Source organism: Pinus tabuliformis, chromosome 6 (assembly GCF_031772625.1).
Source record: "Pinus tabuliformis cultivar Carrire ecotype Pingquan chromosome 6, CPIR1, whole genome shotgun sequence".
In the NCBI taxonomy this organism is placed as follows: Eukaryota; Viridiplantae; Streptophyta; class Pinopsida; order Pinales; family Pinaceae; genus Pinus; species Pinus tabuliformis.
In genome coordinates, this window is record NC_142292.1 from 87839556 (window position 1) to 87983734 (window position 144179).

The 144179-nt window shown below is 37.7% G+C and overlaps 2 protein-coding genes across 5 annotated transcripts; one reads left to right on the forward strand and one right to left on the reverse strand.

Annotated features, from left to right (window-relative positions):
- Positions 1-28421: 28421 nt before the first annotated feature.
- On the reverse strand, positions 28422-103568 carry LOC149257392 (uncharacterized protein At1g51745-like). 4 transcript variants are annotated; one of them, XM_089414238.1, is made up of 4 exons: positions 103252-103568; positions 102763-103057; positions 86161-87263; positions 28422-30736 (listed from the first exon to the last, which is right to left on the reverse strand). In XM_089414238.1, exons 2-4 carry the CDS (start codon positions 102960-102962, stop codon positions 29175-29177), a joined length of 2865 nt encoding a protein of 954 aa, XP_089270364.1. In that variant the 5' UTR covers positions 102963-103057; positions 103252-103568; the 3' UTR covers positions 28422-29174. The 4 variants fall into 4 exon arrangements, with proteins under 4 accessions (XP_089270364.1, XP_089270361.1, XP_089270369.1 ...); XM_089414235.1 differs by having other exon boundaries at positions 103180-103566; XM_089414243.1 differs by having other exon boundaries at positions 86716-87263; positions 103180-103555.
- Positions 103569-123353: 19785 nt separating this feature from the next.
- LOC149257393 (uncharacterized) lies at positions 123354-126341 on the forward strand. The gene is made up of 4 exons (XM_089371267.1): positions 123354-123593; positions 123709-124144; positions 125359-125676; positions 125917-126341. Exons 1-4 carry the CDS (start codon positions 123354-123356, stop codon positions 126339-126341), a joined length of 1419 nt encoding a protein of 472 aa, XP_089227393.1.
- The last annotated feature ends 17838 nt before the right edge of the window (positions 126342-144179 follow it).

Genomic DNA, 144179 nt, shown 5'->3' on the forward strand with positions numbered 1-144179 from the left:
ACAAGAAGAAAGAACTAGACTATTACTTCAGTATCACGTTTCAAATACATATGGTACTTATATCAATGTCATTTTTGTTTCATGTTATGCGATTTAACCGTCTTTTGATTCGATATTGTTGTTTATGTGAATGTTCATTCAATTCTGCATTTATATCACTTTTGAATAATTCTGGAATTGATATCCTAAAACATGTATGCTGGAAATTAATGTTATCATGATATGTGATATGTTTTATATCACTTTGTTTGAAGTGATCATCTTTCATGCTTAACATTTTTGTAGTCAAGTGATTGATCTTTATTAGCATTTGATTAACAGAAATCAATATAAATCGCATTTGATATTGGATTACCCAGGTTATATATATACATATAAATACATTTATATATTTTCATAAGTTCACAATTCCAACCATCTATCATCGTGTTACCTATTTAAACACCCATTCATCAAATCACGCCTTTATTGGGAAACTAATCCCATATTATCTAGTCGGAGCCACCATACCAAACGGAAAAGGAACTGCATGAAGGGCCAGACCTGGTGGTCATCCCCCAATGTTGTTGCCAAGATTTTAGAGGCATCAACAAGTCCTTAGGTCAATAAATTGGGGTGAGTATACCTTTGATGAGTTGAAAAATTTTGCAAAAAAAGTAGGAATCAAGAAAGAGTTTATAGTTACTTACAACCCACAACAGAATAAGGTTGTTGAAAGGAAAAACAAGGCCATCATTGGGGATCCTAAATCCATGATTCATGATTAGGATTTTTCGATGTTCCTATGGGTAGAAGCATGTAATACAATGGTTTATATTGAAAACAAGGGACCTCACAAGGGTATTAGGGGACAAGACTCCTAAGGAGGTGTTGACATGAGTGAAACCAAAGGTTGGGTATTTTCATGTATTCAGGTATATAGTATATGTCCATGTACCATCAGTGAAGAGGATGGAGTTGGAGCCCTCAAGATTGAAGGGAATTTTTCATTGGTTATAGTGAGAGTTCCAATACATACAAGATGTACATCCCATCGTATGGGAATATTGTGGTGAGCAGGGATGTGATATTTGAGGAGCATAGGACCTTGAGGAACTCACATGATACAGTACCAGTAGTGGAAGATGATTAGGAGGGAGAGGATTCAAAGGTTGAGGAGAAGATAGCAGCACTAGCAACACATCCTCAATCTTCAAGTTAAGAGGAGGACTGGGAAGCACCTTCTACTTCTACCAGGGGGAGGTAAAGATGGCTTGAGAAAACACTGAGAGATTCTCAAGAGCATGTGGAGGCTTTTAGGAGCACTTTCGAGGAGAAAATGTTGAATAATGTAACTAGTTTCGGTCTTCATAATTGTCATTTGACTCATGTCATGATGTAAATCTTATGTGTCTATAAAAAGGAGAAAGAAAACAATGTAAAGAACAAAAGAAAATTTTTTTGGAGCATGGGTTTCAAGCTCAATTTATTTGTCATTAGGTTTCCTAGAGTGTACATGAGTCAAAGAGTCATTGTCACATTGTAAAAGGCCCATTCGGGCACTTGTATCAAGAAAATAAAATTATTTTTATATATAAAAGAGTCTAGAAGACTCCCAAGAATCAAGATGTCCTTTTGAGCATTATTTGAGCCCTAAGAAAGGCTATATAAAGATGGTACGAGGTTCGAGTCATTAGAACACACATCAAGCATTTGCATCTTTAATTCAGTTTGCAATTGGTAGAAGGCATGCGAGATTACAAGAATGATAAAAGAGCCTAGTCAAAAATGAAGAAGCCCTAGAAAATGTTCAAAGGTCTGTAATTATGATTGGACAACTCACACATGGGAAAGGTCTAGGATTTCTAGACATGCTACAGTTCTGAAGTTTTAGGAAGATGTTTTGTGTGGTTGGATTAGTTCTTGGTGGTAACCATGGTCTAGGTTTTGGTCTTGGAAGTCTCTTTTGAAGATGATTCTATAGGAAGAAAAGTATTTCTGGGTTTTCCCCTTAGAGGGGCTTTTTCCATAGATTAGAGCATATATCTTGTGTTCATATTTCTTGATTGTGATATTCATGGTTTTGGAATTTATTTGATGAAAAAACATAAGCATAATAATGAAGAAGAACACAATGTCACAAATAATTGTCATGTAAGGAAAAGTTAAATTAAATGATGCCCTAATCAATTTTCCAATAGAGCATACCACTGAAACACTGTCCTAGTTACATGGTTTTCATGAGTGACATCATTGACTCTAAGCCGCATCTATGACGAGGAAGTAGTCCAATAGGTTTGAATAGATTCCATGTCAGAGGATTATACCTCCAACATCAAGAATGATGTGTAGGACATTATGTCGAAGCCAGAGGGGAAATTAGTGGCCCATTCGAGATGGATCTTTAAGATCAAACATGTTGCAAATAGTAGCATCAAGAAGTACAAGGCTAGGTTCGTGGTTAGATATTTCTCCTAGAATGAGGGAGTGGATTATGAAGAGACATCTACTCCACCAAATACACTTCTATCAAGGTTTTTAAAACTATTTCTTCATAGATAGAGTGGAGGATACATTAAATAGATGTGAAGATAGCATTCCTTAACATAATGGCTGAGGAGGAGGTGTAAATAAAGCAACCATAAGGATTTGAGGTGCACAAGGGAGATTCACATGTATGCAAGTTGAAGTAAGCATTATATGGTCTCAAACAAGCACCTAGAGCATGGTACTCGAGGATTGATAAGTATATACTAGGTATGGGCTTCACCAAGAGTGAGGTGGATCCCAACTTGTATTACACGATTGTTGGAAATGATCCACTCATTTTGGTACTTTATGTGGATGACCTCTTTCTTACAGGGTGAAGAAGCTCATAAAGATGTGCAAGCAATATCTTCTGATAGAGTTTGAGATGGACATCAGCATGATGCATTACTTTTTGGGATTGGAGATTTGGAAACATATGGGTAAGATCTTTCTTAAACAAGGGAAGTATATAATTGAGATCTTGAAGAGATTTAAGATGTAGGATTGCAAGTCTATCTCAACACCCATGACTACCAACTTGAGAATGTATAATGCTTTTGAGTCAAATTTGGTGGATCCCACATTGTATAGGCAACTGATAGGTTTTTTTATGTATCTGGTCAATGCTATGCTAAATATTTTCTTGATATGAATTCATTGAGCCAGTTTATGGTGGAGTCAAGGAGGGTTCATTGGGTGGTAGAAAAGCATGTGCTTAGGTATCTTCAAGGTACGGTGGATTATGGGAAACTTGGATATGTCAAGAGAGGTGGAGTGTAGTTAGTGGGATACATGAACTCATATTAGGTTGGAAGTATCACAAATAGGAAAAGAACCTTCGGGTTGCTTCAACTTAGGATTGGTAGTTATTTAATGGTTTAACAGGAAGCAGAGTTCAGTAGCACCTAGTTCAACAAAGGCCAAGTACATAGTTGCGAGTTTGGAAAGTTGTGAGGTCATCTGGCTTCACAAGATGCTCACATGATTGTTTGGTCATGAGTTGGATTTAAAGGTGATTCATTATGATGATAAAATTTTCATCAAGATTTCTAGGAATACAGTTTTTCATTATAGGTTCAAGAACATAAAGATCAAGTATCACTTCATCAAAGACAGAATCCAAAGGGGAGATATGAAGCTTCAATACATATCCACAGATGAGCATGTTGCAAATATTCTCACCAAACCCCTTGTGAAGGGGAAGTTTGTTTTCTACAGAGATAAGTTGAAGGTGATCTAAAATACATTCATCACTAGGAGGGATGGTTGATTTTATTAGCTAAGATAGGTGCTTCTTAATAGGCTCAGTCTCTAGCATGCATAAAATGTCAATTTGTCTCTTTAGGTGCTTGCTTGAGAGAAGGAACTGATTATTATGATTTATGTCCTAAGTTTAACTTAGGAAAAGTACATTAATTATTTGATTAATTAATATTGACTATTAAGCTAAGTTTATAAGAATAAATCATTAATTGTTTAAGTAATTGCATCTAATCTCTACCATTGATCTCAAGTGAGGCCTAGGATCTAATCTTCACCTTTGATCACATAGGAGATTCAAGTTAAGAATTTGGCTTAATGAAATTATAACAATGCTTAAGGGAGAGGTGAAAGACACATAATAATTAACGGAGCAATTTTCTCGAGGAGTGAGAGACTCCAAGACTAAAGAGAATGGAAAAGTGTGCAACAAGGAATTTTGGTGAGTGAAATTTAGGGAGGTTGATCTTGAGGAGGAGGCCAAGTTATTGGAGGAGGAGACTGAGTTATTGGAGGACGTTAAAACTATGAATAGGTCGATTTTTCTAATGCATAAGGGGTCATACAAGTGGAAAAGGAGGAGGCCACTTTGCAAGTGGAGGAGCATATTTTTTCCAATGGGGCCAAATTTTTCTAGAGATAAATTTATCTAGAGGTCGAAATTCTAGGTTCCAATCATATTTTAATTTTTGGGTATTCTTTATGGGTCAAGACCCTAATTTTCCATAGTTAAGAAAGGAGAATTTGTTTGGGAAAAAAAATTACCATTCTTGTGGTTGGTTTTTCCTATCTTATTTCCGATACAATTTTATTTCTGAAGTTTTTTCCGATGAGGGAAAATTTGGGTAGATCAACCCAAAGGAATCACATGTTGTCAGCCAAACTAGTTGGACCTAACCCCAATGTTGTCAAGGAGAATTGACCCCATGACCTCCAAATTGGAGAGGTACTTAGAAACACGAACTAAAAAGATTGAGCTAACCCTCGGGGATCTGAAGTTAAGAATATCAACATATTTATTTTTCAATAGTTTTGGAATTTAATGAGCCAAAAAAAAAAAAAAAAACTAGTATAAAGTAATTGTTGAGAAAAAATAAATCAAACCCGGTATTAAAAGTTAACATGATAAAGTGGTATACTTAATATCGCACATCATTGCATTGATGACATGTTAGTATGATAATGATGTGGCATACTTATAAGCATGGCATACCAACATTACGATATTGCATAATGATGATGTTCCAACATTACTTTGACTAATGACATGGCGAGTAGTGATATGGCATATGATAATTTGGTAGGAAATGATGTGGCACGTGATGAGATGGAACGTGTTAATATCGCAGGGTAACCATTTTCTTGTGAAACGAAAAAAAAAAAAAAAAACAAAACAAAACAAAACAAAAATAAAAAACAAAAACAAAAACAAAAACAAAAAACAAAAAACAAAAAACAAAAACAAAACAAAAAAAGAGAAACAAAACAAAAAAAAAAACAAAAAAACAAAAAACAAAAATTAAAATTAAAAACAAAAATTAAAAATTAAAAATAAAAATAAAAATAAAAATAAATAAATAAATAATAATAATAATAATAAATATAAATATAAATAAAAAATTAATATATAAATAAATAATAAAAATAATAAATAATATATATAAATAAAAAAAAAAAAATATATATATATATATATATATATATATATATATATATGTCATCATGCACATGTCAATCACATCATGTGAATGTGACAATCAAGCATATTTTCCTTCAAACACCTTTCAATAAAATGGTCATAACTTCCCAACCCTAGCTTTTTTTTTTAGGTTCAATATGCATTGAAAACTAGATTCAAAGGGTTATCCAACCATGTAGGCTTTGGTCCATCTGATCATCCAATTGGATTCCTAAAATATGCAACTTGAAGGCATGGTTTTCTCTTGATGGCTTGTTCACGATATTAGCTTTGTGATATTTTCCCTCTCAATTTAGATATAGTAATTCTATGTAAAAACCATGACAAATTTAACCAAAAACCAATGTTACAAAATAAAAACTCCAAAATAACTCACCAAGGTAAAACAAAAACAAACTTGACTGGAGCTAGAAGAGAAAAGTAACTTCGCAAAAGCTCAACACATAATATAAACATTCATGATATTCATTTTCCAATTAAATTAAAATATCAATTACAAAAAAAAAAAAAAAAATACTAAGTTTACCCTCTAATAGTACATTCAGAGATTCTTCTTACTAGAAGCAATGCAATCAACAACCTTGTCTAAGAAAAATCATTGTTTTCAATATTTATAGGAAAAAAGTGCTTCTACATAAAATTAATTTTTCAAAAAAAAATCATGTTTTTGTATTTATTCAAGAACTCTCGACTTTTTTCAGAAGTTTTGTCATTGGGTTGGAATCACTGAGAAACAAAAATTGTATACTTTTCAAATATTTTCGCAACATTGCCAAAATTCGTTTCCTTAAGCCATAGATTGTCTCAACTTGCCAAAAATGGTTATAATAAAGTAGATGCAAAATAAGGCTCATCACCCCTAATGGGAAAATGTGGCCTTCATGGCAAAGTGATATGGGCTAGGAGAAATGTATTGTAACCCCTAATAGAGCGTGTGATTTAGCCTAGTGTTGTTGCTACGACAAACACCCTCCAAAATTTTGCTTACACTTGAATTTTGGAGCCTACTGAGGATCTTGTGATATGTCATTCTATAGTCACTTCGTGGTCTTCTAATGTTTTATAAAGTGTTGAGTATTATTATAAGTTTCAAATTCACTTGTTGATACATGTTCTGTCTTCAATAAATTCACAAACACACATCTTTCTATGCAAGCTTAGACAGGGATTGCACAACTCTTGAAGGTAAGGCTTACGCAATCACTCGTGATAGTAACTATGCAATCCATAAGCATAGTGTATCCGCAATACATATCGACAATTATTTCACACTCTCCATTGACAATATTCCTTACTTTGATTGTAATTGTACTTCTATTTCAATGAGTTTTCTCAATTGTCGCTCTAGCGCACCTTGTTTTTGTAAGTGTTTCTTTCACATTGGCAACTATCAGTTTTGGTTTCATACACTTTAATAAGTGTCATTTTCATCTTATTGCATCAGTCTCTTTCACTTTCTTTAAGCCTTTTCAAGTGTCTTTTCACTTTTCACTTAATTTCGCAAGTGTCATATTTTGACGTGGCAAGTGTTGAATGTTGTAAAAAAGGGGTTATGGTTCATTTCAAGAGGTAACTTTGGAACCAATGGGTCTTATCTATCATGTAGACATGTATTAGACACATTCCTAAAGTTTTATGCATTGTTTTACTAGTGTTGTCACTACCATCGCAAAGTATATCTTAAGTGTCGCACTTGGAGGATAATGTTGCTTTGTTGTCGCATTGAGGGATCATGTTGATTATGGGTGTTAATTGTTTAATGTTTTGTCGTCGATTGTGTTGAGTATGTGATCATGTTCAATTCCAACCTTGGTTTCATCTCTACCTAACTAATCCCACACTTAGTCAAATTTCGGAAAGTTTGATGCCCAACCAACCTGAGCTCACTCATCTCTACCTAACTAATCCCACACTTAGTCAAATTTCGGAAAGTTTGATGCCCAACCAACCTGAGCTCACTCTACCCCCTTGAATTGTGTTGTGCAGTTGTAAGCCTCAAGCATACATCCTTGCCTCCTAGAACTGTGCAATGCATAGTTACTGCCTCTAAGGACTGTGTATTGCACAATCATAGTTCCTAAGAACTACCTCCTGAACTCCAAAACTACACAATCTTTCCTCCCATCCAGTCCCCTTTTGTGCATTATGTAGTTGCAAGCAATAATTTGCCACCTTCTCTCCTTGAACTATGTAACTGCAAAATCCACAGGCTCTCTCTCTCTCTCTCTCCTGAAATGCACATTGCACAGTTACAGTAGGAAATCCTTCCTCATTGTGGCCCTCAATTATGAAATATTGCTTCTCATCCCTCTAGTTGTTGTGCATTATGCAATTGCAAGCTGTAGTCCCTCAATCCATGAGTCTTCCTCCTGGTCTAGTACTCAGTTCCAATCTAATCATTGATTCTCATGAAGAAAGTTAGACTATGATATTTCTCGATTGATGTCATATTGTCATGAGTGGTTTCACTTGCAAGTACTATATATTGACATGACAAGATGATGCTCAAAGAAGTGGAGAAGGAGATTGTGCTAGAAGACACTTGGGAAGTTGTAAAGATAAGATGACCAGTGAACAAACAATATGAAGGGGCACTAGATTGCGACACAAGCTGGAAGATCGAGATCATAGTGAAGACTCCTTTTCAAGACTTTTGGAGGAGGAAGACTCAAGACCATGCAATGTCTTTCATGAAGACACAAAGATAGCAGCTAAAGGAGAAGCTTGGCATTGACACATCATCATCAAGTCCATGTCTTGTCAAGGTGTCATTTATAGATTCATATGAGTCACCATGTGCCACATCATTTATGGATGTAATTATGTAATTTCAATAATTGATAAATGTAAAGTAGAGTGGAATTCCAAGGGTCACCTATAGAATTTGAAAAGTCATGTAAAATTCAATGAGTCTCATGAGAATTCGAAAAGTCATATGGAAGCCCAAGAGTCATGATGGGAGCTCAAGAGTCATAAGGGAAGTGGAGAGTCACCTCATTGGTTATATATATATATACCCTCATAACTCAATAAAATTAATTTTCACCTTGGCTTCTCAAATAGGAATTAGAGAGGAAGATAGTTCTTTTGAAGAGAAAGTGGTAGCTCTAACACTCCACTATTGGAGCTAGTGGTGTTCATTGTTAATTTGTAAATTGTTGTGGATATTCCACTAGACAGTTCGTCACAACAAATCTGATAATATTATATTAAAAATCTGAGATTCTACACTATTATAATTTCATTTAATTTTTATATCTGTAAAATTAATTGTAATTAGTGCATGCATGTAAAAGTAATTCAAGAATAAAAGTAGAGAACGACAAAATAAGCTCACACACACATAATACACAAGATATTATCTCTGGGAAAACCCTTTCGAGAGAAAACCCAGCTGGAAGGTGAGGTCGCTTCGCTCTCTTTCTCTGTCTGGAAATATGGCTACAGATACAAAGAAGTAATGTCTATGGCTTGTGGGCTACTACAGTGCACAGATCCTCTCTATGTGCTCTACCTCCTATCTCTCCTAGCTATCTTTGCTCATCTATGGAACAAAATTCTCTCGAAAGAATGGAATGCCTCTTCCTCCTAGTGGCCCGGTTATAACACAGCCTGATAGCCTACTAGTGGTTAAGTTTGACTACATCAACTCTTAACTAGAGTTACAAAATAGACTCTTCTAGAGTCTTCTACATCAAAAACACGTGGCTAGCCCCTTTTCCATGAATAATGGGGGCTGACGCGGCATCCTCCCGAACTATAGGTGTGAAAACAGGAAGGTCAACTTCTGAGTGGCATAACTTTTGCATACGGACTCTGATTGACGCGATTCTTGCGCCATTGGAAATTGTTATGTGTGTAGAATAGCATGAAAAGGTGCTACACTTAAGAAACAAATTTTTACCTCCAAAAAACATCGTTTAATGTCTCAAAATTCTCCCGGAAGGTTTCAAACCTCGTTTTACCAAATTGGGTCCCACCAGTAAAAACGGTCCCGTGAGCTGATTCCTCCACCTTTTCCAATCTAAATGCATCTAGATGGATGACAAACGATATAATGATCCAATTCAGTGTAGAAATTTCTCATTTCCCACCCCGGTTTTCAGTTTCTCCTTATTTCTCCCATATAGTTAAATGCCCTTTCCCATAACCATACATTTAATAAGCTGGAAAAAATAAATTTGCTGAAAACACAAATTCTGGAAATTTTACAGAATGTTGGAAATTGCAGAAATAAAAATCAACAGTAATAAACAGCCATTAAAACACATTTAAACACTGAGATTTTTGGTCAATGTGACCCTGGAAAAACCCCCTACAACTCTTGGGGAAAACCAATTTGAGAGCTCTTCTTTGTTTCTGGAAAATGCCTTTTACAGCGAGAAAATTTTCAGCAAATAAATTTCAGCAAAATAGAAATTTCTAGCAAGCAAAACTTATCTGTTTTCAGCCTAATAGACAATCTGGAAAATGTTGTACGAACTGTACGGACCGTACGGATGTACGGACCGTACGGATGTACGGGCCGTATGGACTGTACGGACAGACCTCGGTTTCCATGCAGAAAATCACCTCCTCGAAATTCGTGCCTGAAAATCAGTTTTTCCCTGTTTGCTCACAAAAATCTGCCTTTTACTGCTTGCTCTTTAAGCTGTACGGATTTGCTGAAGTGCTGCCTTGGAATGTGTGCCAAGCTGCTGCCTCTTTCTCCTTCCTGTCCAGAAATCTCCTTTGCTCTCTTGCTCTCCTTCTCTCAATCTGCTCATGAAAGAATGAATGATCTTTTCCTCCTTTTCCTCCCTTAACCCAACCCTAAGTGACTTTTGGGTGATCCCTAAATCCAATGGCTGAAATAGATTGAGATCTAAGGCTGAGATTAAATGTTCATTTAAATCTCACTTTTTATTTTTTAATTCACCCCACTTTAATAAAGACCCACTTAGTCATTTATTTCCAAAGTCACTTTTCCTTTCTAATTTTTCATTGACTTTATAAAAGTCACTTTAAAATTAGACTTAGTAACTTTATCACTTAAAGTCACTTTTAAATTAGATTTAATTTTATAAAAATTATAAAGTTACTTTAGGAGAAAAATTAAATTCTTTTGGACACTTTTCCCTAGGCCAAAGATCAAAGCCTAAGAGAACCACCTGTCCTCCGGTACCAAATTTCAACATTCAGGTCAATTGTATCGATGTATCTTGGAATTTTTGCTTAATACTTGAAGTTCATTGAGCCCATATGTCGTAAATGTTGTAAGATTGTTGTTTGAATGTTTTTTATATATGTTGTTCTCATTTTTACTAAAGAAATTGAACTATTTCGGTGGCTTTGGTGCTTATATCATTGAATGTGTGTTGTACTTGTTTTAACGATCATTACTTCTATGTGAACTATTTCACTAGTTGATTAACGATTATTTCATATATATGCTCGTGTGTATTTATTAGATTAGTGTTATTACTCTTCTCTTAAAGGCTCACTTTTGTTTCCCTCCAGTGAAAGGACCTTCATACATTCTGCAACTGGACATTCCACAAGGCATACTCACTTTTTCATTCAAAAGTACATGTACATTACTCTCTTGTGCTAACTATTGCAACCAAGGAAAATCTCTAGGAAAAATGGTAGTCGGGCCTTATTCCGTAAGAGCTCCTACACCAAATGGTGTGAGGTCTAATTGGGACTTCACATCAGGGGGACCCCCTTGGTTAACAAATTTCCAGCACCATCAACAGTAGGCGCTAGAAGGAGGGTTAGATGACAAGTTGTGCCTGTTGTGTCTGTTTTGAATCTCTTGGCTTAAATGGTTCATCCCCAAATCATATTTTCAAGGTGTTTTCCCAATAGATACATTTATAAACTTTTAATCCTCGATGAACCTCTTTATCACTTGTCTCAATTGAAATTTGATGGTGAGGGTGATACATCCATAGCTTAGCATATCTTACAGCGTTTCAAGTTTTGTCAATATTATGAAATTGATATGAAGATCTTTCTTGTGTTATTTTATTCCTCACCCTTGAAGGTTGAGTTAACCAATGGTTTCATACCCTACCACTTACTTCCAATCATTCATTAGATCAACTTCTCAAGGAGCTTTATCACTCCTTTCATAGGTATGATTACCAAGATGTTTTTAAAAGAATTAATCAACTTAGAATTGAGCCTAATGAATCAATTGAATATTTGATTCCTTCACCTATGTTATGAATTTACTGAAGGAGATGTGGATTGGGATTTATTCAAAGAAAATTTTCAATGTTTAGTTCATATCTCTTTGGATTATTATAAATCTGAACCCTTAGATAATTCTGCTCTCCAAACTTTTGTAAGCCATGAGACACCTCTAGTTTTGGAGGAGGAACCTACCATTCCTTTTTTTCCTTGTCCTCCTCCCTTTTCAGTCCTGATGTGGGTGCATACTTATCATGATGTAGAAGTTAGGGAACATGGAAATCAAATTGTTGATCTATCTCTTCAATATTCATCTACTTTCAATAAATTAGATCCAATGGAGGAAACCTTGGAGCGGTTTATGTGCCTAAGGTGAATATTAATCCCTCCACTTTTCAAGAAGATATTCACAATAATAATTTCAGCCTTGAACCTTAATTGAATACTTGTCATCCTCTATCATCTCTTTCTCATGATTCCTTACCCCTTAATTTTCTTATTCGGTCTTTTCTAAATCCAAGTAGTGACCAGGTGCAAGGTAGTCACATTTCATAGGTATAGGAGCAAAAAGGTGAGGATTCCTTAGATATTTCTTTATTTTTACGAAGTCCTCTATGTGAAGGTGATGTTCCTTCACTCTCAAATGATTTTTAATTTACTAATCTCAGTAATCAGTCAAATGAACTCAATTTTCCTAATCAATCAAGTAAAGTCTTGGGCGACCATTAATTTGATGATGATGATTATGTTGATGTACATGGTGATGAATGCCCAATTTCACCCACCAATCTTTCAGTTCTTCAAATGAATTTTGATTTGAAAGATTCAGATCAAGAGTATGTTTTGGTCAAAGAAGATTTTCTCATGGAAAATTCCTCTTCACCTCCCCATCCCTTGTGATCTATTGTTTGTAATGCATCAATTTGTGATGAAGATACTCCTTGCTCTTCAAGTTCATCATCTAATGAGTTGGATATTGAATTGACACAAGGTAGTAATGTTATCCATAATGAAGAAGGAAGCAATCAAATCATCAAGTATCCATCCCATTCCTTATCATCCCTAGTCTTGCATGAATAAAATTCTCCTTTTGAGGTTACTCATGAAATTTTTCCAGTATATTCATCCTTACATGTGCATCTAGAAGAACTTTGTGACTTGGGTAATTTGTTTGTTGAAGTTGGAAAGTCCAATCAAATCAATGATGTAGATGGTTTCCATCCGGATGGTAGTGGTCTTGTTGAAATCACTGGTAGTATCTCTCCACACACCATGCATGATTTGATTCAATCTTCAAAATGCAATTTTACAATCCTAGAAATTTCCAGGACTTGTTAGGAAGTCGAGGTACTTCAACTTATATTAATGGTTATGTCAGGTTCACGCAATTTTGGTAAGGTCCTCAAACTAAATCAAATCAATATTTTCTTGCAAAAAAAAATTATGTGCATGGTTTCACTTAATGTAAATTCCTTCTTGAAGGATTTTTTTCATTTCAAATATAGTTTTTCTAACTTTCAAGGTTTAGTTTTTGATCGGATTGAGGATTTTGTTTCAGTTGGTCCATCCTCATGCAAACCGTGTGTATCTAACTCGGGTTTGGAATGTATATCTCTCACATTGGATGCACAAAGTTATGACGCTGATCATTTTAAATATTATCATCGGCTGAAATATTCTTACTTATCAGATACTTTTGAAAATAGTCAGTGCCTGGATTTTCTGGTGAATGTCATAAAGCTAATAATTCTTATTATGGCACCCGGTGTCCTCTTGAGTGTTGATGAATGCTTGAGTTATTCAGTGAATCAAGTTTCTCATTTTCACCCATTGCATCCTGACTCGTTTCATGTATTTTCTATACTAGCATTCATTTTCAAATGTTTTTATGATTGTGATGCTAGTTTAGCTTACAACCAATTACAAGGAAGTGGTTTGTCATATTTAACATGTGAGAAAGATGATTCTATTATTCAAATCATTTGAAAATTTGTTCAAACTGATATATCTCTATTTTCCACTAACTGAGAATCGTATGCCTTAATTGGTCCATCTAATCATAATGTTGGTCCTAGTAATTGGCATTCAGCTGATCATTTTCCTACCAATATATCAGATGATAGTTGTTTTGCATCAGTCGATCTTTATGGCTCATCTTCTTACTATTCGAATACTTGTCGAGTAGTTGAAGCACGTCAACCTTCGCTAATGGTTATGTCAGGTCCTCACTATCTTGACAAGCCTTGTGAATATGATCGGGCTCATTTTCCCTCACAAGTTTCTCATCCAGATTCCATACCATTAATTGAAAACTCATTCTCTCAAGGGTTTCAGGATTTTCAAGAGGATAGTTTTGAACTCTCTAGTCAAATCTATGATCAATTAGAAGCATCGTACTTAGCAAGCCCCTTTTCTAGTAACAAGCCCCAAACATTCTTGATGCTTGCTAAGAAGGACAACATAGATCAAGGTGCATTCACAAGAAGCTTTCAAGGTTTGTTTGATTATGGTTTTCGTCAAAAAGGTAAGATTGCAAGTTGGTTAGAGGTAGTTTCTATTACACGTCTTTCTACTAACAAGCAAGACCTTCAATTTATTGTCCAATTTATTCAATCTCTTATCATTTTTGTTTCACATTGCTTTATAACGATTTTAATCGCTCATATCTTTGTGATTGCAGGTTGGGAGCAGTTATACTAGTTACATTGAATTTCATTACACTTGACATTGACCTTTTAGATGGTTAGGTTAGGAATAGGTCATTAGAGAAATTTAGAAGTATAAAATGGGCCTCCTAAGGAATATTATAAAATAATAGTGGAAATAACAAAATAAGATTACATTACATCATCAAATTTGAGAGAACAAAAAAAAACTACTTTTTCAACTCATATTTTCAATTTATCTCCCTATGGTTTTACTCAAATTTTGAGTGGGAGCACTCATTGGATGTGGAATTTAATTCCTCATCCAAGAAGTACCCATGTTGCATACTTTTGATGGACCCTTCTACACAAAAAATGGAGAATAAATGAAAAAATGTGATTGTAGACAATTTTTTTCATGTATTTCTCATTTTCCGTGTAACAAGGTCCATCAAAAGTATGCAACATGGGTGCTCCTTGGATGAAGAATTAAATTCCACATCTAAAAATTGCTTTTGCTCGAAATTTGAGTAAAACCATAGGAAGAGAAGTTGAAAAAATAGTTTTTTTTATTTTTTTTTTATTTTTTAATATTTTTACTTTTTTACTCCAAAAATGGTGAATCATCCACCATGGTTGACATCATAATGTTGAATCTTATTAGTTCTTATAAACTTAATTTTAGTTGTATGTTTTTGTTTTGAGGCCCATTTTAGACCTCAAAATTTCTCTAATGTTAGTTGCATTCTAGTTTCCCTTTCTCGCATTCATCATGCAGTTGCTCTATGTTAGTCTTTCCTTTGTTTTCTTACTTTTGTCTCGCATGCTGCTTTTAGTTTCAGCCTCCATTTACTTTGTTCTTTTGATTTTGTTTCCATGTTTTGTTCTGTCTTTTCTTTATTGTTTTGTTTAATAAGATTGTGCATGAAACATGCTCATGTTTGGCTCAAAAGACAATGTGGTCAAACTTGAAAAGGGTGATTGTGATGATGAACAATGTTTGGCTTGTATGTTATCTTCTTCTCTATCTTGGGCTTACATATCCTTTAAAGTCAATGATGTATGAATGGAAAATATTGTTTATTTTGGGTAGCATCGGATGTGCTCTAGCCACGAAAGTTGGTGGAGAGGCTATAGCACATGAGATCTCCAAGACCCAAAAATTGTTTGGGAAGAATCTAACCAGTTTGAGAGATATTAAAAGAATTAATATTTTTAATGGAGTTCCTAAGTCTAAACTTAGAAAAAATAAAATATTAATGTGAATTAATATAAAACTGAGTTAGAATGGTCCAAAAGTCATGGATCAAGCTAGATCTAATCTTAGCCATTAATTACGGACTTAATCTCAGTCATTGAATCATTAACAAGAAAAGTATAAGAAGAGGCTTGAGGGTCAATTGGAGAACACACCAAGCGATCAAGATTTCAACTTTCTGGGGTTGGGTTTACTGAAAAAGTTGAGAGAGTGATCAGAGTTACAGCTGAGGGGCAGTGAAAACAGAAGCAGAGAGGCGGAGATAGCACCGGGAGGATCAGCGCAGTAGCCGGAGAGAGGGACGCAGAAGATACCAAGGGTTCATGCAGAGCCAGCCAGGGCTCACACAGAGGTAGCCAGGAGCTGCGCAGTGCCTCAGAGGACCAGCGTGGGTGACGTAGAGGGCCAAAGGACTGACGCAGTGCCTCCAGAGGCTAATGCATGCCAAGCCAGAGTGACATTGGGCTAACGCTGGGCCAGAGAGAGGCTGACGCAGTCCCTAGAGGCTGACGTTGGGGTTTCATGGGGCAGATTGGAGCTGTGGAGCTGCCAGAGTGTTTATCCAGGGTTTCAGCCAGAATATCGGCTTCTGAGTAGAGAGAAACCACTGCCGATATTTTTCTCTGTTGGGTGAGCCGGATTTGGCACCCAAATTGTATTCTGAAACTACTTAATAAATCAAACCCTCAGATAGTTGCATCGGTTTTCCTGCATTGGGTTTTTCCGGGGACATTAGTCCAAAAACAATGGTGTCACTTGTGTGCTTGTTTTTGTTTCCTTCAGTTGATGATCTGTAATGTGTTGAGCATGTACTTGTATTTATTTCTAGTATTTACATGGTAAATAACTTGTTAATTAACAGAACAAGTAGGTAGGAATAAATTAGAAAGTACATGAAGGGTTTCTAACAGGTTAGACTTAGAAACTCCAACATGGTATCAGAGCGTGGTTGTAGATCACAGGAGAACTGAGGACATCAGCCGAGTAGAGAAGCAGCAGCAGAAAATAGTTGTCGCGAGTGACAAAAGATGTTCCTAGCAGAGTAGCAGCAAAGAAGAGGCAGCGCAGAGGCTGAGGGAGGCAAAGACAGGCTCAAGCAAAACCATGCAGAGGCCAAGAGGGTTGACGCAGTTGCCTGAGGAAGTTGATTTTCCGGTGTCGGGATTGCGTAAAGCCTAGGAGCTCTAACCTTCAGTTTGTTGGGGTTTAGGAGGCTGTGGGTAAGTTGCAGAGTGGAGCTAGTGGGGTACTGTAGTCAGAACAGTACCTAACAACGCAAGGACAAGGAGGAGGGAGTTGCTACCAAGGATTTCTAGCTGAGAAATCCGGATCAATGGTGCAACTGCACTAACGATCGGAGTGGGGGCATCTCGACATTGGCAGGAGGGTTTCTAGGAGGGAAATAGAGGCTCAAAGGGAGTCACACCAAGAACTTCCAGGAGGGAAGTAGAGGAGCAGCGAGATGGCAATGAACGGGATAAGAGACCAGGACAGACTGGACGGAGCCTCAAACTTCGTAGTCTGGAAGGCCAAATCCTATCCGTTCTAGATAGGAAGCATGTCAACCACTTCACCTTGAGGGCGATAGCTATCCTAGTTGACCCATCTAATAATGACAAGTACGAGGAGGCAATGGCAAGGGCCAAGAGAATCATTCTTGACGGGGTCAAGGACCATGTAGTACCACATATTGCCGAAAAGGACACGGCAAATGAGATGTGGGAGGCCCTAAAGAAATTGTACCAACATACTTATGTGCAGAGAAGGATGTTACTAGAAAATCAAGTGCGAGCATACCAGATGCAGAAGGGAGAACAGATCGACCCCTTCCTCGGTCAATTGAAGGAGATCTGGGATCAACTGACTTCCATAGGGGCCATGTTGGATCAAGAATTGATGGTGAGAACAGCCCTGAATGCAGTCTCAGAAGACTGGGAGGTGTTTGTCCAGAGCACACTGGGTAGGCGACCCTTCCAAATTGGGAGGAAATGTGGGCTACTCTTCGCCAAGAAGAGATCAGAAGGTTGAGCAAGGCAGGAAGCAGCGGCAAGGGGATCAGAATCAAGAAGGAGGAGGAGGTGGATGATGCCCTAGCATCTAAGGGAAAGCAAGAGAAACGGAAGAAGAAAGACCTCTCCAAGGTCAAATGCTTCCACTGTGGGGAACTGGGTCACTATGCGAACCAGTGTCCTAGGAAGAAGAGTAAGGGAGAAGCTTCTTAGACCAAGGCTGCGCTAGCTAAGGCGGAGAAGGAAGTGGAGACTGATGACGACTGTGTCACGAGTGCTCATGCGCCTCGTGAGAAGAGGTGGGGAGACATCGAGTTGTAGTCAGACAGACTACAGGCGATGAGGGGCAGGATCCTCGAGGTACCCAACCTCTTGGATTATACCTGGCTACGGGAGCCCCAAGGAGGGGTAGCAGGACCGGCGAATGTCAGTAGAGATGGATGCAGATGGAGAGATAGAGAGGGATACAGTGCAGGATCCCCAGGACAACATGAGGCATCAATGCAAGTGCATGGAGTTGTTGCAGCAGAGCAGAGGTCAGAGAGGGAGCACTTGTCAGCGACAGAGGGAGCTTCAGCATCGAGAGTGTCTCTAGCCTGACAGAGATGTCAGAGTTGGGAGGATAAATTACTTACTTCTCAGTAACTGAGTTGCAGTGCAACAGTTAGCAGTGGCAGTGCTACGGGCAGCACAATTCAGCATGATGAGAGGGGATGCAGTGCAGATGCAGCAGTGGCAGTGGCAGAGCCATGGGAAGCAACATGGATGCAAAGGGATTTATCGTACTGATGCAGCAATGGAAGTGGTAGGGCCATGGGTAGCATTACATGATGCAATAATGCAGAGAATGTTGGGCATTAGGCCTAGTATCAACACAGGGATCGATGTCGGATGATTAGAGTGATACTCAGTGAGGACTATTACTAGAGCACAGTCCTCACTAAGAGGGAGTGTTGATTTTTGGTAGCATCGGATGTGCTCTAGCCATGAAAATTGGTGGAGAAGCTATAGCACATGATATCTCCAAGACCCAGAAATGGTTTGGGCAGAATATAACCAGTTTGAGAGATATTAAAATAATTAATAATTTTAATGGAGTTCCTAAGTCTAAACTTAGGAAAAATAAAATATTAACGTGAATTAATATAAAACTGAGTTAGAATGGTCCAAAAGTCATGGATCAAGCCAGATCTAATCTTAGCCATTGATTAGGGACTTAATCTCGGTTGTTGAATCGTCAATGAGAAAAGTATAAGAGGTTTGAGGGTCAGTTGGAGAACACACCAAGAGATCAAGGTTTCGACTCTCTGGGGCTAGGTTTGCTAAGAAAGTTGAGAGAGTGATCAGGTTGTAGTTGAGGGGCAGTGAATACAGAAGCAAAGAGGCATAGATAGCACCGGGAGGATCAATCAAGTAGCCGGAGAGAGGGACGCAGAAGCAGCCAAGGGTTCATACAGAGCCAACCAGAGCTCATGCAGAGGCAGTCAAGAGTTGCGCAGTGCCTCAGAGGGCCAGCGTGGGTGACGCAAAGGGCTAAAGGACTGACGCAGTGCCTCCAAAGCAATCCAAGATAGAGTGACGTTGGGCTAGCGTTGGGCTAGAGAGAGGCTGACACAGTTCCTAGAGGCTGACGATGGGGTTTCGTGGGGTAGATTGGAGATGTGGATCTGCCTGAGTGTTTATCCAGGGTTTCAACCGTAATATCTGCTTCCGAGTAGAGAGGTACTACTACCGAGATTTTTCTATATTGGGTGAGTCGGATTTGGCACCCAAATTGTATTATGAAACTACTTAATAAATCAAACCCCTAGATAGTTGCATCGGTTTTCTCGCATTAGGTTTTTCTGGGGACATTAGTCCAAAAACAACGGTGTCAATTGTGTTCTTGTTTCTGTTTCCTTCAGTTGATGATCTGTAATGTGTTGAGCATGTACTTGTATTTATTTCTAGTATTTACATGGTAAATAACTTGTTAATTAACAGAACAAGTAGGTAGGAATAAATCAGAAAGTACATGAAGGGTTTCTAACAAGTTAGACTTAGAAATTCCAACATGATCCATTCAAATGGAAATCTTTGAGCAGAACAATGACACTCGTATCTATGATCTTCATTCCTTAGCTTAGTGTCGTAATTAAATGGTGTTTTTCTTGATGATCCAATCGAGTAGAGAAGGGAAAGGGACAAATCAATAGTGAGGAAACCAATATCAGAGGTATATATACCTGTCTCTGAAGGAACAACCTATCCTGCTCTTAATAAGTTGGGATCCCTCTTCCGCCCTAATGAAATAATAAGTGCCTAAGCATACTTCTATAAATAAAATATATAAAGGGTGAAAGAAGAGAAAGGCTTCTTGCACAGAGAGGTGAAGCAAGTAACTTCATTGGGGTATTGCTCAGGCTCGCTGGAAGCGAAGCGATGCTTCTGTTCTTGTAGTGATTCCATCAGGGTAGTTTCCAAGCCTACTGATAGTGGAGTAACACCAAAGATGAAAACTCATACTTTGATTATTTTTAACTTGCATTACTATATTACCCTCTCCCATATTGAAACAATTGTGATTTAGCAATCTTTGTGTATGTGTTTACCTAAGAAAAAGAAAAGAGGAGACTATATCCATAATTGGGTCAAATGGGGAAGCCAATGTAATCTAGGTAATGAATCAATACTTCTTGAAGGACAAAGACTTTGTGCTCAAAGGTAGACCTAAACAGAGAAGCTAGAGTTCTACCAGTGTGTCGCCAAGCATTGTCGTTGCCACAAACACTCTCTAAAAAATTTCTTACACTTGAATTTTGGAGCCTATTGAGGATCTTGTGATCTATCATTCTATGATCACTTCATGGTTGTCTAATGTTTTGTAAAGTGTTGAGTCTTATTCTAAGTGTCAAAGTCAGTTTCTCAAACATGTTTTGTCTTTTACAAATTCACAAACACACATATTTCTATGCAAGCTTAGAAAAGCATTGTGAAGCTCTTGAAGGTAAGGCTTGCGCAATCACTAGTGACAGTGACTACGCAATACATATCAACAGTTAGGGCACACTCTCCATTGATAGTCTTCCTCACTTCAATTGCAATTGTACTTCTATTTCAGAGAGTTTTCTCAATTGTCGCTTTGTGCACCTTGTTTTTGCAAGTGTTACTTTCACATTCGCAACTGTCGTTTTTGCTTGCATTCACTTTAATAAGTGTCGTTTTCATGTTATCTCTACTTTGGAATGTGTTTCTTTCACTTTATTTAAGCCTTTACAAGTGATGTTTGCACTTTTTGCTTACTTTTGCAAGTGACATCTTTTGGCATGGGAAGTGTCGCACGTTGTAAAAGAGGAGTTATGGTTCATTTCAAGAGGCAAGATTGTTACCAATGGGTCTTCTCTATCATGTAGACATGTATTAGACTCATTCCCAAATTTTTATTCATTGTCGTTGCAAAGTATATCTTAAGTGTCGCACTTGGAGGAGAATGTTGCCTTGTCGTCGCATTAATGGGATCATGTTGATTATGGGTACTAAGTGTTTAATGTTGTGTCATCGATTGTGTTGAGTATGTGAACATGTTGAATTCCAACCTTGGTTTCATCTCTGCCTCACTGATCCCACACTCGGTCAAATTCCAAAAAATTTCATGCTCAACCCACCTGAGCTCACTTTGCCCCCTTGAACTACGCATTGCACAGTTGCAAGCCTCATGCATGCATTTTTGCGTCCTAGAACTACGCAATGTGCATTTACTGCCTCCAAGGACTACGCATTGTGTAGTCACAGTGCCCAAGAACTGCCTCTTAACCTCCAAAACTGTGCAATCTTGCCTCCCATCCAGTGTTAGTTTATGCATTGCACGGTTGCAAGTAGTCTGCCACCATGTCAACCTGAATTGTGCAACTGCGTAATCCATTGGTTCTCTCTCTCTCTCTCTTGAACTGCACATTGCACAGTTACACTGGGCAAGCTTACCTCACTATGACCCTCAACTGTGCAATCGTGTTTCTCAACCCTCCAGTGGTTGCACATTGGGAAGTTGCAAGCCTCTATCCCTCACTCCTGACCTCTGAAATTGCACATTGCGCAATCCTTGAGCCTTCATCCTAGCCCAGTACTCAGTTCCGGGTCAATCAGTGACTCTCATGAAGAAAGTTAGACTAGGAGATTTCCGGACTGATGTTGCCTTGTCATTAGTGGATTTCACTTGTAGGTACTATATCTTGACATAACAAGATGATGCTCAGAGAAGAGGAGAAGGAGATTGTGCTAGAAGGCACTTGGAAAGTTGTAAAGATAAGATGACCAATGAACAAAGAAGACGAAGGGACATTAGATTGTGATAGAAGCTAGAAGATTGAGGTCATAGTGAAGACTCATTTTTTCAAGCATTTTGTAGGAGGAAGAGGAAGACCATGTAGCATATTTCATGAAGACACAAAGATAGCAGCAAAAGGAGAAGCTTGACATTGACACATCATCATCAAGTCCATGTCATCAGTGTCAAGTCATGTCTTGTCAAGGTGTCATTTCAAGAGTCATATGAGTCACCATGTGCCACATCATTTGTGAATGTAATTATGTAATTTCAATAAATGAGAAATGTAAAGTAAAGTGGAAGTCCAAGAGTCACCTATAGAATGTGAAAAGTCATGTAGAAGTCAAAGAGTCTCATGAGAATTCGAAAAGTCATATGGAAACCCAAGAGTCATGAGGGGAGCTCAAGAGTCATACGGAGGTGGAGAGTCACCTCATTGGTTATATATACCCCCGCATAACTCAAGCAAAGAACTTTTCATCTTGGCTTCTCCAAACAGGGATTAGAGAGGAATATATTTCTTTTGGAGAGCAAGTGGTAGCTCTAACACTCCACTATTAGAGCTAGTGGTGTTCATTGTATCGATGTATCTTGGAACTTTCACTTAATACTTGAAGCTCATTGAGTCCTCATTTGTACGAAAGAAATTGAACTATTTCGGTGACTTTGGTGTTTATCTCATTGAATGTGTGTTGTACTTGTTTTAATGATCGTTACTTCTATGTGAACTATTTTTCTAGTTGATTAATGATTCTTTCATATATATGCTCATGTGCCTTTATTAGATTAGTACTATTACTCATCTTTTAAAGGCTCACTTTTGTTTCCCTCCAATGAAAGGACCTTCATACAATCTACAACTGAACATTCCATGAAGCATACTCACTTATTCATTCAAAAGTACATGTACATTACTCTCTTGTGCTAATTATTGCAACCAAGGCAAATCTCTAAGAAAAATGGCAGTCGGGCCTTATTTCTGGAAGGGCTCCTACACCAAACAGTGTCAGGTATAATTGAGACTTCACATCAGGAAGACCCCCTTGGTTGATGGATTTCCAGCACCATCAACACCTAGCTTGTAATTCCCCAATTAACACTAAGGGAGAGCATGGGAAGATTAATGTGCATTGTCACTAGGGAATTCTCTTATAGTAAACTAATACATTAAAGAGCCACTTGATTGAAAACCGAGGGGACACTTAAGTGGAAATTAAATGCTCGAATTAAAGTATTACTCAATAACTTATTTCATGTATATAAATAACTATTTCATTGATATCAATAAATTTTCAGGTTAAAAGATAATGTTCTATACAAGTTTAGCAAATCTCCAATGAAGAATGTTAGACCAAAAAGTAAAAGATGAATGGGAGTTGCTCTCATAAATCACATGGTAGGAACACAACACCAAGTTCATTTATTGGTGGGGACAAACTAGCTAAAGGATGGCAAAGGCTGCGCCATCATTTGAACAAATAGTTAAACCATCAATTTGGCCATTGTGACACCTTGTAGACTTAATGAAGGATTGGAACTTAGAATCAAAGTCCACCTCTCATCCTTACACCTAAAATGTTATGGTGGCATAAAGCAACAAACTGATAACATTGTACAGTAAGCATAATTAGGATCTTTATTCCATCACAATTGACATTCCATCATTATGGTGAGCAATGGCCTACATTTTGTAAATGTGTTTTATCATAAATAAATATCCTAAAAACAAGTAATAAAAAGCTCTTTTCCAATATCAAAATATAATTGTATTTCTAAGTGTTGCAATGACTAAAGTAGGTTAACGTTGAATTTGGTTGATCACCAACAGTGATGTCCATAAGTTACCTTGGTAGCAAGTCTACTGTTAAATATAGTTACATTTATCAAATATGTTGAAATGTCAGGTCATTATATTCTTCGAGCACAAACAATCAATAATCTCACATTGTATGTCTATAACCAAAGATGTTACAAAAATGTGAGAGGCTACAACAATTTAGGCGGTAATCAATTTGATTCAATGAATCAAATTTTGTTGTTAACTGTTTGTTAATACCCCTGCCTTCTAACATGTTTTTGGCAGGTCTCACATGCAATTGTCATTAGTCATTACTTGGAGTTGTCCGGGATAATCATCAATACTTCCCCACTATTCATGGGACTAAGCATTCAACACCTGGCATGTCCTATTCTTACCAAGCGTTAAAACAGATTTTGTTAGGACCCTGTGTGCAACACATGGCAAGTCCTGGTCTTACCAGGGGCTAAACAGCTTTTGTTTCTCCAAGTGTAGTTCATTTATGAATTGTGTAGTCCTTACCACACCTTACCACACGTCCATTTAATTTTACAGCCAAACTGAAAGTATACATATGCCCCATTACAAGTGAACTCCTATTTTATAGCACAAAGATGCATACCGTGATTAATGTCTACATAGATTCCTTTGCCAAAACTGAATCCTTAGCATTATGGCACCCAAACGCAACGTATGTCCTAAACATTGAGCATTATGGATATACTCATCTTGCAGACCTAAAAAACTATAAACATGTCACTATAGAGCAAATCGACAACTACAACCATAGAAGAATTCAAGTACTGATTATTGTAATAGAATGCCCTTTAAAACAGCATATCAAAGCAAGATTACGCTCTAGTCTTATCCTTAATGTCGTTGTCATCTGGTTATCTAACACAATAACATGAGGTGATTTAGGTTTTTAGATTCTGATGAAAAATCAATTATAAAATCAGAACGAATTACTGCTAGATCCAAGTAAAACATGTCAATATATCAATCAACGGCACCACTGAAGCGACAAAAGAGTAATCAGTAGAAGGCCCACACACAAGATCCAAATGGTCAGTGTTGAGAGGCCATCAAGGCCTCTAACTGTCATTGCACATAGAAAGTGACTATGAGAATGCAATATGTCCCAATGTGTCATTAGAATTATAAAATGTGATAAAGTGCAGTATGTTCCAGAGTTTCGCTACAATAAAAAAAATGTGATAAAGTGCAATATGTAAAGCCCTGTTACGCACCAGTTTGCATAATGTTTGAAGGGGATCAAACTTCATGGCACCAGTTCTCATCTAGGGATATTCTTCCAGCTATATATTTTACATTCAGTGGGAAAGGACGCGATGGGACACTTTGGCATCTTTGATCAAGTGTTTGAGATTGAGGCAGCATCAGTTAGAGTGGTTGAGGCTGCTCGCTGAGAGAGTTGTTAATATTCTTGTTACAACTCATGCATGACTTGTGGATCAGAGTATTAAAGGAAAAGGAACTCTATGAGCATTGTAAGGTGTTCAAATAAAGAATATAGTGCAAAGCTTTGTGGGCGAAATTCATTGCTGGTTGACAAGCCAAAGAAGCAGATCCCCCTTACACCAGATATGACAATTTGTATTTAGAAAAAGGTCTGATCTGTAGCAAATTTATCATGAAGAAACACATGCTCTGTCATGACCGATGGCATTCTCCCTCAAGTCTTGACTGCAGAGGATGCTTGCACAATGTGAATGAGAACCCAGCTAAGGGCACAACTCCAGCAAATACATTGTACAATGGAGTTTCTCATCATAATCAGGGCTGGTCTGTGCATGCAATGCCATCATTTTCAGATATCAGAAACTTCAAAGACAGTTCTGAACAGAACAGTGATCTTATCCTAGCGAGCTATGTAGAGTACTCAAAAAGAAACATGTCCCACTGAAATCACTCCAGTTCCCACAACACTTGGAGGCCAATTTCAGAAAGATAAGCATTGACATCGAAATCTTGGCATTTTATAAATGAATATAAGTGGAGCGACCTGATTTGAAATAGAGATTATAAGGCTGACCTTGCAAAGGTGACTTCAGGCAACCTAAACTTGTTTTAAAATGATGATGGACAGCGTTAAACATGAGGAGCTAACCTTAGTCTGTTTCAACAAGGATTTGGGAGCCGACCACAGTTTGTTTCAACAGGGAATTAGAAGCCGACATACTATGTTAATTTTGATTGGAGGGTGACCTGAGACCTTAAATTGACTCATTTGGAAGACCCATTTGCAAAGGTTCTCTCATTGAAAGCCTTTGGCATTATACCCAGCAAATGACTCGATGTCATGCTGGACAAGCTAGCCTTTTGAAGGGCATTAAATGCTAGACACTGCATGTTTTGGGGTTGTGTCACTTGGAAATAAATGAACAATTGTTTCGGCATCTACATATCCACATGTGGTGAAGATAGAGTTGCTATATGCTGATTGGTTGATGTGGCCGCTCTATTGATGAGCCCTTGTCATCACCTTGTGGGAATTCTTACCTTGAAAGCCCACTTTTCCACACTTAGAGATTGTACTTGCTGAATCTTTGGAGGATAAGGAACTTTTGAAGGGCCTTTGGAGGTTGGATGCTGCACGAAAACCCCTCTATCCCCCTCATTTACGGAGATGGGTCATGTTTGAGGGCCCATGCCCCTTAGATTTTGTACATGTCGCTTAAAATGCCCAAATTTTGTGTAATTTAGATTATTTAATTATTGAAGAGGGTCTTTTGTCCCTCCATAGGCTAGATTGGAGACTCTTAGCCTAAGAAATTAATATTTTAATGTAAGGGAAGTTGAGCACCTCCTCTATGAAATAGAGGTACACTTCCTCTCATTTTCTTATGGTTGGATTGGAGGATAAATCCCTAAGCAAGTCTGAAACTTTTAACATTTTCTCTTGTTTCTTAATTTTGGTTATGGATGGATGAGTTGAGCAACTTCTTGAGGAGTTTGTGTTGATGTGGATGTTTCTCTCTTCTTGACGGATATTTGGTAGATTTGGATGAGGAAGGCCTTGTTGATGTGAATAGACCTTTTTTCATGGATGATTATTGGTGAATTTTGATGGATGCATGATAAATTGAGTAAGCTATCTTTCTTTACCTTGTTTAAGTTGGTGGATAAGAGTTATTAACTATTCACTATAATTTTGCCGGTATTTTTATCTCATTATCTTACTTGGGCAAGATTTTCATCGAGTTATTTTGAGATGACCCAAGTGAAGTTCACTCTATTTATCCTTGAAAATTGAAAGGCGCCTAGACCAAGCCTCTTAGATACACGAGTTAGTCTGCCCTACTCCTTGAAGCTAAATCTGCCTCAAGCCTCTTTGAACTTCTCATCAAGATCTTTTGAGGTGACCTAAGCTAAGCGCTAAGCTCATTCCTTTATCCCACCCTTGACGATTGAAGGATGCCTAGGTGAAACCACTAGGGCACAGAAGTTAGTCTACTCTAGTCTTTACACCTAAACCCATTCCATTTCTCCCCAGTTGTGTTGCTCCTTGACACCACATGCCCCCAAACCCCAAAATCTTCTTCCTTTCATCGCCCTTTTTCCTTGTAAATCATTTAAACTATGTTGTTGGGGACCTTCCTTTTGAACTCAAACCTGGAAACTACCAAAAAGAACCCACGCAATCCTATCCACCTTTAAACCCTAATGGTTTAATCCTTTGATTGGTGGTATCTGAAGGAAAAGCCTTAGGGGGGCTTTTGACTTGGCTTGACCGAGCCATTATATCCCTAATGTTTGAGGTGGAGGAGAGCTGGCCAGAAGTGAGAAGATAGTTGGTGAGGTGACAGTTGGCCCCTCAATCCTGCACTTGACCTTTTGGACAAGTGTGAAATTTTGCTGTAACAAGCCCTAAGTGACTAAGTGACATAATAGTGACATGTGTGTCGTCATAGTGAACTAATGTATTAAATGAATACGCACAGTTAAAAAATGCAGTAGATAAGGATTTTCTTTCATATATGCATCCAGTGATTTGACCACTTTGTTGTTAGACCAAAAGCTCATGTATAAGCTTACAAGTTTTTGTGTATGTCATTTGCATATATCCTCTTAGGGAACAGTGTCATAGACAAGGTAACCTGAAAACTATCTGAATCCTGTTATTAAGGTAACAATATTGGCAACTAGCATGTTCCCACGGAAGTCTTCTCAAGCATATTAAAGTTCCTTTTGCAAGAGAATAGCACCAATAATACAAAAAGGATTAAACTAAAGAATTATCCCAAACTAACAGAGTGGAAGCAAAGCAGAAGCATCCAGATGGCCAGGATGCTCTTCAGAAGTGAAGAAACTGGTGAAAAAACAAGGCACGTGCTTGGAATGCGTGATAAATAGGACCAAGTTGGCAAAGCCATGTAGCTAAAATTTTGCATTCCATGGCAGAGACAAACTAATTCCTAATTACCACCATGTGCAATCAATATAGAGCTAACTTAATGTGCTATCCCCATGGGAATGTCACTGTAACCTATAACAATACAGACCTTGTTTAAAAGTAGAATGGAAGCCGAAGAAGCAGATGAAGTTGAAACAAATACCTTCCTATTGCATAGTATATTCAATAAGAATAATTGGTAACCAGCATGGCAAAAGCAAAGCATTGTGAATAAAGCCCTTGCAAAAAGTATTGCAGAATATTTTAATAGAGAACATCCACAGACAAAGCAATGTGAATAAAGCCTTTGCCATACATTGCAAAATATTGAAGAGAATATACACGTGTAGAAAGAAAAAATTCATCAGCATAATACTGCAAATTTATCTTTACATATCAAATTACATGTAACTGACTTATACTGCATATTTTGCATGCAGTGTAGTAGTTCATACCCAACTAGCCATCAACCATAACATATGACAGTTGTAAACTACAGCCCATGATGACTGTTGGACACTACAATTATCCATAATTACAAGCCATGACAACTAGAGAGTTGGAACATGGCTTGAGGTGAATAGAGAAACGTATGGCTCCAATAAGTTTCATTTCGAAGATAATAGAGGAATATAAGAGTAGAAATTTGCCTCAAAACCATATATATATCAATAGGAAACACAGGTGCCGAAGCAGAAAAACTGTAGACAAAGTTGACCATGAAAATCCTTCTTGTCTTTTAACATCTGGATGTTATGTTCACCTTGAAACATGCAAAAAGAATCTGTTCATTCCACATTGCATCTTCTTCCACATTTGTTCAGGATGTAATCAAAGAGTCAAAATTTCCCCTCAAAAAGACTGGATTGTAACATTTGATGCTTCAACCTGAACTACCACCTTGCATTGCCTTAGAAGCATACTAATACAGAGGCGATCCACTGCCTCTTAATAAGCATCCAGTATAATTCATAAAACAGGTGCATACTACAGGTACAGCTGAGATAAATGTACACTTTGTCCATATTTATTTGCTTGGATCCAAGATTGGTGCACAGGTAGCTGATAAGTAATCTCCTCTACACCGAGTTCTATTCTCCTCAGCCACTTGATGTTAATCCACAGTTTCCAGATTTTGGTGAATTGCCTACTGCTTCCTTTATCCTGCTAAAGACAAGCTTCAGTGGTATGCAAGTAACCAAGGGTGCTTCTGCCAGTTTTAATCCACCATTAACATACTTAGATTCATGTTCAACAGCTATAGAAGACAATGTCCTCGTCTTTTTTGATGACAGACCACCCCGTTTCATTAACTTCTTGGATGATTTCTTGTCAACTGAAGGGAGTCGCCTGTGAAGGGGATGTTTCCTAGTGTATCGGATTTTATCATGAGGGTCTGAATAACCTGCCTTTATAACTGACTGTCTATTTTGACTTCCTAAATGTTCAGATGAATTACAATTCCCATTGCCCTTGCTCGAGGGACAACATCGCGGCACACGCTGCATGTCAGTTCTCCTTGCAGTTCGCCATGGTGGCTGAACTACATTTTTCCCTACCTCATCTGCATTGCAAGTTTGATAATTGACAAATGAATCATTCATTAAATCATGTGAAAGATAAGCATCACAATAACCATATTCTACAGTCTCAATTGTGACAGGATGTCCCACAATCGCTTTCCCATTTAATCTGCTCATGAGAGAAAGTAAAGGCACATGCTCTCCCTGGTAAGTAGTTTGTACATCAACTGGTACATCAAATAACACAGACTCATTTAAATCCTCTGCTGCCAGCATCCCAAGCTTATTAGGGATTCGTTTTCCATCAGAAACTCTAAATTGAGTTACTCCAGTAGACAGTGGCTCATCAATCATCACCCCTGAAGATGTCCCAGAATCCAGACCATCTGTAAACATGGTCTGCTGCCACAGCCCTGAAGCATCTATCTGGCACAACCAATTATTTCTCAATAATTTCTCATGTGTGAATGAAGGCTCCAGTTTGGTACTTTTATCCTCTAATGGAGACATGGCTTGAGAGTTATCATTTGAAAAGGACCCACCAGTCCTTTCCAAACTATAGTGATCAATTTCTGCTAAACAGTGCATATCTTGTACCTCAGCCTCGGTTGTTGGTGCTGAATTTCCTGTTCTGGGATGTTTTCCATCATTAGAAATCAGCATGTTACTCTGTCTACAACCATCTTGGAGAAAGCCATCTCGAAAGAAACAACGGTTTAATTCTTGCTCATATTTTTCAGATGACACAGGTTCATCATAGCTGCTTCCAATAATTTTCTTAGTTCTAAGCTCCTTCCTTGAATGAGCCTTATCTTCCAGTGGCATTAAATACATAGATGCAGTGCAGGTATCGCCTGTCTCAACCATACTCCTGGCGTTTGAGCTTTCACTGTGCTTCTTATTTAGAGATCTTGCATTTCGCTTGCCTTTTGACTGCCATTTAGAAACACGTTGATCAGTGACACCCATGCTTTGCTCAACAGAATCAGATTGACGTAATAAACTGGAAAAGCCAGTCTCATCAAGTCCCTCCTTGCTCACCAAACTCAGTTGGCCTTCAACTGCTCGACCAGGATGCCTGCCAACCATACCAGTTCGGAACCTTTTTGATGTTGAGCTTGAAAGTACTGGAGTAAAATCTGGAAGTACAATAAATCAATATATCAGTAAGCAGCAGCACATTTCTGTTATAAGGAAAACAATGCCTTCAAAATTCATTGTATTCAAACTTTGATTGTAGTAAAAAAGATGTCATGACTTTCACATACATTGCAAATATTAGAAACATTTAATATGGAAGAATATAATCCCTTGGAAAATGGTAAGTATTAATTACATCAAATTCCGAGCAATGATCTGTCATTCTCATAATATTAATAAGAAGCAGAACATTTCTGTTGTACACCTTACAGCAAACAATGCCTTCAAAATTAATTTTATTCAAACTTTGGTTGCAGTCAAAAAGGTCATTTTCAAATACATTGCAAATATTTGAAATATATAACATGGAAGAATACAATCCCTTGGAAAATGCTTAAGTAATGATTACATCAAAGTTACCCACAGGGCGTAGAACAGTCAGTGAATGGATGCACTGTTAAGGCACTCTTTGCATAATGGTCACCAGTTTGAAACCCCATGAGTGTCCCACCTGCCAACCCTCAACTAGATGTTTTAGTGGTAGTGGTGGGAATCAACCCTGTGTCACGCAAGTATGAGACCCACCTATTTGCTGATTCCTCTAGTCACAAAAAAAATGAGTACATCAAATTCAGAGAAATGATGGCACTATTCTCATATATGCTAGATTTAAATTGTAGCTTCCATTCTAAACCATGGTTACAAAAAAATGCGTAGACAGTAAAGGTGATTTTTCAAAATGTTTTGCCAAGTACGAAGATTCTCACAAGTTATCTTGGATCAACTCCAGATGATTTCTAGGTAGGATCGACCACAGGCTGATTATGAGTATTCTATTTCATGTATAATTTGATCAATCAACTTATAGAAAAGTTGTTTCATATTCCAATATTTTCTTGTTTCATTCACATTCATTGAGTAATCCGGTCTTTGTATGTTAATTTATCTACTGCATGACATGGAAACTAACATTATCATGGAACCAGTATAGTACGATGCACAACTAGCACTCATGAGTTGTTTGAAGTTGCATGATTTGCCTTGTATTCTTCAAGGTTAATTGCATGGGCATCTACAATCCCCTCACTATCTACCATTCGTTCAAACCATTATCCTGTTCTTTCATGTTGGAACCTGGAATCCAAGGTGAAAAGCACGTAAGACTGGAGGAGGGAAAGAAAGAGCAGATGCACAAAAGATGATAGCAGGCTGCGAGGGCACTATCAGAAAAAACAAATGTTAATAAATATCTGTATAAGCTATAGCAAGGAAGCTAGGGTACAGCAGGTGTGGACAATTGCAAACAATTTTTAAAACTTCTGCAAAATTAGGACTTACAAGATATCATACACTTTACATATTATTCTAAATTCTATTAGATGGATACAGATATTTTTACTTATGCTTCAAATGCATGGATGCAGATTTTATGTTCTTATTATTAATATTTTCTTCTCTCCTTTAAGGCATGTGGAATTAAAAATTAGGATGGTCGATGTTCAACCATCACAGTCACCAAGGGGAGGTGCAACTTGGCCATTGGAAAGTCATCAAATCTCAAGTTGCATGGATTCCTATACATCAGGCTACATCGAGATTTTCCCAAGGCCCTGAAGATCTCTAATCAATCATTCACAGTTAATGCAGTGTCGAACATTCCAGTACTAGTAATGCATGATCTCAAACTTCAACAAACCTGTAAGCACCCTTACAAGTTGGAAAAAGAGGAGAAACAATACGTTTCTAGAGTAATTCCTCAAATTGTTAAGTTTTAACTTTTAACAGAAACTATACTGAAAAAGCACTATGAATCCAGAACTTATTTTGGGACTGGGAGGATACTTGAAAATGTGAAAGCTGATTGTGACAATACAACAAAAAGGAAGATTGTCAACACCAACTCCATATCATTTCTATGTGAACATATCAAAAAAGGCCAACCAAGGAGGCGTTTGAGGATGACATATATGGGTTCCTTCCCATGTGAAAGGTCATCTACAAAAGATTGGATGTGATGCATCCTACAACATATGTGATGCAGGAGCATTTGACTTGGAGGGAAAATCTTCAAACTTATTCCAAAAATCCAAAAAAATCTACAGGCAAAGGAGTGGGGTCCTTTAGCCAGCAGTTTCCATGCTTTTCTAGTTTAAGATAGGGATAGAATTAAGAATAAAAACATTCTGTAATAATCGCTTATGGATAAGCGATAATAAGTTTTTATGCGTGATTGCTTTAAATCACTCTATGTAAAAAGCATGCTTTTATTTGGATAAGGACCGAGAGGGCTTATCTATTATTTATAAATGAAATAATGGGATGCTCAGAGTTAGTGGTGCCCAGAAGCATTATCATTGACAAAAACTCTTTCTGTGCATTTGAATGGATGGTCCTCTGTTAAACTGATAATTGTATGCGTGTATTGGTTCAGTTCTTTTCTTCTGAGTTTTATATCAATGATTTGGCTTTGATTTAACGTGACAGTTGAAGCCCTTAACCTGTGTTTCCTTCATATTGACGATTTTGGCTTCTTTATTTGCTATATAGAGTCCGCGGGTAAAACTCTATAATACACAGAGGAGTCGTGAAATTACTTAGCCGGAACAGAGTTCCAGACTTGAAATTTTATTGAACAGGGACTATAACCTCGTCGGGTCTTAAAGCTTTATCGCATCGCTGAGTGGGAGCGGAACAGCGCTGAACCATTGGAACACCGAACTCCGATAGCGCGACACTACCGGAGCCGAAACATTATAGGGATGCTTTAATAATATATCGGGTTCGCGATTATTATCGCATCGCAAGTTTGGAGCGGAGGAGCCTTGCCTTGGGAGCACTGGAGTCGCCGATTGCGACCTCCAATAACATTGTGTTATCGCGTCGGAAGTAGGAGCTTGGAAGGGCCAATATAAAGTGTCGATAGTGTTAATTGCGTTCAAACGCATAGTTTGAAATATAAAGCGCTGATAGGTAATTCTTTAGAATTAACAGTATAGTGATAATAAGGCGCCAATAGTGTATTTTCGTTCCTTTGGAACGAAAGCCTCCGCCTGTGTATCCGATAGTGTTGCTCTGTTCCTTTGGAACGAAAAAGTCGCGACTGTGTTCATTGCATTTTAAATGCATTATCAATTGTTTTAAAGCAACGATAGACTGTCTTTATAATTCCTATGGAATTATAGTTCCGACAGAAGCAAATAAGGCCTGTGAGATGATTTGCCCGATAACAAGGGTTGGGGTGATAAGAGGAAAACCTCATGAGACAGTCGGTCTAATATTTGATGACTGATACAGAAAGAGGAATTCAGCCAGAAATTGAAGAAATAATATCAGGCTTCGGCCGTTTGTCCATATCATCTGCACCCAACCCACCAGTATGTTACATGCTAGTTAGATCCTTTCCTTGTTAAACTAAAAACTAAGAGGCTATGACAACGTTGTATACAATAATTGAGAGAAGGTTAGGCAACCAACGAACGTATCCCAATATAATCAAACAATATGACAGCTAAGACATCTAGACAGCTTGGCCATAATCCAATAACCACTTGAACTGTTGCATTTTTCTATCATAATATTAAGTCAAACATGAAGTGCATCCAGAAATGGCATATAAATGTGAGTTAGCATAGCAAGGAAAAATAGAAGGACCAAGTTGATCATGACTACATGTAAAAACCCTTCTGTTTACTGCTGCTTTCCAAACACAGGCAAACTATTTACATTTTCTGTTTCAACCTTCCCAACATCAACATAAAATAAAATAAAATAAATCTAAGTTTCATGGGGGCTGTAGAACATTTTCAAGTTTCTAACTTATTGTCTATATACGCAATTTCAGGTTATTGTTGCGATACACCATTCCACCACCTTGAATTTCATGTGTGGCCATTGCGATTGTGTGATAGGCCATGTGGGCCTTGCGTTTAATGTACCATATTGTAAATCAATGTTCATCACCTACATATTCCTAGTACGAAGCCCCAAGCTATGTAACAAGGTTGTTGAACTTCAACCTTGAGGTTTGAAATTTGGTGAACCTAAAAAAGTTTTTGAGGTTCGGCAAACCTCATAGCCATTGACCAAGCCCATATCTCAAAACTCATGACCTCATGTCACAACTCCAGTTTGTATTATCCTTGACAGCAATTTTATGTTTATTGATGTTGATCTCTTATTGTTTTATATTATATTTCATTTTAAAGTTACTATATATATATATATATGGAACGTGTATATATATGAACCTAATGGCAAACCTCATCAAAAAATCCGACCTCAATGAAACCTATTCATTGTCAAACCCAAACTCTAATGAAGCCTAATCAATGTCAAACCCGAACTCGAATAAAAACAATGTGACTTAGGCCCCAAGCCAAGGCCCAACTAGTAAATGACTATTAGTATCAGGTTAGCCTTTGCTTTGAACTCTGCTTCATGTTTCATGGGTACCACAAGGTGATGTCACCATGGTACACAATATCTTATGTATAAAATAAATATGTGAAAAGTCAAAAAAAAAAAAAATTGGGAGCAAAAAGGGGCTATGAGTCCAAAAAACAGAGAGGAATGGGGAGTCAATGGGAAAAGTTTCCCTTGCCATGTGTCAACTCAGGAACTCTCCACCCTTTGATAATGTATCATTAATAAATTCACCACCATATTGACCTTGTCTATCCAAGTATTAAACCTTGGGTGTTTAGTTGAGAACACATCTCATGAGATGGAAGGTATACGTTATGAATATAATTTATGTAAAAGTAATAAATATAGATAATAAATAATAATCATAATAATATGTAGTTAAATAATAATTAGTTAAACAAAGAGGTATGTCTTTACAAACATGATTGTTCGTGAAGGGTTACTTCCTGGCTATATATACAGGCCCCTCACTCCTAATTGTATCATCACTCCCATTCATACATTTTAATATATAGTCTTGTATCCTCAATGGAGATCTACATATTCCAAGTCTTTTGAAATATTTAACTTGAAGAACGAACTTTGTTCCTTCCATTTGGTATCAGAGCAATTTGATCCTGGCAGGTGAAAAAGTCATGTGCTACAAGCCAGAAGTGGTTTGAAGAAACAAATTACCACTTGTGCCCCCCTCACTAGAGGTTTGTGAAAAATGGGGTGGGGGTGGCGCAACAAATCCGGACCATTGATTGGTTGATTAATGAGATTGCAATTCAGCTTTGTGTCATCCCTTCCCACTTTTAAAATGCGTGTAGTTTGGTTCATCGCAATTTGATGTGATGTGACTGCCAAACAATGCAACGCGATCCGCCCTCAGAAATACATGGTAGTTAACCCTTCACTATCCACATACTCTTTGATTATTTGTCGATCCTAAAAGGTTAGAGCTTTATAATAAAAATAATACAATTATGCTTTAACCATTCTACAATTTTTTATGTTTCTTAACACACACACACACACATATACATTTGATATTTTGGAAAAACCAAAACTTGAGCTACAACAGGGGGATAGAACCTTGGAAAGAAACAAAGACAAGAAGCATGAAGTCAAAGGGAGCTTATGAAGCACTCCAGGTTATGATCGGTGTGTTGACATCAATGACAAAGGGGGATATTGTTCGATATGTTGTCATTGATGTCAAAGCGAGCGCAGGATATCATAGCAAGTGCAGTATGTCGTTAATGATGTCATCAGTATGTTGGTTGTCATATATGAGATGATGTCATCAGTATGTTGGATTTTTTGAAGCAACAAATCAGTGAGTTTACCTTGGAGACCCTCGCCATTGGATTCTCCTCATCATGCCAATTTTGTTGATATATGGAGCATATCGTGGGCCTTCATGGTTTTAGAGATATGCTTGGTCAAAGTCCAAGTCCCTTGATGTGGTCAAAACCCCATAGCATGGATTATGTGGCATTCAAGTTATAAAGTTGCTGTAAGAAAACCCCATTAGTGTTATGATGTGGAAATCTAGTATTGGCTAGTTATGGAACATTTCATGTGGAGGATATGTTATTATTGTTGAGGATAAATTGAGATTATCTTGGAACTTGGGAGAAAAACTTAACATTCGAATGGTCCCAAAGTAGGTTGGATGTTGGCTCCAAACACATTCGATTCAAAATTCAAATGAATTTGTTTCCCTCCAATATTCATTCTCAAAATTCACCTCCAAAATTTTATATAAAGGCTCCTCATCTCCATCTTAAGTGTATGAATCGATAGGAAAACAAATCAAGTGATCTTTGATGTGCTTTCGGTTCTATGGAATATTGATGGGAGGTCTGTTTGAAGACTTGATTTCTTTTTAAGGGTCTCATTTGGGGTTAATCACAAGGGTTTTGGGTTGTCAATTTCCCATGGATTTGTCGTTGGCACAAGGGGTTCACCTTGATTTTTTTTGTAGATGGTTTAGTGTGGTTCTGAAGCAGTTAAAGGTTTTTGCTCCATACAAGATTATGGGCACAATCATGACAATTCATACATTTTTGATGATATATTTCCATATCTATTTTTCAATGCTCCATTCACCTTCACCTATCCTTGAACTTTGAAAGTGGTATAGCTCTTTGTTGACTTGCATTGGCTTTGAAGGTGACCTATGCGGGATTCCAACGATGATCTGAAGAATTTTGTGTGAATGGGCGACAATGGTGTACATTGATCCTTCCAAAAGTAAAGAAGATCATTAGAATTCTGAATTTTTGAGTTCTTGAAGACATGGATACTATTGCGCATACCTCTAGAATTTTTTTGCTCGAGCTTGTGTACTGGTGGAACGTTCCTATGAGCTGAAGCACTGGCAACCACTGTGTACATTGTCTAATGCATGTGCACAGAATGTGTAGACCAGACAAATGAATGTGGAGATCAATTGTGCAAGTTTGAATTACTCAAGGTTATTTAAGTTTGGATATGCAAAGCCTATATACTTTTGTACCTACATCATCGATTATAGTTTGGAACGATATCCTGTATCATTGAGTTTTTCATTGCAATTATTACAAAGCTTGGTGTTGATGGTGCTGGTCCTGCCAACATTCAGGTGATCTCCCCAATATGAAGTCCCAACTAAACCTCACCCCATTTGGAGTACGAGTCCCAACAGTGGGGTGTTAATGATATGCCTTGGTTGCGAATACGCATAGAGTGGTGCATAGTGTCTTTGGTGAGAACAAGTGTATGACCCTGCGGAAGGTCAAGTGTGATGCATTAAGGTTCCAACACACAAAGGGAAAAGGAAGTGAGCCCCTTAGAAGCCTATAATAGTACGCAGCTTGAAAGGAACACACGAGCATAATGACATCACAAGATAATATGCAGAATAGTCCACAAGTTAATAGTGACAAATTAATACAACACACATTCAACAAGATTCATACAAATGCAAATGAAATAGTTCATAAGCATAAGCGTAAGTTAAATAACATACATTGCAAATACAACAAGAATAGTCCTACTATATTCACAACATATGCATGAAAGCGTGCTGACTCTGAGATTTTATTAAAGTGAAAGTTCCAATCATACATACACCATTGACGAACCACTAGCCCCAATAGTGGAACGTGAAGTCAATAACACCTGCTCCTCCAAAGAAGTATACTCCCTCTATGCTACAAAGAAGCCAAGGCTCTCACAAAACTCCCAAGCTCTTTCTAAGCCTAAGCCTAGCCAAAAGCTTGGCTCCCAAAAGCCCTTTACATGAGTTATGAGGTCCTATTTACAACAAGAGGGGGTGACTCTTTGACGAACCTCATGACTCTTCACAAAATAACTCATTACAATTACATCATGACTCTTCACATTCCAATATTGACACTTGGAATTCCACTTACAAATTAATTACAAATAATATTACAATTTACACTTGTACCCATATGAGACAAAATAGGGTAGAGACAACTTGACAGCCTAACAAGACAAAACACTATGATGCTTGAGTTTGGGGAAACTCTAGCTCAACAACTTCCACTTGATGTTTGTCGGTCATGTAGCAGTGCCAAGCTTGGTACTGTGCGATGACATCCCCAAACTGTGTGATGGTGTCTGGCTGGAAGCAGACTCTAGCCTCCATGGCATCTGGGTACAATGATTTGGAACCAGTTTCTACTTCCTTCTGAAGCATGATCAACATTGTCCGCACTTGGACAAGGCCACCAATGTAGTTATGCATGTTCTGTCTATTCACCTCCAAGTCCTCCTTGGTGGCAATTTGTCTCAGCTGCTCCAAGTATTCCTCTATCTCCTTCCTAACCTGGTTCCTGGGTTTGGCTTCAATGAGTGAGCCAATTGATGGGATCTTATGGGTCTTCACCAAGAAATCCAGACTGTTGTATATTCGTGCATATGAGGCCTGAATGTTGCCAATGAATGAGGCGAGCTGCTTGTTGTTCTGGATCAACATCCGCACTCTTGCTTTCTCCAGCTCTGCCTGTGGCTTCATTTTCTTACCCAAGTCAAGCGATGCCCCTTTATATCGCATTGTCCATTCATGCACAACAATGATTGCAGCTTGCACATTTCTAAGAGTTTTGAAAAAGTCCTTACACTGCTACTGCAAGCCAAGCACACGGACAACTACCTTATGCACGATAACAAGCTCCTCATAGAGATCCCACATGGTCTCTCCAAGTGCCAATACTTCATTAAGTATCGTTGCTTTCATTTCCTCCAAATGGACCTATGTGGAAGCTGCGTTCTAAGTTGCTGTGTGGAGTTGTTCAACCTCTTGCCTGACAACGTGCAAATTCTTTGCCAATTGCTTATTCTCGGCCACCAGACACCGAGTGTTTGACTTGGATGCACCTGCGAAGGCCAAGTTGGCTGAGTCAATGGCTTCAAGATCTCTCCTGTTGTTGGCCACAATTACACTCTCTCATAAAAGTAGGAGATGCGAGATCATCTGGAAAATGCTCCTTATGCATTTGTACAATCCTCTTCTGGAGTTCATTGTACGACAGATTGTATGTATCCATAACCGGATCGTCGTCAAGAGGAACAACTTCCCCCTCCTCACCTGGAGCTGACTCTGCTGCTGGAGGTGGTGGAGACTGAATAGTGACCTGTTGTGTGCTAGGCATTAGGTCGACATCTTGATTCTGCAACTCCAGTTCCACCTCTGCATCATTGATCTCTATCAAATTTCAATCTGTTGAGCAAGCTCCTGATCCTGCATCTGTTCACCCTCCTTTGCCGGTTGTTGGTTTTGTTCTTGCTCTTCAACCTGTTTTTGCGTTGTTTCTCCTGCGGTTGCACGTTGCCTTTCTTCTTCTTCCTGCTTCTGCTTCTCTTCCTCCAATCTCCTTCGCTGCTCTTCTCTCCTCCTTCGTTATGCTCTTTGTGTCCTATGTTTCCTCGTTGCCTCGATTGCTAAAGCCACTTTCATAATAGTTGGATCTGCTTTCATCTTGCGGCTTCTTTCTCCCCCTAGACTGTGAGCAACATTTTTCTTTCCTTTATCCTAATGGGGTTGCTCCCTTTTGCTGGCACTGCTTCTGGAGTTGCTGCCTTCTATGGAGTGACTTGTCAAGTTCCTGCAAAACTAACCAGATCACGGGCCTTGGAGGCATTATAGCAGTTCTTCCATGGATCCTCCTCCTACTAATGAAATTTCCCGCTAAGCCACTGAAAGTGAATCCTCACATAGTGGTTCCTGCAAATACTACAGGAATCGTACGGATTAAAGTCTCGAGTACCGAATGTAAACTTCTCTATCGCCTTTCCTTCAATATCTGCGATTTTCAGGTTCTTTATCTCGTACAATCCTATTTGCATAGGAAGAGTTAGCCAAGGTGCTTTCTTCTTCCTGTGCAAAGCAGATGATAACCCTGTGGCAAGAGGATATGACACTCCTTGCATGACGAGCTTGTCGGTGGGATACCTTGGCAAAATATGCAACGATGACTTATCTCTGCCAAAAACTCTAAGGAAGATGCCATCCGGTGAGGTAAACCAATCTGTAATCTCTAATACTGCCTCCATTGCCATAGGCCACATGCAGGGTGGTTCTTCCTCAAATACGCAAGATGAGGAAGTGGTCAATTAGCTTCTGCATAACCCCTCGATGGCTCTAATCCGAGATCAGCTTGCAGTGGATGTGCACAACAGGATCTCGAGGTGACCAAGCCCAGTTCATACTAAGGAATGCGTTATGTGCACAGATTGCATCCAGTAAATATGCAGACATATAGAATCTCACTTTCCTGCCCTTGGGAGGATTCAGGGCATTACCTACATGGATCCTTAACTGTTGAGCCAACAAATCTGACTAGTTGAGTGGCTTCCCATTGTTCCTATTCAGAAGGACTGCCCACCCTTCCGGAAAGGTCTCTGTGTTCTGCTGACCATGGATTCTACAAGCTAAGATGATCAACATCTGATAGGCCCTCCTGAGAGACCTTGTCTTATATGTGTTGGTGGGTGTCTGTCGAAACTTTGATGGCTCCTTCACCCAACTCTTAACAACATCCCTCATGACCACATAGTTGTTGGTGGCATAGAAGAGTGAATCCATGCGTGTTTCTGGCTCAGCGAAATGGTAAATACATCGATAATCCACTGCCAGAAAAGTAGCAAGCCTTCATCCACTAGAACTACTCAAAGTCATGGTATTCACATCAATATGTGAGACAATCCAGCTGATGACATCATCACATGGGAAGGCTCGATATCTACTTGCAACCATGTGTAGCCCTGATCTCTAGACATTAATGTATACCTGTCAGTGCTCTAGATCTGTTGCGAAGTCTTTCGCTGAAAAAGCTTCATTTACTTTTTGCCATGTAAGATCCGAGTCCTTTTCTACATACAATTGAGTGTCTGAGTATACTGGCATTTGTTAAACTGCTTCCCCAGTACTGCTTTTAGTGGTATCTTTTGAAGCAGTTCTCTAAGGTGCCATGGTAACAGTGACCGCTGGAGAGAAGTGCTCAACAACTGTGGTACCTATGGGACAGAAAAGACACTCATGGCATGCAAACAATAGCCTTTTGCACATCTATCTTCACAACAAGATCAAGCAGCAAACTGCTGCACTAGTGAGAAAAATTGCACAATTTTCCTGGGCAAGTGAGGGAGACTGGCTGTGGGAACTGCGCATTGCGTAGTCCCAGCAGCCAAGGTGCAGCCCGAGGCTTGAGACTATGCAATCCGCAGTCCACCCTGGGCAGTGATTGGGAGAGACTACACATTACGCAATCTCAGGGCCAAGAGACAGACCGAGCCCTCAAACTGCACAATGCGCAGTTGGGCCAGCCTGCACTGCACAGTCTCAGAGGCAAAGCCTCAGCTCAAGCTTTTGGATTGCACAATGCCCAACTGGGAAATGTGAAAATTCGCCAAGGAAAGTGTGGATCTGTCGGGTGGAAGCGTGGGAAACGAGCAGATCTAAGTGATGATGTGAGTTTGAGTGTAAATCTGACTAAGTATAGATGAATCAATGTGAATCAAGTGTAGAAACTTAATAAACGAAAGGAAAAACAGATGTGTGAGGAGAGTCGTCGAAACAGCGATCATCAGTGTGCAAAAACAAGAAAATCAATGTGACACTTCTAAAAGGCAAATGACAAACTGAAACAACACTTCTACAAGCTAATACAAGTTAAAACGGTAGCAACCATGAAGAGAAACAAGCAAAGCAACACTCATAATTTGCTTTTGGTAAGAATTTGTAAGAGATGAACGACATCATGAGATGGCCCTCATGGGCAAGTTTTATTACTTGTAGCTATGGTATAGTGTATGCAAATATCAGCAATATATCACTGACATTGCTATATATCACAATTATCTCAGCTTGCAAATTAATCTAATATCACCTTAAACTTTAAAGAATTGCAAATTTTTCAAACTTTGAAGTTTTAACGTATAGCAATAATTCAAAAAATTGCAATTCAATAGAAAAAATCGCTGGGTCCAATTAAGTAACCTTTCAAATACAATTTTTTAGTTTTCTGAAGCATGAAAAGCAGAAGCAGGGGATTGAGCTAAAAGGAGAAATTCACCATCTTCCAACAAGCTGAACAAGGGAAATCGAGTGTTACCCTCACCATCAGCGTATGTATAGTAGAGTGGGGATTGATTCATTAACGCCCTTGGGAAGCAGTGGAAATGTATCCCTGCAGCAGCCCCTGGAAGTCTAAAACCCTTGGAATATCATCTTGAATCAATAACAGTCGAATGGAGGATAAAATGATAAATCACAGTATGTTTTGGTTATAGCATGCAGACTGCGTCGTGCGATCAATGAATAGTTACGAAGATAATCCAAAAATGCTGTTACCTAACAGAAATTAATGTACATAGGTTATACATTCGCTTGAGGAAAGAGTCCAATCTAGTGTATTATTTATGTAATTTTCTGACTCAGGTGTCAGAGCTCAGGGCAAGAATCGATACCAATGTGTGATGCATCACCTCGCAGTGATCTTATGCATCTTGATTCTTATATATCATTTTTTTCATATATATGTGATAATCTGTTTATTTAATGTTCTAGTTGCTTTAGATGTTTAAAAATATTAAAACAAATTAATATCTTTGTATTTTTTAAACTTCCGACGTTGCAGATAAGTTTCTTTACAGATCCTCAGCAATGTATTCGCCAACACAATGTTTGCAACATTGCAGTGTATTGATATAATAATATTAAATAATCAGTATCATTATCCTCCCAATGTGTGTGCATTCCTTATTATTGTCTATTGCTTTTATATGATAAATTGTCTGGAATATGTCTCTCGTATTTTATCAAGCATGCAAGCACACAACGTTATAGTGGTTAAAGCAGAGTGTTCCTGGGGAATTGACCGAGTTTTGTTCTTCTCTTGTATGTGTGTTTGTGAAAGCAGACAGAATGTTCAGTGCTGGACATACTTTTAATAAACTTGGAAGATGATTACACCAGCATTCCGAGTAGAATTGTGTGGGGTATTGCGTGTTTCTTCCCAGTATTTCAGGGGATACTTAGATCTCAGGTTAAGATGGATAGATATTGGTTTATTTCATTACATATTCTCATTATTAGAATGCTATTTTATCTATTTTTATCGCTATGGCCTTTTTTTTTCAATTTCTACAGATTTCACTTTAGTTTATTAATATTGTAGATGTGACAACTCTACCTGGGCTATAGATGCACCTTGCTACTCTCAGCAATAGGGATTATTGTTGGCTCCAGAACTAGGGGAAGACATCTTGAGGGTGAGTTGATCATTCAAGACAAACACAATCCAACACAGTCATGTGATATCAGACATGGAGATTGCGTTAATGCAGCATAGCCACTCAGAAAAAGACTTCAAAGAGAGTAATATGTAGATCTCTTTGTAAAATTGCAGATAATGTGTTAAAGCGGGGTGTTCAAATAAATGCAATACATTTCCTACTAAACAAAGGTGTTCTGCTTTGTGACAGATAGTTATAAGCGAAGTTTGTAACTAAAGCATTCTTGTTATAAGTAATGTAGAGGCATGGGAAAAAGCATAAAAGGAATGCAAACACACTGTAACAGATGGAGGATGGCAAGAGATAGAGTTGCCACTCGTGAGCACTTTTTTATTATTTGTAATTTTATAGCTGTTGTACAGTGTATTGACATAAGTAACAACATGTCTCATTATGCTCTCAATACCTCTGTGTTTTACCTTTTATTGTCTATTGGTTCTGTTCTAGTTTACAAGAAACAGGAAACATGACTGAAAATGGGATTAGGGAAATTGATGTGTGTGTGTGTGTGTGAAATGGGTCTATCCCAGCCAATTGAGAGGAAAATTGGCCGCCCCACCCAGGACCAATTCCTGTTACATGCTTTGCTTGTTACAACAAAAATTAGCACCCGAAATAATGTAAAATCCCAAGTATGAAAGGGCTCATCTTGTGCAACTCAGAAAGGCCACCCACCGTCACCATGGTAGTTCTTCCTCTCTCTTCTGGTTGACTCTTATCCACCTTAAGGGAGGCTTCCCTAAAGATAATATTACTAATATGGCTGTTGTATATAAAATGGGATGGAAATGGGATAAATACAAGATAGGAAAATGGAGGACAAAAAACAAGGAATAAAAAGAGATGGAAGGAAACCAATGTCTATCACCCATGGTCTGATGGAGTCATGAGGCATTGGATAAATGACAGAACTAGTATGTCACAAACAACTACTTTGAAGTAGGTCACACAGTAGAAAGGCTTATTTACCATCTTCCACCAACTAAAAGATCAAGGAACTATTTGATCAATTCATATTTAAGGTATATACTTAGGAAAAAAGGGCCTAATTTTATGCAATTGAACCTTAAAGTATTTGCTGAAAACTAGTCATGGAGGGCTAAGAATCAAAATTGCCATTTATCAATCAAATTATAAAGATGTTGTTTTATGGCTGAAACGTGCTTTACTGAGCCTTTATAAAAGAATGATGTGAACCACAAACTTGAAGAGCATAAATAAACCATACAACAAAGTGGATCAATACCTCAATCTTCCATTAATCTTCAGGAAAGGCAGTACAAAGGAGTTCCATCAAGCTCCAATTCCTAAGCTTCTCATACTTCATCATTTCTCTAACTCCAGAATCTCCAATGGCCGAATCACTTTACAATGGAGAGAGAGCTCCTCTTAATACAGTAAGTCTCTTCTCTCATACAATAAAACATTATTATTCTTCTAACTAACTCCATGACAAGTCAAACAATTATTATAAGGATGTAGTTAGATCTCTCCTCAATCCAAGGTTGACCAAATCAAACATATGTGGACACAAGCCTCTTCAAACCAACTTCCCTCCTTTAAAAATAGAGAGGTGTGTACCAAATAATGCTTATGAAAGGATTGCACCACTAAAAATAGGTGCAATACGAAGCCAGGCTACTAGGTGTCCACATAAAATGTGTCCTCCAATAATGCATGCATGCAAGATATGACAACTTAACCTTAACATAGGAGGATGTGCTTCAAGGTCCACCTGGAAGAGCTCACTTAGTGCCCCTCCAAGATGCATCAGAGAATAAACAATATAATAATCCTACTAGGAGAATGCTCCACAACAACCTCTCCTGAAAATAGCAAGAGGCCCACAAGATGCATGCAACCAATCCACATGTGAGAATCCCAATACAACCAACACCAAGTAGTTGGAGCCTAAGTCATCTGGTTTTAGTTCAGTGACCTTGAAGTTCGACAAAAATTTGATAGTGAACATTTTGGTAATAGAATTCAATATTAAGTTCAACATAATACAAAATTTGAAAAATAAAAAATATATGTAAATAAAATCCAATACACTCATTAAACACATGATAGAAATAAAAATAGCATGCCAACTTTATTAAACATTATTTCAAAAACACATAGTCATGTTCAAAATCTAAAAACATGTTCATGAAACATAATATTAAAAACTTTTACAAAATTGAGCATCCCAAAAGGAAAACTAGAATAGGAATCCAATTTTTATTCTTGATGTTCACGTGGCCTACTTGTCACATCAAAATCTCTCTATCATCAAAAGCACTAAAAGCAATAAAACCACTAGAAGTGCAATCACTACTAGATTCAAGAATAGCTATATCATTCTCAATGTCAAGATCATCTTAATCTATTGATGCGTCTAGAATAGGCTTGAACTATGAAATAGAAGAATTGGATGAGTCTTTAGCCACATTATTTAAATCCAATCGCAAGTTACTACAAACATAAGCAAGATCTTCTAATTTTCTAAATAAAAATCTATTTTTTTCTTGAAATCAATATGGTCAAAAGCACTTCAATTCTTTTCACAAGCCCATGCACTTGATCCATGGCTCAAGAGAGAAATTGAAAAAAATTGCAATCATAGGGCTAGTAATGCATAAACATCTGACGTTACTAATAGAGCACTTTCAACCGTATACTTCGCTACTTTGGTTCCAAATATCCCTGTCTCTAACCCGTATGTCCTGAGCTAGAATCTAACCAAAGCTACAATTGATGGATCCAAATTTAGCTTGTCAATAGCCTCGTAAAGTCAACTCATGATTTCATCTTGATGTCTTGATAACCCAAACAATCTAAGGTCCAAATAGCATGTCATTACATGTAAAGGACTATGTATCATCTTCCATCTTCGATAAACTACTCCCCATATCTCCTAGTAATCAACTTCAACATTATCAAAAGCACTTGCAATGGCTTCCTTGCAACAATCCATGCCCTCGTAAACAAAACCCATACAAGGTTTGTCACCATCCACCATGTGGAGCACATCAACAATTGGACCAAACATTCTTAAATTTTTGTCAACGTTTTCCCAAAAGTATGCTTAGCATTATTTGTTCCACATATTTTGTCTTCAATTCTTTTCAAAGGTGAAATCAACAATCTAAGGTCCAAATAGCATGTCATTACATGTAAAGGGCTATGTATCATCTTCCATCTTCGATCAACTACTCCCCATATCTCCTAGTAATCAACTTCAACATTATCAAAAGCACTTGCAATGGCTTCCTTGCAACAATCCATGCCCTCATAAACAAAACCCATACAAGGTTTGTCACCATCCACCATGTGGAGCACATCAACAATTGGACCAAACATTCTTAAATTTTTGTCAACGTTTTCCCAAAAGTATGCTTAGCATTATTTGTTCCACATATTTTGTCTTCAATTCTTTTCAAAGGTGAAATCAACAATCTAAGGTCCAAATAGCATGTCATTACATGTAAAGGGCTATGTATCATCTTCCATCTTCGATCAACTACTCCCCATATCTCCTAGTAATCAGCTTCAACATTATCAAAAGCACTTGCAATGGCTTCCTTGCAACAATCATGCCCTCATAAACAAAACCCATACAAGGTTTGTCACCATCCACCATGTGGAGCACATCAACAATTGGACCAAACATTCTTAAATTTTTGTCAATGTTTTCCCAAAAGTATGCTTAGCATTATTTGTTCCACATATTTTGTCTTCAATTCTTTTCAAAGGTGAAACCTCTCTCACTCAATAGTGCAAAAAAGTTAAAAACAACTCTCAAGCTTGTTTTTTCCTCAACGACTCTTTTCAAAAACTATTAAATGTGACAAGCCTTCACAAGGCCTCAACAGCTATCTAGATACATTTTTTCCATATATACTCAAAGTGAGACGAATATTAATGATAAAGTTTGCAATTGAATTTGCTCTTCAATCATCTCATTAAACGATGTAAATTTGGCTAAACCATGCAACAATAAATCCAAGCAATGCGTTGCACAAGTAGTCCAATAAATGCTTGTAGACTTCTCCATAATCATCTTTCCTACACCAACACAATTTGAGGTGTTATTTATGACAACTTGGACAGCTTTTTTCTCCCCAACCTTCTGTATTTCTTCATCCCAAATTTTACAATAAATTTTGTTGTATTCACTTGATCCATTGTATTAATTGCCTTCAGAAAAACATATCCCCTGAGAGAAATAAACAAGCACATTATCAATGCTTGATGACACAAATCTAACCAACCATCGCTCAAAATTGTGCAACATGTATGCTTCCAAGAATATTTAATCTAAGCCAACTTGTCTATCATTTTGTTCATTATTTTCTTTAGCAAAGTGGGCCTCCAAGCCTCAAATCCAAGAGGAACATACCCCTTGCCAAACCAACGGTTTTTTGAATGCATTTTTAAAATATGGACTTCTAGCCAGATTGAATGGAATTGCACATGCATAAAAAAATTCAGCAATAGCATCATCAACTTGTAGTCTCTCTGTAGGTTTCCAAAATTGATTTAATGTTGAGGTTGCACTTGTTTATGTTAGGGTAGAACTTGAGCCATCGATTTTTGAGGTGAAATAATGAATGTTGATTGAAGAATACATGGAAATCTTCCTCTAAATTTGTTGCCTCTTCATTTCTTGTTTTCCCCTTTCTGCCTTTGATTTGTCAGTCTTTCTCAATTGCATCTTTCTGCTCATCAAATATTTCTTTCATCCTTCCACACCACCTTCACTTCCATTACTAATACTAAGGAGGCGGTCCATTATTCTTGTTAAAGAACCAATGAATGTGTGCCCACATAACTAACAAACAAGATCTTTCCCTTCCTTTTTGATATGTTTCCATGCCTCGACAGTTGGTTTTGAAAGTGTTGATTGATTAAGGTTCTGTATTTTTTCTTTTTTTCGTTTACAGTAATCATATTTTAAATTTGAACTCTAAAGAGAGAAGGTTCTAAGTTCTAAAAAATAAGCGTTAATTCAATAAAAAAATGTTCCTGAAGGCTAATTGTGCTCTGTTTAGTGCTTACTGATATTCCCTGCTCTACTCACAGCTGGTTTTTGTTGTTTTTGCTTGTGCTCTAATTTGAATCAGCCCTAGTATCTGGACTCAGAATTTGTATCCAGTGGACTCTAAACCTGTGCTCTGTGTGACTCTAATCTTGTAGGCTATGTGAGTATTGAGGCTTGCCATTTGGGCTCGAACAACATGGTGAGTCAAGATAGATTGCCACTTCAAATTTTAGGTTGTTGCATGCAACATGAAATTTGAATGACAAGCATACACCAACACTATTATATGTTTCACAAACTCAGTTGATAGGGACTCATTCAAGATGAAGCAAAGATCATTCAAATCCAATTGGTACAATAGGCAAACCACTTGCACTTGTTGCTTGATACTTGCCCACTGTGAGGGTGTTGTGTACTTGCAAATTGCAGTTTGAGGCACTAAGGTTGAGAACTCAAAACTTGAAGCTTAAGCACTCAAATGAGTCATGACAGGATTCTCATTGCTAAAATGAAATGATGGAGGCAAGCCACAGCAAAGAAGAATAGATTATGGAATGCAAGCAGTAATTAGGTTTTAGGTTTAGGTTTTAGTTTTTTTTGTTTAAGTTAAACCTTAAGCAACCTGAGCCAATCCTAATCAAACAATAAGTACATTCAAATGAACCCAAACAATTTTTTTGGCATTTGAGTTCATCTTGAAGTTTGCCACTAAGTTCAGCAAACTCCAACAAGCATATTCGAATTCATTTTAAGATCGGCAATTTTCAAACTTCTTTATTGAAATTCGACAAACCAAATGACCTTGGCTGGAGCACTCCACAAGAAAAGATGTGGTCAAGCCCCAAAATAGAAAGTAGAAGTGTTCATAAGTGCGCCCTCCACGAAAATCTCCAACAACAGAAAGGAAGAAGCCTTCAAAATGTGCACCCTCCAAAAAGAATCCCTAAGAATAGAAAGAAGTCCAAGTAGAATGCACGCAAAACTCACATGTGTGGCTCTCCAAGTATGCCTCACACCTTCTAACATATCCCCTTTGTAACCACCTCAAATAAAATAACATATATGCCAAGTTAAAGATGTGAACGCGCTCTCCAATAAGGCTAAAAGATGCCACGTATAAATGAAATATCCATGCAATAAAGATGAAAGGACATCTAGTAGAGGTGTGCCCAGCAATTACTTCAACCACGCATGAATAATAAAATACTCTCCATTTAAGTGGACCACTTGAGAAGGTGTCAAGGTGGTTAGTATTCATCAATAAAATACTCATCCAATGTCATAAAGATGTCCGACCAAACCAAGAGAGTGCACCCTAGAGAAGTGTGCCAACCTGTCCAAGAAACAAATAAAATATTGTACAACTTGCAAATTGTGCCCAAGAAGAGTAGTGCACCACTAGAATGCCTCAACCAAATCCAACTAACCCCTTCAAGTGCAAAAAGGAAGCTAGTGAAGTAGGGTTCCCAAGCAATTATCCTTAATCTAGATAAAGTGATTAATTTAACCACTAAATAGTTAAATCAACCTCAACTTTTTTCTAAAGGGAAAAAATATTGTCAAATGGAAAGGGGTAGTTATTAATCTTATTTTCCTTTAACCTTGATATTTGTTTGTGAACCTTAATTATCGTCTTTAATTCTTTAGTTAGATCTTTTCATCAAACAATATCAAGAATAGGAACAACAATAGAGGACACAGATGTTAGGCTCTCAGCTAGGGAAAAACCCCTCCAAGGGGAAAACCCGAAATCTCTTCTCTTCTTTAAATCTGTTCAAACAAGATACAAAGACCCAAACTCTAGACCAAGTCCTCCTCAAAGTACCAAGTCGGCCCTCTAACAAGTCCTTCTTTGATTCTGCACCAACCAGTTTCAAACTGCAACTTCAACCTGCTAGCTTCAATACGACAATTCGTCCAGCAACATCGACCATGCAACTTCAACCTACCAACTTCAATACGGCAATTCGTCCAGCAACATCGACCATGCAACTTCGTCCTTGCAACTTCTCTAGAAACCATAATCCAGCCTTCTCTTGAGACCTTCCTAGAGCAAGACAGCTCTCCCAAGGTTAACGAGGTCAATATAGGGTTTCCTCCCTTCTAGCTACAAGATTCTGCACTTCGACTTACTGCAACTCCGAGCTACAATTTTGGCCTCCTTCTGTAGCACCAGAAACCCTAGATCTTCGCACGTGCGAGAGAGATAGAACCCAAAACCAAGATATTTCATCCTTCTTTCTTCTATTAGACCTTCGCTCGCCTTCTTCTAGCTTCCCAACTACAGATCGAACTCTTTCTTGATAGATCAAACTTATCCGTGAGTGTCTCAAATGAGGTCGAACTACTCCTTTATATAGCCTTCTCAAGGGGTCGAATTCCCTCCTTTAGGCCGACTTGATGTTCCCAAGGCCGACTTGTACTTTGGAGCTTCCAGGACTTTCTAGACTCAAAAATAATTATTTTTACAAATATATTTTTGCTTGGAAGGGTCTTATAAACATGATGTTGACTCCTTTGACTCAAGACAATAAATCCTAAGACCTAACAAACCCTAGAAGCATGAAGAACATGCTTTTACCTAGAAGACCATCAATAATGAGCATGAAACCCATGCTTTAATAATAATAATAACTTTTTTATTTCTTTTCTTGTTTGTTACATAGGATAATATTGAAATGAGTACAACAACAATTATGAAGAATGAAACTACTTACATTTCTCAACACTCCCTCTTAACTAGGGAGGTATTCATAATTGTACAACCAGTACAACATCATATCTCAAACTGAAGAGTTCTCACAAGAAGAGTCAGATTGATAAGCCATACTGTAAGCATCATCATCATGACCAGCACTGTCCCTGAGGCCTAATTGGACAACCTCTTCTTTAATCAAGAGCATTACGTTGGGAGGCTTTATGTGCAATACCAAAAAACCTCTACGAGGTACATACCCCATCTGAATGCCTACAAGGTATGTCCTTTTAGGACTATTCTTATCTTGGGTCTAAAATCTTGAGTCCTCAAAGAATATCGATCCTCTTCAACCACTCTTCTCTTGGATACTTGTCACATCCTCAAAGAGTGTTGATTCCTTTTCTTTCTTGGATGTTATATCCTCAAGAAAACCACAGACGTTTAAACTTTATCCAATCCTCTGCCATTCTCTCTTCATCACCTGAAGAGGAGAATGCACATGTGATTTCCAACATCACTACCTCTCAACCTGATAGGACATCCCTATTCTCCTTTAATCTTGAGAATAGAATAATGCTCTTATACAAGGAGAATCCTTTACTTCCTCTCAAAATCAGAGGAGGTCAAGACTTCCTTTCTATTTGGGAGGTCATCATCACAAGCCTTACAGCTTGTCTTCATTAGAGTATCATCTACCAGTTCTTCATAGTTGTCTAGCTCCCTCTTTCCTCTACATCATCGAGCTTTCTTTCTTTCAAGGTATCATGGAGCCACCTTCTCTTTTTCAATCTTGTCACAAGTTCTAGGTCATCTCTTTTGCTCATCACTTTCATCTTTGACATGAAGGCATTGCATTGAGCCTTCCCAAATTTTGATCATTGCTTCCTTATGAAAGTTATTTCCTTTGACCTTCAAGTTATCTTCTCGCACAATTACCCTTCTATCTCAAGATGGACACATCTTGGCTTCATAGTTGCCAAATACCAGATGTTGAGTTTTCCTCAACATTCTTCATTCATTTCCATTCATACAGTTGAACTTACCTCAACTGCCATCATGAATTCCAACAACATCCTTCCAGGTAGCAAAACAATATATGAACCAGATAACCAACAATAATGAAAATCAAACTTACCTCGTCATGATGTCTTTCTCATTTCATCAACATCTTTATGGTCCATCTCCATATTGTTAATTTTATGGTATATTCTATGCTTAGAGCAATTTACTTTTCTTTCTTATTATTATTCAGATTAGCAATCACATGTGCATAAGTAAAGTGCAGATAGAACATTAAACGATCAACAAAAAACAAGCCAAGACAAGAGACACAAGATGTGGCGGCTAGCCAGGGACAAACCCCAATATGGGGAAACCCTTTGATCAAATCTTCTTTTATCTTCAATAATTCAGCAGAGAGAAATAGTACATAAATCTGATTTACATCAGCAGCAGCAAACCCTAGATCAGTGGCATCAGCATCATCGGCATCAGCGGCATCAGCCGGCATCACCAGCATCATCATCATCGGCATCATCGGCTTCACCGACATCATCATCATCGGCATCACCGGCATCATCGGCTTCACCGGCATCAGCATCACCGACATCAGCATCTTCACTGACATCATCGGCTTCACCGACATCATCAACTTCACGGGCATCAGCATCATCGGCATCATCATCATCGGCATCAGCAACATCAGTATCATCGGCATCAACTAGCATCATCAGTTTCACCGGCATCATCGGCTTCACCGGCATCATCGACTTCACCAGCATCATCGGCATCACTGGCTTCACCGGCATCATCGGCTTCACCGACATCATCGGCATCATCGGCTTCACCGACATCATCGGCATCACCGGCATCATCGGCTTCACCGGCATCATCATCATCGGCATCAGCGGTGTTAGTGTCAACGGCATCAGCCAACATCAGTATCATCGGCATCAACCGGCATCAACCAACATCAGTATCATCGGCATCAACCGGCATCAGCAACATCAGTATCATCGGCATCAACCGGCATCAATGGCTTCACCGGCATCATCGGCTTCACCGGCATCATCGGCTTCACCGGCACCATCGGCTTCACCTTAGGATCTCTCCTCCTACTAAAACCCAAAGACAAGTAGAGAGAGGAAGAGATCCAAGTGTGTGTAGAAATGACTTGAAGTCCTCTTCTATTTATACTAAAACGTAGAGGTTGAATAGACATGACTGTTGGGCTTTTGGGCCTACATAAGTTGCTAGCCGACTTAACAATTTGTCCACAACATAAATAAATTCATAACTTCATATATATTTATCGGAATCGGATGATCCTTAGATCAATCCTACACCTCTCGACAAGAGGAATCTAATAAAAATATTATCAGCCATGAATAAGATGACCGACATGAAGTTTGGCCCTAGTTGCCAATTTTAACACTCCCTCTCAACTAGGGAGAACTTCATCTGCAATCTGTCTGTCGGTCGCTACTATTCATCCATCAAATGCACTGCCCTGTACAACCTGACCCTTGCCCTGCTCTGCTCTATTCTGCCTGTTTTGCTTTGTCTTGTTCTGCCCTGTATCGATCTGTATTGCTCTGCTCTGCTCTGCTTTGTTCTATTTTGCTCTACTTTTGTCCAAATTATGAAGAAGAAGAAATGATCGAGGATGTATCATACTGACTCAAAGTCAGTCTCAAAGTATGTACCACTGGTCCCAGACCAATCTCAACCAACCCGAAGTCAGCGTCATAGTGAGTACAACTCCTACCACTGGTCCCAAATCAGTATCATCCTCCACTGACTCAAAATCAGTCTCAGAGTGCATATCACTGGTCCCAGACCAGTCTCAACCGACCCGAAGTCAGCGTCATAGTAGGTACCACTCCTACCACTGGTCCCAGACTAGTATCGCGGTCTCAGAGAGTGTACCACTGGTCCCAGACCAGTATCATTGATCCCAAATCAACGAAGGTCATCCTAGCATAGGTAGTATAGTAGATACAGTGATGCGTCCATCGGTACTACTATGGTCCCTATCCTCATTTCCCTGCTCATTGATCAGATGAGAGGTACTTCCCATGAGTCCCAAACTGCATGGGTAGGATGCCTCGACGGGAGAACTTAATCAATCCTGTCTTCACAAGAGAACTAATCATCCTGCTACACAATCGCCATGGAGAACACATCATCCAGGCCTCACAGGAGAACTAACCATCCTACTACACAATCGTCATGGAGAACACATCATCCAGACTTCACAGGAGAACTAATCATCCTGCTACACAATCGTCATGGAGAACATATCATCCAGACCTCACAAGAGAATTAATCATCCTACTACACAATCGTCATGGAGAACACATCATCCAGACCTCACAGGAGAATTAATCATCCTGCTACACAATCGTCATGGAGAACATATCATCCAGACCTCACAGGAGAATTAATCATCCTGCTACACAGTAGAGCGAATCATCCTGTTCACAGGAGAGTGAATCATCATGTCCACAGTAGAGCGAATCATCCTGTCCCACAAGAGAGCGAATCACTTGTCCCACCGGAGAGCGAATCATCCTTTCCATAGGAGAGCGAATCATCCTGTCCCACAAGAGAGCGAATCATCTTGTCCACAGGAGAGCGAATCATCCTGTCCCACAAGAGAGCGAATCATCTTGTCCCAGTGCGCACCACCAGGGGAGGGTGAGTCACCCTATGGTCGTATGTTGCTCCAGTAAGAACCGCAAGCCCCCAAAGCTCCCAGAGCTCAATGTATGCAACATGCAGGACCCTTTTACAAGGGTCTCTCGACGACTCCAAGTCGTTCGGGAAAATCACAAATTTGATCTTTCCTCGGGGCTCTGACAAAGTGTAGCGACCTGTACATCATCTCAGTGCGATGGATCCTCCTTGCTCATCGACTTACCATATCCCAGATAGGGCAGTATCTGATATCTTTCTGCTGGAGCAATCATTGGATACGGGATTCCTCAATAATCGAATCCCCCTTCTGGTTGTCACAGAGAATCACAGTGGTATTCATCCTGTGTACTCACTGAAGAGTTTCCACAACCAAGCAACTTCATACGAGGTCATACTCGTAGTTATGTATCTGTTTTCGGCAGTACTTATAACAATTGATTTCTGCTTCCTGTTCATCCATGATATCGAAGCAGAATCCAAAGAGAACTAGCACTGAGAAGTGCTCTAGTGATCCTCCATAATGTCTGCCCAGTCAGCATTCAAATAATCATGCAGTTTTCATATTTCCGACAGTGTATCTCAATCCATGAGAGATTGTGCCCCGAAGATATCTCAGAGGATTCTTGGCACCAATCCAGTGAGGCTCAACCAAATATGAGCTCACCATGCTAACTACAAAACATATGTCCGGACGGAAGTTCACCAAGAACATCAACGTGATTGAGTTTATAAAACTTAGAGGCATTTCCCAAATCTAGTCTGACATCACTACCACATAACTTCTGAAAGTTAATATCCTTGAGGTAGTCATAGGCTTGCAGTTTATCACTCCACATTCAGAATCCAACTCCCTCTTACTTCTTCAAATGAGAGGGTCTGCACCTGTCAGAAATAGGTCATCCTTATGAGGTGCCAGTATGAGAGGTCTATCATCCACAACCTTCGAGTAATGGTTTGGATCGGTTTCACTCCTAGTGAATCTCAGCTTCATCAAACAGCTATCAATCCTTTCATACTACGCCCGGGGCGTTTTGCTTCAAGCCATAGAGGGCTTTCTTCCACCTGTATACATGAGATTCCCGTTCATGAATCTCAAACTCCACAGGTTGTTCCAAACCTGTGGACCTACTACATGAGGGGAATGGTTCCCTTGTAAGATTTTCCTTCGGTACATCTCAGACATGTACCTTCATGCTCTTTTTGAATTCAAACATCCCTATCACCATCTGACTCACAGACCTCCGGTGCTGTGTCAATGGACATGGTCCCCAGTGGACTTCCTACAACTTGATACAACCCTGAACTCAAAAACATCTTTGAAAAAATCTATTTTCAAACACGTACCTTTCCATCGATGAATGCCACCTTGTAACCATTGACTTCCATTGATGAAATGGACACCAGGTTCTTCTTGCGATCAGGTACATAAAATAGATTCTGTAAATGAATCGAGTTACCTTCATTCAATTGAGGGGTAACATTCCCTACACCCTTAGATTTGAACTTCCTAATGAAGTGATCTTTAAGTAGGCCATCAGAAACTTCTGTTGCGCCATTCTGATAATATTCTCTACTTCCACTTCACCCTCGGTGAATTTGAACCCATTGATCCTTTTGTCTTGTCCCTCAAGCTTTGGGGACAAAAATTTTCAAGGAGATCATGGTGTACACCCAAACATAACCTTTTTATCATGCAAATATATTCATGTACATGAGCACTTTTGCATGTAAATTATTTCCGATGATATATTTGAACAAGGCTACTTATGTTAAATAAGAACTCAAATAGACGATTAGAATGTTTAGGATTAACTTAAGTGAAAGCCCGATTAACCTATAAAAGTTAAGTTAGGGTTATAGCCCCGCTTATGTATAAATAGGGATCTTCCCCTTCCCTTGTAATAATTCAGATATATAAATCAATCAAACCATATTACCCTTGAGTACATTTTGGGCAAGTCTTCCTTCAATATTTTGTTTTGCAGGTGCAAACCACTCTTGGGTGTATATGTGCCCCCACCTCGTTATTTTGTCTCTTGTTTTTGTTGAATTTTGTGCAACTAAGGGAGAAATTTCCCTAGAAAAACGCTCTATGAGTTAACCCCTTTCACCCTTGAAGCGAATTATTTCTCAAGTGCAAATTATTTTTGTAAGTGCACAAGTTATTTCAAAATTGTTTTATAAAATTCTTTTGATATGTGCAAAATAAAATCACTTAAGTGATCTAATTCAACATGTGCAAAAATGGATCACTCTAAGAGCTTCCAAAAACCTAATTCGAGTTAGGGATTTTGTCTCAAAGATTCCTATATATTGAAGAGAAGCCTTCATTTGCAACACATCAAGTTCTCTCTCTCTTGCTTTGGTGATCTAGCTCTCGCATTGGTGATCAAGCCCTCGCATCAGTAATTTATCTCTCTTATTGTTAGTAGATCTATTGTAGATTTTCAAATCTGATTATCAGTCGCAGATCTCTTATCATCATTGGCAAATCACATTATTAGTGGTGGATCTCTTGTCATCATTAGCAAATCTCTTATCATCAATGGCAGATCTAATTATCAGTGGCAAATCTCTTATCACCATTGGCAGATCTGATTATCAGTGGCAGATCTCTTATCATCATTGGCAAATCTCTTATCATCATTGGAAGATCTGATTATCAGTGCCAGATCTGATTATCAGTGGCAAATCTCTTATCATCAGTGGCAGATCTATTATCATCAATGGCAGATCTAATTATCAATGGCAAATCCCTTATCATCATTGGCAGATCTTTGATTATCAGTGGTAGATCTCTAATTATCAATGACAGATCTTTTATCATCACTAGTGATCTCTTTTGCATGATGATAAAGCCCTTGTATCAGTATTTTATCTCTCTCAGTATTAGCAGATTTATTGGAAGCCTATTATTTTGTTTCATCATTGGTAGATCTAGTGTAGATTTCTCTCTCGCATTTCCGGAGATTTCTTTCTTGCATTATTGTTTGACAGATTTCGTACTATTAGCTAGATCTCTATCTTGTATTATCATTGGTGGCAGATCTACCTTGTATCAGTTTTTACCAGTGATGATAATATCAGCAATATATCGCTGAATATCGGAAATATTGCGATATTTTCGGCGAGCCGAAATATCGCCGAGAAAGTATCACGATATTTTGGCTCCCGAAAATATCGTGATATTTTCGAGATATCGCCAATATCTCGGCAAAATATCGCGAGATGACAGAAAATATCGTCGGGCGTGTTATGTTGCGGCTAGAAAAAGGGAAAATCGTTTTTTTTTTCTTCATTTCTGTTTCTAAGTGTTGGAGAAGGGGAAGAGTTTTGTGGTGGTTGTCAAGAAGGGTTTGAGGATCAAACAACGATTATCACCACCAACTAAGATTTTTTTGTGGATCAAAGATTGAAGAACAGTGAGACAACCTTCATTTCTTCCATTAGCAGGTATGCTCTTAAAAACCCCTATGTTAATGATTTTTTCGAATTTAGGGTTATGCGTGCTTGCCTCTTTGCCTACCAACATTTTGTTTCTTTGATTTTTTTCCATTTGCTATGATTTTATGCCCATGAGCCAATGCAAGGGTTTTCTCCATATTTGGACAGCAAGCTTCATTTTTTTTCAACTTTCTTATGCACCCTCTTATTGCCATTTTTCATTCACATTGCAAAATGCAAATAATGTAGTATTTTTTTTTAAATGAGGTGGTTATGACTTATTATTTTTTGCGTTGGGGGTTTAATACCAATTTTTTGTTTTTTTCGTGCCCTAGGTTTAAATTAGTTCACTATAAATGTCAAATATGTCCAAAGCCTTGGACCCATTTTGCGAGTATGGGGACGCTGTTAGTGGGGCAAATCAGGCATATATATCATGCAAATTGTGTGGAACCAAGATGTTAGGAGGGGTTACACGATTGAAATACCATCTGGCTAGACTCCCTGCACATGATGCAAATGTAATGCCTTGTATGGTTTCTAGTGTGGAGGTTATACAAAAATCTATTGAAGCAATCGCTAAACAAGACAGAAAGAAAGCTGCTAGGGAGAGGCCAATGGTCTCAGATAGATAGCTGCTAGTTTTATTTGTTTTGCAACTTTTGCTACATATAAATTTATAACTCATGATGATGAAATACTTCTAAAGTTTTATATATGTGATGTTATTTTGTTTGAGTCCTTGATTGGACAATTATCAAGGATCAGCAAGATATGTGATGTTATTTTGTTTGAGTCCTTGATTGGACAATTATCAGGGATTAGCAGGATTTGGTATCGCCTTTGAAGTTTGATGTATCACTTCTATTTGACATCATATATATCAGTGCTTTCTTCATATTTATGTGCCAATGTGCTTAGTTCATGTTGTTATTGCTTTATATGTTTAGAAATCTGGAAAAAATGATTATATTATGCATTTTTTATGCTTGATGATATTTGCCGATATTTTCGCCGATATTGCCGATAAGATTTTTTCTGGACCCTCGCCGATATTGCCGATAAGATGTTTTCTGGACCCTCGCCGATATTGCCGATAAGATGTTTTCTGGACCCTCACCGATATTTTGCCGATATCGATATTTTCGACACTGGTTTTTACAAATCTCATATTAAAAGTATCATCCTCTTGAAACTGGAGGATATTTACTTATTATTTGTGGCCAGATCACCTTATTGTGAAGGCGTATTGTCTTGGATTTCTAGCATGCATCTACAGACTTGTCTATCTCATTCGTGAAAGCTAATATTCTTCTTGCATTTGTAATCTTTGCTAAAGGATTGAAGGATATGTTATTCTACATTTGTGGTCAAATCTCACACTTTAGAAGATTTGTCCTAAAGGAGTAATGTTTTTGTCATTGAGAAAATGGTTTTGTACTCTGCTTATGTATCTTTGCTGAACATTTGATGAAGATCTAATAGAAGAATATTCTTAAAGGGTTTTCCCCCACAGTGGGGTTTTCCCCTAGTCATGGACCAAATATGTTGTCTTACTGTTCATTGGCTGTCTTCTATATGGTTATTGGTTATTGTCTACACTTAAAGGTTCAATATCTAAGATAATTAATTTCAAAATTGAAAAATTTAGCACCTTTGTTATTTAGCTTAATCCCTATCATATTTCTTATGTTACTTTAGTTCCACTCTATATTTCCCAATAGCATTATGTGGATTCACATCCAAGCAAAGTATAGGACCTTACACATAACATTGCTCATGTACAAAGACTTATTTACATAATAAAGGGTTGTGTTTAGGTACACACAAAGTCACATGGTTCGTGTTTGAATTCAACACAACGAAAATCTACAAAAATCCACTTGGACAAAAACATTGAATAAAACATGATATAATTGGAGAAGTGAAGATACGTAACTTATTGCATTTGTTGATACCTAATCTTTGGGATTAGGAAAATTATGTAAATATTGTAAATACAAAAATAAGGAAGGTGAAGAGACACTGGAATTCGAATTCCAAGAGTCTCCCTTCAATGTATTTATCAATGATCTCTTAATGCAAATAACAATTCATTCGTGGGGCTACTCTCCTAGCCTGACATGGTATCAGAGCCAGCTCACAAAATTAGTTCTTTTCCCTTGTAACTCCTATTTCATGCCATTAAACTTTGTCTTGTTGTCCTCTATCCCTCTACCAGAACTTGGAGCTATTAATCTGAGATTGAATGTTGCTCTTTGCTACCCACGGTGCTGGTGAAATCCGAGTTGAATTGTCAATTGTATATCCATTCTTTGCGCTAGTCAGTTGAGTTTATATGTATGTTGGTTGATTCGTTAATTAAGAACCAGTCTTTGTTATTCGTTGTTTAATTCCTGGTTGGTACATTTACATTATACGTTGGTTATGTGGAACTACAAAACATTGAATGGTATCTCTCAGTGCGTTGGTCGTTTTGTTTCAATGGTATGTACAGTATGCTATTTGAGTTGAAGTTCCATGCCATGTTGATTTAAAAAAAAAAAATGAGTGTTGTGCTTAAGTTCTTTATGAAGGTTATGCATATATGTTGGGTCATATGATATGAAGGTCGTGAGTATGGTATATGGTATGTGATGGTTCATGGCAGGTGATATATGTGTTGAAGCTTATGTGTGGAGACTGGTGCATATATGTTCCATTGTGTTTTTTTAAAAGGGTGCATATATAATCATTAAGTTTTTTAAAAATGGTACATATATACATTATTCATATATTTCATATGAATTATGTGAGAGGACTTGAATACCATAGTATGTGAATGTATATTATAATGTGAGTGGTATGTAATATATTATGGTATGCCACATGGTATTAAATTATTAAATAATATAGTGAAGAGTAAAGTGTATCTATGGAGGTATATTGATGATCTTTTGAAGACAGATTTTGGGCCCAATTCAAAATTATATAATGCATTCACTCATTTCAATAGTAGGAGTAGTTCTCACTGGCAAAGAGAACTATCATGAGTGGTTGAGGAAGATAAAGCACAACTTAATTTTTAATGAATTGTGGAAAGAAAATTGTGAAGGAGAAGGAGATAATGCACCTAAAAAGCCTACTTCAGATAAGGAGATTGCCATTTGGGAAAATAAGAATAGCAAGGCCTATGCCTTGATTGCAGCGTCAGTAAATGAAGAGGTGAGTTGTCATATTTCACCATTTTCAAATGCTTTTGAAGCTTTAAAGAAGTTGAAGGAATTATATGACTCACACTCTGAGCTTGAAGTTGTTCAATTGATGATCAAGTTGTTCAATCTTGAGTTGAAAAATGATGACCCTCTTGCCTTAGCATCAAAAATAAGATCCATTATGCATGACATAAAAGCCATTGGTGTTGAAATAGATGTTCCTCTCACAGCCTATGTCAAGGCACTATATCCCACTTATTCACATTATCTTGAGTCATTGCAAGCAAGTGGAAAACTTAAGGAGATTTCCTTTGACTCCCTTGAGAAGAAGTTTGTTGAAAGAGAAGGCTTTTGAGAAAAAGAAAGCTCCTCAATCTTTTGAATAAGTTGTGTGCCTTGCATAGAAAGAGAAGAATCATGCACAGGATTCTTCTAGAGGAAGAGTTGGCCAAAGAGGACGAGGAAGGAAGAATTTTAAAGGCAGGGGGGCAGACATTTCCAAGGAGAAAGGTCTAATCTTCATTGCATACGGTGTAATAGAAATGGACATGATGCTTCCACATGTAAGTTGCCTTGGGACAGAATCGAGCAGGAAAGAAATGAAGAAAAAGGTAAAACACCTGGTAAAGGGAAAGGAAAAGCACCTGAGTCCGCTCATTATGTTGTGGCACATTGCAACATTGGAGTAGTTGAAGACTTATTCAATGCTTCACTTGCTTCATGGAAAGATGCTTGGTTGTTTGATTCAAGAGCAACTTGCCACATGACTTTCAGAAGAGATTTCTTTGAAGAATTCATTAACAATGTTGATGGAGCAGTATACTTTGCAGACAAGTCAAAACTCAAGCCATCAAGGCTTGGCACCATCAGGCTCAAACTGCCTAGTCTTCTAGACTTTCTTCTACATGATGTTTTATACCTACCAGAGTTGAGATGAAACTTGTTGTCTTTGGTCCACACCCGCCAGCAAGGACACTCCATTCACATATTTGATGGCAAGGTTGAGGCCAGAAAAGCACCAGATCACTTACTTGTCATGACGGAGATAGAAGAAGAGAGACTTTTGACGCTGCAAGGAACCTTTGCCCGCGCACAAAACTTTTCATACAGTTCTCACTATGATGAAGGTACACTTCCATCAATTCTTTTATGGCATGCTAGATTTGGGGACTTGAACTATGACAACCTTCATTTGTTGAAGAAAAATGGTGTTACTGGTTTGCCTACAATTCCTATGAACTTAAGCAATTTGATGCTTGCTTAGGAAAACACAGCAAACAATCATTTCATGATTCTCATTCCAGAGCACATAGAAAACTTGAACTCATTCATATATGTGGCCCAATGCCTATTCCATCTGCAAATGGTAATAAATATATGATGACATTTATTGATGACTACACTAGCATGTGTTGGGTTTATTTATTGAAGAACAAATCTGAAGCTTTTGAAACATTCAAGAACTTTCATGCGTAGATTGAAAATGATGCACAGTCTCATATTGGCTATATTCGTATTGATAATGGAAAAGACTATACTTCAAACGAATTTGAAAACTATCTTCGTCGGCATGGGATCAAACATCAAACAATTGTGTCTTATAATCCCAACAAAACGGAGTAGCTGAAAGAATGAACAAGACAATCTTAAATATGGTACGTTCAATGATGTTTTTCAATAATGTTAAGCTGATGTTTTGGGCTGATGCAGTTCTATGCAGTGTTGATAATATCGGTATCGGTAAAATATTGGCGAGGGTCTAGAAAACATCTTATCAACAAAAATATCAGCAAAATATCGGCAAATATTGACAAGCATAAAAAATCAAATTTTTTCAGATTTTTAAACATAGCCAATATTTTCAAAATATGGCGATATTTTGCCGATATTTTGAAAATATCGCGATATTTTCTCGGTGATATATCGTTTTGCCGAAAATATCGCGATATTTCGAATATCGCCGATATTATCAACATTGGTTCTATGTGTTGTGTATATAAAGAATAGGTGTCCATCTCATGCTATAAAAAACAAGACTCCCTATGAAATGTGGTATGGCCACATTCCTTCGGTAAGGCATCTCAAGCTTTTTGGTCCCACCTGTTATGCCTTGATACCTAAGGAACAAAGAAACAAGCTCAGCGCAAGGAGTCGCAAATGTATCTTCTTAGGGGTACTCTAATAGCTCCAAAGCATAACGTCTCTATGATGAAGTTAAGAAGAAGTTTATAATATCTAGAGATGTGATATTTCTTGAATCTTCCAAGATTGACAATGTTGTTGAGCGGCAGCGTGATTGCTTGGATAGATTCGGACGTGCAAAGTCTTTTCAAGAGTTCGATAATGAGATTCCACATCTTGAAAGGGGGATCCCTATACTGGATAAATCTATGGAATCTCCTTCTAAAGCGCTCTCTCCCCCTCATGAAGCTCTAGCCACTAATCAAGATGACACTTTGAGTGATGTGATTGACAGAATTGGGAGACAAAATCTTGATTCAGCCCCATCTAAATCAATTGAGCAACCTGGGCCATCTCAGAAAGGCCCTCCAAAATGGCTCACAAAGACACTTGAAAGTGTTCGTCCTGATGAGGCTAGAAAGACATGAAAAAGAAGCTTTGTTAGACAAAATGGAGGTGATGTAGACAATCCTAATTCACTTGTTGATATGGATGTTTCTTATGATTGTGAACTAAATTTGTCTAGAGATTTCGAACAAACTTCCTGCAAAGAAGTTGTTTCTCATGATGAATGGAAAGAAGCAATGCAGAAAGAATATGATGTTTTGATAAAGAATGGCACCTAGAAGCTGGTTGATCCTCCATTGGGAACCAAACCAATTCGCTGCAAGTGGGTCTTCAAAAACAAGTGTAATGCAGATGGCTCACCTGACAAGCATAAATCCAAGCTTGTGGCAAAAGGTTTTGCACAGAAGGAAGGGGTCGATTATGAGGAGACCTCTGCCCCCACAGCAAAATGAGCTACCATCTAGACACTTTGCCTTGGCAGCACATAACGGTTGGAAAGTCCATCAAATGGATGTAAAAATTGCTTTCTTGAATGAAGATTTGAAAGAGAATGTTTTTATGTCCCAGCCAAAAGGATTAGTTGTGAAGGGTCAAGAACACAAAGTATGCAAGCTTGTAAAATCCTTGTATGGCCTCAGGCAAACACCGCGAGCCTGGTACGAGAAATTCACTGAGCATCTTCTAAAACTCAATTTCAAACATTATGATCTTGATGATGCAACTTTCTTTGTCAAAAAAGTTGGCAAAACAATGGTATATTTTGTGGTGTATGTAGATGATCTTTTGATGACAAGGAACAATGAGAACTACATTGCATCCATAAAGAAAGAACTGAGGAAAGGTTTTGAAATGACAGATTTGGGCTATGTTCACTATTATCTTGGTATTGAAGTAACCCAACATCTAAAGTTTATATTCCTCTCTCAGAAGAAGTACATTGGAGATTTGTTGAACAGGTTTGGCATGGTTGAGTGCAATCCTTTGACTACTCCAATGGAACAAAATTTAAAGCTCACATCCACTGAAGGAAAAGAATTTGAGGATGCAACAAAGTATAGACGGCTCATAAAAAGTCTTAACTACCTAACTACTACCAAACCAAACATTTCATTTGTTGTTGGAATCCTCTCCAGGTTTATGCAAAAGCCTTGTGAGGGTCATTGGTCTGCTGCAAAAAGAGTTCTAAAGTACTTGAAGGGAACTCAAGACTTTGGACTCAAGTATACACAGGTGGATGACTTCAACTTGATTGGATACTTTGATTCAGATTTTGATGGAGATAAAGAAATCAAAGTATCTACTTCAGACTATGTTATGAGTCTTGGATCAGGAGTTGTCTCCGGAACGTCACGCAAACAATCAATTCCAGCAGATTCCACAACTAAGGCAAAATATGTGGCAGCAGCTAAAGCAACAAAAGAAATTGTGTGGCTCGAGAAAATTCTAGAAGATTTGCAGGAGAAACAAGTGCATTCAACTCCTCTTTTGATTGACAACACTTTTGCAATAAAGTTGGCCAAGAACCCAAAGTTGCATGATCGAACGAAGCACATCAATACAAAGTATCGTCTGATTTGACATCATGTTGAGGCCAAGACAATCCACCTATGATATTGTTCCACAAATGAGTAGATTGCAGACATCTTCACCAAAGCGCTTGGAAGAGAAAAGTTTGAAAGGTTCAGAATGATGCTTGGACTCACCAACATCCCTTCAAATGAAGGGGGGGAATGTTGACACCTAATCTTTGGGATTAGGAAAATTATGTAAATATTGTAAATACAAAAATAAGGAAGATTTTGTCAATATTTATATGTATTTTAAAAAAGGTGGGCCAACCCACACACACATAAAGTGGTGGAAGGAGAAATTAAACATTGTGCACCTTTTCAAGTGCATCTCTGCAAGTCAAATCAAGTTGTGCCTAGAACGAGGTCTGACGGCACGAAATGATTGACTTTATGGCACAAGGTGTCCTTGAGGAGCGGTTTTGGAAGTTAGCCATTGGGAAGATCGATGACTCTAATCTATCCCGACATCACACTACAATGAAACCGCTTACCAACCAAGGTGCTCCCGGGGGCAGTAAGTGAGTTCTATGGATCCTAGTGACAACAGCAAGTGAGCTGAGGCCAAGACAAGCCACCTATGACATTGTTCCACAAATAAGCAGATTGCAAACATCTTCACCAATGCGCTTGGAAAAGGAAAGTTTGAAAGGTCCAGAATGATGCTTAGACTCACCAACATCCCTTCAAATTAAGGGGGGGAATGTTGACACCTAATCTTTGGGATTAGGAAAATTATGGAAATATTGTAAATACAAAAATAAGGAAGATTTTGTCAATATTTATATGTATTTTAAAAAAGGTGGGCCAACCCACACACACATAAAGTGGTGGAAGGAGAAATTAAACATTGTGCACATTTCCAAGTGCATCTCTGCAAGTCAAATCAAGTTGTGCCTAGAACGAGGTCTGACTGCGCGAAATGATTGACTTTACGGCACAAGGTGCCCCTGAGGAGCGGTTTTGGAAGTTAGCCATTGGGAAGATCGACGACTCTAATCTATCCCGACATCACACTACAATGAAACCGCTTACCAACCAAGGTGCTCCCGGGGGCAGTAAGAGAGTTCTATGGACCCTATTGACAGCAACAAGTGAGCCTACTAGTTCTCCACATCACCCTTATCCATCCCCGTCACCTCCCTACCTACATCATCTGACATGTCATTCTTCCGTATCTTTTTGTTTGTATTGCCATAACTCCCATTTTTTCTCGCTTTATCATCCAAAAACCCCATTTTTCGCCCATTTCTTCTGTTTTGTTCACTATTTTCACTCCAGCCCCTAGTTCAGTGTTACTTGGGAGCGGGAGCGAAAGTGGGGAGCAAGAGCGAAAATGGGTGCGGGAGCAACATTTTCAAAAGCTCCCGGTTTGGGAGCGAATCCCGGAGCGTTTTTTATATAATATATATATTTTTTATATTTTTATATTTTGATACATATATGTTAACAAAAACATGTAGAATTATGAATTAGATATAAAAAACATAAAAAAAAACATAGATTGAACCATATAACAACAATCATCTAGAAGTTATAATCTTCATCAACCATGTCCACAAGTTAGTAACATAGTAACATACAACATATCGAGTCTCGTAATTCATCAATCTTAAAGTTTCAAGCTTTCAAAATTCAATATATAACATTTATCATCATTGATCACCAAAGTTGTACTTGTAAGCTAAGTGTAACCATTACAACAAATAATATCTAACATGAAATGAAATGTTATGAAATGTTATAAAATGAAATGAAACAACTTTCATGAAGCATCATATTCATAATTAATTACTAATGAGTTATAATTGCCAACTTCAAACTTAAATTGTCATATATTGTTTTAAAAAATATCATAATAAATATGAAAGAGTCAATAGTTATAAAATAAAAACTACTAGAAACTAGAAAAGACAAGTAAATCTATTATCTATTGCTTATGCTTGGGCCTCTTGCCACCACGAGAAATGTCTAGTTTTTTAGTCTTGTTGGAAAATTAGGATCTTTGTCATTAATATCACCCTCTAAGCATTAATATCCAGAGGTATCTTTGTCATTACCTCTGTATCTGTATAGGGATCTTTGTCATTAATATCACCCTCTAAGCATTAACATAAGATAGAAAAGGCATAGCATGTCAAGTCAAGATTTTGTTTGAGTTATGCGTACATTTTTAGGAGGGTCATGATAGAGGAGTTCGACAACCAATGTCACTAACATCATGGTACATAGAGAGATTGGTGCTCTTGATTAAGTACAAGTTCCATACCCTAATACATGACAAAATTCAATGGAAACATTGCAATCCTGAAATCCTGAAAAACTAAAAAGTCTGCTAGATTTTGATTGAAATCTAAAATTCTACTTTCTCCATATGAAATCCAATGAGGTTGGAACCACTCTCAAACATCCTGAGTCATTTCATGGTAATGTTAAAAATTTAAGTAAAATGATGAAAATGAAGATCAAGGAAAATGTCACTTTTACTTTAAGAATTTAACAATACCATGAATTGCATATCAATACTAGGGCCATAGGCTTGATCATTAAGTTGCCTCACTCAAAACTTATTTGTTTCTTTGAAAAACAATTGCATTTGGAATATTACAGCAAAAAAAAATTGCAAAAAAGGCTAAACGCTCCTCAAAGGCAGGGAGCGTTTTCTTTTAGGGAGCACACTCCCGAAATCGCTCCCTTTTCGGGAGCGATCTTGGGAGCGCACTCCCGAAATCGCTCCCTTTTCGGGAGTGATTTCGGGAGCGTGCTCCCGACCCGCTCCCAATCGGAGCGCGCTCCCGACCTGCTCCCACCCGGAGCGCGGATTGGGAGTGGGATCGAGGAGGGGGGTGCTCCCCCGCAACACTGCCCCAGTTTCAATTGTAGCGATTCTTCCATTGTTAATTTATGGTATGTTCTATACTTAGTGCAGTTTACTTTGATTTCTTCTTATTAGCCACCGTTTAGCAATCACATAAACATAAAGTAAAATGTTGATAGAACATTAATAGATCGACAAAAAACAAGCCAAGACAAGAAACACAAGATGTGGCGGCTAGCCAGGGACAAACCCCAATGCGGGGAAACCCTTTGATCAATTTTTCTTTAATCTTCAATAGTTCAGCAGAGAGAAATAGTACAAATTCATAAATCTGTAATTTTATGGCAGTAGCAGTAAACCCTAACCAGCAAAGTCAAATCTGGTCAAACAAGGTGAAATTGACCTTCAATATATTTGGTCAATTTCTCGGTCATCTAGTCTTCCAACAGCAAGAAGAAGCCCTCAAACAGCCCCACAAACACAGTCAAACAGCAGTCAATTGTAATCAGCCCGCTCCCCCAAACTAGGGCAGTCAACTTGGTCAAACCGTAGGTTAGAATGCCTCCATTTTTGTGCCAAAATTTGTGGCCTGCCTAGGAGAGGCAACCACACCAAAAACACAGCGCTAAAATTTCCCACACTGGTCAACGTTGGTCAAAGAGATGACCTGTTGCTTGTGCGTCCTCCAAAACTGTGTTTTCCTTGCCTCCTTGCTGTGTCCTTCTTCTCCCACATTGGTTGCTCCTTGTCAACCCAATGCTAAAGAGAGAGAGAGAGAAGAATGAGTGAGATGAAATGGTGAAATAATGCCTCCACCTATCTTGTAATTATATGAGATGTTGAACATGTGTGCCACACATCTAGCTGTTGATCGACCTTGACAATTTGTTAAGTAATTACAAATAAATTCATATCTCCATAAATACTTGTCGGAATGGGATGATCGTTAGATCAATCCTACACCTCTCGACGAGAGGAATCTAGGAAAAATATCAACTGCCATAAATAAGATTATCCACATGGAGTTTGGCCCCAGTTTCCAATTTTAACAGCCACCAACTGCTCCCAAGGATCCCAGGTAATGAAATCACCTGGCCACCTTCTTTGATTCAAACAACAAAATTTAAAAATGGCCAAAAAGATTTCTTTGTCTGGGTCATCTACTCATATACCCTTAATGGACATGCAAAGGGATATTTTTTACCCTATTTATTAGTTAAATCTAATGGAAATTCGTCAAAGTTTGTTGGTCAATCAAATTGAGTCTGAAATGTCCTTGTGGGTAGTAAAGTCTGGTCTTTGCATTGCAATCATTCCTCATACATAGTCTTTCCCCGAATTTATCAGTTGGCTTACCTTGTCTTTGTATCCTCGAAAGTTTTATGCTATGAATTCAATGGGAGAAAACATTTTGCAAATTTCCTTCTTACTAATTCGTCAGGATAGTAGTATGAAATTCATTGATGAATCCCTTTAGTTTGTGTGTCAAAACCTTTCAGCAGAGGATAAAAACAAATTGTTTAGTCTTATTTTGCCTCCCAATGTTGTGATTTCACTAGAGTCTACAAAGTTCCCTATTGCTCATTTTTTTTAGAATGTCAGGTCAATTTTGTCAGTGATTATGGATGTTTTGGGAAGAGATGATACCTTAGTCATTGATTGTCAAGCCTTAGGGTTTTTCCATTTGATGATGCAGCCTAATGTTGTGTTGGATATTCCCACTTATTGGGAGCATTCCATTAACCTGCAACTCCTCAATTTCAATATTTATAGATGTTTTAGGTTCCCTTCATTGATGGTTTACCTTTTTCTACATGCACATGTAGATCAATTTATGGACCTAGGTCTAAACATTGTTGATATAAATAAGCAGAAACAGACAGTTGTAAATTGGATTGACATGGTCAAATGCAAAGAAAATAATGAAGGTTTCTCCTACTATGTTGTTGCTTTCATCTCAGTAGTGTATAAAATTATAACACATTTGCTCCCAAAATTCTGCCAGAGGCTCAATCTTTGTTACTTGAGAAAAGACTTAAAGGTTGGCAACTAATATTTGTTTGAAGAATATGTAGAGATAAGATTGTATGGTACAGAAATCCCACCATATAAGCTTCCTATTTTTGTGCCAATGAGGATTGTTGAATTAGAATTCATCGGGCAAAGTTTAAATGTGTATCAAATCCCCTTTGTCCTAGCTAGAAAAGGGTTTTTATTCAAATCGTAAATAACAGACAAGTAGCAAGGAGATTGAGAAGAAGTTTGTTAGATCCCTATACTACTAGTGTAACCCCTTATTGTTATTAGTACAACCCCCTTATTATATTATTGTGCCCATGTAGTCCCCATATCGTTATTATTGTGCCCCATAGAAGCCCGTTATTGTTATTATTGTGCCCTTACATTATTATTGTTATGTCAGCTCTGATTATATTATGACCCCTTAGACTCCTATATATAGAAAGGAAGTCTTGTCATTTGTATCATCCAAGAATTGTTCATTTGTGTAATGTAAAGGAGGTTTCCCCCTTGAAGAGGTTGAATTCTAAGATGTTTATCTTTCTTTTCTATCCTTTTGTGAGTTGGTTTCATAGCATTTGGTATCAGAGCTTTGGATTCTAGGGTTTCATTACTCCAAACAGGTCATCGTGGCATTTTCAATAAAACTTTTTTTCCTGTGACATTTCAGAAGCGAAAACAAAAAACCCATTTGAGACGAAATCTCGCTCAACCTAGGATCCGAATATCAAATCTTTTCCCACTATATTTTTTTTGGAGATATGATCTGAGGAAGTTAGGGTTTTTACAAGCTCAAAAATTTCATCTCAAACAAGTCATCGTGGAATGTTCGCTATAAATTTTTTCTACAAAGGTTCAAACTTTGAAATTAAAACTCATTTGAGTGGAAAATTTGGTGAAGCTCGGGGCCGAATTTCAGATCTTGTTTCGCAATATTTTCAGAGATACAGTCCAAGACATTTAGGGTTTTTGCAAGCTCCCGAATTACATTCCAAACAGGTGACCTGGGGAAAATCGTCATAACTGTCTCTCTGAGCATCAAATTGAAATTTCGTAAGAAGTTGCAGAAAGAGGACAGACTTTAGTTTTCTGTGTATATTTTTCAAATCCGAAGGTCGAAACAGTGACACGCGGAACGTCGTACAAGTTCGATCTTCTGAACAAGTATATAATTACGTCATGCATAACTCTTTCTTGGACAATCAATTTCGATCAGACTGATGGCATTGGAAAGAGAATGCAGAGGGCTACCGCAGGTCACAATTGCAAACCTTGGAGATCCGAAATTTCAGAGATACAACATATTTAAGAGCGAGCTCCTAAAATTAAGAAAAAGAGATATGAGGAAATTTGATGGCAAGGATCCAGTAAATTGGATACTACAGATGGAGCAATATTTCGATATACATGAGGTGCAACTGTTACAAAAGGTACATATTGCATCTTTATATTTAGAACCGAATCAATTTTTATGGTATAAAGGTCTTTGTTCTCATAAATTACTTGTCACTTGGTCAATTTTCACGGAAGAAATGATAGCATATTATGAGGATACAAAGTGTAACACCTTCTTTAGCCAATTGATAAATCTCAAACAAAAGGGTTCAATGGCAGAGCACATTGAGGACTTTCAAAAATTGAATATAAGGGTAAATGATATAAGGATTGATGTATTCATAGGGACTTTAAAGGATAACATTCAACGTGAGGTTCGTCTTTGGGAACCTAATTCATTGGAGAAGGTATTCATGTTGGCAAGAAAAATTGAAAGCGAAATTATGGAAACAAGGAATCCCACCACTCACGACTATAATTATGGAAGTGTTTGTTCTCCTAGCCTTCCACAACCTACAAGGTTTACACCACAACAATTGGAAGAAAAAAGAGAAAAAGGGCTTTGTTACAATTATGATAGCAAATACGCTAAGGTCATAAGTGTGCTCAAAAGAAATTATTTTACATAGATTATGAAGAGGAGGAAAAAAAGGACCAAAAACATCAAAAGAAGAGGATATACACCATGAACCAACCCCAAAGAAAGAAGAAATGAATCCGACCATATCTTGTAAAGAATTGGCAAGAATTACCACTTCTCAAACTCTCAAGATAGAAAGACATATCAAGAAGAAAAAGGTTCAAGAAGTGAAAGATCACATGGAGAAAGAAGAAATGAATCCGACCATATCTTGTAATGCATTGGCCGAAATTACCACTCCTCAAACTATCAAGATAGAAGGACATATCAAGAAGAAAAATGTTCAAGAAGTGCAAGATCACATCAAGCATCAAGGAATGAATCTGACCATATCTTGTAATGTATTGGAAGAAATTACCACTCCTCAAACTCTCAAGATAGAAGGACATATCAAGAAGAAAAAGATCCAAGCAATGAAATATTAGTTCGAACATCAACAATAAGTTCTCCAACTTTTAAAGGATAACGCCACTTTGGTGGAGAATCGAATGAAACAACAGGCAGATCAACATCACAGTGAAAAAGGTTTTGATGTAGGCGATTGGGTATTTTTATGGCTACATCTCAAGCGAGATATTTATGAGAACAAAATGTTGGCAATATTACATGCACTTAAGAAACAACGACCTTACCTAATGGGAAGACACTTCAAGGTAAAAATGGATCATGATAGTCTTAAATACTTTTTAGAACAAAGATTATCTTTAGAAGAACAAAAAAAATGGGTCACAAATATGTTGGGTTATGACTTTGAAATCATCTACAAAAAAGGGAAGCAAAATGTTCTTGCAAATGCACTCTCAAGAAAGGATGAGGATGTGGAAGCATTGTTTTGTGCTATTTCTATTATCCAACCAGATTGGATAAACAAAGCAAGGGATGAATGGAAGAAGGACGAATAAGTGTGGCCACTCATTCAAAAGTTGCATAAGATCCCAATTCAAACAATATTGTCAGAGCTTGACGAGGAAGGAAAAATCATATTGGAACCTGGGGCAGTTACAGAAACAAAAAACAAACAAATACGAAATCGGTCAATTTCAAAGTATCTCCTCAAGTGGAAGAACTTACCCACTGAAGATTCCACATGGGAGGACAAGAATTTTGTACAAAAGCATCAAGAATTACTCAAGCGTTGAGGACAACAATTTTCGAAGGAGAGGGGCATGTTAGGTCCCTATACTACTAGTGTAACCCCTTATTGTTATTAGTACAACCCCCTTATTATATTGTTCTTCCCATGTAGTCTCTATATTGTTATTATTGTGCCCCATAGAAGCCCGCTATTGTTATTATTGTGCCCTTACATTATTATTGTTATGTCGGCCCTAATTATATTATGACCCCTTAGAATCCTATATATAGAAAGGAAGTATTGTCATTTGTATCATCCAAGAATTGTTCATTAGTGTAATATAAAGGAGGTTGCCCCCTTGAAGAGGTTGAATTCTAAGGTGTTTATCTTTCTTTTCTATCCTTTTGTGAGTTGGTTTCATAACAAAGTTGCAGGAGATAAATTTTCAACAGGGAGAGAAATGGAACTATGATCCACACCAAATAATTTCTAAAAGAAGGTTAGAAATAGCGCCCCATATATTCATGAATCAAGACCAAAGGTAGAAAAATTAGCAAATCATGGTATGGTGGAGACTTAGCAAGGTTAGATGTGGAAACCCCTTTGCCTACAAGAAAGGGATTGAAGAGAAATGTTGCAGATGTCATGGACATTGATGGGGAAAGTTCTCAGACCAGCAAAAAAGCAAAAACTCAGGGAGGAGAAACAGAGCTTTCACAGCTAACAGAGAGGCCTTCAAGTGAGGTTGGATTTCAGTTGCAATCGGGAGGAATAAGGTGTGCCCCCTCATCTCCAATACCCAATGAAGATGAGTAGTCTTTCTTGAATACTTTGAAGGAGAACTTTCAACAAATTGAATAGAAGAGTGCTAAAGTGAATACTAATGTCATGACACAATTAGAAGCTCAGTCAATCTCTAGCTATCAAACTCGGCTCCCTTCAACCATGGATCTTGAGAAGAACCAGTTGAAATTGTCTTTCACTCACTCAGTCTCCCAATCCATTTCTTCAGGTGTGGATTTCAGAACTGTCAATACCAAAGATATTCCAATACCAAATAAAACAAATCTGCATAGGCAAACAGGAGAGTTGATTTACAATGATCTCAGTAAGACCTCCTTAGCAGCAAGTAATGCAAAAGCACTGCTAGGAAAAGTGATAGATCAATTGAAACTTGAAAAGGCAAATTCCAGACTTCTTCATACTCAGAATGAAGAGTTTAAGAAATTGATTACTAAGCTAAAGATAAATCCAGAAGATAAGAAAGCCATTCAAGCCTTAATTCAAAGTAAAGAATTTGAGGTTCAATCTTTTAAGGAGGAAGCTGAAATTGCCTGCAGTCAAATATGTACAAACTCTGAAGTTAGCTCATGTAGAAAAGGAAAAAGACATCATGACAAATGAATTGTTGAAAAGAAATCAAGAAGTTGCAGCCCTCAAGGAGTAAAATGCAGATCCACTGCAGAAAATAGAAAAACATGTTTGTACCATTGTGGTACAGCCTGATTCAAAGGATCCGACTGATAAGTTGACCAGGGTCATGACAGAGCTGAAAATCTCATAAAATGAATTGAAGAAGTTGCAGAAAGAATTGGATGACTCAGTTAGCATGTGATGAGGTCAAGGAATTAAAAGAAAAGCTTAAAGGAAACATGTCCTTGATCCAAGCAACAGGAATAATATGGGTAGACATCATCCAGCAAATTAGAGTTGCCTGGGATCATATGGTTGTCATAGCTGAAGAAAAATTTATGATCAAGGCCTCTGAGGTTATTATCCACACAAATAAAGATCAAGTGCAAAAAGAAGCGCAGCTGGCAAAAATGATCATCAATTACATAAATGTCAAATCCTCCCAGGGACTTAGAGCTGTAGACATTGCAGACACGATAGTTGTGGTCTTAGAAATAAATTAAATGGTTGAGAGAAACATGTATAGAAAGCACGCTTGAGAAAGTCAAAGTATCTGTGACATCTTTCAATTCTAATTTTGACAAAAGGATCAAAGCAGGGCTGCCAACATGCTGGATCAATAAGGGAAACTTCTCTCCTGGGAACAGTATGTAACGTTGTTGGTAGAAGCAAAAAGCAAAATCAACTCCTCGCATGAGAAAACTGCAATATTAAAAGGACCAACAATTGTCAACTACTTGCAGCGGGACTTTCACCTACTATGGTTAGTTAAAACTTTATTCACTGATAAACCAAGCTACACCAAGTTGACAAATTTAAGGATGGCCTACAATAGAATGCTTTAGTGCCCAGTCCCTGATTTGGCACTTTGGAAGAAATGTCAAAATCTGGTCACACCACTGAATGTTTGCGTCGTTGAGCCTGGAGCTTCATCAAGCGAGCCAGAAATATCAATAGAACAGGTGTTTATTTTTAGGAAGTTTGAAAAATGTTTTAGTTTGTAACTCTAAAAAAAGTTTGGAAATATTTTAGTTTGCAGTGTTTTAAAAGAAGTAGTTTAGAGGTAGTTAAGGCAGTTAACAGTTTTCATCACTACCTCTCAATGTAAAACTTTCTTTAAAAGAGGACCAAGGGACCAGTTTTGGGGTTCTGAATTTTGGTCTAGAGAAAAAGAAATGTTGTGTAATGTGCAAAGTTTCTTGGACAATCAATAAAGTTTTCCAAAAGATTCCATGTGTGTTGATTATAGCATGTTCTTCTGCCTCTGTAAGTCATTTTATATAACATTCTTCCATGGAGAAATGTGTAATGAAGTTGTTGGTTCTTTTCCATTAACAGATTTATTGATGCTTTGATAATAGCAAAAATTACATGTAGATTTTATTTGAAGTAACCTTAAACTACGCTCCACATTTTTCATCAAGTCACCTTCTTTCTTTCCATTATTTCAACTAAGATTTTGTGTAAAGGATTATGTCACGACCCTCTACATTGAATCTTTTTATTAATGTTCTTTCCTGCCATACTACAACAATAAGCTATACTCATAGACATCTTGGCCATCTTGAAGGGTTTTGTCATTTTCTCCAAGAGCAAAGATTACATTACATTTTAAAGAAACATCTCTAGGCAATAATGTTTACAGTTTTAAAAGAAAATCTTCTTACTCTTTTTGAATAGATGTCCTAGGCACTGGCCTCTACTCAGCCAGAGGTTGTCCCTAAGGTTACAACAAGAGTAATATGGGGGAGGCCCACGATCAAACCTATTAGCTATCACTATAACACCAAGAGTATATCCAACCAGTGATGATAATGTCGCCGAGATATTGGCAATTTTCGGAAATATCACGATATTTTCAGCGAGCCGAAATATCGCGATATTTCCTCTCCCGAAAATATCACGATTTCCGAGAAATCGTCGATATCTCGGCAAAATATCGCGCGACGATAGAAAAAATCGTCGGGCAAGCTAGGTCACGACTAGAAAAAGGGAATTTGCTCATTTTATTTCTTCATTTCGGTTTCTGAGTCTTGGAGAAGGAAGGTGAAGAGCTTTGTAGTGGTTTTCAAAGAGAGATTGAGGATTAAACAGTGATTATCACCACCAACTAGAATTTTAATGGATCTAAAGATTGAAGAACACTGAAACAAACTTCATTTCTTCCATTAACAAGTATTTTCTTAAAAACCCCTATGTTAATTATTTTTTCATAGATTTAGGGTCATGCTTGCTTGCCTCTTTGCCTACCAACATTTTGCTTCTTCTTTTTTCCATTTGCTATGATTTTCATGCCCATGAGCCAATGCAAGGGTTTTCTCCATATTTGGACAGCAAGCTCCATTTCTTTTTTTAACTTTCTTATGCACCCTCTTATTGCCATTTTTCATTGAATTCACATTGCAAATAATGTAGCAAAAAAAATATTTTTTAAAATGAGGTGGTTATTACTTATTATTTTTTGTGTATGGGTGTTTAAACTTTAATCATTAATGCCATTTTTTTGTTTTTTTGGTGCCCTAGGTTTGAATTAATTCACTACAAATATGCCAAAAGCCTTGGACCCATTTTTGGAGTATGGGGAGCCTGATGGTGGGACAAATTGGGCATATCTATCATGCAAATTGTGTGGGACCATGATGACGGGAGGGGTTACGCGATTGAAATACCATTTGGCTAGACTCCCTGGACATGATGTTGGGCTTTGTACGGTTTCTAGTGCAGAGCTTATACAAAAAGCTCTTGAAGCAATTGATGAAAAAGGCAGAAAGAAGGAAGAGGAAGAAACAAACAAGGTTGAACGTGCAGGTAGATCTTTCAGGATATCTCTTTCTAAATTTGAGGCTGAGGGTACTGGGAGGGGCTCCACAATGTCAGTTGCTACTGCTAGTGCTAATGTTACTAGGAGTGGGAGGTCATCATTTTTGTTCCACGAACAAGACATGGAACACAAACTTCCTTAAAATCAATTGTTAAAAGAAGGGAGAAGCAAGAAGCAGATAGAGTTATGGGGAGGTGTCTTTTCTGGGACGACTTACCTCTCCACATCACCAAAACCAATACATTTTGGCAGCCAATGTGTGATGTTATTGTTGTTGTGGGCCCAAGGTACAAAATTGCTACATATGAGGAGTTGCAGGGGCCAATCCTTCAAGCAAAAAAGCAGGGCATCAACTCTAGATTGGCAGAGTTGAAACAGACATGGGAAGTGTCTGGATGCACAGTGATGTCTGATGGTTGGATAGATAGGAAGGGTTGGACCCTTCTAAATTTCTTGGTACATTGTCCTAAAGGTACCATGTTTATTAAATCAGTGGATGCATCAACACATATAAAAGATGTAGCAATGATATGTGAATTGTTAGATGGGTTCATCCGGGAGATTGGTGTGCAGAATGTGGTGCAAGTCATAACAGATAATGCAACTAATTATGTGTCTGCCGACAGGATGCTTATGGAGAGGCACCGCACATTGTTCTGGTCTTCGTGTGCAACACATTGTATCAATTTGTTGCTTGAGGATATGGGGAAACTCTCCTTCATCAAAGAGGTGATTGATATGGCTAGGATCGTCCCCGAGTTTATTTATAACCATGCTTTTGTTCTTAGCCTCACAAGGAGATACACTAGAAACAAGGAGTTGCGGCGACCTACAATCACACGTTTTGCAACCAACTTTATTACTCTTTAGTCTTTGCTTCGATGCCAGTTTGAGTTGAAGCAAATGTTTATTTCTAATGAGTGGCGTGATTGTAGATACAGTAGGAGACAAGACGAGAGAGCCATTGAAAAAATGGTGTACAATGACATATTTTGGCCGGGAGTAGAAGAAGTATGCTCAATTAATGAACCTATAGTAAAGGTTCTAAGATTGGTAGATGGGGACAAGCCTGCAATGGCTTATTTGTATGAGGCCATGGATAGAGCCAAGGAGGCCATTCGTTCTTATTATGCAAACAAGGGTTCTGCTGGGCTTGATAGACATATGATGTTATGGGATGTGACTGACAGTCGGTGGACAGGGATGCTTCATCGACCCATTCATGCAGCAACGCTCTTCCTCAACCCCGCATTTTCATACAAATGCGCCTTTGATTTTGATGGCGAGGTGATGGAAAGGCTCCATTCCTGTATTCAAAGGATGGTACCTGATCCTGAGCTTCGTAGCAAAATTAATCGTGAGACACTAAGTGACAAGTCATCACTTATTAGAATTTTCAATTTAGAATTTACTTATTTATAATTCTAGATTTTTAAAATTCAATTATGTAACTTTTATTTGTTAGTTTAATTATGTTTTAAGTTTTTGACTTTTTTATTTCTTTATTTTGTTGTATATATTTGGTAGGTGAAGCTTATGGTGCAAGGGCACCAAATTTGCTGAAATTAACCATAAGAATCCTGAGTCAAACATGTATCTCTTCAGGGTGTGAGCGCAGTTGGAATGTATTTGAGAAAATACACTCAAAAAAACGCAACAAGTATAACTTTGAGCTTCAGCCTTCAATTGAGCAATTACATTTATTGTAATTTTTTATTTTTTATTTATGACCCTCAAGTGTCAAGACTCAAGACTCAATAGTTTTTTTGACACTCTTAAAGGTTGGAGTTCTCACGCCTCAATGATTGAATGTATGTGCATTACAATATCCGACTTCGAGTGAAGCAAATAGAAGCACCAACGGATCCAGATGCCATTTCTTAGACAATATTGATGTATTATCGCAATGGAGGGTGGAATCTGAGGTGCCCATCTTAGAGGAGTCACCTTCATGGTTAGGGCCAGAGGATGCATTACAGCAGGGGTAGCAAGAGGAGGAAGACTAGGGGGAGGAGCAACACGAGGAGGAGGAGCAAGAGGAAGAGGAGAAGGAGACTGTGGGAGCATCAGCATCAGCACTATCTGCTATAGATATAATAGAGCACATCTCCATACCCTGCACTCACTATTTGACATTAGGTGCAAACAACCCATCATGTTTTCCCGTAAAAGGGGGAGAGGGCACTGATTTCAGATAGATAGTTGCTCGTTTTATTTGTTTTGCTACATATACCTCATGATGATATGATACTTTTATATATGTGATGTTATTTTGTATTGGTTCTCCACATTTGAGTCCTTGATTGGACAATTATTAGGAATCAACAAGATTTGGTATTACCTTTGATGTATCATTTTTATTTTACATCATATATATCAGTGCTTTCTTGATATTTATGTGCCAATGTCTTTATTTCATGTTGTTATTGCTTTATATGTTTAAAAATATGAAACAAAAAATAATATATATATATATATATATATATATATATATATATATATATATTATGTATTTTTTATGCTTGTCGATATTTTGCCGATATTTTCGTTGATATTATCGATAAGATGTTTTCTGGACCCTCGTCGATATTTTGTCGATATCGATATTTTCAACATTGTATCCAACAGCTCACAGGTCATATATACCAATAACTAATGACTTCCTCAGGCCACTTCCTCACATTTTGTGAATGGCACCCAGTGTAAATCCATCAATGCATTTTACGGATTTTAAAGATTTCTTTTCACCAACAAATTTTATACATATATTTAACATTTAATATATATACAATAAATTTGTATAGATGTATAAAGTGTATAAATTAAATAAATAACCAAAAGGATTAATGATCAATTGAATTATCCACCCAAGGCCTCTCTTTCTTTTCTTTTTTACCATGGTGAGTTGGTAACTTGTTGGAGTAATCTAGGGGAGGCCCAGCATCAAACCTATTGGTTGCCACCATAACGCAAGAGTATATACAAGAGCGCACAAGCCAAATATACCAATAACTAATGACTTATCAAGAGCCAACAAGTCCCAAACACCGTGAGGGAGCTCTATCTCAAGGGTCGCCTACTCTTCAAGCCTTGTCATAATGGGTCGAACGTGTCCCTTGGAACTACGAGGAGGCCATAGGTCACAGGTTCAAATATAGTTAAGTCCCTTAAGATTGCCACTACTGTCACTAGTAATTGTGCTATCCTCCATCAAAATATTTTGGGGAGGGGGAGTGGTATCCCGTGAGGATTTCCTTGGAAAAAAGTATAACTTAAATAGAATAAGTTTATGATAGATATTATTGGTTAAGGCTATTAAATGGCCTTGGTAAAGCACTGACAAACCCTATTCTTCTCTCAGCCTATTCTATTGGTAAAGTTTTAAGTGTGCAAGGGTGGTTCAAGCTTATTTTTGAGTTTACAGCGCATAAAAAGATGGGTTCCCATTAAAGAAGAGGACCATGGAAGGAGAGGCACTGTATATATTGGACATAACTTGTATTTTGACCTAGGGCTACGAGGGAGCATCCCTCCCCCCCTTGAATCTACTCTCGAAGCACACACCGAGTGGGAGCACATTGGGAGCAACCCCGTGAGCATGCTCCCTTAAAAAATTTGTGCTCCCTGCCAATTCGGGAGTGATAGAAGGAGCTATTGAAGATTGGAAACAAGAATTTTTGAGTGGCGCAACCTAATATTCAAACCTATGGCACTAGTATTGATATGCAATTCCTGGTAATGTTAAAGAAAAAGTGACATTCTCCTTTATCTTTAATTTTCATCTCTTTACTTAAATTTTTAACATTACCATGAAATTACTCAAGATGTTTGAGAGTGGTTCCGACCTCATTGGATTTCATATTGAGAAAGTAGAATTTTAGATCTCACTCAAAATCCAATAGACTTATCAGTTTTTCGGGATTGGGGGGATTGCAATGTTTCCATTGGATTTTGTCATGTACTAGGATATGAAACTTTTATTTAATCAAGAGCACCAAGCCCTCTTTGTACCTTGATGTTAGTGACATTGGTTGTCGAACTCCTCTATCATGACCCTACTAAAAATGTACCCATCACTCAAACAAAACCTTGACTTGGCATGCTACGTTTTTTTCTATCTTATGTTAATGCTTAGAGGGTGATATTAAAGACAAAGATCCCAACATAGGTAATGATTTTGATGATATGTTGGTATTTGTTGTAGCATGATTCTTTTGGATGTTAGAGGCCATCTAGAGCCTATTTGTTGATGTATTTTCAATTCAGAGATGGATTGCACTCGATGTTATTCTGGTTATGTGCACCCTTACATGCTATATAAATGAGAACTTGCAATTTGTGGACCTATGTTTGATGAAGATTATAACTACTAGATGAATGATGTTATATGGTTTAATCCATGTTTTTATGTTTTTTTTTTATCACGAATTCATCATTCTACATGCTTTTGTTGACATATATGCATCAAAATATAGAATATATATATATATATAAAATCACTTTCGACCCGAGAGCTTTTGAAAATGTCACTCCTCGCTCCCGCTCGCGCTCCCACTCCCAAGCAACTTTGTTCTAACCAATGGCATGCATAGCTTGCATTCAGACCTACGACAAGGCATAGCTACATATGCACTCCTTCTCGACTAGTAACAAGGAGAGTATGCATTTTAGTTGTCTTGTGTATGCATTTCAATGGGATAACTAGGATTTATTTGATTTTGGAAATGCTTACAAGGTTAGATATTGATTTTGGCAATTGAAGAGAACAAATATAACGCCCATAAATAAATAGTAAAAGGAATATTAATTGAAGCTTCACCCCTTTGATATTCAATGAATTTCAACAAATTTCATAATCATGAAATTTTGAATTCTTCCCCCAAAACCAATCAAACCATGTGACAATAAGTACATAACACTCCATTTCACTAGAAGCAAGATTTCAACTCTCATTCGTCCAAGGTTTATAGGATGCCTTTCTATGTCCATGTTCAATTGGATTCCTCCATCTAGTCTACCTGATCTTTCTTGGTTTTTACCGTTCAAATTTAGTGGCCAAAAGACTCTCCAAAATTAACTTCTATCCCATGGAACTAAATTTGGCTCTAATATGGATTTCAATAAGCACAAAACTCCACACTAAATACAATGAAACATTGTAAATGAAACTGTATTATTAAAGAAGGGAAGAACTCACTTCTTTGTGAAAATTGCAATAGTATCATCCAATAACTCGAAAACAATGTGTTTTTTTATTTTTGTACTAATCTAAATATGAAATCTAAGACTCGTGCAAGAATGGGAATGAACCAACCCAACAACGATAAGGAAGCCCAGCAAACAAGACAAGGAACTTGAGACATCCAACAATTTCTAAGTAGTCAAACATAGGGTATGCAAAATCATATTTACCTCTTGTTGTTACACATGACTATTGATTAATCTATTGACTATGCACTTAATTTGCCAATTTATCTCTTCCTATCATTTACATGAGTAGCATCTAGCCATGCATGTCTAAGGAGTGTGGACTATCAAAGACACTTTTTCTCTAGAAAAAGTTGGAATCACAACAAAGTACACAAAGGAACTTTATAGTGGAAAAGGAATGGCATGTACCATCAAGATCATACAAGCTAAATTCAATTCTAATCTTTTGGCAGTCAAGCCACCCTTCAAAAATAGGTTCAAATGTGCAGGCCAATAGGTCTATGAGTAGAGCATCATAACCGATATTTAGGAGGACTAGGTTTGAGTCCTATCTAGTCCATGTTTGTTCCTCAACATAGCATCAGAGACAAGATCACATCTAGGTGTGCTCAATTCGATGTTTGGGTTGAGACGAGCTATTGACAGTCAAGCCACCCTCCAAAAATTTGCTTGATTGTGTGGGCCAGTAGCTCAATTGGTAGAGTGTCATGACTAGTCTTTGGAACATCCTAGGTTCAAGTACTGGTTGATCCATGTTCTCTCCTCAACATAATCAACTATCCTTAAACAAAACTAGGGTGGACATTGGGTGCATAACAAGCTCAAGACAAGTCCCTATGCTAACTACCTCTACATATGTGGGCTTCACTCAATGTCCCAACTAAGCCAACATACAATAATCTAGGTGGCCCACTTTACACTAGATACTATCCTCGAAATGAGAAGTGCCCAAGGGTTTCCTAGGGATGTATTGCTATTTTCCAAGGAAAAAAAGAGAAACTAGCTACATCCAAGAAATTTCAAAAAGAACACTTGAAGCTCCATATATCAATTCTTTTATTATTTGCCATAAAGTTTAAACCATAATATTTGTGGCATGATCATCCCATTGATAAGCTTACAAGAAACCGTTCAATCTCATTATCCACCAATAAATCTAAACAATTCTCTCCTCCACCATTACGTCACAACTTAGGGGCATTCTATAATTATTGCAGCCTTCAACTCTAGCAATATATGCAATTATATTACATTTGTGACACATGATAATAGATTTATTATAATGCCAATAAACCAATATCTACAGAATTCTTGCCATGGAAAAAATAAGTACTGATTAAAATATTCCATCTAAACGCATGTAGTCCAAAGTGGTGCTCTAAACCTGCAAAAAAGAGTGCCACAGTAATGTACCAAACCAGGAATTGTCTGGCTCTGATGTTGCTAATGTCCTCATTCTTCTCTAAGAGCAGGACCAAGTTCCTATTATAATTTATAAATCGAATAGATAGATCTCATATGAAAAGGCATGTTCTTCCACAGCTAGAGCACTATAAAAAGAGCTCTGAGTTTTGAAATTATTCAGAACCATTAACTAAAATGTTTCCAATAAATGATTTCTTTCCACCTCTGGAATGCCTTGAACCAGGTTATATAATCTGTTGACTTCAGCCTTTTTACAAACTCACATTCCACATGTCAAAACTATGCTTGCAACTTGAAATGGGAAATCCAAAAATAAACTAGTTCTATGTTCAATGCTACAGGAATGAATTAGGTACCTCAACCAGACATAAATCAGTTTTATAGAAAAGCTGACGAAAATGAAGCAGAAGTTGACATGTAAAGTTTTACATGGTCAGAACAATTCTTGACAATGACAGCCATCTCTAAATGTTCCAGATGCTTTTGAGCTTTATCTGTGCTGTCAACGATGCCTACATTGATTCCTGGCTTGTTAAACTGTGTAAGGTTCTTGATGAGCTGATACTTGGCGGTGTGACTAAGACATTTCCCTTTAGGAATCATTTTCCTTATGGCTCTTTGTGGACTATAAGATATATCAGAAAATTTAACTAGGAGGCACATACATACATCTAGTAAATATTCTTCCAAGATAACTGCAATTGCAGTTTTCTTTTCCACTCACACAACAATAACCTTTGCTGTGTTCTTGCCTGACTGATCTCATATGTGGCCTTCCCTACCAATTTAGCTATCTTGGCATTGATTACTCCATTGGAGCGAATTTTTCCAAAGGGATAATACCATCTTGCCAAATCATTTGCAAGCATTTATCAAAACCAATCTTTTAACCAGGACAGGTGTTGCTACGTTTTATTAAAACCAATCTTACAACCAGAACAGACCTTGCTAGACAATGGATATATTAAAACAGAAACATGTAAAACTGTGTTTTAATATGTCACAAGTTATCTGCTACTAAAGCTGCATGCTTATCACTGGGAGGGATTCCCAGAAAATGTGCATTTGTATTCTGGACAGTTCAATGTACCTGCCAGTTCACAGCTCAATGGAGTGTCGACAAGGAAACTTATCAATGGGAGAGGGTTTTAAAGAAATCTAGTTTCTAGACCAATATTAATGTGCATGGGCCACATCAACCACATTATAACCAACGCTTGCCAGAAGGGGTGGGAAAAGAAATGAACAGGTTGAAATAGGCTGAAATAAAGCAATTTATAAAAGCTATACCTGTAAGGGCATTTTTCTCCATATGAAAATCAAGATGCAAGTAGCTTTGGTCACAGCAATTGACATCCATATACTCTGACAAGTTAGAGCATGCATTGTCAGTGATCATAGAAATAGAACGGAAGTCTCCATTTATGGTTTCAAAGACATGTGGAGAAGTCGGCAATGATATCTCTCTTTCCAAAGAGGTTCCTGTATAGTCTGAACTATTTCTAGGCAGTGCTGATAAACTTGATTCTTTCACTTGCTTTGACTGCAAAATACCAACTTCACTCTCCATTGCCCCTTTATGAACTGATTCAATTACACTATAATCATAATCAGAGACACTGGAAACTGGTAATTTTGTGCTGTTCTCTAAAACCTTTGTAAGAGGACGACGTCGATCACGTCTTTTAGCAAAGTTCTCTTGCACAGGTCCCACTTGAGGTCTTTTCTTTTTTAATGTTAAAGGAGATCCTTTACTACAGTTCACAGGGCTTCCACAACCTATGCTACGAGCAACATAAGATGGACTACGAACAATATTCTCGGGAAGAACTACTTTTGGAATACCTTCACGTGATGCAGGCATATTAGGCTGCTTCCTTTTGGGAGCAATCCTCAATCCAAAGTCTTGTAGCCCTCTCATTCGAGTTGTGCCTTCAGTGCTATCATCCTCCAAATCTGCCTCGCTCGTTTGTTTGAAATTTTGAACGGATAGTGATGCAGCAGCACTTAAAGGGTTTGTTTGCTGAAATGATACAACTGACTGCATGGCATCCAAAGGTGAATCAGGTTCCAAAATGTCATTGTGCTCCACAGATTTATGCTCACTTCTATCTTTTTGCAAACCAGGAACATGTAATCTGGACTGCTTCGTCTCATTACCACGTTTCTTTTCATCAGAACCAACTGCTTCCAGGACAGAGGAATGTTGTTTTGGCATGAGTTGTTTCTTCTCAAGCTCAAGAGCATGAAGAATAGCATCTTCTCTGCGAGCATATTTTACAACTTTTTTTGCTGGCAGGTTCGCATAAGCTTTTGCCTTCTCTATACAATCATCATACTCACCACAACGAAAGGCTTTCACTCGCTTGGATTTCTCAATGTTGTACCAGTCCCTGAAATGACAAGAAGTTTGTAAATTGATTAACAATATGTTCTATAGCTATTGGTTAGATGTACACCCACCATGCTAAAATTAAATTGCTGTCCAAAAATGAAAATTCAATTTACAAAAGAAAACAGATTCATTGTAATGGAAGAGAAGTTGTTCAGTGAATGCTTAAGTAGATGGTACACAGCAAAAAGAAACTAAAGGAAGTTCAAAATGTTTGAAAAAAATCCCTTATATGGCATTAAACAATAAGCTTAAGAGAGCTAATTGAACCAAATTCATTAGCTCTTCAACTCTAATGTGTAGTGAAATCATGATTTAAAAAGTAAAGCATGAAAACAGATATTTACAACTACTAACGAATTTCAGGTAAGACACGGGGCATAATTATAGTTCAACCTTAGAACATGAAATATTTCTATCCACTAAAAACTTCTCAACACATAAAATTGATGAAATAGCCAACAGGGTACCATTGCTCAAAAATAATTTAACATCAAATTCTTTGAAGTTTGATGTTAGTTAAAGTTAGGTTGCTGCTAAATAGGTTAATATTAGTTGGGTTAAAAAGCCCATCAGAATGTTGGTCAGCTATAAACTTAAATAATTATTACCCTTAAAGCTAGTTTGAACAAGATAAGATCAACTCCCTTTAAGAGTTTTTCAATTTTCAATCTTTCCTAACATTTCTGAAATGTATTTCAAATGACAAAAACAAGTTGCAAGGCTGATGCATATAAATAATGTCAGGCATGGCCAATTTTTTTTAATGATCTGTATGTAATATCTTGTTAAAAATAAAGGAAAAGGTAATTGCTCAAATGCCGTACTTTTGCATACCAATGACAATTAAAATAGAAAGCAATTCAAACTAAGATGTTGTGTTCTGTTCTGAATGTCACAAATTTGCAAACACATTTCTTGCATTTTTATGATTTTTATAGCATTTACATAGTAAATATTTCAGCCCTATTCATGTGTTGCATAACCATGATTTCTAGGCATTTGACACTTAGTGCAGCTGAAAACATTTTCTGGTACTGATTTATTTTTCTGCTAGTGTGACAAAAATGTTCCCAGATACATTATACTAAAACATAGATTTTTATTACATCAAACACATTATCTGATTGGCAACCCAAATAGTTAAGAAAGAAATTGGATATTAATGTCCACAGGTAGTCAGAATCAGCTAATAGGACAGTGAAACTACATATTATTCCATATGCATAGGCAAAATGACAGTAAGGGACTTCATGCCACCTAAGCAATTGAAACAAGAGCTAGTTAAGTAGAAATATATGTACAGGATCAAACGCAATTACATCAAATAATAAGCCAGCAAGGGAGGCGTTTTAAGAATGCTTTTGCTGCTTCTGCAAGCCTTCTGACTTCCACTGCATGGGATAGAAGTTCCACATCATCTAAAAAAAGACTATGTAAATCATAAGCTAAAAGAGAAAAAAACCATCCTCTGAATGAAGATTCTACCAAAGATATTCCTCATGTTCATTAATAGAGGATCTAAAAGACCTTTGCAAGATCATTAAAATGCAGGTACAGCGAATACAAGTATGTCCTGGTGAGATAGAAGTATACATGCAACAACTTTGTGCCCATTGGTGTTTATTAACCTTTCCCATTTGCTTATTGTAGTTTACTTTGTTTTGCAATTTTCTTTGTTTCATATCTTATAGTGGAGCTACTCTCCTCTCCATTGTCGTTTTTAGGACATGTATTTTTTAGTAAGGATAAACAACATTGGCTTGATTCGTGGAGAGCTTTCAACCCCAACTCCTCATTACCACGGTAAGGCCACATTGATGTGGGGGATGCCAAACTCAGCCAACTTAACAACATTTGGGGCTCTATGTCTGTCGGGGTTTGAACTTGGGTCTTTTTCGTGAGGACACCCTTTCTCAACCACTAGACAACAACCCTACATACTTTTCAGGACATTACTAAAATATCATCAACCAGTTACAGTTATTAGTGGCCATTAATATAATTTCAATTCTTTTCATTTCAAGAACATTATTTCCTTACTTATGCCACCAAAGTAGCTGTTAGGAGTTATTAGATATATTCCTCTGGCCATTTTAAACATTTCGGGCTGTTATTTACCCATATATATCCCCAATAAAATAGTGATCCTAGGCCACTTTCAACAAGGACGTGGTTCAATATTTATCAGCCTTCTACAATCTTCAACCTTTGAGGTTTGGTAATGCTATTGGTATACTTGTTTACTAGAACACTAGTAAACAAGTCAACATGCTTGCTTATTAGAGTATTGATTTTTACGAGTGCAGGATGCAGTCATTGCACCTAGAGAAGCAAGGTGTTCTTAGTCTTACATCCCAGGGTGGAATAGATGTGTCATGTAACATTCACCACATTTATAAACTAAAATGCAAAAAAAATGACAAACAACCTCTAATGTCAAAAAAAGGCCAACCTAAAAAAAGGATAAAAAAATAAACTAGCATAGATCCATCTTAACCTCAAAATCTCTTAAGACATAGAGAGGATTGCAAATAGGTATTTTTAATCCCTTGTGGTGCTCAATAGATCCAGTGTTAAGATGGATCTATAGTATATACTAGTCGAGCAAATCTGCAAACAAAATATTGTGACCTGACCATAGGGTGGGTCAAATAAATATGTACTCAATCAACATGATAACATTATCCTCAGTCATGGGTGGCAGGTGTTATGACCCCAAGGGGGGCCTATATTGGGTTAAATATATATGGTATGACCCCAAGGGGGTGCATATATGGGGTTAAATGTACATGTAAAATAGAAATGTATATGTAAGCCTAGTGATGAAGGTGCCACATGGGCAATATGTGAATAGTTATATATAGAGACCATAAAGTCATTATTGAGAACATGTGATTTGGGATGTATGAATGTATTTGGTGTTTGGAGGAGGTTCTCCTATTTTGTAAGGATTTATTAACTCTTCTTATGCATATTGAAGTTGTGATCCATGCTCACTTGTTGTACATGGTGTGTACTTCTGGTTTTTTGTCTTTGGATCATAACAGCAGGTGCAACAGGGATTACAGTTGATCCTGAGGGGAAACAGGAATTGAATTATGAATAGGGTGTCATAACAGCCTTACACAACTAAGCATAGGCTTATGCTCTTCTTTAGAGACTAACATCTATAAACGCAACCAGCATGAAGACTCTAATAGCCATTGGGGACTCATCCACAATTATCAATTTAATGAACAATTTGTGATCCATAAACTGTCGTCGATATTCCATTGGACAGCTCATCACAACAGATCTGATAATAATATATTAAGATACTCAAATTTTACACTATTACAGTTTTATTCAAATTCCAGATCTGTAGATTTTACTGTAATTAGTGCATGCATGTGAATGGAAATTATGCAAAAAAGTAGAGAACGACAAAATAAGCTCACACGCACATAAGACACAAGATATGCTCTCTAGGAAACCCTTTCGGGAGAAAAGACGGCTGGGAGGTGAGGCCGCTTCGCTCTCTTTTTTTGTCTGAAAATATGGATGCAAGTACAAAGAAGTAATGCCTGTGGCCTATGGGCTGCTACAGTGCACAAATCCTCTCTACGTGCTCTACCTCCTACCTCTCCTAGCTATCTTTGCTCAGCTATGGAACAAAATGCTCTCGAAAGAATGGAATGTCTCTTCCTCCTAGTGGCCCAGTTATAACACAGCCCGATAGGCTACTAGTGGTTAAGTTTGACTACATCAACTCTTAACTAGAGTTACAAAATAAACTCTTCTAGAGTTTTTTACATCACAAACACATGGCTTACCCCTTTTCCATGAATAATGGGGGCTGACGCAACATCCTCCCAAACTATAGGTGTGAAAACAGGAAGGTCAACTACTGAGTGGCATAATTTTTGCATACAGATTCTGATTTTCGCGCTTCTTGCGCCGTTGGAAAGGTCTTTGTGTGTAGAATAGCATAAACAGGTGTTGTATTAAAGTGGCAAATTTTTACCCCCAAAAAGTGGTTCAGTGCCTCAAAACACTTCCGGAAGGTTTCAAACCATGTTTTGTCCAGCTGGTAAAAACAGTCCCGTGAGTTGATTCCTCCACTTTTTCCACTCCAAATGTATCGAGATGGATGACAAACAATATAATGATCCAATTCGGATCAGTTTGAAAACCCCATCAGACAGAAAGTTGGTTCATCCCATAGCTAAAATCAAAAAAGCGGTTCTACAAACTGAGGATATCAAGTCTTTTCATGTTATGAGGGACCTGAATCAACAAGTGGAATACCTCACCAACATGGCCTCGATACCAAGCAAAGAGCATTGTTGGTTTATTTAGTTGTTGGTCAAATTATTAAGAGGTAGAACCTGGTGTTTCCAAACTCGGTTTGGTACTTTGCGTAAATTCTAGTCTGAAGCTCTGTGCCATCTAGCTTTGGGGTCTTTTTTCTGTTTCATAGCACTAGCAGCGGGGGTATTGGGTATCTTACACTTTTGATTTCAAATAGTCTTCTTGTATGGCCTACATTAAATTTTCAATTTCAGGTTATGAATGAGTATGTTGGGCAATACTAGCCATCTTCGGAGTGGATCTTCAACTGACTGTAAGAGAACACCCAAGACTTGTATCTTCCTCGAAACTAGAAAGGACTGGTTCACCTCTATCTGTTTGACAACTTCAGGGTTTCCTTTTGGCTATTCTATTATTGCTCCCTCCTGAATATTGTTGTGTATTCTCTTTAGGCATTTCTGGGAGCAGTAGGTTATGCATTACACTGGGAGCCATGATAACTGTCATTGGGTAATTTGAAAAATGCTTCAAGTTTTGTGTAGACATGAAGACTTCATCAGTAGCTTCAAGACGTGCATATTCTCAATAACAACTAAAGTCCACAAAACTTATGGATACCCGTTGGCAACCAAAAAGACCAATTTCAGGTCTGGGAAGCAGACTGTTCAATGCTGAGAATATGGCCTGCAATCTTAATAAGAGCTCTCAATCTGTTGCTTCTAAATTTTAGACCGACAGTATATTCTGTCTCTGACAAACCAAGGAAGAGGAAACAGTCCATCAAATGCTTGAAGATATGAACTTGGACAATCAGAAATCACAGCCTACTAATATTGGTCAAGGGTAGGCACACAGCAAGCATGTCTTTTATTAATATCATGTTTTCTGGTGTTATGTAGAACATCTCTATTTTAGGTGTCCATTTTAGAGTTTACAATTTTTTTGAAATCCTCTGCGGGGATGATATAGACTTTTCTGTACCAGACACATACTGTTTGATGGTTAGAGACAGCATCTTTTTCATATTACTATGCTGACCAGCTCGGCTGCAGCCTATTTTTAAGACAAATATTATCCGTTTTGGTTAAGAAAAATAAATGTAATTCTAACAATTCTGACATGTCTCACTCAATCATCTACGTCCTCAAAATAGCTCCCTTGATTCTTAATTAATAAAATATGTTGCTTTAAATGTGTTAGAAACTTAGAAATGCTCACATATCCAACCTTGAACAAAAAGCACTCCTCGCTGTCTGACCCTCTCCATTAAATAGTTTAATTGCTTTGATTGATCCGAAGGGTTTCTTTTCATCAATGGCCTGGGAATAGACCGTAGTTTTGATCGTTTATTAGAATTCCTCCCTCCATAACACACAAAAACTGACAATTATTGGAAAACATCCATGGAATAAACCTGCCAAACCATAACACTTATCCAGCCACAATTATTAGATAGATTATGAAAAATGCCACCTGCAGCTTTATAGCAAGTCCACATATCCCTCGTATCGGTATTATAATGAATGATTTTAAATAAGAGAAAATTACTAAAAAGCAACTGCTTCAAGCAAACAAAATCCTTGGAAAATAAATCCTATTATTCAGAAAATTGTTTTGAGCTTTATAAATATTGCAGTCCACCAGAATACAAACCCATGTACAACATGGTGCATGATCTTTGCATGGTGTCAAATGTTTGCTTCAGTAGATAGCAAGATGCCAATATGAAATATAGGGAAAATGTATTCAAGTACGGAAATCATAATAAATGGTATAGCATAAAATATTGAAAAAAGGTAACGTTATCAAAAAATGAATATGACTCTCCATAACAGACAGTTCCCAAGGAAGCAATGGGTTTGAGTGCAAAAGAAGCACACATGGACAATGATCTGCTTAGAAAAAATGTCCAAGAACAATCTTCATGGATAGGCATTGCCTAAGGGAAAGATAAGAAACCACTTCCAATAGCTGATGAAAAATTGCTAAAGAGAATTTTCAGCAAAGAAGATCACTTAAAGTGAGGGTCAGAGGACTTAATAATAAGAATGATCCAATCAAGAATACCACACTACTGCCTACATGACACTCTTAGACTTGAAGAAATTGAACTGAAAAATGCATTGTGAAAATGTGACTCATCTCTCATTAATAATTATTCACTTCTAGAACTATGTTGATTCTCCACTCTACAAACAAAACAATATTACCCCTTCTTCCACACAAAAGGGGTAAGAAACCACTTCCAATCATTGATGAAAATTTGCTAAAGAGAATAGACATTGCTTAAGGGAAAGGTACGAAACCACTTCCAATCATTGATGAAAATTTGCTAAAGAGAATAGACATTGCTTAAGGGAAAGGTACGAAACCACTTCCAATCATTGATGAAAATTTGCTAAAGAGAATTTTCAGCAAAGCAGATCACTTAAAGTGAGGATCAGAGGACCTAATAATCAGAATGATCCAATCAAGAAGACCACACTTGTGCCGACATGACACTCCTAGACTTGAAGAAATTGAACTGAAAAATGCATTGTGAAAATGTGACTCATGTCTCATTAACCATTATTCACTTCTAGAACTATGTTGATTCTCCACTCTACAAACAAAACAATATTACCCCTTCTTCCACACAGAAAAAACTATGTTGGTGAAAATTTGGCTGCTCAAAAATAATAAGAAATAATAAGAAATTTTCATGCATGAATTATAAGTAACCCACCTCTTGCTTGGACTAGTCAAAAAACTACAACCCCCTGCTTCCTCCTATAAATGACAAGGGGCTTATCTAGAAAATACGAAGATGTTGACCTTGACACCTAAAGATACCGACCTCTCTAAGGAACAAAGACAAGACATCTTTGGTTGAGATAGCATAAGAATGAGGGCATCAACCCCATTTAGACTCTATAGAAACAATAAAGGCCCCTTCCAATCGCACAATAGAAGGGACACCTAAAGATGAAGTGCTCCTCAAACAACCTATTAAAAATGTTAGAGCCAACAAAAACTATTCTCCCGAGGGTTATGGTTTGATTCAATACCATGCTGGTGAGAACACACTCTCCATTGACTCAACGGAATCGAAGACCACGAGACCAAGGCCATAAGTAGCTTGGTCAAATAATAAGACCATCCACAACCTGCACTAAGTGCTCTGAAATTGAATAGGACAGCTTAGGATTAAGTGGCTGGAGAGGAGAATTAAAGTGATTCATATGTACAGTTTGGGTGGGCCTAATGGTTAAGAATGTGTGCTTCCTCATAAAAGGCCATGGGTTCAGATCCAAAGGAGGGTAGAGTATGTACACCTTCATAGACTTTAGCAGTTAAATCGCTGCAAATAGTGGGGTTTGTTGTCCCACAAACAAGGGGGTCTCATACACCAATTTTTGGTGTCTGGTTTGGCCATGACCTTAGAATAAGATTATTTCCCCTTTCAAGGGGGAAAGGTGGGAAGAGCATCAAAAGAGAAACTATAAGGTGGGAGACAATCAATGGATATACCAACTGATTATAGAAGCAAGAAAGCCACGGGTTACACATCATTTCCAACTTGAAAGACCTAGGGAAGCAATCCCAATGGAGGAGCAATGAGCCAAATAAAGGTACCTCTCACAACCTAACACTGAATCAGCAAGGGATTTAAGCCTATGTCAAAAAGAGGTGAGCCAAGGAACACTCTCACATCGCGGGGGATGGACCCCAAATTTAGCTTAGACAATGCATTAGGTAATCATCTACTTTCAACAGATCATAACTTAAGCATAATGATCTAGAGCCTGGTATGCCCCTCAAACCCTCAAGCCATAAAGAGCAATGGGTTTAATTTGAATTCAGCATTCCATCCACTAATAATGCCTCCCTTGCAGTATTTCAGCATCATCAATCATGCAAATCAGTATATTCGCTTGCTGAAGTATCATGGTGAGACTTCTTCACAAAGTGTGATTCTTCTGTAATGAAACATTACCATGCGTGAGTTTATGAATTTGTCATTCCTCTACACTCATTTGATTGGGGATGGAAAATATTTTGGAGGTTAAACAACCAACGACAAGATACTAATATAGTGACACTAGAATGGAGAAACTTAACATTGAATCTCACTTGCCAGAGACATGAAGATCCACGACTTCTACTATGTGGAAGAATGACTAAGAAGTTAAGAACAAAAACAACATGATAAATGCCCACCTGGTATCTTTCACACATCAAGATGCTAGAGCATGCAACTATAGTCTATCATCCCTCTTGAATCTCCTTCAAATGTTGAACCAAGTATAAGGAATTTTTTGGTCATATTTGCATCACTAACATGTGTCATATTGCATGCCAAAAGATCTCTAAATATCCCTTTATTAATGTCAAAATACGATCCACCCTTATCAATCACACGTAGGACAAAAAGAAATCGATAACATTTCAGTTTGTGAATGGACAAATCAACACACTAAGCAACATTTTTGGATGTATTCATGGATAGTAATTATTGAAGGGTATCATATTACTTGTACACTATTCTAGGAAGCAAATTTGCATGTCCATCCATGAAGGCCATTCATCACTAAGTAACATTTACGTCTACTATGTACTAGTAATTATTGAAGGCTAGCATACTAGTAGCACATTTTGATTTAACTATTCTAGGAAGCAATCTTGCATGTTCATCCATGAAGACAATTCATCACTAGGGTGACACTTACACCTATTATACTAGGTTACCAGGATTCAGATACAGATATGGATATGAATATGGCAAGGATACGTCAAGTACAAAAATATAATAATATTTTTTTTCATTTTAAAAAACACTTTTAGAGTTCAAAAATCAAGTTCATTTATAAATCACAACATTTAGAACTAAAATCATTAGATATATTATAAATATGAAGACTAAAACACTGAAATGATGCATCCTCCCTCATACAAAAAGGATAATATCATAAATGATAATAGTAAGTACAAAAATGAGTGTCAAGATCCGTTTCCACCATGCAAGATCCGTTTCCTCAACACAGGATCTGTTTCCAACAAATCACGATCCACCACGTGGTCGTGTCCTGCACGGATCCAAGCGGATCTGGATCCAGATCCATGGATCCGCAGGCCCTGGACCCCTCTGTGACAAATTTGGTAACTTACCTATTATATAATACATACTAGGAAATGTAGGAGGAAGCACCATGATACTTTCCATCAACAATACTTCAGGTTCATAAAAAAATATAAATGTAGGGATTTATTGTTCATACCATTAGCTACAAGGTAAGCCCATTGTATAATCCATAACTAATATGTTATGGAGAAGCATGCAACAACAAGAAGTCAATTGTACGTATTTTCTACTAATAAGAACAAGTATAGTTGTAGTCATATCTATTGACAAATTACTCATGTAATGCAAGTCAAGCAATCTCTTTCTTGTGGCTAAGGTTTATAACTTTATCCCAACTACCATTTCTTCTAGTCAAAGCTTTGTAGCTAGAGCCATTAACTATGGCTAGGGTTTTTGCCCTATGCCTTTGCCTTTTCAATACCCTAATTCTGCAAGGATATGTAGCTTGAACCATGGCAAAGACTAGAGGTTCTAATGACCATGATTACAAGAAGGAAGTAGTAAGATTTCAACAAGTTGTAGCGAAAATCACAAAGCAGGGAAGAAAGGCATGCTCAATACAAGAATGTTCTATGAGGAAGCTTGCAATGATCAAGGGCGTCAAAATTGAAACCTACTCTCCTCAAAGAAAAGCCCTAGTCAAGAAATTCATGGGGCAATGGTCGAGCTATAAGGTACTCAAACATTGATTAACAAAATATCAAGTCCATTTGATGAAGGAATCTATAAAAAAATTCTATGGTGAGGACATTGCTTTTTTATTTCAACTAAAAGAGGGTAGAGATTTGATTTCCAAAAGTGGACCTTACCTTCAAGGCCATCGAGGGTTGTCTCTAAACCATTAGTCGTTGGAGTTTAATCCAAATGAAGGCCTTCCCATAGTAATCCGTTTGGGTTTGTCTCCCTTGCTTGTTGCTTATATTCTAGGAAACAATACTAGTGAGTTTATTGATAGAACAACTCCAAAGGCATGTCAATACTCATGCGCTCAAATTTGTGCAAGAGTGGATCTCGAGAAAGGTCTCACTGAAGTACTACAACTCAATCTAAATAGTTGGTATCATCTTCAACAGCGAAACTACAAGCAACTCTTGTTCGCCCATTTCGTCAAGTAGTGCAAAAAGAGGTAGCCTCTCCCACAAACTTAGCGAGATGCAGAGAGTTACACCTCATATTGTATGAGTTTCCACTTTGCAATTTTCGTCACACCAATGGAGATTTGTTGTTGGTTCCTTGGAGGTCTTTGGCTTGGGGTAGTATTACTTCTCCTTGGTTGGATGATTATGCTTGTTGCTTGATGGTCTTATCACATGTACTTGACTCGTTAACCCTTTGGTTACACTTATGGATGTTTGTTGCACATACTATCTCATTATAGTGTAGTTTGGTATATATATCCTTATCTTGAATATTGATGATGGTTCTAGCCTCCCAAGGGGTTGGACGATGGTGTTAAGAGGTAGATGTTTCATGACGTTATTGATGTTTCCTAGTGACTTGGATTATTGATGTATGATGTTGATGTCGCTAGGAGGAAGTGTTCTACATGATCCTCATGTGCTTAATGTGTGATGTGAAACAGACATGATGATTGGATGGGTAAGCACTTTGTTTTTTCCCCTTCTCTTATGATGTTGTCATGATGGAATGCTTCATGTTGCCTTTGTGGGATTCTTCTAAGTGATAGAACGTAAGGATGTAACATTTACTAGACATCACCTGGGGGGAATGTGTTTAATGATGTTAGTAGCCTCATTGTTATGTTATTTCCTAAGTTCGAATTAGAGATTGCAAGGTGGGGGGCAATACTACATATAATTTTATGGTGATCTAACCTTTTTCCAAGGTTGGAGGATGACTTTTGATATAAGAATCCCTTGGTGGTGGTGCACCTTAGGTTGGGCTTTATGTTTTGTTGTCATCACGGTAGGTTTTTTCTAGGAAGAACATCTTTTATTTACATGGTACAACACTTTATTAGAGTACAACACTCATTGGCATGCATGTTCATGGTGATTAATTTGTTGTTGACTAATTGGAAGGGGACTATGGTTATGGCTGAGCATTAACATTTTTGCACACATGTTGAGGTTTATTTAATTGTTCAATGGTTAAATTAATCTAATTTATCCAAATAACATTTAATAGTTTGGGCACCCTACTTCATTGGATTCCTTTTCTCACCTGAGGGAGTTATTTGAAGGTTGGTTGTGTAGGATTTTTATTAGGAGGCGTGTGGCGTACTTGGAGGGCCTAACATGTGGCACATTACATGCATTTACTTGGTCATTTAACTATATTTGGGTATATCCTTAGAAAACAAATTTGTGGAGACACTTCTTGCTAATCTTGGAGGTATATATATATTTAGTTCATGGAGTTTTGGCATGGTCAATATCCTAATTTGCCCTTATCTCCCAGATACGTTTGTTGAAGGTTTCCCACTTACTATTTTACGGTTTGACTACTCCAACTTGAACATTTATCCATGATGGAATTGGTTGCCTTGAGATTTGCATGTGGATTGGTTGCATGCATCTTGTGGACCACTTTCTATTTTTGGAGGCTAGTTATGGAGCATTCTCCTAGGAGGAATATTTCAGCATTATATCTCCCATGCACTTTGTGAGTCCGTCTAGGTGGACCCTTGATTAAGCACATCCTCCTAAATTGAAAAGTATTATATTATATTTAATACCTATTTCTAAATGGTGTGTCCTCTCTTGGACGTTATTGTTGCATATTATTGCCTATTTTTGGATGAGGGCGACCTCTCTTAGAGAGGTTAGAATCCACATGCCTTGATATTGTCAACCACGGATCTAACTACAATATTTTTTACTATTTGTTGACTTGTCGTGGACTTAGTTAGAAAGATCATATATTTTATTATATGAGAAACTCAACCTACTCTATGTAAAAAGGAGTTTCTCTCCATTTCATTTGGAACTGACAATTAGAGATTTTGAAGTAGAGAAGTGATGACATATCAAGCTTAGGAATTGAAGCTTGATGGAGCTCCTTTATACTACCACTCTTTAAGATTGATGGAAGATTGAGGTATTGATCCACTTTGGTGTATAGTTTACTTATGACCTGCAATTTGATGTTCGTGTTGTTGTAGATTCTTCTTCTTGTCATTCATTTATAAAGGCTTAGTAATAGATTTTTTCATCTAGAAGTAAAGTAATTTGAGGAAGTTCTGCCTTTTGCTTTATTTGTTGTTTTATTTCTGTACTTGTTCTCCTTCCTTCTATCAACCAAGTTGCAGATTTGGGAGCATATTTCAGCCATAAAGCAGCACCTTTATTGATTAATTGATGAGTGGTAATTTCAGCCATCCAAGACTGGTTTTCTACAACACATTTCCAACAAATACTTTAGGTTCAAATATATCCAAATAGGCCCTTTCTACCTTAAGTACACGCCATAAAGATGAATGTATCAAATAGTTTCTTCGTCTACTAATTGGTGGAAGATGGTAAACAAGCTTTTTCTACCATATGACCTGACTCAAAGTAGCTGTTTGTGACATGTTAGTACTCTCATTTATCCAATGCCTTGTGACTCCATTAGCCCATGTTTGATAGGCACTAATTTCCTTCCATCTCTTTTATCCCTTGTTTCTGTCTTTCATTTTCCTATCTTGTACTTATCCCATTTCCATTTCCATCCTATTTCATTTACTCCCATGACCATACATTTCATTGAGGCTTTACTCTCTGTACATCACCTAAGACACCCACTCCATAGCCTTAGCAATCTCATGTAGGGAAGCCCCCCTTGAGTTGGAGCAGAGCCAACCAGAAGACAAAGGAAGAGCTATTGTGGTGACAATGGCTAACCTTCTTGAGCTGCACAAGACTAGCCCATTGATGCTTGGGACTTTACATCATGTGGAGGTGCTATCTTTTTTGTAAAACAGAGCATCCCTCACAATCAGTGCTACACATGCAAATAGTGAATAGGAAAAAGAGAAACCAACCCTTGCTCCATCCAATCTAGAGCAAAGCCCCTAGTCCTAGGGCGAAGAACTACTTTAAAATTCTAGATTGAAGTGGTGAAAAGGGGGCTGGAGGCATTCAGAAAATTTACTCAAAAAGAGGAAATAGAGGAGGTCATGAAGGATCCCCAAAATGAGAAGGAGCAAGGGCCGGGGCCAAAGGAAGATCTAGTTGAAGAGATTCCCTGTCTAGCAAAAGAAAAGTAAGTAAGCAAAAAAGGGGAAGAGGCAGCTACAAGGACCCTATCTTGTGTGCAAGCTCTCTAACAAAAAGCAGACCCATCCAACTCTCCGAGTCTCCACCACTTACAAGAGGACAAAAGTTGGAGAAGGTGCTGCAGGAAAAAGAAGCAGACAAAAATAAAGCTAGGGGATCTCAATCCCTGCTAGCAAAATATGGCAACACCTTGGGTTCATAGGAAAATGCATAGGTATGTACTATGTTTTTCCAGTGTATTTTAATTTGCAAGCAATTTGTTAAGGAGTTCAAAAGCCTGTGCACTATTAAGCACAGGAAATCAAGAATGAAAGCTAGTTCAACCCATCATCCCAACCCTAACCCAAGGATAGGATGAAGAGTGGCATACATAAGTGTTGTATTGGGTTGTACGAATATAGCCACAGCACTCCCCTCTTTTCTTTTAATACATTATTATAAAAAAAAATATTGTAATCAGATTTGCAGTAAAATAGAACCATTGTCTATGGTTACAAACCTGGATCCTAAGGAAAGCTGCACTAGGATTGACCCAAAGTCAGATCCATAGGATTGCTACTTTATGTAAAGACATCTTAGCATGACAAACTGATAAAGAAGTTGTTAACCTGCAATAGTAATCATCTAGAATTTGGAATTGGCAAAACCCTATTAGAAGATGCTTATAGGCAAGATTCATGACATGTGCATCTATTCTGTTTCTGATTCTTTCCTTCACGTGATAGTATTATATTCTACTGTGTATTGACTTGATCGCTGCTACTGTTTTCAGCGGAGTACTCTCAGCTGATTATATCAGTTATGAATGAGCTACTCGTGATCCCAAGATCTTTGTGATCATCAACTTATTATCATGTACAAAGCTAGGGATTGCCAGCAAATTCTGCATCCTCATCAAAAAGGAAATGAATATGGATTAAGAGCTCATGTAGAAACTCCTTTATGCCAACAGACATTTTTCTCATTAATATATGTCAGCATCTTAGGCTGAAGAGGAAACTTCTCGTATACTTTTCATTTCTAATATGCTATTCCAAGTTCTAGTCAAAGTACTTTCATATTATAGTTTCCATATAATTTCAACACGAAAATGTCAATCTTCCAAAATGACCAACAGCTTCTTGATTTTCAATTGTAGATCTTATTAGACACTTCGTGGATATATTTGAATCTAGTGTAGGAACAACCAGAAAATAATTTCAGGCAAACTAAGAGGGATACTCCAAAAAATCATCAGTCAGGCATGAGCTAGTCGTGAAGGAAAATAACAGACAAATATACAAAGACAAGGAAGAAACTGGCTTACATTATTTCCAACAAGAAAAAAATACACCACTGAACAAAAATTACTTTAATAATTGCATTCCCCATGTTGGTGAGAGCTGCAGAAAACTATTTAAATAAAGAGTACAGCAGGAAGCGTAGTGTGAGATTTGCATACAAAAATATTGCCAAAATATGAGGTACCATTTTGTACTGCTGTTTTATTAAACGAAGCACAATACTGTGAAGAGAATTATTTATCAATGCCATACATCCCAGATGAGGATTATGTGGATTATTTCCCATGTCACATGATGACAGTAATCAGAAACATATTATGCAACTACGCAACATGATGAATATTGATCCATTCAAAATCGTTTTAAGGTCTACCAAGAAAAAATAATGAATTGCTGAAAACAAGGATAGAACCTTGTAAGAATCATCGCCTTTGGACAAAAGTTATATTTTATATACATGGAATCTAACTAGAGAAGTTCCACATCTGAAAATTGGAATTACAGATGGGTATGCGGCAATGATAGCTTCTTTGTAAGGTAAAAAAAATGCAAGATGATTAGGGTGAAGAAGAGGATACTCACACGCTGGCATCATCCCTACCAAGAAGTTTAACAGGGGTTCCTGATCTGGGAGACATCAAGTGAGTTGCAGATAGCTCCTCTACACCCAGAATCCTTCCAGGCCACCAGGACCCATTTCTCCTTCTCACCCACACAATGGTACCAACGGCTGTATCGATTTTGGGCGTGATAGTAGGTGCTGCTGCACTTGATTCTCCCATGATTGTCTAAAAACCAAGAATCCAACCCAGCTCAGATGCCCAGTACCCACCGTCTCATTGCCATCTCCTTTTATCCCTCAACCCATCTGGTTAACCTGCAAATCAAACCTCAGATATATCAACAATCACCTCACACCCATGAATTCAAATAAGCCCAAATCCCATGTCTAGATTATGCAAAGAGTAATAAAGGGCTAGTAAGACACACTAAACACACTTTGAAATGCCAAAAAGGCCATGTCAGGTGAATGAAAATAGATATGCTGCAAGTCATCATTTGGGTGTGTACTTTATGCCTGAATGCTTCTGGAGACCGTTTTAGCAGAAGGATATGATGGGTTTGAGTGACAGAGGCTTCAAATAGTTGGCTTTCTTAGTAGTTATTGTCCTGGAAACCTGCCCCCTTAAATACCCGCTTCACCACTTTCGGATCTGTGCTCATCCAGGTGGCCCAAAGAAAAAAGAGTTTTGTTTTTCCACAGGGATTTGAGACAGATTAAGGAAGTAATCCAAAAATGAGTTTTGCTCCTCCTCTCCGCTCTTTCTTCTCTCTGCTCGTGAGCTTGGGTTCTAACCCCTGGTTAGCGAACCCATGTCTGTAGTTAGCAGAAGACTCTGATCTTGGTGGCTTTACCCTGGTTTCAATAGTGTGGTTAAGCTACCTCTCGCTCGCCTTGGACTTTGCCCGTGTTACCAATATCTACCCCTTTATGCTTTCGTCTGCGAGTGACGAGTTCTATTATTATGTTTCACCATCTCTATCTCTATTTCTATCTCTACTTAATTTTTTCTCTTTGAGAAATTAAGGTGTATTTAAAATTGCATTTTCTTGAGAAATTGTAATGTAATCTGCTTTTTTAGCAGGTTAATCTGACGAGTTCTATTATTATGTTTCACCATCTCTATCTCTATTTCTATCTCTACTTAATTTTTTCTCTTTGAGAAATTAAGGTGTATTTAAAATTGCATTTTCTTGAGAAATTGTAATGTAATCTGCTTTTTTAGCAGGTTAATAACTTTTTATTGTTGAAGGTTGCCCAATTAGTGTTGTTTTATTTTATTTTTAATAAAGTGAAAAATTAAATAAATAAATAAACAATTAATTTATTTTTTTCTTATTTTATATGTGAGTTAATAATTATTATTATTTTATTTTAAGGTCATCATTGTACTAAATTGTTTAAATTGTTGGATGAGATATTTTTGTTTATAGGACAAGGGATTTATTTTAAGGTAAGGTTTTGATTGCTAAAGTTTATGAAAGTGATATTTTAACTCATGATTTTTAGGAGGAAATATATGTTCTTGACTTTTAGGGGAAAACACATGCTCTTAACCATTATCCACATTTAAATTATACACCAATAAGCCCACTAAAAACACTCATGATTAATATGTGAAAATGTTTTTAGGGGCCTAAATCCTTTATTAAATCTCAAATATTGGGAAAGATCAAATTTTTTGATGTGAATTTTTTTTATTATTTAATTCCATGTTATATCTTAAGAAATTTGATCTCTCTAGATTTAGATAAATCTAGGTTAAATTCATTTTTTTGAATATTATCTCACGTGCATATACATATGTATTTATTTATTTTTATTTTATTTGTTTTAATTTAAATTATTTTCAATATTTTATATTTTTAAATATAATTTATTATTTATTTTTTTAAATATAATGTTATAGGATAACATTTCCTCATATTATGTTGGCTACTCTAGGTGTAATGACTATAAAACCCGATATCTTTAAAATTAATTAGCATTTCACATTAATTAAGAGAATTACAATAATATATAAGCCCTAATATCCCATGATCATTTTTTTTTAAAGAACAAAATCATTATTTCTATTCAAGTAAAGGAGTCATTACAGGCCTTATGTGTTATAGCACCATATTGGAAAAGAAGAAAGGAATTCATTTATCCTCTACATATCCTCAAACAAAAAACTTTTATTTCCACTACATACTTACAAAGTGAAGACTATATAGATGTATTCTTGTGGTAGGTGCAAGCATTGTTGTGTTGGTTAATAATAGTGTATTTCTTTTTGCATTTTATAAGGCAAATTAATATATACTCTATGTTATGGGCTAAATATTGGAAAATTCAAAAGTACACACCATGTATACCAATGTAAGCATAGAACACAACTCCTAGATAGATAAGAGATATAAGTCAAACAATAACTCTTTAAAGAATATGAGAAACTCCTTCAAATACCCAATACATTCATACATTCAAATCACATGATCTCTATAATGGCTACATGATCATTATACATGCATATTCACACATTGCACATGTGGCCTATTTATTATTAGGTTTACCTTATTACATATCATTTACATGTTGTATGTATATTTAATCTCATATATTCTCCTTGGGTTCATATCATATACATTTAAGCTCATATATGCCACTTTTGCAATCGTCATTTTAATTAGATAAATATTTTTTATTTTTTTAAATCTAGACTTACAAAATATGTCCAAAAAAGTCCATAACAATTTATCGGGAACTTGAAAAACAATATTTATACTATCTAAATATACTCAAAAAAAGTATGCAAAAACGTAATGTATGGTCTATAACAAGCCGAGGAGACCTTCAATAGCCTTTGAGTACATTTAAAACTACATTAAGAATAATTGTGTTCATAAACTATAGTTATTATCATTTTTGTTTCTTGACATATAACACTTTTCTCAACTACTTTGTTGACCTTTTTTTCATAAACACACAAGTGAAAGACTCAATGATATTTGCTATGGATTTTATTTAGTCCCTTAGAGTTCTTAAATGGATGTGAGACCTAACTTGAACCATCCATCCACTTAGTCACTAGATTGGACCCTCCATAAACTTGTATGTTGCTAAATTTTTTCTACATAACTTTTTTAATAAAAGCCTTAATGCCATTAATTTTATGAAGTTATTAAATCTTGAACCTAAACTTACCTTCACCTTAATTTAGTTATCTTCGAGAGGAAATAAAATGTATCATATGTCACTTTTGTCTAGGGGTCTTGAGTTGATATATCTAAAAAAAAAAAACATGTTCTTTGTTGATAACTAGCTCAACCATTGTCTTTTTATTTTTTGTGTAAGCAGCACCTTATAAGTTGTTAATTTGATATGAAACTTGGAAGGAGTGAATCCTTTTTTCCTCAAATAGAAATGAGTTTTTTGCTAACCATACTCCCCAACTAGTCAAAAGGAGCACAAATTGTCATTCCTTTAGTTCCCCCTAGCAAGATCTTAAACATTCTTTGACAATATAACCCACATAATCATCCTTTACACATGTTACATGATCATAGTTGTACCATGACTCTTATGCCAATGGGGTTTTCCATTATGGTAGTGACCCTCTTATTGGCATAATGGTGAATTGGTTGTATGGTGAGCATGCTTGCTTGCTTACACTCCCCCTCTCTTTTTATATCTAGTACTAATACTCTAATACAACCACATAAATATTTTTTTTTCCTTATTAATGAGATGTGTGCTCATTTAACATCATGTACCTAATCTAAACAAGTTATTAATAGCAATCCCACTTATTTGTTGGTGTACATGCATAATTTTCTCTCACGTGCATAATTATCTCTCTCCTAGAATGCACTTGAATTTCATTATATGTAATACCATAGGTTGCCAAAACCATGGGCTCATAAACAACCCTTCTTAAATTTTACATTTTATTTTAGATAAATTCATTCCTTGATTCTAGGAAATTATTCCTATCTTCCAAGAGTATACTTTTGAGAGGGTTGGACCTACTTTTTAGGACCAAAATGGCATGAGATAGATGAGTAAAGTCGGTTAGTAAAAGTCAAGTGAACTCCCTCATAAAAGCACACATCATTTGCTATGGCGTGCATATTTGCATGAAGTTAACCTTATGATGCAGAAGGTTGATGAAATGAGGTGGTAGTCTGAAAATAGACTAATAGTTAACTTTATAGCCAATCAGTTGCGTGCAAACAAATTTTCTTTATGTGGATTTTCCCCTGAGGATCCCGCTTTGTTGTACTATCACCGTCGGTTGACCCCGCTTGATCTAACAGTCGTCGCGCAGACTCTAGCACGGTCATTATCATTTCGGAAGCACGCGAGAAAAGCAGTTTTGGTGTGCTACGTGTTGACCTCTAAGGCTAATCGCGCGGACTTGTAACAATACCACTTACCACTTCTTAAGTGCGCGATATACCACTTCCCGCTTATCAAATACTAACTACATGTTTAAATCGAACCTTTTAATAAAGGTGCTTAAGGAAAGTTTAACGCTTAACCACAATATTAACGCTTAAGCTCACTATTGACCTTTAACAGTTAATCGACTATGATTTATGAATAAAACATTTAAACATAGGAAAATACCCGATTAAGTCCAAAACGCCAATACACAGATGCGAATGAACTTCCACACCAGGATTAACACGCAACACCACACTTGATCATTTACTCAACAAAATGTAAATTACAGTCTTGACCCTCTTGGCTCGATTACAACAGTTTTCTGACCTTTGTTCAATCTCAAGCCCTATCTCTATCACACAAACTCTCGCTTACTCCCTGTATCTCTCCATCATCTCATCTCTATCATTACATCCTTTTTCTATTTTATGAATTGAACCCTATCCTAACTGCATTAACAACTCGATCTCTATTTTAATCAATCTAACAATTAAATCTCTATTCTCAAGCTCTATTACACACCTATATTAACAACTTATCCCTTAGTCTAAAAACAACACAATATTCTAATTATTACAATAATGAAGTAAAGATCATTTTCGAGAGGTCCAATCCTCTCTACTAAAATTGACTTTGACCACTCAGGTCAATGAAATTCATCTCTTGTTAGCCACAACATGTGAACATACAATCACATTGCTGGCTAAGTCTAGATGCTCCTACATCAGACTTTCGGGGAAGAAAAGAATTCTTCATCAAACTTTCAGGGTTTACTCCATACTTTTGCAACTCTGTTGTTGTTAACCAACTGGCATCCTCCACTGGTTGTCCCTTCCATTTGACTAGATACTGAAAATAAACATGTCCTCTGGTTCTTTTGGATACTCTTTTCTCCAAAACAGCTTCCACTTCTTTCTTGACCTTCTTTGGCATTTGCTCTTCCCAGTTTAAAGTTTGAACTTCATCTTCTGTAGGTTCCTTTTGTAGCTTTGTCTCTATCTCTTTGTATGGATACAAATCTGTAACATTGAAGATATGTGATATTCCAATTCCTTCTGGCAATTCAATTTCATAAGCATTAGTTGAAAACTTCCTCACAATTTGGCATGGTCCTATCTTTTTCATCTTTAGTTTATTGTAAGTCCCAACAAGAAATCTTTCCTTTCTCAAGTATACCATCATTAGATCTCCTACTTGGAATTCTTTTTCTCTCCTTTCCATATCAGCTCTCTGTTTGTATTTGCCACTGCTTTCCTGCAATTTGTCTTTGACATCCTCTTGTAGTCTCTACATCTACTCTGCAAACTCTTCATCTCTTGCACTTCTTGTCTCTTGTTTACCCAAATTTCTGAGTTCATACACACCTCTTGGATTCATGCCAAAAGCAATCTGAAATGGAATCATCCCAGTACTTCGGTTTGGAGTGTCATTATGAGCAAACTCAGCTTGAGCAAGTGCTAAATCCCACTGCTTAGGATTTTGGTACACTAAACTTCTCAATATGTTTCCCAAGCTTTTGTTTACCACTTCGGTCTATCATCTGTTTGAGGATGGTATGTTGAACTGAAACTAAGGTTGGCACCTAGTTTCTTCCAAAGAGTTATCCAGAAATGCTCAACAAACTCTGTATCCCTATCAGACACAATACTTACAAGCAATCCATGTAACCTTACAACTTCTGAAAAAAACAGATTAGCAATATGTGTTGCATCACTAGTCTTTTTACATGCAATGAAATGTGCCATTTTGGAATATCTATCTACCACAACATAAATGGAATCATTCCCTCTTTGAGTTCTAGGTAACCCTAAAACAAAATCCATACTAACTGCGTCCCATGATCAGTCTGGTATTGGTAATGGTTGGTACAATCTTGTATTTTGGCTTCTCCCTTTAGCATGTTGACATATCCTGCACTTCTCAACAAATCTCTTAACATTAGTTTGCATCTTTGGCCAGTAGTAAAAAGAATTTACCTGAGCAAAGGTTTTTTCTTGTCCAAAGTGACCAAATAATCCTCCACTGTGTTTCTCCTTGATTGTGTTTTCCGTCATAGAACATTTGGGAATGCACAATTTGTTACCTTTAAACAATAAACCTCCTTGGATAAGATAATATAACCACTGACTTCTGTTATGAATTATTGGATTTTGTACAACTGCATAAATATCTTTGAATTTTGCATCATCTTTATACATATCAACCATTTCTTCAAATCCTACAACACCAACTTTTAATTCTTGCACAATGAAATTTACCCTGCTCAAAGCATTAGCAACTTTGTTCAACTTACCACTTGTCTGTTTTATCACAAAAGTGAAACTCTGTAAAAACTCTACCCACTTGGCATGCTTTTGGTTCAATTTTGGCTGGTTGTTTATGAACTGTAATGCATTATTGTCAGAATATAATACAAACTCTTTTGGTATCAAATAATGTTTCCCTTTTTTTAAAGCTTGCACAATAGCATAAAATTCTTTATCATAAGAAGAATACTTCTTCTTAGCTTCATTTAGTTTCTTACTAAAGTAGGCTATTAGTCTTTGTTCCTGACTCAAACTACTCCAATTGCAACTCCACTAGCATCAGTTTCAACTTGAAATACTTTTCCAAAATCAGGTAAAGCTAAAACTGGTTTATCTATGATTTTCTTCTTCAGCAACTTAAAATTTATGTCTGCTACTTATGTCCACTTGAGTGGCTAATTAGTCTCTTTGATTGTTTCAATAATTGGTGCACAAATCTGACTAAAACTTCTAATAAATTTTCCATAAAAGCTTGCAGGACCATGAAAGCTTCTTACCTCAAATAAGTTTCTCGGAGTAGGCCAGTTCCTAATTGCTTGGACTTTCTCTGGATCCATTTTCAAGCCTTCTTTAGAAACTACAAATCCCAAATAGATTAATTCTTCTTTCATGAAACTACATTTCTTCATATTTATGAGCAGTTTCTCTTTCTGTAGAGTTCTTAGAACCAACTTAAGATGCTCCAGGTGTTCTTCTTTGCTTCTACTGAAAACTAAAATATCATCAAGATAAACAATGACAAGCTTGCCTGCATATTCCTTCAAGACTTCATTCATTAATCTCATGAATGTACTAGGTGCATTAGTGAGTCCAAAAGGCATCACTAACCACTCATACAACCCACTATTTGTTTTAAATGAAGTCTTCCATTCATCCCCTTCTCTAATCCTTATTTTATGATATCCACTTTTCATATCTATCTTAGCAAAATACCTTGACCCACTCAAACAATCCATCAAATCATCCATGCGTGGTAAAGGAAATCTATACTTGATAGTAATCTTGTTTATGGCTCTGGAATTTGTACACATACGCCATTCACCACCTTTCTTTGGACTGAGTACTGTTGGTAGAGCACATGGACCAAGACTCTCTCTGATCAATCCCTTATCCATCAGTTCTTGCACTTGTCTTCCAACTTCTGCATTCTCTTGAGGAGTTAATCTATATGTTGCTTTGTTTGGCAAACTTGCTCCTGGTATTAGATCAATATGATAACTAATACTCCTAATTGGTGGTAATGCATTTGGTAACTCATCCACAATAATATTAGCACAATCATTCAACAGAGTTTTGATTTCTTTAGGTAAATCATCTAAGTTTGTGGAAGTTAAAATTACCTTAGGTCTCCTTACGATAGCAAAATGCATATGTTCATCCTTCTTGACTTCTTGTAGCAATTCCATCAGCATAACATTGTTTCCAGGCACTTCTTTGCCTACTTCATCCTTCAATGGCAGTAGTGTGTGTTTATTTCCATCCTTCTCAAAAGTGTAAGTATTTCTCCTCCCATCATGAATAGCTTTTTGATTAAACTGCCAAGGTCTTCCCAGCAATACATGGCATACATCCATTGGAATTACATCACACAATATCACATCCTTATAAGTACCAATCTGTATCTCTACCTTGCATTGTTCTGTAACAATAAGTTGATGTCCTTTTTGCAGCCATGATACTTTGTAAGGAGTAGGGTGTACTATTTTCACTACTCCTAACTTGTCCACCATATCTGTAGAAATAAGGTTATTGGTGCTTCCACTGTCAAATATTACTTTGTAGCATTTTCCCTTGGACTTGCATGTAGTTCTGAATAAACTCTTTCTCTAAGTTGGTTCTCCTGTCTCTTCTCTGCCTTAAGCAATACCCTTTTCAACAACAAGGATTCTCCTACTTCAGGTGATTCTTCCTTGTATGCAATTTGAGGTTTCTCTTCCTTTGCCTCAGCCACATTCACATTTCTATGATTTGTTGCTTTATTATGAGGACAGTCCCATGATCCATGTCCCCATTCTCCACATGTATAACATCGAATTTCTCTTCCTCGACCTCTTCCTCTGGGTGCAAATCTTCCTCTACTAAAGTCTCCTCTCTGTGCTGGTCTACTACTTGAACTTCCTTTTTCAGCCTAAGGGTGCTGAAATCTTGATCTGGTAGTTCCTCTACCCATTGTTGAACTTTTCCCTCTATTCCTTTAATTTTGCTTCCTCAACATCTTCTCTTCTGCCTTCAAAGCTACTTGATAGACATCTTCAATTGTCTTCAGACTCAGCAAGCTGATTTCATCCTGTATGTCATATCTCAAGCCATGGATATACCTGGCTACCTTCTCTTCATAATCGTCTGCATGTGCTGCTCTAATGTTCAGCTTATAAAACTCTTGTGTATAATATTTGACAGTCATCCCTTTTTGTCTCACGTTTTGTAATTGTCTAAAAAGATTTAATTGATAATCTTTTGGCATAAATTTAGCTTTCAATTTACTTACCATTTTATCCCATTGTTTGATCTTGAACTTCCCCTTTCTTGCTCTGGATGTTTGTAGTTCATCCCACCAGATAGTTGCATGACCCTTCAATCTGGTAACCACAAATTTCACCTTCTTTTTGTCATCAACCTCCTCCTCATAGTCAAAATGCTTGTCTAATGAATTGATCCAGTCCATCAACTCTTCTACATTGAGATTCCCATCATGAAAAGGCATTTCCATCTTTGGTCTTCCACTTGCTTTGGCCAATGCCTTGAGAACTTTGGCAGCTTCACTTTCAACCTCTTCTTTTTCCTCGGAATATTCTTCTGTCGCACTGGCATCTCCTTCATCAGTTGCTCTCCTCTGAGCAGTCTCCATTATCTCCATCCTTGTACACAGACTCCGGATCTCATCCAGTAGAACTGCATTTGCTACAAGTCTCCCCCGACCTATGCCAACTCCTCTCCTCGGTGGCATGTTTGTTGTAGCAAAACTTAATCTTTGTGCTCTTATACCAAAAATGACATAGAAGGTTGACGAAATAAGGTGGTAGTCTGAAAATAGACTAATAGTTAACTTTATAACCAATCAGCTGCGCGCAAACAAATGTTATTTACATGGATTTTCCCCTAAGGGTCCCGCTTTACTGTACTATCATTGTCAGTTGACCCCGCTTGATCTAACGGTCGTCGCACAGACTCTAGCATGGTCGTTATCATTTCGGAAGCATGCGAGAAAAGCAGTTTTGGCATGCTACGTGTCGACCTCTAAGGCTAATCGTGCAGATTTGTAACAATACCACTTATTACTTCTTAAGCGCACGATATACCACTTCCCGCTTATCAAATACTAACTATGTGTTTAAATCAAACTTTTTAATAAAGGTGCTTCAGGAAAGTTTAATGCTTAACCACAATATTAACGATTAAGCTCAATATTGACCTTTAACATTTAATCAAATGCGATTTATGAATAAAATGTTTAAATAGAGGAAAATACCCGATTAAGTCCAGAACACCGATACACAAATGCAAATGAACTTCTGCACCAGGATTAACACACAACACCACACTTGACCATTTACTCAACAAAATGTAAATTATAGAGTCTTGACCCTCTTGGCTCGATTACAACAGTTTTCTGACCTCTGTTCAATGTCAAACCCTATCTTTGTCACACAAACTCTTGCTTACTCCCTCTATCTCTCCATCATCTCATCTCTATCATTACATTCTTTTTCTCTTTTATGAATCGAACCATATCCTAACTGCATTAACAACTCGATCCCTATTTTAATCAGTCTAACAATTAAATCTCTATTCTCAAGCTCTGTTATACACCTATACTAATAACTTATCCCTTAATCTAAAAATAACACAATATTCTAATTATTACAATAATGAAGTAAAGATCATTTTCGAGAGGTCCAACCCTCTCTACTAAAACTAACTTTTACCACTCAAGCCACAACATGTGAACATGCAATCGCATTGCTGGCTAAGTCCGGATGCTCCTGCATCACCCTAGCATAGTTGCATGTATTGTAATGAAATTAACTCATTCAAATTTGTATGATTTTTTTCTACATGTTGATGACAATTGATTGGTTCTATTATTCATTTTTCGTTCTTCTCAATTGCTATGGTATTAATTTTATATTAGAATAAATATTTTGCACATGTGCAACCATTTCTACATGGTTTTAGAGCAAGCTTGAATCACGAGAGACTATACAAATTTTGCAAGTCGAAAACATATAAAATAGCATAACAAATAAAATGGATCAATCCCAACAAATAGTCCTTACTCCATTCAACTACAATGATGGAAGGCACAAGTAGTTATTCTTTTTTGGGGTATAGGATTGCAATAAAAATATAGATTGGACCCATTTTTTGTTGGGCATTTGATAATCCAGCACTCCTCGTGTGTTTCGGGACATGCGCTTAATCACCTTTTGAGGATCCATTAACTTTGGTGATGTGTCTATTTACTAACACCTACAGGTTTTGGTGTGACGACAAGTGTGGTTCCAACAAGTGGTGCCAGAGCCAAAGGTCTCGAGTTCGAAACACCCTTGCTCACACTAGGGGGGGAGATTGTTGGGCATTGGATAATCCAGTGCTCCCTATGTATTTCATGACGTGTGCTTAACTGCCTTTCGGGGATCCATTAACTCTGGTGATGCATCCATTTACTAACACCTATGGGTTTTTATGTGATCTGATTTAGAATATTAGATTGTTGTGCTAAGATCCTCCTTAGATTATAAACAAATGGCTTTCATTGTGCTTAAGGATTCATGAATTTTTGCAAGTGAAAAATGAGTTTTTATGTTAATTTTATGAGAAATTAACATAAATAAGAGATTTAACAACAGCATAAACATGTATAGAACATCATCAAAAACACATTACAACATGAACATGATAAATGAGTTCACCCCTCCTAGGCTATGTCTCCTTGGTCCAGCTTCCAATGGCTTGGACCTCTCTATTATGCTCAAACGTGTAAAAATGTGTGTTTACAATGCTCAAATTCTTTTAAAACCTGCTCCAATGAGTCCAGAATGTCCAAAAATGGCTATCTAGCCTCTTTTTGCATCCAATTTGGTGGAAAACTAAAGAAGTTATGACCTCTCCTAGTTTTCCCACTATTCGCTCCACAAATTGCTCCACTTCCGACATGATCTTACAAATTAGCTCCAAAAAGTGCTAACCGAGCGAAATTTTCACCATGCAATGGTCCATAATCTGTCGACACCGACTATCCCATCGTAAATCGCAATCGGCAAGAACCGACGGGCTTATGGTTTGTGAATGCGGCGAGGCGATGTGCAATTGCGATATGGCAGACCCGACGGAACTATTAACCAGAACTCATAAATTTATCGCATCTGGGATCCTTTCGCAATCCGTAATTGGCGGAGCACCGATAATATTATATATGTGGGACTCTGTTTTCTGTGGTGTGCGATTGTGATTGTGGCATCACAACCCTTCCCTACTCGGGGGCCGATCGTTGCATCGCAACTGTCGAGGCCGATTCTTTAATGCCTTTCCACTTGCCCTGTTGCGATGTGTGATTGTGATTATCACATTACACCCTGACTTGTTCCGGGGTTGATTTTTAACGCAGACCCATCTACAACATGTGATATGCGAAAATGCAGGGCCAATGGTGTTGAAATGTGGCAACAAGAATATTCCAATTTTAATTTGTCCTTGAATTAAAATTGAGAATTAAAATTTGAATTTAGTCTCACCAGCTGCTTGGAAAATAATTAAATAATTCATATTTAGTTAATTAGTTAGAGAAATTCAAGCTAGAAGTCTTAGTGAAGTCATGCAACAATTATCCCTTTGATTGAGGAGATTACCCCTTAATTAAGGAGATAAGGATGAGTTGTAATTGAGTTGTAATTAGTTAGCTCAGTTAACTGAGTTAAGTCTAGTTAAATTAGTTCCAAACAGTTTGAGGAACTAATTGTGAGTTCAGTTAGCTTATGCATGCATGCATTCAACTAGTGTACTCCAGATAACTGAAGATTCTCTCATAAATAACTCATGCATGTCAGTTCAGACAAAGACCCAGTTGAGATTAAAGACAGGGACAGTGTACTATCAGTTGCAAGATTTTTCTTATAAGAAAATCTCTTGCACGTAGAAGGAATTTATTCCTTGAGATTTGCGTAGTTTTATAGTGTGTTGGAGCAGTGTGTGAGATCAGTGTCACACAAGGTTACAGCAGGAACACCCAGGGAAAACTGCGCAAGGAAATGGGAGGCTTGGAGGGCAAAGGAAAAGGCATATGAGCTATCTATTTTGTCTATGAGCAGCAATGAGAGCTAGATAGCTATGAGAGCTAAAGTTGTGTGTAATCCTAATATATTTCCACTTGTATGATAGTACAGATAGCGGGGCTTTTAGCTTAGGCTTTCCCCAGAGTATTCTTCTGTGTTTCATGTGTATTGATTCTTCTTCTTTGTTATATGTGTTCTGTTTGATCTTGCTCAAATCGATTAAGCTTCCGCAAGTTTGATTGTAGAAGTAGATTAAGTATTTTGCTTTAGTTATATTGCATAATCAGGTTAATCTACAGTGGGAATTTCTACAAATGGCGGCCTACCACTTGGTGCTTCCCCATTCGCTGAAGAGCCCTGCCACATCATCTTTTCTTCCCATCTATCCAAGTCAAACCTGAACTTTGACTTGCTCTAACTTCTTCATACGAGCTCGGATTCAAGTGTCGCTTACACCGTTGGAAGCAAGATGACGAGCTCTTCGATCTGAAGCTAAGTTTATAGAGATTCAAACACTTTGAGTTTTGAGCCTAATTCTGAGCACCTGGTCACTCCTCCCCACTAGAAAACTTTTAGACCCCAAAAGGATCACTTTAAACTTTCCATCAAGTGAGGGTACAGTTCCCTCACCTTTCTAATCTCGATCCATTTATCACATAGTTGGAACTTGTGATATACATGATGCTTATCGTGCCTTGTTGTGTACTTGCCTTTGCCCTTTTCAATTTGTTCTTGCACTGTTTGATGTACCATTTTAAGTCGTTCAATGAACTCTTTGGCTTTGTCCATGTTACTATTAGTAGCAACATTCTTCTTACCAAGATGATACAATACATTATGATGCAAATGGTAAGCAAATTCCTCCACTTGATTCCTTTGACTCAAGCTTGAATATATATCTTGAAAGTATGTATTCTTCTGAACATAACTTTCATGTAAAACAAAATGATGCTTGAGGAAAGTAGTTATACAAACTACAGGCCTAGAAAGCACATCAACAAACTTGTCGCTTTTACATTTCTTATACCTTTTTACCGAGTGGAATAGTAGAAGAAAGCCCATCTAATGGAAGTGCCTTTTTCGTTGCAACTTAAACACTTCACCATTGAAAATTTCTAAATGAAAAGAAATGGGCTTACCACATTGCATAAAGACTGCGCCCGTGGCATAGTCACATACATCAACCTGAAACTTAAATGACTTTTTCAAGTTTAGAAGAGTAAGTATAAAGGCTAAACTGATATTTTGTTTTAAAGCATCAAATGCCTCTTGTTGTTTGCCTCCCCACTGGAATACCTTTTGCACAACTGCCAACAAATGCAAATGAGCTACAATAGAAGAAAAAATAACAAAATCTCTCCTCCAACATTGGGTTGCTCCCAAAAAACCTCTTATCCAAATGACTATCTTGAGCCTGCCTACATAAATTGCGAGCAGAGCAAAGGCGTCTGCAGCTTCACGAGGATGTATAATTCTTTCACCTGTGTCAGTAGGAATGGAGTCAATACCACCATAGACTGTTATGGCCAAGCGGACTATTGGAACAAATCCCAGAGTGACAGATAGGCAGCTTCCACAGATCCCACTCGCTAGAATTATAGTATCACGCTTAGAAGAACTAATTTCACGGCTCAAATACATCAAAGAAGTTTTATCCAACATATACTTTGACATCTTCAGAAACAAATGTTCTTGACATATGACATCAAGTATTTTTCTCTCACACATGACATGTTCCTAATGAAATTTTTTGAAAATGAAAATGTCATCCAAGTAGACTATCATGTCTAGAAATGACTTCAATACGTCTTGCTTCATATGTAGGAAAGTATTAGGAGCATGGCAAAGACCGAAAAGCATAATAATCCATTCAAACAAATCTTGCTTGGTTTTGAATGTCGTCTTCCATATATCTCCTTCAACAACTCTACTTTGATGAAAACCACTTCTTGAATCCCATTCAATGAAATTCTTACCATTCTTCTTGGGCATAAAAACAAGAGGTGCACCAATTGCTAAAGGAGAAGGTTGAATGATCCTTTTATTCAACAATCCCTGGATTTGAGTCTTAATTTCTGTGCTTTCCATTACTGACATCTTGTACATGCTAATGTAAGGAAGAGACACTTTTGTTGCAACTGTATTTCATGTTGGATTCTCCTCTTGGGAGGTAACCCCTTTGGTTCCTAAAACATCTCATCATATTGGTTCACTACGTCAACCAATTCAAATTTCAAATTCGAATCATAACCTTTAAAAGGTTCATTATCAACGTCATTCTTGGGTTTGATCATGAGAAGCACAAAATTCTTACTTGAATTCACTAGTCTTTTCATCTTCCCTACATTAACAAGCGAAAGATTTATTTTATTGCTATGATCTCTCACAATATGTTATACTCCACCTTTGAATAAATGATAATTGTTTTCATGTCTATGGAAGATAGATTTTATGTCATAAAGGTACATGTTGCCCAAAACTATGCCACATATATCTAATGGCACAACGTCAAGCTCTACTTCATCTATGAAATTTGCAGTAATGGCAAATTTCAATTTACACTTTCTCGTAACTTGCAAGTGTGCATTGTCACACACCCATCCAAGTGGATACGATTTATGATGTGGAACGGTTTCCAAATTTAAACTTTTGACAATGTTTTCAGAGATAAGATTGGCTTGAGAGCGCTATTGAACAATGTATCGATCTTGTTGTGTTTTGATATCACCCTTATGTGAAAAAAGTTCTATTTTCCTCTTTTCGTTTGTAGTTTCATTTTGTGAGTTTGAAGAACTAGTGCTAGCAATGGATTATTTTCCTTTTAACCCCGTGGTTGTGATTTTAGTTTCATCACCCGAATCAGATCCCAAATCCTCTTGAATGATGGCAGTTGTCTTTTCTTTTCCTTTGCTGTTGGATTTATTTGGTTTTATTTCGAGATGAAGCTTCCAACAATGAGCTTCATTGTGACCCTCTCTGGAACAATGTTTAACTATTTTTTTCTCTCCTTCCTTTTTAATGGATGCTTTTTCTTTCCCTTGAAACCCTTTTATTTCTCTTTACCCTTAAATGGATTTTTACTACCTTCTTATGTGGTGTTTTTCTCTCTTGCCTCAAGATGAGTGTCTTTCACACACACATCATCTATATTATTGGGATTAAACATTAAGATAGTATGCCTAAGGTAATTGTGTAAACCCCCTATGTACTTCGGCAATGTGTCCTGTGATTTCAAATCTACACCTAACATCAAAGATCTTTTTCTGAATTCTTGGGTGTAATCTTGCACATTTTGACCATTAAGTTGTCTAAAGTTCTGCCAATTCATGATGCCTTTCTGCATATAAGCTAGAGGGTATAATTGTCTTTTGATTGCAGCAATGAATCATTCTAATAAATTGAGATCTTATCATGTTTTTTGAATCTCCTATTGGGTCTTTTATTCCCACCATACTAATGTTGCACCCTCCATTCTCAAGGAAACTAACTGAATCTTTATGTCATCCTCTTGAAGGTTTTGAATCCTGCAACAAACCTCCAACTGAAAAATCCAATTATCAAGCTTCTTTGCATTCACTTCACCATTATACATGAGCAACTCAAATTTAACATCAAGTTTTAAAAAGGGTGATTTACCAATTCATTTTGAAGTACGATGATGAGTATGAGTAAGGGTTGTGTTAGTGGAAGAGGGTGATGATGCTTGTGAAGACGAAGATGAATACGATGGTGGAGAGAGTGGAGTTTTGTCTCCATTTCCATTACCTCCTCCTGAAGAGCCTTCTCCTTTGGGAGGTTTGGAACTTTCCCCTTGCAACCTGGTATTCCTCTCTTCATATAGGACCTTCACCATCTTTGTCATATCAAAAAAAGCCTTTCTAAAGGTCTTCTCATCTTCTGTCATGTTTGTAGGTTCTCCTTCATGAGACATGATTCCTGGAGTCTCAACTGCAACTCGAGGCTGAACTGGTGTTGGATATTGTGGCAACTTTGCTTTCCTTCCCCTTGACCCAACTTCAAGGCTTCCAACCATCATTCCTTCTCCTCTTTTGAGTTTTAACCTTGTAAGCATGACATAAACTTGCAAACAACTAAATCCTTCTTTCACAAAGCAAACCTAGTGCTCTGATACCAAAATGATCTGATTTAGAATATTAGATTGTTGTGCTAAGATCCTCCTCATATTAGAAACAAAATTCTTTCAATTTGCTTAACGGTTCATGAATTTTTTGCAAGTGAAAAATGATTTTTTTTTATTTTTTATTTTTTTATTTATTTATGAGCAATTAACATAAATAAGTGACTGAACAACAACATAAACATGTACAGAACATCATAAAAAACACATTATAACAGGAACATGATAAAGGAGTTCACCCCTCCTGGGCTACGTCTCCTTGGTCTAGCTTCCAATGGCTTGGGCCTCTCTATTATGCTCAAAAGTGTAAAAATATGTGTTTACAATGCTTAAATGCTTCTGAAACCTGCTCCAATTAGTCTAGAATGTCCAAAAATGGCTATCTAGTCTCTTTTTGCATCCAATTTGGTGGAAAACTGAAGAAGTTATGACCTCTCCTAGTTTTCCCACTATTCGCTCCACAAATTGCTCCACATCCGACGCAATCCTACAAATTAGCTCCAAAAAGTGCTAACTGAGTGAAATTTCATTGCGCCGCAGTCCATAATCTGTCGGCACCGACTGCCCCATCACAAATCTCAATCAGTAAGAACCGGTGGGCTTATGGTTTGTGAACGGGATAAGGTGATGTGCGATTGTGATATGGCGGATCCAACAGAACTATTAATCGGAACTCATAAATTTATGGAATTCGGGATCCTTTCACAATTCACAATTGACGGAGTACCAAAGGTCTTATATATGCGGGATTCTGTTACATTTGGTGTGCTATTGTGATATGCGATTGTTATTATCATATCGCAACCCTTCCCTGCTCGGGGGCTGATCGTTGCATTACAATTGTCGGGCCCGATTCTTTAATGCCATTCTACCTTCCCTGTTGTGATGTGCGATTGCGATTATCACATCTCACCCTGGCTTGTTTCGAGGATGATTTTTAACGTCGACCCACCTGCGACATGCGATTTGCAAAATGCAGGGGCCAATGGCAGCCTGCCACTTGATTCTTCCCCTTCAATGAAGAGACCTACCACATCATCTTTTCCTGCCATCTGTCGAAGTCAAACCTGAACTTTGACTTGCTTGGATTCGAGTGTCGTTTGCACAATTGGAATCAGGATGATGAGCTCTTCGATATGAAGCTAAGTTTATAGAGATTCTGACACTTTGAGAGTTTTGGGCCTAATTTTGAGCACCTGATCATGGTGTAACAACAATCATGATTCCAACAATTTTGCAATGGAGAAAGCAAAGTGATTAAAAAAACGTATTAATCCTTTGCATCGTTGTGCCTATCGATTTCTCTCAACCTTCTATTCCACATTCAATCTACTACTATTTCGAAACAAATTTAGACCAAATTAGATTTCGAGAAGCAAGATGTGCTTTGAGGTCATCAATTGGAAAATGAGTTCATTGCTTTAAGCCTGAGTAACTTCTACACTATCCAAGACTTATTCACAAAATCAAAATATTATTGGTGTAGCTCAAGCTACATGGTATAGAAAAAAAGGAAGAGCAAATCGTTATTTTTATTCTATTAAAATTAGGTCTTGAATACTTAGTGTTTGTCTCTACTTTTCACGCTACAAAACTAGCAATGGGAGTTGCTTAGACCATGCTTCTTATGTATGCTTTGGTTGAGTCACTTGCATGTGATCAAGATAAACTTTTTCTAATGGATGCCCTCAAATGCACATGCACTTACAACAAATGAGAAGTATGGTAGCAAATCGAGACAAAAGTCCAAAGGTAAGAAAGATTGGGATCCAAAAAATAAATAAAAAAATAATAAATCTACTAAGAGACCACCAACCTAAAGCTAGGGAATCAAACAAGGAGAAGATGAAGGATAGTTGTTGTAATTAAATCAAATAAAATTATATAATAATTATTGCAATCTCTTAGGTAGACATACCCACATGAAGGGTTAAACCAAATATTAAGTGGAGTAGATATTATTATCATTAGCCAGTGTAAAAGAGCATATCATGGGCCTTTCCTCTAGGTTAGAGACGTGTTCTTGTGAAGCAGGTAAGTTCCCTCTGCGGACAGAGGCAACCTCTCTAGCCCTAGAGTGGGTATAGTCACAACAAGAACAATATCAAAGAAAATTCCCTTAGATAATCAATGTCATGAAGGCCTACCTTCAAATCCTCATTTGATGAAGTTCTCGTTGTGTTGCTCCAACTCTCGTTCTAATAAATTTTGTACCTGAAACAACATACAAAGAACAACAACAAACATAATAGAATACAACAAAAACGATCTACTTAAAGGGTCAAGGAACTTCAAGCTATCAATATGCAATTTGACATAAGATATAGGAAATAAACCATTGATTTGTATTAATATGAATTGAAGTAAAACTTACAACCATGCCTTGACGTTGTAGGTCTCCTTGAAGGGTCCTGTCAGCATGTCTCCGCAAGAATTCACTCATGAATTGTCTCCCAAGAGGATGAATAAATCTCTCCTACGCAAAAGGCAAAATTATGATGCTAGAACATTCATACAATCAAGCCAAATCCACATAAAACTATCCCAGGCTAAGTTACATTAGAAGCTACTTCCAAACTCTACTCAAACTCTCTCACTCCAACCCTCTGACTCTTTGGCTCTCCAACTAGCAGATCTCAGCTATGAAGGAGGTATTTATAGGAGGAGGAGCCTCCATAAGAGATGGGAGAAAGAGCTTATCCCTTTGGGAGGTTACACAAAGGGTGGAACAACCATCCTAAAGGAGAGATCTGAGCTCATCTGATCCAACAACCAACCCTAGGACCGCCCATGAAGCTGTTACACTCCGAAGCTTCGACAATTTGTTAAAAAACTCGCCAAAAGTAGCTCGTTGCGATTTAAACACAGGGACAGGGGGACGACGTCGCTAGGCTTAGTTCAATCTTGGCCATCTTTGCGGGTGGAATAACTGATGACCCACGACGACCCAAAAACTGAGGTTAAAAAGGGTCTACTCTAGGAGTAATGAACTAAGGTATTCTTCCTGATATGACAAGGAAGACATTGACACATATTTTGCAACATGACACAAAGCAGATGTTAATAACACAAACCGATAGTGTCTGGGATCATGGAATGCGGGGTCAGTGACAAACTACTATGTAACAATCAGTAGCAAAGAAAGACCAAATAATCACCCTATCCATGATGTACATACCGAGCTAGAGTCTTTCATTTTGTATAGTGATGTGAATTCAATTGATGATGATAGTCAAATTGTTCAAATTTAAGAAGTTTTGGATGTCATAAATAATGTACAGGAAGATTTGATTACAGAAAAGCAGAAAAATGATACTGAAAGTTTGCAGCCGGAAAATTTACCTGCAAAGATTGTTGAATTAGTGCCAAAAACTCAGATTGTTGAGAGAGTAAGTCATCCTCCGGAAAATCAAAAAGATTAGTCTTCCAAAATTCTGTTTCCCGATGAAGAAGAAGATCTTTGGACCATGGAGTTTGATGGTGCATTAGGGAAGGAAGGAGCTGGAATCGGCATGTGGATTCATGACCCCTTGCATCAGTCATGTAAAATTCCTCAAAATGTAAGATTAAGTTCTTATAAATTGGCCTTTGATTGCTCGAATAATGAGGTGGAGTACGAAGCACTGATTGTTGGCCTTAAAATTCTGAAAAAACTGGGAGCAAAGAGAATTTCAATTTATGGCGACTCCGAGTTAATAATTAAAGAGGTAAAAGGGGAGTACCAGGCCAAGTATCCAAGGATGTGAGCTTATAGAAATGTTGTCCTTGATATTATTAAGAATTTTTTTAGAATATAGTTTGTATTTGATTCCTATAACTCAGAATATTATGGTTGATTCTCTTGCTACTACAGCAAGTATGGTTAAGATTCCTACCCGTTCAAGTAAGAAGTATTCAATTCATGTCAAGCACCACCCAACTATCCCTGACAATATGAGATATTGGCAGGTGTTTTGGGATGACAAACAGATTAATAACTTTTTGCAGATGGAGGATGAATTTCTAAATTCCCATATTGATGATACATGTGATGAAGATGATCAGGAAATTGAAGCAACCGAGGTTGAAGTGTGGGAGTTGAAAGACAATAACATTCCACGAGGTCTTGTACCTTTGGAAGAGTTATTTGATTGTGATGATGTTGCTAGAAAGCCCACCATGGTCCCTACAGAAAAAGGTGTTGAAGATGTAAACATTGGTACAATAGATAAGCCCAAGATGGTCAAATTATCAAAGTCTCTATCTCCTGAGATCAAAAGTAAGTATATTGCTTTGATGACAAAATTTTCTGATGTATTTGCTTGGGACTATTCATATTTAAAGGAGTATGATAAGAACATCATTTAGCACACTATACCGGTCAAACCTGATCAAAATCCATTCCACCAGAAGCTAAGGAGGATTAATCCTAAGTTGTTGCCATCCATCGAGAAAGAGGTAAATAGGATTTATAAATATGGTATTATAGTTCCTATCCATTTTTCTGAATGGATGTCAAATCTTGTGCCGTGAGAAAGAAGACTAGGGAGATTCGTCTTTGTATCGATTTTAGAAATTTGAACAAAGTGTCCTTAAAGGACAATTATCCCCTGTCGAAGATGGACCATATCCTACAAAGGGTAGTTGGATCTTCCAGAATGTCATTTCTTGATGGATACTCGGGCTACAATCAAATTTTAGTGCACAAGGATGATCAGCTGAAAACAACCTTCACAACACCATGGGGTACATTTATGTATGCCAAAATGCCATTTGGATTAAAGAATGCAGGAGCAACATTCCAGCGGGCTATGGACATTGCTTTCGCCAATGAAAATGATGTTTTTCTAGTTATTTATTTAGATGATCTCACAGTTTTTTCTAAATCTGATCAGGAACACTTACATCATCTAATAATTGTATTTCGGAGACACATAAAATTTGGCATTTCTCTTAATCCTAGAAAGAGCCTTTTCGCCATGGAGGAAGTTAAGTTGCTGGGGCACATCATTTCCAAGGATGGCATCCGAATTGACCCTGCAAGAGTTGAATCCATTCAGCAGTTAGATTTTCCGAGGAAGAAAAAAGAAATTCAACCATTCAATGAGAAAAATAGCTTTTTAAGGAGATTCATCCCCAACCTTGCTGAACATTTGAGAGAGATGACAGACATGATGAAAAAGGAAAACGAAAAAAGATGGTCTGAATATGCCAAGAAGTCTTTTAATGCAGTCAAATTTTCATATCTACTTCTCCTACTTTAATGTCCCAACTATACTTTAGATTTTATAATATTTTCATTCACCTTGGAGCATACTTTAGCAGTCGTCTTGATGCAAAAGAAGGATCAGAAAAATGAACAGCCCATAGCATTTTTCAGTCAGACAATAAAGGATGCAACACTAAAATACAACATTATTGAGAAGTAGGCTTTGGCTTTGGTAAAATCACTTAAATACTTCCGAGTATATATTTTGCATTCTCATACTATAGCTTATGTTCCAACAACAGCAGTAAAGGAAGTCCTTATGCAGATTGGTCTAGAAAGTCGAAGAGGAAAATGGATAGCAACAATGTTAGAATACAATCTGGAAATAAAGCCAACAAAGCTCATTAAGGCACAGGGTTTGGCCAAGCTCGTGGCCACATCTAATTTGCATGCATTAGATATCAATCTGATTGCTGCCCTTTTCGAAGAAGAAACAGAAGATTCACATGTGCAGGTGTTAGATATGTTCACTTCATCTCCATGGTACTCCGACATAGTTTATGTATTGAAACATTTAAATCCTCCGCTAGAAGTTCCCAAAGGTAAAAGTAGATCATTAAAACTGAAAGCTTCAAAATATTGCATTCTTGACGATGTTTTGTTTTGGAAAGATCCGGGTGGTGTATTTTTGAACTGTCTTGTTGAAAATGAAGCTAAGGATGTAATGATTGATTTCCACAAAGGAGATTGTGGTGGCCACCTCTTTTGGAAAACCACAGCCAACAAAATCTTGAGGGTTGGGTTTTATTGGCCTACTCTTTTTGCTGATGTGTACAAAACAGTAATGAGTTGCCATGAGTGCCAGATTTTTCAAGGGAAAAGAAAACTTTTTCCATTGCCTTTGCAACCAATTTCAGTCTCAGCTCCATTTCAGCAGTGGGGTTTTGATTTTGTTGGAGAAATACATCCTTCATCGTCTGCACAACACAAGTGGATCCTGACAGCCACAAACTACTTTACGAAATGGATTGAAGCAATTCCAACCAAGCAAGCTACTGATTCTGTTGTCATTCAATTTATTGAAACTAATATCTTGTCTAGATTTGGCTGCCCACATAAAATAATCACTGACAATGCTGTTGATTTCAAGTCCAAGAAGATCGTTGAGTTTTGTGAGAAGTACCATATTACGTTGGGGAATTCTATCGCTTATTACCCACAAGGGAATGGGCTGGCTGAATCCTCTAACAAATCTCTAATATGTTGAAATGTGGCAACAAGAATATTCCAATTTTTATTTGTGTTTGAATCAAAATTCGAATTTAGTCTCACCAGTTGCTTGGAAAACAATTAATTAATTCATCTTGAGTTAATTAGTTGGAGAAATTAAAGCTAGAAGTCTTAGTGAAGTTACGCAACAGTTATCCCTTTGATTGAGGAGATTATCCCTTAATTAAGGAGATAAGGATGAGTCGTAATTGAGTTGTAATTAGTTAGCTCAGTTAACTGAGTTAAGTCCAGTTAAATTAGTTCCAAACAGTTTGAGGAACTAATTGTGAGTTCAGTAAGTTAATGCATGCATGCATGCAACTAGTGTACTCCAAATAATTGAATATTCTCTCATAAATAACTCATGCATGTTAGTTCAGACAAAGACCTAGTTGAGATTAAAGACAAGGACAATGTACTATGAGTTGCAAGAATGTCCCTATAAGAAAATCTCTTGCATGCAGAAGGAATTCATTCCTTGAGATTTGCGCAGTTTTACAATGTGTTGGAGCAGTGTGTGAGATCAGTGTCACACATGGTTACAATAGAACACCCAAGGAAAACTGCACAAGGAAATAGGAGGCTTGGAGGGCAGAGGAAAAGCCATATGAGCTGTCTATTTTGTCTATGAGCAGCAGTGAGGGATCGTACTGAGAGCTGGATAGCTTTGAGAGCTAAAGCTATGTGTAATCTTGAGATATTTCCACTTGTATTATAATACAGATAGCGGTGTTTTTAGCTGAGGCTTTCACCAGAGTATTCTTCTGTGTTTCATGTGTATTGATTCTTCTTCTTTGTTATACGTGTTCTATTTGATCTTGCTCAAATCGATTAAGCTTCCGCAAGTTTGATTGTAGAAGTAGATTAAGTATTTTGCTTTAGTTATATTGCATAATTAGGTTAATCTACAGTGAGAATTTCTACATGGTATCAGAGCAAAGGTGATCGAAGCTGTGAATAGTATACTGAGAAGGGAAATTCGAAGTTTGAAGTTCTTGGTTAGAGGAGTAAAAAAATAAATCGAATTCTTATCATACTTCTAAGTTCACCAATGGCGTTCAATGGCTTGAGACTCGATTATGCTCTGGATGGCAACTCGAATTACATAGCATGGAAGGATCACATGGAAGTGGTATTAGAAGACAATGGTTTGAAGGATTGCATTGATCAAGAAATCCCCAAGCTAGCTGCAGCTAATGCAAAAGAATTGGTTGAATAGAAGAAGTGTGTGGCGAAGGCAAGACGAATTCTTTTGGAGGGAGTTCGAGACCATATTGTCTCGAGTCTCCATGGGAAGGAGACTCCGTTCTCAATGTGGAAGACATTGAAGGACCTCTATCAGAATAGTAGCGACTAAAGGAAACTGGCGCTCAAGGATAAGTTTCGGAAAATCAAGATGGAAAAGGGCAATACTATTTCTACATATCTTAACAAGCTCACCACCTGCAGAGATGAGCTTGGTGGTGTGGGAGTAACTACAACCGATGATGATATGGTGAGTCTTGCTCTCCTCAGTCTTCCAAAGAGCTGACATAGCTACTAGGACTCTGTGAATGGAAGAGAGAAACTGCCAGATTGGGAACGAATGTGGTCAGATCTGATGCAGGAGGAGATCAGGAGGAGCACCAAAGATGGTTCTTCATCTAAGCATGATGAAGAAGAAAATCTAGCCTTAGCAAGTAAGGCAAGGAAAGGGAAAGGAAAGGCTTCCCATTCCAAATCGAATTCTTCTCATGGAGGGAAGAAGATTGACAAGTCTAAAGTGAGATGCTTTAATTGTCATGAGGTGGCTCATTATGCAACTAATTGCCTATTGAAAAAATCCAAGAAGGGATCCTTGAAAGGATCAAAAGGTGAGGCGTTAGCCTCTCAGTTCGAATTGGATTTTACCCTCATCGCATGTATGGTTTCATCAATGATGGGTTGTGTTTGGTATCTTGACAGTGGAGGCTCATTCCACATGACCGACAATAAAAGTTTATTCAGTACCTTGGAGGAGAAAGACCTCAAGATACGCATAGAGATGGGTGATGACGGGAAGTACAGTGTTTCAGGAGTGGGCACGGTTGCTTTTCAGAGGGAGCATGGATCTCCTCTCACCTTGACAGATGTGAAGTATGTGCCTGGACTGATGAAGAACTTGGTATCGGTCGCGATGTTAGAGGAAAAAGGCTACGATATTGTCTTTAGTAAAGGAAAGGCGTTCCTGAGACACATAGCCACGGGTCAAACCAAGAGGATTGGGATTCGAGTGAAGAATCTCTATAAACTAGAGGTAGATGACTGTGCTGCATTGAGTTCGAAAACAGAATTGCTGCAAAGCCAAGATATTGGTCACTTATGGCATAGGCGGCTGGGCCACTTGCATCATGGGGCCTTGAAGATAATGCAACATATCTCTAATGGACTTCCCAAAGGTAAACTTGAGCAAGTGGACACATGCAAAGGTTGCACCTTGGGAAAGTACGCCAAGTCTTCCTTTCATGATTGAGACAGTTGAGCTGAAGCAATCTTAGAGTGAGTTCATACTGATTTGTGTGGACCATTCTTGATGGCATCCACCGCGAAACAAAGGTATTATGTGATTTTCATTGATGATTTTTCTTGTAGATGCTGGATTTATTTCATGCAAAAGAAGGATCAAACCTTCTCAAAGTTTTGTGAGTTAAAAGCTTTGGTTGAGAAAGAATCAGGGAAGAAGATCAAGGCCTTGAGAAGCGACAACGGTGGAGAGTATGTCTCTCAAGAGTTTAAGGACTTCTGTGCAGCAGACGAAATTAAACGGGAATTGACGGAACCTCATAACCCACAGCAGAATGGGGTGGCTGAGAGGAAGAACAGAACGATTGTGGGGCAGCTAGGGCAATGTTGCATGATCAAAGCCTACCACTTCATTTGTGGGCTGAGGGATGCAACACAATGGTCTATTTGTAGAATAGAAGCCCACATCGCATACTTGGGATGAAGACACCAGAAGAAGCTTTCTCCGGTAAGAGACCAGATGTGTGTCACTTCAGGATCTTTGGCTCATCGGTATTTTGCAATGTGACCAAGGATGCCCGGAAGAAACTTGAGTCGACAGCAGAGTTGGGGATACTTATGGGGTACACTGATACACCTCACAACTATCAGGTGTACCTGCCTACCAGTTAGAGGATAGTGGTTCGCAGAGATCTCAAGTATGATGAGCAGAAGGCCATGCAAGTTTCCTTTGAGAGGGAGCTCCAACTACAAGCTGTGGAGGAACTTTTGGTTCCAAAGGAGGAGGAGCCTCAGACTGATGCAGAGCAGCCGCATGCAGAGGTTCCAGGAGTGGAGACATCCACTCAAGCAGAGTCTTCCAGAGATGGACAGAAGCACACAAGAGAAGCAAACAAATTGTTGTCAGATGCGAGAGAGAATGTGGGAGAACCATCTTCTCAGCATAGACAGAGGAGGTCACTTGATAGGTACACTGGATACATGGCCCTTGTTGGGAAATGTGTTGAGACCGAGCCATCTTCCTTTGAGGAAGCAGTGCAGCAGCCGATTTGGGTTGATGCTATGGTGGAGGAGTATGACTCCATAGTTCAGAATAGTGTTTGGGATGTGGTTCCAAGACCAGAGAATAAGTCAGTTGCGAGTCCCCGTTGGCTTTACAAGGTAAAGAAAGTTGTTGATGGTAGTGTGGAGAAACATAAGGCAAGATTTATTGCCCATGGTTTCTCACAGGTCGATGGGATCGATTATGATGATACTTTTGCTCCTGTAGCAAGGTACTCATCAATTAGTTCGGTGTTGGCACTATCAGCATAGATGGGTTGGAAGATCCATCAGATGGATATGAAGACTGCATTCCTTAATGGCAAGATTGAGGAAGAGGTGTACATAGAGCAGTCGGAAGGTTTTGAGACCTTCAATCGCAAGTCACATGTGTGCCGACTCAAGAGAGCTTTGTACAGGCTGAAGCAAGCACCTCATGCTTGGTACACCAGGATCGTCAACTACTTCACCGGGTTGGGCTTCACAAAGAGTGAAGCGGATGCGAACCTGTACCGCATCATGGTGAAAGGTAAGCAGTTGATCATTGTACTTTATGTTGATGATCTCATATTGACAGGTGATGATCAGTCGATCATGTCTTGCAAGGAGGACCTTGCAAGAGAATTCGAGATGAAAGACATGGGTCGCATGCACTACTTCCTTAGCATGGAAGTGTGGCAGAAGGATGGGGAGTTGTTTGTGTCTCGGAGCAAGTATGCTAATGAGATACTCAGGAGATTCCACATTGAGAAGTGCAAGCCCATGCAGACTCCTCTAGCAAGTAAATAGAGGAAGGAGGATGATACTTTAGAAGAAGTAGTAGAAGCTACTGTGTACAGGAAGGTTGTGGGTTCACTGATGTACTTAGTGAACACACGACTATATTTGTGCTATGCAGTGAACCAACTGAGTCAAGCTATGGTTCAGCCTACCAAGATGTTTTGGAAGGTAGCTAAGCATGTTTTGAGATACCTCAGAGGCACATCTTAGTATGGATTATGGTACAGACGGACAGAGGGAGTCAAGATACAGGGCTTCACTGGTGCAGATTGGGACAGGAGTCCATTAGATCAGAAGAGCACATCAAGAGGAATTTTCAACCTTGGGTCAACGACAGTTTCTTGGTACAGCAGAAAACAGAGGTCAATTGCACTCAGCTCGGCAGTGGCTAAATACATGGCTGTAAGTCAGGCAGCATGTGAGGCCATCTGGATGCGGAAATTTCTAGTTGGTTTGTTTGATCAGAGGATGGATCCAATTGTGATCTATTGTGATAATCAGATTTGTATCAAACTCTCTGAGGATCCAGTATTTCATGACAGGTCCAATCACATCGACATTCGGTATCATCATCTTAGAGACTGTGTGGCGAGGAGGATCATGTTGTTGTAGTATATTTCGATCGAGGAGCAAGATGCTGACATTTTGACTAACGCATTGTCAGAGTGTGAATTCGAGTTTCATATAGACAGGATCGGGGTGGCAGATAATCCCTTTCTTGTTGAGAGGGAGTGTTGAAATGTGGCAACAATAATATTCCAATTTTAATTTGTCCTTGAATTAAAATTGAGAATTAAAATTCGAATTTAGTTTTACCAGCTGCTTGGAAAATAATTAATTAATTCAACTTGAGTTAATTAGTTGGAGAAACTCAAGCTAGAAGTCTTAGTGAAGTCATGCAACAATTATCCCTTTGATTGAGGAGAACGTCCCTTAATTAAGGAGATAAGGATGAGTTGTAATTGAGTTGTAATTAGTTAGCTCAGTTAACTAAGTTAAGTCCAGTTAAATTAGTTCCAAACAGTTTGAGGAACTAATTGTGAGTTTAGTCAGTTAATGCATGCATGCATGCAACTAGTGTACTCCAGATAACTAAAGATTCTCACATAAATAACTCATGCATGTCAGTTCAGACAAAGACCCAGTTGAGATTAAAGACAAGGATAGTGTACTATCAGTTGCAAGAATTTTCCTATAAGAAAATATCTTGCATGCAGAAGGAATTCATTCCTTGATATTTGCGTAGTTTTACAGTGTGTTAGAGCAGTGTGTGAGATCAGTGTCACACGAGGTTACAGTAGGAACACCCAGGGAAAAATGCGCAAGGAAATAGGAGGCTTGGAGGGCAGAGGAAAAGGCATATGAGTTGTCTATTCTGTCTATGAACAACAGTGAGGGATTGTACTGAGAGCTGGATAGATGTGAGAGCTAAAACTGTGTAATCCTGAGATATTTCCACTTGTATGATAATATAGATAGCAAGGTTTTTCGCTGAGGCTTTCCCAGAGTATTCTTCTGTGTTTCATGTGTATTGATTCTTCTTCTTTGTTATATGTGTTATGTTTGATCTTGCTCAAATCGATTAAGCTTCCACAAGTTTGATTGTAGAAGTAGATTAAGTATTTTGCTTTAGTTATATTGCATAATCAGGTTAATATACAGTGAGAATTTCTACATAATCAACATCATTAAGAAAGTTTTGAAGGTCAATAAAAAGAACTGGCACAAAAAGCTCATTAATGCTTTATGGGTGGACATAGTCAGTACTAAAAAATCCATAGGCATGTCTCCTTTTCAATTGGTGTACGAGTTTGATACTATTTTTACTTCATCCCTTGTTGTTCCAGTCATGAAACTTCTGCAGGAAGTGAGCAATGAACTGAATGATGTGCAGCGGAGGATAAGTGAAATGATCCATTTACAACAAACTAGGGAAGAAGTATTTCAAAATACTTCCAAGCTTCAAGAAAGAATTAAAAAGATTTATGACTGCAATACCAAAGAAGATAACTTCAACATGGGTGATATGGTTCTTCGTTGGGATGCACAGAACGAAGAGAAGGGAAAACACGACAAGTTTGAAAACCTATGGAAGAGACCATACAAAGTCTTAGCCTTCAAGGGGAGGAATGCTTATGTGTTGGAAGAAATGAATGGCCAAAGTTATTCGGGAGGAGCAATCAATAGTAGGCTTCTCAAGTACTACTACATCTGAAGGAATTTCTGGAAATTTTCATGATCATTGTATATACCAGTTTACATTTCATGTCAGAGTTTGTAGTGGCTATTTTAGGAGTTTGAAGCTCGAGGAGAAGGCCATAAGGCTTCTTTATCAGTTGCTGGTTTAAAGTTTCTGTTTGCTTTGTTTATTGTTTGTAAAAGTCAGTCAGTCAGTCAATTTTCAGTTTTAAGTTAGTCTTTGCATTTTGACTCCATGCCCAATGAATAAGGCTACTAGGTCTACGGTGTTCTTGACACCTCCAAGGAGCTGCCATCCCCAGTTGGAGCCAATGTTAGTGTCAGTCAGTTATGCCTGTCACAAGTGATCAAATATGCTTTTACCAAGTTTTGTTAGGGGTCTCAAAGTCAAATTTTATCATGTCACTAGGTTTTCAGAATAAAATATGGTCACTGGTTAGTGTGTCTAGGGTTAATTCTACTCTCTCAAGAATTTCACATGCTGGTCACTTTCATCACTCAGCTAAGTGTATCATCATTAAGAGACTATCAACATCATGATTTCATTCAGTTCAATGTCTCCATTAGGTCATTAGGGTTTCAAGGACACTAAAACTTTCATTTCATGCATAAAATCCAACAAAGGAGGAGTGGTAATAAGCAAGTCTCTTCAATAAAATTTTGATTTCAAATGTAATTTTATGTTTTTATATGTAATAAATACTTCAAAGTTCCAAAGGCTGCAGTTCAGAGTTCCAAAAAGATCTAATGTTTCAAGAAAGCCAATAAAGTTACAAAGGTTCAAATTTCAAAGGTTATAAAGTGTCAACGTTCCAAATTCAAATTTAAAAGGGAAAGATGAGTTTTTTTTTTAAACTCATTTGCTCTCTTAAAAATCTCAAGATCTCTCAGTCATCATCATGCAAACTCAAAAAGGAGAAAAATTGTGAAAAATCGAGGGTTTTGTTTCATTTTGAGAGAGATGTGACCCTTCTCAGGAGGTGTGACCTTTCTGAGCACTGCTACTCTTTGCACGACCTTTTTGGTAGTGCGACCCAAGGAGCGACCCACAACACGACCCTTCTGGGAAATTCATAGTGTTTGGATTTCTTCTTGGTTTCAAGATAATCTTTGATTTCTTCCAGCTTCCAAAGATTGTTCAAGGACTCCTAAGCCTCCGCAAATAGTAAGTGATCATCTACACCATCATTTCAAAGAATTTCATCAAGATAAATTGATTTCTTCTCAGGGTTTTCTCCAACAAAGATTTTGGTGAATGAAACCTAGCTTCTACTAATTTACCACTATCATCTATCATCCATGAAACCCTAACTTAAGATCTCCTATCATTTCACTACTCATTCGCCATCGATTTCATCAAACTCTAGCCTTCCACTATGTTTTCACCTTTGAGAAAACTTCCACATCGTTTTTATCAAGATCGTCTAGCTAGGGTATTATCCTTCAACAAATTTTATGGAGAGTGAACGAGAGAGTGAAAAGAAAGTGCACAAGGGAGGACATCATTCAAGGTTTGAGCCATCCAACCTGAGAGAAATCAATGCTTCTCCATTTGTCCAAAAATGTTTCAAAAATGTTGGTTGTATGAAGTTTTGTGAGAAGGTTGCAGAGGTTGGTTCTCATGTCCCTTTGACAAGCCTTTTTGCCCAAAATTTCAACATAGACAAGGTTGTCATAGCAGGTATAGAGTTCAGTGTTTCAGCAGATATTATTTCTTCAGCCACATGTATTCCCAATCATGGTGACACTTGGTTCAAAGGCATGGAATTACACCTTGATGATTATAAGATGTTCCTAAAACCTAATGTCAAAGAGACTTCTAAACAAGTTTTTCCTTTTAGACATCTTCTTAACAAGTATGCCCCTTTAATGAAGCTTATTATGAAATATTTTACATGTGAAGGTAGATTCTCCAGATTATACAAGTATCATGTTAAGTTACTTATGTACTTCACCTCTACAAGAACACTTAATTTGTGCAACTTTCTGTTTAGGAGTGTGGTGAAGATGACTGAAAAATTCACACCAGGAGACAACCTCATATCACCAATTTGTTTTACCATAGCCTAATCAAGACTGTGGTTATGCATCAGCTTTCAGTCAAGCAAATCACCTTGGAAACCTTTATGGATAAACTAAAAACTGCTCCCTATATTAGCCCCACCGTTTCTCCTAGCAAAACAACACCATCAGGGTCAAGGTCCACACGACAAATAGAGCATGGTTCAACAAGAAAATAGGCAGAGGTTTCAGAGGCACCTAGACCTAAGGTAACCAAGACATATCAAAGAGGGAACATGCTTGTATTTGCTCCACAAATTGTGGAAGGGGCCAAGCCTTGTGCATCAGCACAATAGGGATCACATTTGCCGGATGAGGAGATCATCCATCATGACATACACATAGTGGACTTGGAGTCCCAAGATGATCATCAAATCCTGCAACAAGTTATCAAAGAGAAATATTCTCAGATCATGGAGCTCCAGGACAATTTGGCAAGGGCCAAATTCATCATTTCCTTCCTTGAGCAAGAAAACAATCAACTCAAGGTCAAACAACTAATAATGGAAAAAGAGCAATTCAGGGTTATGAGGCAAGAGGTCAAAGGTAAAGCAGTGCTAGACAATGATGAACAAGAAAAGCAGGTTGGAAGGAAGAGGCCTAGGACAATGGGTCTCAAAAGAGCATTGCAGAAGGAAAGAGACCAAAACCTACTAGACGAGGATTTGAGTATTGAAGACAGAATTGCTATGGAAATCAATGAAGACAGGGAATATTGGCTAGGAAAAGTCAATGGCCATCTAGAGAAGCTTCTTGACAAGGCTAACAGGGACAATCAGATGTTGAGGCACATGGCCCACCACTATCAAACAAGGAATCAGATTGCACAAATCAAAATTGAGAAATTGAAAACAAGACTGAAAGAAGTCCAAGACAAGCAAAGGGAGTCAAGAAAAAGGGGTAAAAGAGTGAAATTGGTGGCTAAAACACCCTTGGATGTTTAGCCTATCATCCATAGCAGCCAAGGAGAAAAATTTGAAAATTTTGGAGCAATTTGAAATTTTGGAGAAATTTCGCAGGAAATGGCACACATAATCGTTTTTTCCCTGGACATCCAAATGAAATATTTCCTACATGGATGAGTGCATAATGATGATTGCATGCCAAATATCAGCTTATTTTTGCATGAAATCTTCCTATTTTTATCATAAACTAAAAAACTTCACCTTTTTCGTGCCTCTGCCATTAAATTTGGACTGGCACGACGCTTCTGAGTAAGGTTGGAAAATCAAGTTTTGGAGGCCTTCCCATGGGTATTTTTTGGAGCTTGATGGTTCATTATAAATTAGACACGTGGGGATACTTGGCCCAGCTTGCAGAATGCAGAATAGACTCCTAAAAGTCTGCCAAAATTAACTCTCAACAGACGCGACCCTTCTGAAAAAATTCCTCTTTTGGTGCATGCTGGTGCGACCCTTCTGGTCCTTACATGACCCATCTGGTCTAGTAACTTTTTGAGCACTGAATGGTGGAAAATTTGGGATATTGTGATCTATTAATTTTACTTTAGGTTTCTTAGTTGGTTTTTTCCTCACTTTATGAAGAAATTTGAAATTAATGAGGAGATATGCTCTCTTAAACTTTAGCCTAAATTTTGGAAACTGTCCCAACTATCCTAGTTTTTAGGTGAGGACTCATCAATGCCATTTATTATGAAACTTGAATAGAATTTTCAACCTCATGAGATATCATATGTTGTATTTTCCTTTATGGGATGAGAAAGAATGATTTTCCAGAGGTTGGACAATTGAGGAGAGAACTATTGTAGCATGTACTTGACATTTATGGAAATCAAAGGACAAAATTTTCAACTATTATTTAGGAATTCATGTGCGGTAAGTTTGTGATGTTGCTTTTCCTCTATTGTTACTTTATATGAATGATATTTATCTTCTCTTTCCATTCATCAACTCTTCAATAGTTTTCCTTACAGTTTATAGACATAATTCTTTTCACTAGGCCCTGTTTTGATGGAAAATTATTATGTGTTACTTTCTCTCTTGCTTAATGAATATATGTTTCATTCTCATTAAGACATTTAGGCTTCTTCTGAACACCATTCTACACCGAAAAAAACTAAAATCCATCACAAAAGTACTACCACCTTGCTCCTTCATATCTTTGCTACTATAATCATTTGAACCTCTGACCTAGCTACCTGGTTTTTCTCCCTTATCCAACAAAAAAACCCTAAATTTTCCAAAACCTACTTGAGCCTAGCTATCTAGACTAAAATCCTTTACATCTCAGTCATCTGTTGGCTGTTATTTCATAGAGAGAGCCTTCTCTGGTTTGGTAGGGCTAGCTACCAAAATAAAAGCTTGGTCTGTGGTTACATCCATTGGTTCCTCTCAGCCTGGGACATTGCGGGGGATAGCAATTTCCTTGTTGGTTTTGGGTGGATGGTATATGCATGTGGTTCCTTGGTTATGTGTTGTCATTGGCATGGAGATTTGCCTGGATTGACAATGGTTTCAGCCTTGCCTTGCCATTTCCCAGGTAGCGATGGTGTTGTGGATTTTCCACTTGTTTTTCTTATTGGTGCTAAGGTTACTAATGGTTTTGGGTTGGAATAAACACTCTAGAAGCCCCAGAACAACTTGGGTTGAGTTACTAATTCATGGAGTCATAGGTTGGGATAACGCTCTGGAGTCCTAGAGGGTTGTGGGCTGAGTTACTAGTTCCTGCAGTGCTAGAAAACTTGGGTAGAGATCGATCTAGTTGATGTTAAGATTTCTAGACTGTAGAGGTGGAGTCACTATGGTTGAGGGTTGAGATGGTTTGGATTTTGGAATCCTTGGTTGGTTTTGTCTTGGTTTATTCCATGAGATCCCACATTCATGCTTAGAATATGGCGCGGGGGTGATTTGATGACATAGAGGTTTGGTTCAGCCCAATCTATGATTAAGTTGTACATGGAAGTCCTTGACTTGGTTGGCATTTTCACATGTTAATATGAGATATTTGCCTATTGTGATTTATGAGTACTTTTACTAGTTATGATGTTGACATTATAACTGATTTTCCATGGTTTTTATGTTGGTTATTTTTTGATTATACGATGTAGTCTATGTATGGATCTTGACATGTTTTGATAAGTTATTTTTTGGTTGATGAATGCATTGACTAAAAAGTGTTATTGCAGCTAGCTAGAGAGGGATTAGATCCTTCTTGGTGATTCTCAAATGAAGGCTATCAGTTTATGATCATAATAAAATAAAATACATTAAATAGAAATACAACCATCATATTACATCAATCAAAAACAAACTAGATGAAAAACATATTAAACAAAATACTCAATTAGATTCAAATTCAAAATTAAATCATTCTTAAATTAATTAATAAACCTCTTTTTATCTAAAACTTATCGGCTCTTCACACCACCTATCTGAACAAGTATTTATTCATCCGCTTACCTCTCTGACTTTTTCATAAATTCAAATCCTGATGATGAACCACAGAGGATGGTTCGAAACGTCGATGCATAAAAATAATAAAATGCGATGGATCCGGAAGATACAACCACACATATATGCATTCATGACATGTATCTTACATGTTTACCACATGTTATGGATTAGGCATCTTTGGTTCAAGTTATTGTTGGAGTTTGATTGGTTGGGTTTGTCATCACCTGTGATCACATTCTGGAAAGTTAGGCAATTCTAGGCTTTGGTCTTGGAGGCTAGCTTGAAAAGGTAGCATAGATCCCTGAACCGCATGCTAAATTGGAGATTTTGGGCCATAACAACATGGAAGTAGGCTAATGAGTTTGGTTGGAAACTCATAATTGCATGCATATTGTATTGTGAGTGTGGTTGGGGGTTAAGCTTGTGAAAAGCCAGTTCCAGCTCAGGATCTGTGTAGAAATTTTGAATAATATGATACTTATTCACAAAGATTATCCTGATTATACACTATTGCAGAATACATGCATAATACATAACCTCCTCTACGTTGATCATCAATTTAGCAGCATTAAAAACTATGAAACATCAATCGCATGCGCACATTAACATAGTATGTAACCCGGGGAAAGCATACAGCTGAAAACCCCACACTATCTGTATATTATAATGATTGAGAACATGTTGTTGTGGAGGTAAATCCCCTCTGCGGACAGAGGCGATCCCTACTAGTCCAAATAGGGTCTAGCAACAATCAAGCAATGCTAACACGCAGGTTCCTAATTGCAAATTAAAGACCGATGATGAAGGCCTACCTGGATTCCAACGCTAGTACTTGTAGAAGAGTCGACACTCCCGTTCCTTTGCTCCGGCTGGTCACAATCCCCACGACCCTCGTGCACGGACACCTGCACATGCAAAGAACGATACAAACACAAGCATAAAATCCAATAGATGCAACTATATATCAGTCAGAAAGGATATAACTCAAACACCATCATAAAGACAATAAGAGTGGAACCATAATGATAGTCGTCTATTATTGATAAACAAAGAAGAATACAACCATAGTTCTGACATCAAATTCTTCTCAAGAGGGTCCAACCAGCAAGTTCCTCAAGCATTCACCCTTGAAGATAGATCTCCCAAGACAAACTCTCTCACTCACAAGTTTACACAAGATCAAAACACTTCACAACCTTCCTTAAGCTCTCTAACAATCCCACACTTGTCACACCAGCTACCTATCAAGCTCACACACTATCAACAACACTCCAAGCACTATGAATTCCAAACTAGCAGCTCATAGCAATGGTGGAGGCTTAAAGAGGAGAAGGAGTCTCCATGAATGGTGGGAGGATGAGCTTATCTCCAAGGAAGGTGGCCCAAATGACGAAACGAACATGCCAGAGAAGGGAGGGCGACATATACAAGGCCAACAACCAGGTCTGGAGTCATCTGGAAGGCCGGCTGTTAGAACAAACTCGCCCAGACTGGATCATCGCGGGTGCATAACTGTACTGGAGTGCTGACATCGCTACTGCATAACGAAGAAAGTCATGTCAGCGCGATCAAATATAAGCAATAGTCGCGCTGTCTCATGAAATTCGACCATCGCGGGAATCACGTGTACTTCCGCACTGGCAGCGCGTTCGGTCTGTTTTGGAGCGCTCATCAGCGCGTTTATTTTTACAACAGTCGCGATGATGGAAAAACTTTGGCAAAGTGGGTCATTTGGCAACATTAGAGAGCATGAGCATGGATGATTTGGACTCATGACATAGTAGGAAGACTGGTAGGAAGACAGTGACAAATTACTGTGTAACACATGTAACAATACATAGTACAATACTCCTCACAAGTATCCAGCACTATATCCACCTGTTACACACAAAACTAGCTCAGATCTGATCAATCACAACTCAAATCTCCTCCACTGCTTTGCCTGCCTCCACTGCAATCCTGCAAGAGAATGAATGAGAGTGGCTAATCCAAACTCCTATTTACCTTGGCTGATCCAAATCACGTGAGCACAAGCTATAATTGCCTTGGTATTGGCCCACACTGCGCAGTCCTCATTGGCATAACTCAATCCATGCATGTGCAAAATCTCATGCACAACTGATAGTCACAACTCACCCTTTCACTTACCTCTAACACCTGTCTCTGTTGAACTGTACATGCACTGAGTTAACTGATGTATTCTTTAGTTTCTTTATGAGTTAATAATTAGTGAATTAATTAATATTTAATTCACACAACTCATCACTAGCGTATTCTTTACTTAGACTAAATACAACTAGTTCAACTAAGTCAAACTGAACACAACTCCATCAACTCCACATCCAACTCCACAGAACTCACATGCATGAGTTCTAACTGAAGTCCTCCATGCAATAGCTCAACTAACACATAAGAAACCACGTGATTCCTTTTGTCAGCTGCATGTGCCACATCCGTAGCTCGAACTGAAGTGCTCCAAGAGAATAAGATAATGTTTAGAGTCCAAATATTACTAAGAGCTAATAATATTTGATTGTTTCTATTTTTAGCCTGGCAGTCTAAAAATAGACTCTGATCACTCCGCTGTGAACCAAAAATAGAAGTCCATCTATTTTTCCCAACATGACCAATCATCCATAAACAGCATCCTGCAACTCATAGACCATGATCCATATGTCTAAAAATAGACATAGTCTAAAAATAGACTTTGCGCCAAAAACAGCCTGCAGGACCACTTAGTGAAGGCGGCTCCTTTTCACTAAGATCCATCATCTTGTTGCATTTTCAACAATCTGGTCATCAGAGGTTGTGAGTTGACTTTTGGGTGATTTAGTTTTCCTGAGGAATGTCTATAAGTTGTCAGTGTGTTGACCCCACTTCCATAACTAGAACTTGGAGGTTGGGTCATGTCATAGTGACACTCATATCATGTTTACCCTGGCGAGCTTGTGAATTTTGGTAAATGTGGGAGGAGGCATTTACAGGGTGGTATTAGACCTTCTAGGTTCAAACACTTGGACTGGATGGGCTAGATGTGATTGTTATGTATGCATGTTAGTTGTCGATATGTTTCTTGTGCATGCATCATGATGATCATTATTTCATTTTACATCATGATGATGATGTTGAGATGATTAATATTTTGATGTCATTATGTATATGTATATCTTGCTAATTCAGATTGATTGTGCAGAGGAGATAGCCTCCCCTGAACTTCACTTTGATCATATCTATATTTGGTTTATCTTGTTGAGAATAACAACAAGAAATGCTAAAAATACCATTCAGAATATTCCAATTTAAATTTGTCCTTGAATTAAAATTGAGAATTCAAATTCAAATTTAGTCTTACCAGCTACTTGAAAAATAACTAATTAATTCATCTTGGATTAATTAGTTGGAGAAATTCAAGCTAGAAGTCTTTGTGAAGTCATGCAACAGTTATCCCTTAAATTAAGGAGATAAGGTTGAGTTGTAATTAGTTAGCTCAATTTACTGAGTTAAGTCCAGTTAGATTAGTTCCACACTGTTTGAGGAACTAATTGTGAGTTCACTCAGTTAATGCATGCATGCATCAAACTAGTGTACTCCAGATAACTGAAGATTCTCTCATCATTAACTCATTCATGTCTATTCTAAGAAAGACCTAGTTGACATTAGAGACGGGGATAGTGTACTATCAGTTGCATGTTTTCTCCTATAAAGGAAACTCATCCATGCAGAAGGAATAAGGTTCCTTGAGGATTGTGTAGTTTTACAGGGTGTGAGATAAGTGTGAGTGATAAGTGTTACACTTGGTAGCAGTAGGATCACCCAGGAGAAACTGCGCAAGGGAATAGGAGGCTTGGAGGGCAGAGGAGAAGGTTTGTGAGAAGCCTTATTTGCCTGTGAGCATCTAGGAGGATTCTACTAAGAGTTGGCTAGCTGTGAGAGCTAAAGCTTTGTGTAATTCTGATGTATTTCCACCTTGTATGATAATACAGATAGTGGGGTTTTTAGTTAAGGCTTTCCCCTGAGTATTTTCTATGTTTCATGTGCATTGATTCATCTTCTAGTTATATGTGTTCTGCTTTATCTTGCTCAAACCTATTAAGCTTCCACAAGTTTGATAGTAGAAGTAGATTATAGTATTTTGCTTTGGTATATTGCATTATCGAGTTAATCCACAGTAAGATTTTCTACATAGATCTCAGAGGTAGATTTGTAGATAATTTGCAGGAAATTCTACATGGAATCGGAGCCAGGTTTTGTAGAAAAAGTTCTACATGGTATTAGAGGCAAGTTTATCAAAGCAGTGAACAATATAGGAAGAAGAGAATTCGAAGTATAGAAATAAATAAATGAATAAATTGGGTCACGAATTTGCAGAGCAGATCTAATTTTTTTTAGAAAAAATAGCATATTTGGATTCCTTGCGAAGAAATACCCAAAAAAAAATAAAAAAAATTGGCTGAATCGGAGTTTGGATGAGGGAGATATCGCTGATTTAAAATTAGCTATTTTTCCAGAAAATTTCATGACGGCAAGACAAATGAAATAGATTGGTGTGCTAACCAAGAACCTATATGCTCTTGAGGTTCAAGATGCATGCAAAGCCTTGAGGAGCAAGGCAAATGTTAGAGACTTGGTGGTTGAGAGGGAGAGTAAATTACATCTCAACATGCAGTCCTAGAAGATGTCTCAGACAATTGTGGAGGAGCCACAATTGTAGAAGTGGGCAGAGGGATAACATGCAGCCATACCTCCAGGTGTGAGGCTGGGCACTGTGAAGTGATAGTCCCAAGAAGGCTGAAATTGGGCAGGATTCATTGAGAGGTTTTATCTCATGGATCGTACCTTGCTACGAGAGCCCAAAGTACATAGTAGTGGGAGGAATCAGTGGGATTGATGCAATCAGAGATCAAAGTGACAGAGGCTAGAGCAGTCAGATACTGAAGAGCGTAGAGAAGGGTTGACAATAGTGCAGAAAGGCAAAGTCAGCAGAAGCGCAGTGTTTTCATTTAACAGAGGCAATAACAGTCAGAGACTTTGATGACAGATGCATCATACTAATTCAAGTTGGATATTTTTTGTTTTAGAGTTGCTGGAGCAACAACACTAGGGAGAAGTGTTGCATACAGAACATTCCAAAGGTTCAGGATCGGGATCGAGTTGAATTCTGTTCTTGTTGAGAGGCAGTGTTGAGAATAGCAACAAGAAATTCTAAAAATAGCATTCATAATATTCCAATTTTAACTTGTCCTTGAATTAAAATTCGAATTTAGTCTCACCAGCTGCTTGAAAAATAATTAATTAATTCATCTTGGATTAATTAGTTGGATAAATTCAAGCTAGAAGTCTTTGTGAAGTCATATAACAATTATCCCTTAAATTAAGGAGATAAGGTTGAGTTGTATTTGAGTTGTAGTTAGTTAGCTCAGTTTACTGAGTTAAGTCTAGTTAGATTAGTTCCAAACTGTTTGAGGAACTAACTGTGAGTTCAGTTAGTTAATGCATGCATGCATCAAACTAGTGTACTCCAGATAATTGAAGATTCTCTCATCATTAACTCATGCATGTCTATTCCGAGAAAGACCCAGTTGAGATTATAGTCAGGGACAATGAATTATCAGTAGCATGTTTTCTCCTATAAAGGAAACTCATCCATGCAGAAGGAATAAGGTTCCTTGAGGATTGTGCAGTTTTACAGGCTGTGAGATCAGTGTGAGTGATCAGTGTTACACTTGGTAACAGTAGGATCACCCAGAAGAAACTACGCAAGGAAATAGGAGGCTTGGAGGGCAGAGGAGAAGGTTTGTGAGAAGCCTTATTTGCCTGTAAGCATCCAGGAGGATTGTACTGAGAGTTGGCTAGCTGTGAAA

Bases quoted from the DNA above. Each gene is read 5' to 3' on its own strand.
- LOC149257392 (XM_089414238.1), bottom strand. From the start codon at position 102,962: ATGGGAGAATCAAGTGCAGCAGCACCTACTATCACGCCCAAAATCGAT. The intron at 87,264-102,762 runs GTGAGTATCCTC...TTGTCATTTCAG, and splicing joins GGTAGGGATGATGCCAGCGT to GGACTGGTACAACATTGAGA. The intron at 30,737-86,160 runs GTATAGCTTTTA...TTGTACTTCCAG, and splicing joins GGAGAAAAATGCCCTTACAG to ATTTTACTCCAGTACTTTCA.
- LOC149257393 (XM_089371267.1), top strand. From the start codon at position 123,354: ATGGAGTTTGATGGTGCATTAGGGAAGGAAGGAGCTGGAATCGGCATG. The intron at 123,594-123,708 runs GTAAAAGGGGAG...CCTATAACTCAG, and splicing joins CCGAGTTAATAATTAAAGAG to AATATTATGGTTGATTCTCT. The intron at 125,677-125,916 runs GTAAAAGTAGAT...TGTACAAAACAG, and splicing joins TCCGCTAGAAGTTCCCAAAG to TAATGAGTTGCCATGAGTGC.